General features: G+C 43.8%; 1 protein-coding gene across 1 annotated transcript; it reads right to left on the minus strand.

Annotated features, from left to right (window-relative positions):
- Nucleotides 1–2,028: 2,028 nt before the first annotated feature.
- ADAMTS9 (ADAM metallopeptidase with thrombospondin type 1 motif 9) lies at nt 2,029–84,637 on the minus strand. The gene is given in 40 exon segments (XM_082288835.1): nt 2,029–5,394; nt 5,693–5,787; nt 7,772–7,876; nt 9,349–9,440; nt 10,905–11,038; nt 11,133–11,227; nt 11,359–11,453; nt 11,691–11,823; nt 13,656–13,850; nt 15,370–15,540; nt 20,605–20,778; nt 24,896–25,063; nt 37,499–37,675; nt 38,255–38,416; nt 39,069–39,353; nt 39,531–39,698; nt 39,844–39,948; nt 41,716–41,835; nt 42,708–42,872; nt 43,989–44,153; nt 44,872–45,082; nt 46,702–46,828; nt 47,392–47,521; nt 47,630–47,796; nt 50,289–50,384; nt 50,644–50,761; nt 51,824–51,960; nt 52,057–52,238; nt 58,607–58,752; nt 63,282–63,386; nt 63,602–63,743; nt 65,246–65,392; nt 67,268–67,373; nt 67,495–67,535; nt 67,903–68,024; nt 68,127–68,210; nt 69,171–69,457; nt 81,926–82,088; nt 83,280–83,735; nt 83,738–84,637. Coding segments are annotated over 39 exon segments (5,898 nt in total). The 5' UTR covers nt 83,870–84,637; the 3' UTR covers nt 2,029–5,394; nt 5,693–5,697.
- Nucleotides 84,638–144,179: the final 59,542 nt, after the last annotated feature.

A 144,179-nucleotide genomic window follows, 5' to 3' on the forward strand; every position in this document is an offset into this window, starting at 1 on the left:
ATTAGAGTCAGGTATGTGCAAGTCTGTGAGGAGATGTAATGTGGAAACCATTCTGCTCCCAGCAGAACTGAGTTTTTCCTGGGGGAAATGGATTGATGGGCATGGCCTCAGCTTCTGCACTTCATATCCTGCCTTGAAGGACCTGGATCAGCTTCACAAAGGAGAAATGCATTTCTACCTTCCCTTGCTTAAAATGGTACCTACATCAGATCTTCTTGTACTTACAGTCAACAAATCACATCTCCAAACACTTCAGAATCAATATTTATAACTAAAGAGAGGCATAAGTAATTTCAAGGAAAAACTCACAGGTTTGTTGTTGTTGGTGGTTTGTTTTTTGTTTTTATTTATTTTTTTTAATTGGAAGAAACAAACAAAAGAAACCTCCCCAGAAAATGAAGTATAACAGACATTTGGGTTAGGTCAAAAGACTATTCTTCTTTTCTTCGTTGTTTTTTTTTTCCCCAAATCTGTACTTTATGTTTGCTAATATAAAATAGCTGAAAAATTAAGCCAGCTTTGAAGTGGAAATTCAGACTTTTCTGTGAAGGCTGAAAATAAGAAGAATGCTTCTTAGCATTCTTCATCTCGCTATTGCAAAGAGAGGTCAAAAACTTGCCAACTAATCTGCTTCTGGAAGGTTACAATTCCAATTGCCTGGATCACTTTGCAGGCGAAAATACTTGGAAAATATTGGAGCGAGACTGACAGGCACCACTTTCGGTCATCAGCTTCTTCCTCCTTCTCAATGCAAGCCGGAGAGCTGCCTCCAGGAATTTGTACCGCAAAGGGACTCATCCCCTCCCACTACGTGACCAGCACTGCAAAGGGTTGTGACTTCTGGATGAACTCAAACACGTCTCTTACAACGACCTGATTGAAAGAGTTCTCCATTTGAAGAGTTCAAGTGATGGGAGAACTTAACACATGAGCTGAGCCACTTCAGCTGTTAATGACTCCTGGGTTGGGTTGAATTTCTGTGCCTTTGCCTGGTAATGGGAGAAGTGCTCTTCCCCTGACAGAATGCTTTCTTCTGAGTCAGCCCTCAATCATCTGTTTGAGGAGTTGTGTTGGAAAGACACAGTAGACCAAGCCTCTCTTCACTCTTCAATATGAATTTCAAAGTGAGGTTATGAAGAAAGGAAGGAAAGGAGTCAAATGTCCTGATTTAGGACTAATTCCTTGTGATGTTCCTTTCCAACAGCCTTCAACAAAATGCATTTTATTTTTCTATACAGGAAGAATGCCCATCATTGGGGCAGAAGGCCAAAGAGAGAAAGCAATCACCTCTGTATCTGAAGCGGCACAACGAGGCTGAAGAAGAGCGCTGCAATTGTCATAGAACCTCAGCATTAAGCACACAGAACCTAAGCACTGAAAGTGTTAAAACGACCTTTTTTGGTCGTTTTGGCTTTGTCAGGAAAATCCACAAACGCCAAAGGTTTATGTCCAAAAAGGAGACAGAGTTGTCCTTCAACTTTATTCAAATAAAGGGAGGGAGTCCGCCGGGGCACGCACCCGCGAGGTTTTCTCCCTCGCGATTTTGGAGGGCACAGCCTCCCTTTTTATCCCAAACTCCCGGTCGCATGCTGCCCTCTTCCTTTCCCCACTGGGTGAGGTACTAGGAAGGTACAGCCTTCCTGAACCGCCTACCACATATACCCCCTTGAACCTACTGTTTTACCCCAAAGTTCAGAAGTTCAGGCTTCTACAGACCCATGCCTATTTCAGAAGCCAAACTGTCTGGGCTCTGCAACAACCTGCTGCCCAAAGTCAGTAGAGACATTAAGACCCATTTTAAAGACTTTAACACCCATACCTTCACCCATCGAATTATTTGTAAAGACATTAGCACACATCTTTCCTCTCAGCTGGAAAGTTAAATACGATTCAAGGTCTGTATATTCATTCCACAGCAGCTCACTTTTAAAGTCTTTGTAATCATTTATTAAGGATAAATGATAGAAAAGACACTTTTAAGAGATTGATAATTTAAAATAAGATTTGAACTTTTGAAATACTGCATGTTCTGTTTTCTCCATCTGACAGTGTTTCAGACAGCACAAGGGAGGAAAACATAGAAGCTGGAAAAGGCCAGAGCTGCCAGCACTAAGAGATCGGCAGCATTTTCTGAGACAAAGCATGAGGAACATACAAGGGAGGACAGAAATTGCAACTTCTTCACTCTCACCTGCAGTATCTGGGGCAGTGGTGTTGTAAGACTGGTTGCACTTCAACACTTGATTGACATCCTGGGAGGTGGTCCCTACATTTGCTTCCTTTTAAACCAAATTTCTCCTGCCTGAATTTTCTTGTATATTTGATATTATTTTCTCCAATTTAGAAAAGTTGATTTTTTTTTCCCACATTTCTTTCCATAGCACTTTCCATAAGTGGTATGGACCAGGCCCATTATCCCAGCTCACCCTTCAAAAACATTTGCAAAATGAACTGTTTATCTCCCTTATATCCTATGGCAAAGGATGTCCCTGGTCTTTGAAGGCAGCACCACCCAGTCACCAGACATATCTGAACAACGCATGGGGCACCTCTGAGATGTGCTTGTGTATATTTTGCACCTTGGGGCAGTCCTCTCTGGACAGAAATTTGGGAGCATCAGTCTCTCCAACCAGCAGGACGTGAGTGGATGGTCATAGCCATTCTCCAAGGTGGTCCCTGGTCCACAGACTCCAACATCGATTTGGGGCAGGGCTCCATATAAGCAACATTCTTCCCATCCCTGATTCCTTTTGCATGGGACAATCAAACAAGGAACCCAAACCTTGGAAATAAACACCAGCACAGAAAAGAATGTTTACCATTCAATGTATTATTCCCTAGTGTACAAAGTATTTTGCCTCTATAGTAGCACACACGTATTGAAATACGATGGCAAATGCAGCAAGACCATAAAGACATGTCTTACAGGTCTTTTCATTTCCTTTTGGGTATAAGCAGAAAGAAAAGAAACATTGTACAGGAAAGTCCTTGCAAAAAAAGACCCCAGTTTGTAGAAAAATAATGGCATTGATATACAAAACCCAGAGTTGTTTCCTGAACAAGGAATGTCTATTGTCTCTGGTCCTCAAAATCTGCTCTACTTAATGATGATCATTAAGGAACCACAGGATCCGTGCTCTGTCGTTTTTTTCCCTTGTAGTTTATTTCATATTTTTTAGGATTTTCTAGCTCTGTTAATAGCTGCTCTGAAACTATACGGTAGAAATGAATGTGTACAGGTCAAAATAGTATTTATTTTTATAAATAGCCATTCACTTCATTAGAGAAAATATAATATGCCTGTACTTTCTAAGCACTGTTTCTTTCAAAAGTTCATAGTGCAATTTTCCCTTTTCCCCTACTGAAGTTACACATAAGCAATTATCATTAGAAAAATCACTATTCCATTATTACTCCTTTCTCTTTCTCCTTTTTTCTCTTTCTCTTTCCATTTTTCCCCTTTCCTTCACCAGTTCATCAGCTGCTCGGCTGCAACACAGCCTTGCTCGCCTGTGAGATGTGTCCCAGCTGATAGGAATGCATCGATCCCTGACTGTCAGGCTGACAGGTTTCACTCTAAAGGCTGAACACAGCCCAGCACACACATGGGTTATGAATCCAGGGAACAGATCATTTATCACCATTGATCCAACTGTTTTGTAACAGACTGATTATACATCCTTTGGGGAGTTCTGTGAAAGACTCACACAAGATCCCAAGGTTGCGTTTGGTAACTGCTTGCATCCAAAATGGAAAGAGTTATCTGGAGTACCAGATAAGCCTCTCTGGTTTTCCAAACTGGTGGCAATTTTGTGCTGAAAAGCCTCCTTTCCTTGTACTTTGTGCCCCGGCTGCCGTGACATGTAAGGTGAAAGGGCAGCATCCTCCTATCACTAAGTAAAGTTGTGGAGAACGAGATAAGGGACATAGTCACAGACTACAACAATAATCCGGTCACATCACCCCCCTTCAATGTGCTACGAAGCTTGGTGAAAGCGCAGCGTGCTACCGGCTATATACAGGCAGGAGCCACCACACCTAAGGGAGATGGCTCCTCAGTTTGATTTAAAAAAAGCCAACAGTAAATGTCTGGTTGTACATGGGTATGAGGAGAGGCAAGGAGCACAGATGCCTTATCAGGAAGATCCGAAGCAACATAGAAGTAGGCGTAGAGCAGCTTGCTTTTGAAGGGGGGGGCAGAATCATCTGTAGGTACAGAGTGATCTTGTTGAAAGGAGGCAGCAAAGCCTCCCTTTGCAGATGGTTGGGGAGTGAGTAGGAAGCTGGGGAAATGCTGCAAGTACCTGCAGTGGAGTCCCCTGGCCAAGAGAAGGGGTGGCTTGGCTGGGTGTGCTGTCCCCATCCCTGGGCGTGCTGTCCCCATGGTCCTCACCAGCCCCATGGGGTGGGAACACCACAGGGATGCTTTCAGCTGCACACTAGGATTTTGTAACAAAGTCTGTAAGAAACTACATCTCTTCTGAGCACACAGCCCAGGGAAACATATGGCCTGATCAGCCTGTCTGGGATGAGTTAATACCCTGCTTCCAGATGGAGTCAGGAAGCACAGTGGCACATGCAATTAGGAGACAAAGATACATTTTTTAAAAAAGTGAGTTCACTTCAGAACCCTAAGAAAAAGGGGCTTAAGCTGAAGATCCATCTACAGGAATTATCCTAAACCTGGGGTAGATCTTGACTGATTTGAATTCCCTGACAATTTTTCTGCTTTATTCCCTTCTTCAATGATAAAGGCACTGGATTAACTAAAACTACAGAGCATTAATAAATATCATGTTAGCACCAAACCAGTACTTTTAGCACTGGCTACAGAGGTCATGTGAAATTCAAAACATACCTAAAATATAAAGATTGCTAATGCAACTAGCACTGTATTCATTGTCATGTTTTCCTTGAGTGCTGTCAGCCTAATCCCTAAAAATAAAATTTTAAGCACATCTTGTCTATTTTCCTTGCATAAAGACAGATTGAAATGCCAAAAATACCCCTATGCAGATTGTGTAGCACCGTGGAGGGCCAAAGCAGCCCATAACGGAAGGAAAATTACTGATTGAAAGTAAACAACTGAATACAGTGACAATAAAGTATCACTTGTCATAATGCTACATATAATGTAGAGTACGCAAAATGCAGTGGTTTACGACTGCAGGATTTAACAATAAAAAATAAAAATAGTAAAAGCAGCCTTAATATAATGATTTTACATACAAAAATATTAAATCAAAATAAATAATCCCAAACATAAATATTAAACTGTACATTAGGAATATGTGATCTATATACACATATACACAGATATAAAAGCGGAAGGCAGAGGTATTGCATCACTATCCTTCATCCATCTCTCATCTCCACTGGCTGCTCCCAGACAACCTGAAAAACACAGAAAAGGTGCACATTAGAGTCATCCTGGCCTCTGGAATATGTCACTAGAGAAACTGGCACAAGAGCAGGGCAAACGTGGGTGCCTGCAAGGTGGGAAGGTGTTTCCAGGCGACAGTGTGGTATCCATAAGGGTTACTGGGGGAGCAGGGGATCCCACCAGGATGCTCTGTGGGGTGGGTGGCTGTCACCAATGCACTCAATGTGTTTTTGCAAGGATGGCCTGATCTGCTCCTTCAGGGCATTTTGGGGAAGATTTTCCTTCATGCAGAAGCAGCTGGGAACTCACCATTGCTATAACACCTGAATGTCGAGGCCTGTTCCAGATGATGGAGTGCACTTCCCACAGTAACCACCACATCTTCCTACTACTTTGGTACCATCCTGCAGGGAAAATCAAAAATAACAGCTCAGTAAGAGCTCAGGAATTCCATGCTGCAGAAGGGCCAGATCTGGGTTACTTGAGCCAGGGTTTTTAATAGAAAATGGCTTGGAAAGAAAACAAATGACGCCTAAATCAATCTACAAAATCACCACTGTATTCAAATACACACAAATGTAATTCGCTTTAGTGCTACCAGGTCAGATGGTGGACACAAATAGGAAAGGGTAGTTTTGATTTATTAAATTGAAAGCTGCCCACAGAGAAGGCCATTTGGAGGATATCTCAAGGGTATCTGCTTTTTCCACAGTGAATAACAGTAATGAGTAGAAAACTTGGCTCATGTGAGAGCAAAACCACTCTGGGACAGTAACAACTCCTCAGCTCTGCCTGAGCATGGGAGGGGCATGGGAAGCATATTTGCAGGCAGTACCAGGAAACATCCACCTGGAAGGGAAAGTCCTGGAGTGGCTCCAGAGACAAGAGAGGAGGGAAAGTGACGGGGTGAGGTGATGTCACTTGCTGAGGTGCCAACCCTCTTCCCCATCCCACAGCCAGAAGGGGAAAATATGGAGTGGTCCTGAGGTCAACCTGGTCTCCAGGTGAGCCCAGCAAGCGGGCTGCAACTCTGGACTTGAGTCAGAAGATCAATACCTCCATCTGGCCTTCCTTATCTCACTCTGCAGAGCCTTTCTCCTGTTGGTCATTACAATGGACAAACAGTCCTTGAGGGCAATTCAACCCTCTATTACCAGAAAACTGGACTTAAGCACACAACAAGCTTGTACAAAGCATTTATTTTTAAATTAGCTCCACCCTGCCCTTGACATTACTGATCTGTGACTGCAGCAGGCTGCTATCATCTCTTCTTGCTACACCATTCTTTCTTCTGCTCCTGCAGGCAGTTACACCCTTGGAACAGCACTTGACGGATGCCACCAGGTGATGGAGAATTTTTGAGCAGCCCTGCTCCTTAAAGTTTGTTTTAATTCTGCCAGCCATGATGTTCTTTGCAACCTCAAAGTTGACTTCCCTCCTTTCAGAAGGGGAGAATAGAAAAGCACCTGCTGGAACTGACATACAGGGCCTGTGCTGGTCCTCTTCCACCTGTAGCATGGTCAGACCAGTAGCATCAATTCTCCTCTAAGAGCACCAGCACAGAGGAGACTCAGGCTCCCCAGAGCCAGGGAGACTGAAAGCAGTACAGGAGAGGTTGTTTTGCAAATTGCTGTTATTAAATGATTATGGTGTCCTTCTTTGGAGAGTTTTAACCGGCAACTGGGATGACTCACATGAAGTAACAGCCAAAAAAGCAATCCTGGGTTTCTACAATTTCATAATATGACACAGGAGCAACAGAGTGAAGGCACACAGTGACTGCAGGAGGTGTTAACAGGCAAGCAAATCAAGCAATACAAGTACAAATTTGGCTGTGAGTGATTGTGAAGGGCTGCCTGGCTTACCCTGAGCAGAGCCCCAGGCAGTGACAAGGGATGGTGCCCCTGCAGCACTCCGGTGACTTCAGACTCTCCCATGTAGATAAAGCCAGACCAGACCAGCAGGAAGGTCCACATCCTCCACACTTTTTCACGATGTTTTGGGAACAATTCCTACTCAGGGGTCTGCCTGGCACCAGACCCTATCTGCAGGTCCAATCCTGCTCTGCAGTCCTGACTCTGTCCTGCTGCCCTTCCCTGTGATGCACACTTCATGCTGGACATCTCAGGCAACTAATTAAGGATATATCTGCCCCACAGCACTCAGTGCTCTCAGCTTCACAGTTAATCAGGCTCACTAATTAATTGCAACAACTCTGATCAAGTCAAACCCACCAGGGCCTCGCCCCACTACAACTACATGCAACACTTTAATGTCAGATGTTCATTTTTTTGTTAGTCTCTATTGGAAGATGTTGCCATGAATGACAATGTGGTGATTAAAAACTTCTGATGAGCAGGTATAGCCATAATTAAAGTTACAACTTACTGGGGATTTCTGAATTTCTGATGCTGCATAATTCCCTTGTGAGAGCCACTTGGCTGTTCCCCTTAGGGACAGGCCTGTCCCATACAGGTCTATGCTGAAGCGACCCTAAAAAACAAACATTTGGTTATCCCAAAATGCCGTGCTCCAGACTCCCAGCACACCACGGTGTCACTTTTCTAACAGGATCTTGGCAGCAATGTTTTCCTTGTTTTCTATTGCTCTGACCGTGATTAACCCATTGTACAAATCACAGCATGGCTCACGTTAGGAATTTCTTCTCCTTGGTGGCTGCAGAGAAGGAGGGGCTTCAGATTGCTTTTGAATTGCCTTTTTTCCCGGCTTTTCACTGCTTTACCCCGGTTTTGCACTGCTTCTTCTCTGCCGCCTGAGGGCATTGTTGGCTTTTCCATGGCAAACTGCAGAGCCTGACGTGCTCCAGCAGCTGGTGGGAAGGAACCTCAGGGTTGTGCTACAGCCACTGTGCTCCCTCTTCAACTGGAGAGGGCACACATATCCTTGTTTTCCTTATTTTCCACTGCTTCCTCCCCCCCCCCCCCCCCCCCCCGACTCCCCCAGGCTAGTGAAATAAAAACTCTTCCTCTTCCATTTCCTTATTTCTTTAAAACATTTAATTCCACCCTTTCTCAAAATGCAAAAGATGGATGGAAAATTAAGGACTATGCCAGCATCCAATGCTCAACCCTCCAGCCCTCCCTTCACCCCCATGGCAGTCTCCAGTCCTGCCCATTTCTGCACTCACAGAGGGATCCTTTGGACACATCCCCAGGCTGACCCACAGCCCAGCATGGCTGTGCAGTACCAGATGGCTGTTAGCTTTGCCCCGTGCACTTGCTGCCTTGGGAATGCTGATTTTCTGTGAGGAGCAAACTGTCTGGGTCAGGTGGATGGTTATTAACATTTATGAGCATTCCTGAGGTAAGAAGTCAATTCCTAAGCCGCTGAGCTGTGCAGGAAAGTGTCAGCTCTGAAAGCAGGGAGGGAAGGAGATGGAGAGGTTTGCCCTCTGCTGTCTGCTGCTGTGACTCCCTGTTAATGCCCTCTGCCAATACGGCCCACCCAATACCTTGGACTATCCAAACAGATCACTTATCCCCACAAAAAGTAGGTGTGCTGGGAACATGCAGCAAGCCATCCCTCACACAGTGTCATTTGTCTCCTACAGACTTTCAAAAAGCACCTACTCCCTACTGCTCTCCCTGCCAAGCATTTCCACCAAGCCTTGTCATGGACTGATCCCCCTGCCTTCAACTATGCAAGCAAAACCCCGTTCTTCCCCCACAGCCTATTTCTCCTTCTTTTTCTCCTTTACTGAGGCCCTAGGGAATGTCTCTTAGCCAGCCACTGGCCTGATAACACGGAAAATGGAAATTATTTTCTTCACAGTCACAAAGGGAACTTTCTCCATCACTTTCTCCATCTTCACAAAGGGAAAAGTTTCAGATCACTGAGATAAGAATGTGCTTACTGAAATTGGGCTGCCTCGATCAGCAGTAATTAACAGAGGGCCTGAACATAACAAATGGCACCAATTCCTATTAAATGCTCTTGTCAAATACCTGTGGGCATTTGGCAGCACTGTAGCAGTCCCCAGCAGTGGCATAAGGGACAGGTCGTCCATCATGTGTCCGAGCAAACTGTAAATCAGTTGCTGTGGAGAAGAGTTGGTGAATAACAGAAAGAAAGATGCAGGGAGAGAGACAAAATAAATGTAAACATGCTCTTTGCTAATGTTTAAATTCACCAAAGCTGGCTTCCTACATTAATGTATGAAGTCAAGACTACTATACTTTTTAATATTAAATCTCCTGATTCATCCCACATGTGATTCCCAGCACATGAGCACTGAATTTAACAGGACACTTACACTCAGTATTTACAGCTCAGTTTAAATCCATTGGTGATTTAGGAACAAGGTATAAATAACAAAACTTGAACCATTGACTTGGGGTTTATTTCTCTAACAAAAAATCCCCCACTTTCAAGAAGGCTACAGCACCTTCTAAATCTCTCTTTTAAACAAAGGCAAACAACATCTCTGCTCTCCTGGCTGCCCCAGCCCAGGGGTCAGGTTTTCAAAGGGAATTGGAGTATTTTGCTCTGGAGGGATCTGAAGTAACTGAGACTCATTTAGATGGGGATGTGAGATAGCTCCTGCCTGACAGAGGTAGGTGCCCAGCTCCTTTTTAAATTCAAAGGGATCTGGTATCAAATTCCTCGAGGGTGGTTCCTTTGAGATCTTTACCTAGGAGCTTTTACAGATTATTAGTAGCTTTTTACAGATTGATAGACTGGGAGGTCTTGAAAATTAAGTGATAAAAACCACTTGTCAGATAAAGAGTCGTTTTACAGGGAAGGATTTTGATTTGCTAAAAAACCACTTAGCTATTTACTGAATGAACTCCCAACAATATGTTATTTTAAAACATTTGCTGGAAACTGATAGCAGTGGAGTCAGGGGGACTGAAAGCATAACCTTATGGGATGCTACAGGGTCTCTGGTGGTGGGATGGGCTCCCAGCTGACAGGAATGACAAAAGAGACAGTGTGTTACTCATATTGCAGTTACACTCTTTCTCCACTGCAAATCCATGTCCCCAGCTCTCAACACAAGTTATTTCCCCGTGGTCTGGCTCTGCCAAGAGACTCGTCTGCCCTGGCCACTGGGAACAGCATCCCCACCCCGGTGGAGACCCCTGCACTAGGATCTCCTGACACCTCTCAGAGTAAAATGGAGGGGGAGTGGGGCAGCTCCTCCCTGGTTAGGCTTTGTGTCCGAGTCCATTCTGAAACGAGGGGACCAAATGAAATAAAATAAAATTCTTCACAAAATACACTGGGCTGCTGGGAGCATGCAAATACTCTGCAGAGCAGATACACCAGCAATTGCCTTAATATTTTCCTGTTTTACAGAGAAATGACATGAGGATCTCTGATGTACTTAAGTTGCAGTCTCCAAGTGTAAAGCAGCAAAGATGTGACCAAGTCTAAAAGCAGCTTTTAAAAGGAATTCTCAGGAATATTGTTCACTAGAGTATTACTGCCTGCTTGTAGTTACAGCTATATTTGTGTAAAATAAACATTTTTTTAATGGCAAGGCCCTGTTTTTACTCACTTATTATTTGCATAGTGTTCAGGTCCAGCCTTACTTTGCTGAAGGTGGAAAACCCAGCTGCTGTGTAATCTTTCCTACACTGGCAGTCTTCTCGTCTGCTCCCGTTATACGGACACTCAGTTGGGTTATGCAATCTAAATCAAAAGAAAACCCTTTCTACTCATGACTGGGAAATATTGCCATGGAAAACAAAAACACTGTGAGGTTCATGATTACAGGATTTCTTACCTGTATCCATACACCTCTGAAAAATTCTCTGCATCCCCATTTACAAGGGTCACATATTCCTTTGGGCTGTCAGTCTGCATCCCAGAGCAATACACCTGAAAGAGAGAAGCAAGAATTGTGTCATGTGCAAAGGCAGCACATCCAAGAGTGGAAGTGAAGACCACACGAAGGGTCCTCTTGAACCTTTAGAAAACCCATTAACTATCATTCTGTTGCTGAAATGCACCTTTAATGTCTTTCCCTTGACTTGCAGGAAATATTCACTATCTTCAGTGACACCTTTGAGATTTTTAATGTCTTTGCAACTCCTTGGTAATTCACCTGAAACAAAACAGAAATACTTGAACAACTGTACATCAAAATCTCTTTTGGAACACTGTGAGGCTTCCAAAGCATCAAAACATCTTTTTTTCTTTTTAAGAGGTTTCCCTGAAGTGCCTTAGCGCTTACTTGGATGGCTCCCAATGCTTGGAAGTATTGCAGATCTCTACAAGTTTGATGGGAAAAGATGCTGAAGCCATGAGAACGGCAAAAGAAGGTGTAAATCTGCAGACTTACAGTCATGGACATTGTGGCATATTCTCCTCTCTTCGGGTTTCAGGTCCACATGGCACAAGCTGCTGACCTGGTCATCATTGGTCAAACACTGCACTGAGCGGTGCATGACCCCAACTCCACAGGTGACAGAGCACTGCGGGACACAAGACAGAGATTCCTGTTCTATCTCAAGGGTTTCTGGGCTCCAGAAGAAAGAACAGAGACAGATGGTTTCCCTTGTATCAAGAAAAAGCAGCAAAGACTCCAATCCTGCGAAGTGTTCAAACACAGGCTTAATTTTAATCAAATGAGTAGTAGTCCCTTTGGTTATTAATCCCTTCCTTATTATCACTGATTACTTCAAGACTACCATATTTTGCTCAGCATTTGCACACTTTGCTGGATGAGGTAGTTGGTTAAAGCAAACCATGTGTTCAAGTGAAATTGTTTATTTTTCACATTAGGTAGATTGTTGTTTTCTATGCCAAGTGCACCAAAAAAAAAAAAGGAACCTCGAAATTTTCTCTCCCCTCACCTGCTGGAAAAATGGCTAAATATGTGTACTTTGAAGGTCAACCTCAAACCACCTAGATCAAGGGCAATCCTAAGTCTGAAATTGCACAAGTTACTGGAGCTACAATGCAGCAGACCATCCAGCTACTGAGTGTGGGCTATGAGAAGTGGAGCATCTTGCTCCCCATCCACAACTTGTTCTTTCAAGTACTCGAGAAATTAAAATCAGCTCTTTCTACAGCTACCAGGTTAGGCTATAAAGAAAATGAAGTTGCTCATCCATTTAGAATGATTAGTCTAAAGGAACACACCATGAAGAAGATGGTCTTCAATGGCTCATGGTATTCACAGCTTGGGCATTTACTCTTTATCAAGTCCAGTTCCATGAAACTTACCTAAAGCACTGAGTAGGACTCTCTCTGTCCATCAAAGGTGATGGCATTTTACATCAAATCCCTTTCAAAATCAGAGCTGACAAGGGTCATGGTACTTGGTAGTCACTGGGACATTCAGCAGCCCAAAGTGAGGAGAAAGGTCTTTCTGAAATAACTGCTCTTTGCAGGGAAGTTGGATTAATGAGTTGGGTATTTTGCACTGAAATTCTGAGGGAAAATACCAATTAATTGAGGCTGAGCTCTTTGCTGCAACTCCTCTGTGCTGACTCACACGGAGGATCTGAAGCTTCCTATGGGGCAGGAGGAACTTAGGTTTCAAATGGCTTTGCCAGCTACTGTGACAACTTCCACTATGTTTTACTTGGCTTGACACTCATTGCCTCATAAAGGTTTGACAAATTCCTACAAATGCCTGAGCTGGGTTAATAAATCAAGTTTATGGGAGAAACATCACATTTCAAAGAATGTCAGAAGCCCTAAGAAGTGAAATGTTATCACCTTAACTAAAATTTGATCTTGTAGTTCAGGCCCCAGAAGAGGCTCAGCACAAATAACTTTAGGAGTAAGGCTAAGCTCTTTCCCCTGACCTGTCCCAGCATTTGTAAGAAGGAGGGGAAGGAAAAAAGAAGAAAAAAATCCTTTTAAGGCTCAAATAACCAGTGTTTCAGCCTAATGGTGGCTCCCAAGTCTTTCTCGTACATGTGGCCAAGTGGGATCAACTGCAGTTGCCAATGACCCATCAATCCTTCTAGCACAAGGCTTTCAAACCCTTGTTTTCTGCAATGACCCCACTCTCTGACTAAGCATTCAGCATGGCCACCAACACGGCCACAAATGCTGGCTACATCCCAATTTTCATGAATGACTCTACTTGTAGCTGCTGGGACTCCCCCATACAAAGGGGTTCAGTCTCAAGTATGGAGCCCTACACACACCAGGGCTGCTGCTGCACCAGAGTATCCCATGCATTAATTTAAGCAGCTCTAAAACATTCCCCTGCCAAACCTTCAGTCTGTGTCTAAAAAAATCCCAGGTTGTTCCAGCCTTTTTGGCTAAAAAAGAAGTTTGCCAAACTTACGCTTCCCCAGTTGCCAACACGCCAGGAGGCCGAGATGGGGCACTCCCTGAGGTAGCAAGGCTGGATGTTGGGGGGCTGTGTGCCAGGACAGTTGACCATGTTCTGGTACCCGTACTCGTAGTGGTCCTTCCCGGTGTAAATCTCACTGCAGGACACGAGGCGCTGCCTGTATCCCTTCCCGCACGTGACGGAACACTGTGGGCAGAGGAAATACTGGTGAGCACCACCTACTTCAGGAAGGCTGCCCAAAATGGGAGGGGAGGAAACCAGGCCTGTCAGCTTTTAACACAGGAAACTGCTTCAAGGGATCACAGGTATCTGTTTAAGCCAGTCATGAATATTGTAAGTGGCTACTACAAGTGGGTTGGTACCTGGCACTATCTTTGAGCACCCAGTTCCTCTCTGGGCTGGATCTACAGCTGCTCCAGGACTCCCTACTCCAGGATGGCTCCTGGGCACATATTATTTCTTCCCAAGTACAAAGAAAGGAGCAGAAGATCCTTGGGAACTCGGAAATGCCTCTATTATTTAGTTGTTTTGGTTTGGTGGTGTTCTTTCCCACGGGATACACAAAGATAGAAAATGGTCAAGGTTGACCCAGAATTGCAGGTACTTGCCAGCAACTGGAAGTATGAGAAATTTTTCATTGTAATTAGAGGATAAACAGCACTTCTGCCCTCCTCATCAAAGGGCTAAGTGGGACCTGGGGAGAGACAAGCTCTGGCTCTGTAAGCCCTCTCCACCTCTGTCTTCATGGGCCTGAGTGCTCCCAGGTGGTCTCCCAGGCATTGGGTGTGGGTAGACGGTGCCTGGGAGACCACCTGGGAGCAGCCAGCCTGACAGGCACCTCAATATTTCTTTTAAGAAACCACCCAGGACACCAAGCTGCTCTGAGATACTCTCATGTCTCCATGCTTCTCCCTCCTTGCACTATCTCAGGTGGCTTGTCTCTCCTCCCCGTCAGCTCCGGCATGTTTTCTTTTTTCCCTTTCTTGTTCTTTCTTTTTAATCAGTGCTGTGTCCGCAGCTGCCTCGTCATTTCCCTCTGCTGTTTCTCCAACTGAAAAGTAACCTTCACTGGCTGCAGAAGGACATAGGCTGAGATTAGCCTGGGTCCTCCTGCATGTGGCACCTGCCACAAGGAAAACTCATCTCTTTTCCTTGCCAAGCCCTCTCTGTGTGAGGGTGAATGTCCTGCCCTCTCAGCTGTGAGGGTGAATGTCCCGCATTCCCTCACTCTGGGTCCTTGCCCCTGCAAAGACACCACTGAGGAAGGATGTTCCCCTGTGGTCACATCCAGGCTTGCCTTTCCCCCATGATGCTCACCTGGACCCTTACGCAATTCACAGGGCCCCAGAGCCCCCCAGGAGTGGATGGGACTAAAACCAAATAAATAAATAAATGAAATAAACCAGCAGAAAACCAAAGAGGGTGCCTGCTGAATGCACTGTGCTTTGAAAGAAAATTGCCTCCAGATAATATTAGCTAGGACTCTGAGCACACTGCTTTTAGTCTTTAATATCCTGGTTGTCTCCCACAGTGCTGCTCCTTTCTATCCAACAGGGAGACTGCATACAAAAATAAACCAAAAAATAATAATTAAAGCCCACAGCGCTGCCCTGCCTCTGTTGATTTGGGTTGCAATACCTCAGCAAGGGCAGTGCCGAGAGGAGGAGAGCGTGGCATTGGTGCAAGGATGGGGATGGGGACTCACCTCCGACCACTCTCCCGTGATCCAGATGTACTCGCAGGGGGGCAGCCTGCAGCTCTCCATCTCGGGGGGGCGGCTGCTGGCGTCGCAGTAGCCACTGTTCTGCAGCTGCTTGTTTTCATCCACGCAGAACACCCTGCGGAACCGGGACGCCTCCCCGCACGTCTTCGTGCACTGTGTGTAAGAAACAATGGCTCATGCAACCCCTGAGGAACTCCAGTGAATGAATCTGCATCCAGAGTGAGTCCTCCTCCCAGCAACCCCTGTAAGCTGTCACTGGTACCACCTGGGAGAAAATTTTTGACTAGGACCCTGCTGTGCCAGATGCTGCTGCCTTTGACAAACTGCTCCTGACCTCTAGAGGTACTAACCCAAATCCACAGGAGAGAAGAGAAACCAAGGTAGTACGTACTGGGATGGGGCAGATGTGGGGTCCAGCTGTGATGGGATCAAGAGATGCAGCACTGGGCATGCTGGGTCAGGAGATAGGGCAAGGGGAGAAGAAAGGGGCCAACCCCCATTATTTCAGCCCCTAGTAAATACGACTGTTTGGAGAACAACTACTCAGCCATCCCCCTTGCAAAAATCACACTGCTGCACCTCTGGCTATGGCTGGTGTGGGGGGAGCCCCTTCCCCACCTCTCTGCCCTGGTGTGGGGGCACATAGAATCATAGAATCATAACAGAATAGTTTGGGTTGAAAAAGACCTCAGAGATCATCTAATTCCAACCGCCTGCCATGGGCAGGGACACCTCCCACTAGGCCAGGTTGCTCAGAGCTTCACCCAGCCTGGCCTTGAACACAGCTTTGTCTCTGCAGTGGAGACAGCCCTGCAGGTTTATTCTCTTTTAAACACTGCCCTGCCTGATATTAAGAGCAACCCATGCCAGCCAAGTACAACTGCTCCCCAGGGCCTTTTAGAGACTTTAAGGACTCAGCTCTTTCTCTGCTTGTCTTGGAAAAACCAGCCGGACTGTGAGGCTGTGTTCCTGGGAGTGATACTGTCATTGGAAAGCACCTTAGAAAAAACACATATAAAACAAAATAAATCAGCATAGAGCAGGTGTCTAGTAAAACCCTATTTTCTTTAAGCTATTGCCTGCAATGGACTTCTAACATTTTCAACTAACTGGATTAACAAGGAGAAAAATGCATGAAAAAAATAATTTTATAGAACATGTAGGAAATGTCTTCCCCTTAAGGAAAAGGATAAAACATCCAACCAGACCATCCCTATCTGTACAGAAACACCATTTGAAGTCACCTAGGCTTGTAACACTGTGCCAGTTTTAGAGTCCCACCCTCCAAACATCATTTCCAGTCTCCCTGAGGCAGCTCCTGTTCTCCTGGCTGGCCCACAATTAGCAAGATCTTAGTGGGTTCAGCTAATTGCAAGATAGAGGCACTGTCATGGCCCTGTTTCTGTAATTAGCTGTCAGAATCAGGATTGTAAATTATTTGAGAATACTGAAAAATCAGATCAGTCTGTGGCAGCAGCAGCAAACCTGGAGAGCAGCAGTGAGCACAACATCATGTTGGGTGTAAATATTTAGAACTGGGACAAAGTGGAAAGGGATGGGGAAGGAGAGGCAGCTCCACAAAGCAGCATTTATTCCAAAGGAATAACTTAGGAGCTCTTAGGCAACAGTCAACATTGCAAAATCTGCAGTCTGCCAGAAGACCCCAGGGGCTTTGTGTGCTTTCAACCTTATTTACTCTCTTGCTTTGAGTCCTTGGAGTGGAAGCTCCTTTCTAGGTCTGTGCTGAAACATGGCGATCCTACAGGGGCTGGAGGAATTTGCTGGAGTGTGATTTCCCCAGAAAGCAAACAAAGTGAGCTACATTTGCTCATCTCTGATTATCTCCCTATTACATAAGCAAAAACTGAAAGGGGGTCATTGTGTATGAATATGGCTCCACTAGAGCTCCATCATCATGGAGCTTCCCTGATAGCTCTCCAGGCACTTTTGGGGCAGCCTGAACCCTGACCTTCCTGCTCCTCCCTAATGAGGGACTCTCCAGCACAGTGGGAGTGGGGTCACAGGATGCTCAAAGCTTCCCTCCTCTCTGGTTTGGCATTTTCCAGCCCAGAAAGGGGTCAGCAATACAGGGTAAATTGTTCCATGGTCCCTCACGGCCAAAGGAGGCACCTTGAAAGTAGTGGGAAGGACCAAGCCTGATTTTGCCTCCCCTCCTTAATGTATATTTCAGACTAAATTTACAAAATACATTGGCTCATGCTTCACTTTAAGAGCATGAGCCATCTCTATGCCATCAAGGCATCTTCTGACATTGGCAGTGAAGAGCTATCACATCAAAAGCCCATCCTCGTTTGAAGTCATCACTTGCTGATGAGAGACTGACACTCCCAAGCACAGGCCAGCCTGATTTGGGTTTGTCTGCAAGTAACAGTTGTGTGGCCAAATAAACATGAGCCAGCTCTGTGCATTTTGTCATTGCCAGAAATTGAAAGTTTGATTACTTGTATTTTTAGGGGTAACTGACAATTAAAATAATCCCACTGAAATATTAAATGTGGCTCAAAGACAGTGAGACCATCATAAACTAAGTCAAACACTGCAGAGATTCCAATCAGCCACCCCAAGGTTCTAAAACATTATTCATGTAGAAAGCAGATAGTTTAGCCAGGCTATTTTTCCTTTTGATGCAGTGACAGATTTTGCATGAAATCTCATGTTCAAGACTGACTTAAATCTCACACAAAACAGTGGGGCCAGGGTATAACAGCCATTGAAAGCAAAATCTGAAAAACAGGTCAGGCATTTGAAAATATTTGTCTCTTTTGCCTCATTTCCCAAATTTTGAACTTTTTTCCTGGCAGTTCAAATTAAGGACCATTTCAAGTGCTTCTGAAACTGTTTTAGAAGAACAATAACAATAATTAAAATAACCCCAAAGGCATTGCTTTGCAAAAGCATTAATTGTTTTCTTCTTTTTTTAAAAAAAAACAATCTGACACAGAGATTAAATGTACCCCCTGTGCCATGAACACTTAAAACATGCCTTGGGTAACTCTGTAATTCAAATCAGGCAAGGATGGCACAATTTACCCCCAAAAGGCAAATGTCAAAGATTGAGGAGTTGCATGGCAGCTTCCAGAGCCGTGCATTGTCCTTCCACAGAGGCTCATATTAAATAAAAAACCCCTTCTTTCTCCCAGTTTTCCTTTTTAGTTTGTGACTCCGGTCTGAGTTTTATTTTGACATTAGTGAGCCTTTCTATTGACTTCCTTCTCCCTGGTGAGGGCACTGAGAACAGGTGATTAATGGTGATACACCAACAGAGCAATAAATGGTTTCCAGTAAGTTTCATATTCCTTCTCATTGTCAAGACCAACACTTTTTTCTAAACAACAACAAAAAGGAACAATTAAAAAACCCCAAACCCTCTTGACAGATTCCCTTTAAAGATAAGAAATCAAGAACAAGACAGCACTGGGATGTTATGTACATCCTGCCATCCATGTCAATTAGGGTTCATTATTGCTCCCTGCTCAGAGAATACCAATGCAACCTGTGCCTCCTCAGGGAGAGGGCCTATGGCTGGGGAGGAGGTGCTACTCCTTTTGTTCACTGTGTACACCAGAACAAAATAAGAAATGCTTGGAAGAAATGCTTGGAGTCAGCCAAAGGGACAAGCTCACATTGGGCAGCTCCTGCATTTTCCTGTTCATGGTTACTTAAGAGTACTTATGAGGGTAAGGAAACCTCCAGTCCATCCCCCCAGTAAAGCTCCCTTGGAGAAAAAAAAATCTCCATAATATGTTCAAAATTTCCCCAGTGCAATGGGGAGTCCTGGAAAACTTCAGAAGAACATCAGTATTCATATCCCATCAAGGGCTTGGAAGGGTGGAGACAGGCGCCTCACCAAACTGGTTCAGGAAGTTGCAAAAATAAGGGAGAGAGGGCAATATTCAGTTGAAAGTTGGACTTGATGATCTTGGAGGTCTTTTCCAACTTAATGATTCTAAGATTCTATGAAAGGATGGAGCACGAGCTATTTCTTTTCAGGGCTGATTACACCACTAGGTAAGGACTGCCACTACATGCTGTTTGCTGACCTACTTTGCTGCCTTTAAATTTATTAGCTGAAGAAATTAATAGGCTCTGTAAAACCTAAAGTTCATTGCGAGGAGTCTGCTGGAGCCCCCTCAGCCATTCCTACATGTCCTTTTCTGGCTGGGATGTTTCCATCAGGTATCACTGTGTGACCAGATCAGCTTTGCCTCCTGCTGGTTCCCATCACACCTCCCTGTGTACTGGGAAGCAGCTGGGAAAGGGCACAGCCCCCTCTGGCCCCCTACACTCGTGGCTGGGTTACATAGTATTATAAACCCAACTTCCCGGCACGGCTGAGGTTGAGGAAAATGAAGCTAAACTTGTGTGCCCTGTTTCTATCAGGCTGACATAACGCATGCAGGGGCTAAAAATAGAAAAAAATCAGAATGAAAAGAATAATTGTGGTGTCTGGTCTGAACTGTCTCTGCCAAAACCGTCTGTGCACTTGAAGGCTGACATAGCAGCCTCCTAGCAGTGCACAGGAGGGCTCCTCCTGCTCTGAGTCCCCTCGTCCTCCTACGACCCACCAGTCTTGAGGGCACCCACTGCCCACACTGCAGGAGAGATGGAGTCACTCCCTGAACCACTGAAGCAGCAGCTGTATCCCCAGCTCCAGCCTCAGGAGCTGTTTTTGATGGGGACTGATCCTGGTCACTCAGAAAAGCATCATCTCCCATGGAAGACTTGATGTCAGCACTACTCCTGGCTTGATAAAAGAGCAAAGACCGGGGGCTCAGTGAAAGGATAGGGATGTCAGCTGGAGCAAGGGTAATGGGGCAGGAAAGAGGGAATTACCACTGCTCCCTAATTCCTCCAGGCACGGGGCTCAGGCTGGAGCAGCGCGGCAGGGCTCTGTCTCCTGGAAGAGACCCAAATCCTCCCTACCCAAAACCTGCTCAGTATTTGCATAGGTCCCAGCCAAACACAGGGCAGCACGAAGCAATAAATTAACCCTACAGAGGCATTTCTCGGCTCTCCCTTCCAGCCAGCACGCATGAGCCTTCCCTCTGCCTCTTTTTCTTTTGCCAATCCCAGGTTGCAACCCCAACACCCCGACCCTCCGGCAGCGCTCCCCGGCCTCAGCATCCAGCATCATCCCACGCCTGAGAGCACAGAAGCCGATGAGCCCAGGGCCGGGTGGAGGGGGGTCCTGCTTACCGGCTGCCATTCTCCGGCTGCCCAGAGGTGCGTGGGGCACGCGGGGAGGTGACAGTCCCGCTGCGGAGCTGGCCGGCTGGCCGGGTCACACTCGGCCTCCTCGGCTGCCTTCGGGGTGCCGCTGTGGCACTGCACAGAGCGGCGCTGGACGCCCCGGCCGCAGGACACAGAGCACTGCAGGAAGGGACAGAAGGTGAGTGGAGCTCCCCATGACACTCACCAAGGTAAGTTCAGGGGGTTCGCTCTCTGCTCTGAGCTCCGTGGCATCGGTAGCGATGCTCTATCAAACTTCCAGGTGTGGCTTTTCATTGTGCAAGGGAAAACGGTGAATCTGAAGCCAGCGGGAATTTTTGCCGTTGGCTTCAGTGAGGTCAGGACTTCCCAGACAGGATTTTTATTGCAAAATCTCCTTTTATTGCCAAACAGCGGCACTGCTAAACCACCCTGACACCCCAGAGGCGGCCGGGCTCTGAGCATTGCTCTGAGTATTGCTTCTAAGGCACAGGTTCAGAAAAATCATAGTTCAAAATACATCAAACGCCATAGAATGGGCTTTAATGAAAAGCAAACTTGGATTGCGTAGAAGAAAGTATGTAGCTGTAGAGAGAGAAAGGTGTGATATAGCTGGGATTTCTTTCAGCATGCATTTAAATGTGCACATGCACCAAGGGAGGGAATACAGTTAGTTTGTGAAAACAAGTGTCTTTTTAAAATTAACTGCGTTTCACATTTCCTTCATTACACTGTGGGCACACTTCTCCCAACTTCAAGGCGCAGCAACAAATGCCTGAATTTCTCTGTTTCTCACACATCTTTAAATTATTATCTGTACTGCAAAACTCTTAACAGCTTATTTTTTCTTTCATGCAACATTTCTTAGTGTCGTGATTACACACAAATATGTTTAGCAGTACTTAATATTTCTCTGGTACAGATTCCTTCTGGCTAGACCTTAAAGTATACTATACAGATTTGGAATTAAGAGAATCTGCATTTATAGAAGAAAGTGCATAAAAATTAAAGGCATGTATTGAAAACCCACCTGAATTAACAACTAATATTAGTTATTTTTAACAACTAATATTACTTATTAATATATCAGAAACTAAGAAAATAAGTTCACAGTCTGTTATTGCAACACCCATTAAAACGAGCCTTCTTATGGCAGGGAATTAAGTGGTGCCTAACGGGGAAGCAATTCCCTCTTTTGTAGAGTATTCCTCCATAATGCTCTTTGCTTTACTATCCAAATGCCCCATAAAGCCAAGAGAACCAGAGAAAAGCTGACTGTGAATATTCAACTGGCTTCAGATATTAAGAGGGTGGGAGTATTTTTGTGTAGCTTTTGAAAGCAGCAGTGAGATTTCTGTCACTGGTGATGCAAATGCTTCCCATGTGCTGCTGCTTCCCTGGGATTAACAGTGCTCTTGTCCTACACATTCCATAGAGGACTCTTAAATTGCATAAAGGCACAAACTTGGAGAAACATATACACCAGGATGCCTACCGTGCTCTAAGATATCTTTTGGGTTCCATTTATCACCAACATAAAGAGCCCGGGTATGGATAAAGGAGCACAAGTGACACCATGGCTTTTTCATGGGGGGCTGCACTGTGTGTGACACATGGGTTTGGGGAGAGGATGGTCCCTGGGCTGTACCAGAAGCTCTACCTGATGCTCTACTTGTTTTTTTAGATAGGGCTGCGTTTCAGCCTGCAGTTGAAGTATGCAAATACCAGATAGCAGAACAAATATTGGTATTTTTGTTAAATGAAAGGTAAATGGCCATAATTGACACCACTTAGGAGAAGCAAACACATTAAATCTGACATTTAGTGCAGACAAAAGCGCATTTAAAACTTGGAGAAAAAGACTTTTTTCTTCCCTTTTGATTATTACAGATATATCAAAAATGCTTTGCTGCAGGGAAGTGGGTTCATAACAACCTAGAAAAGAATTAATCACCCTCTGAATACAAAATATCCAAAGAGAAAAAACCTAGGAGTGGAGCACGAGCACAGCCTGTGTCCAACTGAGACTGGTTTTAAACCATTCCTGTGTTCTTTAATCTTAATTTTTTGAGTAATACCTTTTCCAGGAGGCAAAACCCCCAACACCTAAAGGTATATGCAATGGGTCCTGTGCATATATAGTGACACCAAGACGCACTTTTATGGGAAAACTTCGCCTTATTTCTCATGCAGACTTTTGCTGGTTTTTTCAGGAAAAAAAGTAGCCAGCTCACAGCAGCTCAGCTTTGGTATTAACTTTCTGAGGCAATTAGACCTTCAGAAAGTTTGGGGTTTTTTGTATAATATCTAAGTGGAAACGGATCATGGTTCCTATTTGCAACAGTGGCACTGGTGATAGGGAAAGTCACACAGAGTTTTTGTGCCCAATTTATACCCTGATCTACTGTGTATTCAGAGCACCAAACTCCTGTCTGTTTCATGCTCTTAATGAGAAGTTCAGCACCTAGATCCAGCTTGGCTCCAAGGCATTAAATCTCTGGCAAAGCCCTGAACACCCCTTACAAGGGATTCAGGGCCAGAACTCCAAATGTTTTGACAGCCCCAACTCTTCATCTGTCACAGGCAAAAAAATGCTGCCAGCACCAGTGAGGCTCAGAGATCCATGTCAAAGCATTTCACAGGGCTTTAAAAAGCCCAATTTGATATTGTAGCATGTGTTTCTACCCCTTTGTCTTCTCTAAGCAAGATGCTGGCTGGCTGAGCACATCCAGCATCAGGAACCTGGGCTGAGCAGCTACTCCTGGAAAAGCCTATTCTTAGCATTACCATTAGCATACAAATATTTCTTAATTGCCCAGTAATAAGAGATTACTTCAGACCATAAATCATCTCATCCTCCTATTAACTCGGGTCCCTTTCTCTAAATATAATCATAAAATCAACACCCCTTATGCAGTGGAAAGCTGGGAATTTTAAACCACTTACTTTCATCAATTAATAGTAGTGTATTTTAATACAACTGACAGACCATTATGTTTACAATTATTAGCTGTAAAAAACTGCTTTTGGGAGCAGTCATTTAAAATAAGGTGCAAACTGGATATCACAAGACTGTCTAATGGCCTGGTGTTTCATTTCAGTCTGGCTCCTGTATAAAATTTAAGTTTCAGTCCTGAAGGTAATAAAAGTAACAATATTGACTTAATTTCCAATATGGGAGCAGTACTGTGGATTTCACAGGCTGGATGCTCCCATCCTCAAGTAAAGAACCCAGACCTCAGTAACTGAACCTCCATGGTGAATGAACACTAAGTTCTTTACCCATATAATGGCAAATACTCCTATCCTGTGAATCCAATAAGGATTAAGAAAACCCAACTAATACAAGTCTGAAAATAATCATAGAACATTAATGGGTTTATTGTCCTTTTTATTAGTGGACATTAATCAACAGCATGCTGTCCTAGTCCTACCATTTGCATGTGTGCCTGTAGCAATGTTAATGGTTTGTCTTTCAGGGAACTTGAATACAGCAAGAATGGGTGTTTTGTACCTAAATTTGAAAGATAGAGTGCATGGGAGCATGGTGTTTTACAAGTTAACAGTTCATTTAGTCTGGGATTTTCAATAATTCCGCTGATTAGCACGCTAATGAGGTAGAGGGAAAAGCAAGGTTCAGAGTTAAAAATGTGATGAAGCAGATTCAAGGTGATGACAAAGACATTATTTTCAGGAAAACAAGGATTCAAGGTATGCTTTCAGAAAGCAAGATGTTTAAGTACTTTCTCATTTCCAGCAGCCTCTGCTCTCTGCATCACTGTCTGACTTTTTAATGAGCAAAAATCAAGCAACGAGTTTGTTAAGAAAGAAAGGGAGTGAAAAACAGTTTTAATGAACAATTCTGATTAATTTTTAGGCTTTCCCAGGAAGATGAGAATAAATTTAGTTTCAGATTTCCCAAAACTAAGGAAGCTTCTACTTGAGATATGATATTTAAATTATATTAAAAACATGAATAAATAGTACATTCTCTTTAATATTATATACTAATGATGTTTCTAGTAGAAACTTAAAATATACCACAAGGAATTTACTTCCAGATAGACACTAAAAGCAAGCTGCCATGTTTTCAGCTGGTACAATTCTGTGTTGCTCTACTGCTGTCCATGAAGCTACACTGTTTTACACCAGGATCTGGCCCAAAAACTTTTATCCCTGAATAATTCCTGAGGAAAGAAGTGATTGGAAAACCAGGCTCTAACCAATTTGATGGAGGAAGAATACCAAAAGGTGCGAAAAGGTACACAGCATGTCTTACCTGTCCCCAATCTCCTGCTTTCCACTTCGGACATCTGCCCCCTCTGCATTTCTTTTGCACGTTGGGCTTAGCAAGGTGTTTACAATACTCTTCTTCTACACGCCTCCCTTCCTCTGACAAACAGTACACACTGCGGTGCTTTTGGCCTCTTCCACAGGAGACAGAACACTGTAAAAATGAAGTAACAACAGATCAGCTTTCACACTCATACAGGGGCCATGGATACCCAGGGCATTTTCTTTCAGCTGGACCAAAAGCACCTCCCCAGGTCCCTGGGAGGCTACACAAAGCTTGAGGTGAGTGCAGATACTTAATAGTGCATGATATTCTTGGTCAAAGCCCCCAAAATGCCAGTATCAAAATAGAGAAAACAGCTGACATTCAGCAGGGATAACAAGGCTGGATTCCTGCCATTGCTGTAGCGGTTTCAAAGGAGCAGAGTCATCTTAAAGGGATCAAGGCAGGAGCCCTCAGTATCTACTTAGAAGAACTTGAAAGGAGCCATTTCCATTTACCTTGGTACAAAGGGATGTCACATATTGGTAAATCAGGAGGGTAAAGTGTGCTCTGCACCTTCACAGAGGGAAATAAGTGAACAAAGGACAAGGCAGAAAAGTGCAGTATTTCCATGTCCTTGGTACAAAGGCTTGTGTTTGTTTTATCAGTGTAGTCTGACTTTTCTTTTTTTTTTTTCCTCACTAAACAGACTGAAACCAGGACATGCTCATCCTTAAGATTTATGCATTTTGAAAACAACTCAGAAGGTGGCAAGGCGGCAGAGCCTGGAGAATCAAAGCAAAAAGCAAACCAGCAGGTATGTTAGCTGCAAGCTTTGTAGTGAAGCAACTAATTTCAACCTCCCTCTGCAGGTTCACTGAACTTTTTCAAATGTGACCACTTCTGGCATGCAAACCCCAAGCAACTTCACTTTGATTTCAGATTAGTCTCCTCCAAAGATTTAGGAATGAAAGGGGTCTGGAATCACGACATGAATTTAATATGACAGTTTCGTGTAGAACAAGCCTCTTACTCAGCATGATGCACCCAGAGACTCAACTTCTATTTCTTCATTACATGCTACGTCATAAACATACTGCTTTAATCCTTGAGTGCAAACACACAGTTTTAACCATCTCTCCATATAAAATGTTCTGCTTTCCTTTCAGAATAGAGAAAACATGCAGAAATGAGGCTTTCACTTTCATTTTGAATCCACTCCATCAGTATATTTCCCAAGAAATATATTACAGCTCAAGCTCTTCCCAGCCTATAAATACATTTGAAACCTGAAAAATTTATATATATATAGCAGCTCTGGAAGAGTCATTAGAATAGAAATTGGCCTCCAGTATTGACACCTGTGATTATTTTATATTACAGCCCTCCTTAGAGCTCATTCAGCCCACAAAGAACCAGCGAGAGAGCAGTAACTTGTTTCTAAATAGAAAAGTTCAGACCAATGTGGAGAGAAATGGATGTAGCTTCTAAAATCAGACTGATGCTTAAAAGCCTGTATAAATGATGCCCTGGAAAAGGTTGTTTTCCTGCTGCAAGAGTGTTACAGATTGAAAAAAGATCACTGAGGTCCTGTGTGATCAACAGGTTTACGAGCCATTAATGATGCTCCTCTGAGAGGCTGAGCAGGGACAGCTGCCTCCGAGTTCTCCTGAGCCCACATCCAATTTGAAGATAGGCCAAAGAACCCAACAAGCAACATTCAACCTTGCACTGAAAAACAGAGGAAATGCTGTCCCTCGCAATAAAACAGAACTTTCACGAGTTACCCAGATCCATAAATGTCATGTCTTTTCTTTAGTATCAACAGAAGAAAGATCAAGCTAATGTTATCCTATTTTATAAGCCTTCAAATTTCATCAGAAGTTAATTTTTTCATTCTGTCTACTTCTCTCCCCAGGCAACAAACGTCAGCAGCAAGACAAATGTCACATCCTACAAAACCCAGTTGTAAACTTCTAATATTTTCATCCATTTACTGTTTTGGACTAAACACCAATACTGATATTTAAGCAAAAATTCAAGTGTTCCTTGGTAAATGCTCTCCGTGCAGGTTATGCTACTGTACTGTGACAGCTAAAGAGTAAATTTACAGCATTGATCAGGACTCTCTCATGCCCCACATCCCGAGCTGGTACAGCTCAGACAATCCTTAATTTAAAAAAATACATTGGATCCCACTACTTATCCAAAAGTAAGACTAACCACACTGTGCAACAATGCAAGCACCTTTCTGGGGACCTGAGGGTAGTTGATAAATACTTGATCTCACAAACAATTTGGTACTAGTTATTTCCAAAATTATTATTCCCCTTCTACAAAATGCTTAACTTTGGCATGGAGCCTGATTCTGACATTTATCTTGTGATCCCATGATCAAACAAGTCTGTGTGCAAACCTTGGTGCACTCAGAGGTTGAGGCATAATTTGCTTAATTTTGTTAATACTTAAATGTAATTCCCAAGATGCTGGAATTAATCATTTCTATGTCTGCCTTTAATATAAATCAAAGTTAGGCAGCTGTGCATTTGCAGATCTAAACCACCCATTTGCTTTTGTGCACATTTGAGTTATGATCTCATTTGCACTGACAGAAAAGAAAGGTTGGATAATCTAATGTAACTAAGTATCAGAGACTGAAAATTCCTTTGCAAAGAGTCTACTTAATAACTGCCTTCTAATTCATTTCAGGTATTCAACTTTTATCTGGCACATAGATTTTAAGCATATGTGAGCCACGTGCAAAGCATAATTTAATAGTGGGCTGCATCTCAATGCCATGTGTCAGGGAAATGCCACACCCAACTACCACCATCAGTCTCATCATTTATTTTGGACCCTGGAGAAACTTTGCATTCCATTAAAAGGATTCTTCATGGCTGCAAATGCTGCTTGCTTATAGTACCTACCAATAACAGTACCACAATGAGGTAAGCTTTGACCTTGCCCTCCTCAAAACATTTGATAAAATCACTGTCTTCACGTTCCTCTTTTTCTTGACTTCTTTCCTTTTCCACACCCCCCCCCCCCCACGAAAATGCTTCCAAGTACTGGGGACAGACGGTAGGTCTCTGGAATAACAGCCTCACCTTATCCAAGGCTCTCTGAGTCAACAGAAAAGCCTCTATTGCTTTATATCATCTCTGAGCCAGCCCTGATGGTGTAGCCAGGTACTGTATGGAATTTTTTCACTAACCAGCTTCCTAGAGTCAAGAATCACATGCACTTGGATATACCCGTGGTCAACTTGCCTCTGCCTCCACTTAAGTTGCTCTGAAAGGCTGTTTGCAGCTTGTGATTGAGGCACCACAGCAAACAGCACCCCTGGATGAACCTGGGAGGACAGCCAGGCATGGAGGAGAGCGTGAAAACAACACACTGTGATGTTTCTATAGAAAACACACCAAAAAGTTTGTGGCACATAAAATAAGAGAGAAATAGTATTTCAAAAAATCAGCTATAGCCATCACTCTAAAACTCTAGCAAACCTTTCCCTTGTTATTATCTTTATTATCTCCTAAACCCGCCTCAGTCGCACCTGGTACTTTACATGGAGAACAAAAACAAAAGGACTTTCCTAAGAGCATTAGGATCAAAGCACTTAGCACAGATTTAAGGGCTTTATGTTTATTGCATGATTAGTGTTGTTAATATGCCAAGAACTGGAGATTGGCATGCTGCTGATATTTTCAAATAAATACACTGCCTAGTTTAAATAAATGCAAGGAAAAAGTTTAAATAAATATGCCAGAAATATTTCCATATCAACTGTTTCCATAAAGGTCAGAACACGATACTAAACATCTCCTGTAATGCCTTGCTCTGCTCTGCTTGTGCTTTTGTTTCCACAAAAAAAATTGTTTTCTGTTTCAGAGTTCAGGAGATGATAATTCTGTTACCAAGTGCATGCAAATTGCTTTAAAATAACCTTTTCTGCATTTCCTGGTCTGATCATTTGGAAGATGAGGGTACATCTTGTTCAATAAGACCTCTCTAAAATAGAAAGGCTGCTACTTGATTCACATGGTTGGCAGCAGGAAAAAAGCCAGAATGTGTTCAAAAATCGTCTTAAAAATTTGTACAAAATTTCTGGTGAATTTCTGGGAGCGGGGTCAGTCCAGCACCAGGACGACTCAACAGTCCTGGGCACAAATGAACAAATCTTGGCGAGAAGAAAAAGGCACCATGGAGCAGTCAAGAAGAAATGGAATGACTGCTCCTTGTAAACTTAGTGCATTGAAGGGGCAATTCCACAAAGGGCAGAAGGGCATATGCCAAGCAAGAACCCGGGAACACTCTCCCCCAGAAGTGAAAAGTTGCAGAAAATGCTGTCAGACCACTTTTCAGACCCACTGTGCATCAGCCGACGATTTGGGAGGTATTTAAGATAATGAATGCAAGCTGCAGTGATCACCAAATGAATTCCCAAAGATCGGTATGCTCCGATAGCTCACCAAGGGCAGGGCTGGGAAGGATTAGATTAAAAATGGCATTATCAGATTCTGCCAGGAGCAACTTTTTGGAGGAAATTAAAATCAATCCTTGTAGATTTAGACTTCCCCACATTAAGGATTTTATGGAAAGCCAGCAGCCGTAAGTAAGCCCAGGTTCATTCTTCCCAACAATCTGAGACAAAACATGCTGGATAAAATAAAGAGAAAAGCAACAGAGCCCTCCAATGCTTTACACCCGTTTTCCGAGAGGGCTGTGCTCCTGGACGCCAGCAAACTTTTCCAACTACAAGCAAACCCAACAATGTACTCTCATAGCTGCCTTTCAGCAGCAGATCTATGTCACCTTTTACTACCACTAACACTGCTGCTGTCATATACTGTGACTTCTGTACCTCTGAAGTCTCTTGAACACAAAGGACATCAACAGACACATCACCAAGGAAAGCATGGATCCTTCCTCACCAGCTGAACCTTTACCAGGAGTCCTAAAATGCTGGAACCTTTGTGTGTTGTCCAGCAACAGAGGCTCTGTGGCATCCCAACCTAGCTTCACAACAGCAAGGTATTTCAGCAGGTAATTCCCTTGGCTTCAGTGAGACTGAAAGTAAGGCTGCAGCACTTTAGGAGATGTTTAGGAAATATTTATTGCTGCTCTGAAGCCCTGTTTCTCCCACTGATGTGTTTTAGCATGGTCTTGTGCCCATCTGCATTGGTGGGGACACATGCAGGGCAGGAGTCACCCAGCTTGGCCTTCCTTTCCTGACAAACTAAGGAGCCATGACTTAAGGCACATGGGTGCTGTGTATGGTCATGGTGATTTTAGCTGGTGCATGGCCAGAAAATACATGTGATTCTTGTACATTTAAAAAGGAAGAGGGGTCTCTACATTCAAGGGAGGGCAAATGGACCAGAGACCTGAGCAAAACACACCAAAGCACTGCACTGCACTTTTGGAAGAGGCTTTAGAAATGTTTAATGCAAATTGACTCCTCAGAGAAATGGGGTGATTGAAAAAAAAAGGCATGAACATTAGGGATTTTGGAATGTATGAGTGTGAGTATGTTTGTGAGCATTGTCCAGAGCCCCTGTGGAAGTGTTCTGAGGAGCCCTCTTGGAGCTGGAGGACAGCCCCCAGTGTGAACAAGAGCAGGCTTTGCCCCAGTGTTGCCAAGGAGGTCTCCTGGTTCCAGGCCATCCATGCTGGCCTACCCTGTCTCTGCAGTGCCCACAGGGTCTCCATCCTCCAGATGCTCCATCCTCTGGTCTTGCCTCGGAGCAGAGGCACAGAGCTTCCTAAGTCATTATTGCAAAAGGGAGAAATGAAACGATCCACTAAATCTTCACCTTCCCACCACCAAACTCAGCTGGAGGGACTGGTGAGACCAGAAAAAAAGAGGAAAATTTCTCAGAGAAAAGAGTCCAATTTGATGTGTTACTGCAGCAGAAGAAAGAGCTGGTGTGTCTGGAGTCCATTACTCCGGCACAAATTGCCCAGAGGAAAGGATGCTCTCGGATTCTTTAACTCCTGCAAGATTTAAGGCTCTGAGCGCTGAAGTCAATACAATAATTTCCCCAAGCTGGGAAACCTCACAAGATCTATGGGAAGAAAGAGGTAACTGCAACAGGAGAAACCATACATCTCCTCTTCTGCAGCATCCACTCAGTAAGTAGCACCTTCTCCCCCTCTTTTCCCTGCCCTGTGTTACACCACATACAAAGGCACAGAAATCATCAGGGCTGTGAGCACACAAAGCTCTCCTAAAAGCTGTGTCCCTGCCCTGCTCAACACTATTTACCTTGAACAACAAACAAGCAAAAGCCCCATACAGCTACTGCAGGTCTCTCCAGGGAGGGAGGCATTAGATGGCATTTCCTCAAATTGGGAGGAGATGTGTGAGTTACCCAAAGGACACCAATACAGTGGGATGTGGAAGGTACTCATGAAGCTTATTTTCCATACTGTGGCACTTTTAGGAGAGTACCAACTGAAGCAGCAAGGCGCCAGCTAACTGACACCTCATATTTTTACTGAACGATGGTATTACAATGCCATTTAGACATTCCATTCCAGAATAGGATTTCTCTGTGTTGGATGGGGTAAAACACAAAGTAAAGAGCTCTCACAGGAACATCAGCCCTGTTTCACAGGTGTGCATCACACTGGGGAGTTGTAGGAGCACTGGGCTGCTGCTTGCTCCCCCATTTTATAAAGGAAAATCTTGGCTTAATGCCCTAGGGATAAATACTGTCAACCTGCATATGGTCTTGGGCATCAGACAGATTTTCATCCATGCTGCTGACTCACTCACCTCCCCTGTAAGCTAGTAAAATTAAAATGTGAATAGAGCATTAAGTGCCTTTGGAACAGGACTGACTACATCATTTTTTCTTAATAACTGCACAAATCAGTCACTGGGAAAGTTAGAAACACAGTAAATCTCTTTGTGCTTAGTGTCCCTCATTGTTATACATCCTTGTTTCTAAATCCCTAGGATCTGAGCAACAGCAGTGATTGCAGTGTGGGGTATACAGTGTGACTCTGGAAAATGGGCAAAACCACAGGCAGACATGCCAAAACCCAGCTCAGGGATCTGCCTGAAGATGCTGCATTTCACAGCTCATCCTTGAAAGTGTGTTACTGCTCCAATGCGACCCTTGCAGTCTAATGCATTCCTGTACTCTGAGCCAGTGCCTTGGGAGACAACTACTCTCAGCAACTACCCTTTTATTTATTGCTTTATTTCTCCTGTGTGGGCATGTGCAGATGTGCAGGAGGTCTGCAGGCATTACAGGACTAGCAGCCAGGGATGGGCCACCCATAACACGAGGACTGAATCCAGTCATTGCTGAACAGCAGCCTCACCACTTCTTGTTTGAGTTCGGGCCTAGAAAATGACCATTCCATTGAGAAAATGTGTAAGAGAGGAGGTGTAAAATGGCAACCACATGCCAAATGCAGCCAAACAGACATTGCACTATGGGAGGAGAGAGGCATTTTGCAGTATGTTGGGACAGAAGCATGGGTTAGGCTATATTGCTGTATTCACTGTTAGAAATATCAGCGAATACCAATGGAGTTACCTGCTCTGAGTGAGAAAGTGCACTGAGGAACTTGGGGAAAAGATGCACTGTCTGGGGGCAAAGGGACGAGAAGATTTTAAAGATACCTGAAAATAACATTCCTGAGTCTAACCACTGGTCCAGCTCCTGTCTGTCCTGGCAATGGCAACAGGACAGGCTGTTGAAGGACAGCAGATGAGATTCTCTGCAGCTCCGTTCTCTGCTCTTTCCCCAGCATTTAGTCACTGGACTAGGGAGGTCAGAAGGGACATTGCTGACCAGTCTTTTTACTTCTTCAGACTAAAAGGTCATGAGTGGTGTAAAGACCAATGGGGGTCTGCAAGGGGGAGAGTGGATTGCAACAGCTGAGCTATAAGTTGCAGGAAATCAATCCTGTGAGGAGTTGATCCAGGAATCACTGAAGTGCTGGCTCAGTGTTAAGCGCACAGTGGCCCAGGGTGGTCCCTCACCTGCAGGGTGTAGCTGATGGGCTTCCACAGTTGTTTTCCTGCTAATGTAGCATCAATACTAGCAAAGAGGAGAGAGAGAACTGATAACAAAAGTATACCCATATAGTTCTCCTTATTTAAGTAGAAACAGAAAGAGCAATGATAGATGGTGATAGTAGACAAAAAATAAAAATGGAAAGGAAAACAAAAATTGGAGATTTTAGGGTAAAAAGAGATGAAAAAAATTATGTTCCTCTACTGGGCAGCTGGGTATCACTGGCTTTGCCCACCTGTGACTGCCTTGGAGCCACTAGCTGTGGGCACTGAGGTGAGGAGAGAGATGCATTAACATCCATCACCACTGCCTCAGAGGAGCAATAGGCTGAAACACTTCAAACAACCCCCCAACAGCAGTTCAGTAATGCTGCTGCCACAGCAAATTCATTTTCTGCAGAGGAGAAGAAGGGAGCAGAGTTATATACACTTGCAACCAAATCTGTCCCTGGTTATCACTTCTGCCTTAGCAACACCTGACGTCCTGCCTGCTAAGAACATTTTCAGAACAACGACACAGAGAATATTGGTGTTCAACAGCCTATTTTCAGCCAGCCGCATGGGGAAGGCATTTTGCAAACAACATGCTAGGGCTTTGACAGAATTAAATAAAAATAACCTAAAGTTTCCACTGACACCAATTTTAAGATTAGAATTCTGGAGTGCCAGCTGCCTGACACAGATGTTGGCCAGGCAGTTCTTCTACTTCCCACCCAGTTCAGAGCCCCTTTGCTGCTCTGTCCCTGTGTGCAGCCAAAGAGCCCTGCAAAGCCATCAATGCCACCAGCTTCTTGCCAATGCTGTCCTAGCCCAAACCTCAACTCACATCCTCAAGAACAGAGTTTGGAGCTTAGCTGGTTAATATTCTAATTATTTGACAGTAATCTTCTGATTCTTCTTTAGAGCAAAAGGCCCTCAAAGACTCTGATACCAGCATCTCTGCCTACAGGATACAGAGCTGGGAAGCACTGAGAGCTGCACAACCACTGCACCAGCAGCCTGAACTTCAGATACCCAAGTCTGACAAGTACTTGACAAGGCAGACTACTTTTAAAATTGTAATACTTTTTTGGAAAAAAACCAAACAAAACCCAAATAAATCTAAACCTCACCTACCCATTTTCCAGAGTTCAAAGTCAAATGATCACTGCCCTGCGCAGTGAAGCCCAAATGACTCACCCAACTGAACCAGGGTACTGTGAGATATAATTGTTTTACCTTATCTGTGCCCATTTCCTAACTCGGAAAGAATGAGAAGCCCACAACAAGTTCATTCAGCATTGTTCATACATTGTATCAGGATACAGTTGGATCATTAAGGCAAACTCAAAATATCAGAGATTATTGCAAGGAGCAAATCTGCTCCAAGGCGGGTATTTTAAGGGAGGTTATGCATATATTTTATATATATGGTATATATATGGGTGTATTAATTAAAACCAAACCTCAGGTTTTAAATGAAGCAATGGGTAATTCTTGCTGTGAACATCTCCCTCATGAACATGACACGAGAACATGACAAGATTTCCCCTCGATATTCAAGAGTGTGTATGGAGATCTGCATTCATACCATAAAGCATTCAGAGGAGAAAAAACACTCTCTGTATTCTGTGACAGTCTGTGCACATCTTCTAAAGCATGGTTTTAATAAGAAGGTCAGGTCTATCACATGGTGTACAATTCTGCAATGGGTAAATACATGTTCTTAAATAAGCAAGGAAATAAAAACGTCACCTCCTCTTAGTCCTCTTTGAACATACATTATAATGACAAGATATCTCACCAGTCTCCTGTTGTAAAATTGTCATTTACACATACAATCTGTTTATCCATTTAATTATCTCTTCCAAACCTGGATTTAACCAGCCAGATAAAGATCACTTGTTTACTGTGTAAAATCCCAGTGGAATTTTGCCCGAGGACTGTGGGTTGGATGCTTCGGACTCTCTCTGCTTTAATTTTTTTACTATAAATTTAATTTTATAATACTAAGTTCACCGAAACTTGAGTAAGGCTAAGCCAGTCAGATGATTGCAAGAAATTAATTATCCAAACTTTGTAATTCATACACTTTTAACTGTGTTTGTTTAATCATTGAGAATAACAATTTCTGTTGGAGAACAAAGCAAGTAAAAGAAATGCCAGTTAAAAGATGGAACATTGCAGAACCGTTTCAGAAAATTTAGGAAGTTACCAAATCTAATAAATTATCTGAATTTAGCAAAAGACTCAAGAAATCATTATACAAATTCATTTATGATTACATTCTACTTGCGTTTAATTTTCACTGTTCAACATTAACATTAAACATTGTAAATGTATGCAATGTTTATATAAAATTAAATAACAATATTGGAAAAATAAATACACTTTTACATAAATACATAAATCCATACTGCTGAAAAGTTTCAGCCAATACTATACTCTTGTTTCAAAAGTGACCAAAAAAATATGGTAGTGACACTCCATCACAACAGATGAAGTATGTACAGCTGCAGAATGATGTTTGCAACAGATGACAGAGCTAAAGCAAATCCAGGTGATACCACACTGAAGGAGAAAAATTTGGCCGTTACTACCTACAGTAGTAGCACGAGGTAGACATACACATGGAGTGTTTTGCTGGAGGGACACAAAGCCCTGGGGACCCCATAGATACTTCTCAGTCTTCAAACAGCTCTGGGTCCCCTGTGTCAGAGCCCAAGGACACCTCAGTAAATGAGACTGAAAAATCAAATCAGTTCATGGCAATGACTGGGGCTCAGCCCTGCAGTCCCTTCCACAGGGCTGTGACCCTGTGCCAGCTGGGAGGAGACACTGCAGGCAGGACAGGGTGTCCCTGCCCTCCACCTGTCTGCCAGACATCCCACCTGCTCCCAGGAGAGCAAGGACAACCCATTGAGACTAATACAACAGAGTGGAGCCAAGGGAATTTTTCCTGGGTGAAAAGAAAACAACCGAAAATTAGACTAGAGGACTGCACCCTGTGTTTCCAAGACTGAGAAGCAGGCGCAGCCCTGGAGCCTGCTCCTGAACAGCCACAAAGAGGCTGAGCAACACCAGAATGAAACACAACTCTGTCCACACCTTTGGCTCTTGCAAATGGTGCAGCACAGGTAAACTATGGTTGGCAGCACCTCCCAGCTGGCAAATCCTGCCAGGCAGTCAGCACATGCATTGCTACCTCTGCTTACCTCACCCCGCTCATCCTTAGCACCAGCCAGGTTGATGGACAAGGGGTACATTAGCACCTCAAATGAAATATTTCATAGCACTGTCTCTTGTTCTGGTGAAGCACCGGATAAACACCCGTTCAGCAGTTTTATGGCTATTGCAGAACTCACTGAGGTATGATAAAAATATTGAGGAGTGTTACTTAAGGCATCCATGTTACTGAAAGCACCCACAGAAGGAGAGCAAGTTTTGGCAAGATGACTTTTCAAACTATGACAATTAAGGAAGTCCAGTACATTAAAAAACAGGCTTCTTTTTTCTTTTCCTATAAAGTGCTTTTGAATCAGATTTAAAAAAAAAAAATTCTTCAAATGCTTTTATAACAGAATACACAATAAAGGTTGACATCTATTTGAAGGCCACTCCAAAACAGACAGGTCCGTGGTTTTCCAGGGCTCCGGAAGCGCCTCAGGTGGCACTTGCTTTGGTGCAGGATTCAGAGCAGAGGTTGCTGCTCTAAGCAGGGAGAATTGCAAAGATGTGGCACCCAAAATAGCACCCCAACCCTGTGGTTCAGGGCTGCTCTTCCCTCACAAGAGCATCTCTGTAGCAGACTCCTCCAGCGGCAAAGGGGCAATGTAAAACACCTCTGCTCCAAACACTGTTTTGTTATTGGGAAACTCCCAGGGTTTTAAGCCTTCCAGCACCTTGCTGATCATTTGCTGGCTTAGTGATAGAGCAACAGTTGGAGATCAGGCTAGACAATCACTCTCCAGAACCAGAGAGATGCATGAGAATAGATTACAGGTGCCTTTGCACTGTACATCACAGTCATATTATATGCACAGGAACAGAAATAGAGCACAGGTGTGAATGCACATGTGTTTCTATGTAGGTCTGCGTGTGGGCAGGTAGGGACATGCAAACACATCTATACATACTTATACATGCCTGGAAATTGGTGCCATTTAGCACATTCTCCCCAGTAATTTTGCTTTTGGCAGAGAACATGCGACTGGTAAACCAGTAGGTGCACAGTGCAGTATTACCATTAAAGAGCAGAACAATTTAGCTTCAATGGAAATGTACTGCTTAAATGCCAGGTGTAAATCCACATGCAAAAACTCAGTCAGAACCAAGATTCATAATGCACAGCACTTGCACAGTGTAATGAAATGGACAAAGGCGGCAGAAAGTGCCTTTTAAATTAAAGGACTCGAGCTCCCCTAATGTAAGCCCTTCCTGAACAGGTGTTATTCTGAATATATGGTAAATAATCCTCTGTAAGTGCAGTTTTAAGACATGAAGCATTAGCACCTTGGTTTGAAGCAAATTAAATCTGTTGTTAGGGGATATCTACAAAACGGTTCACAAAGAGAAAGAGTTTATGGTCGTACCGAGCTCCAAGGACCAGCACTCCAGTCAGCATCTCTAGGACAGTCCTGCACATTGCACTGCTCTCTGTCTGGTGGCTTGTCAAGGATTTCACAGCTCAGATCCGTAAACCTTTCTCCATTAGGGCGCTGGCACACCACTAGCCGTGTCCTTGTCCCTGCCCCGCATGGCTTCGTGCACTGCAAGTCAGCATAGGACAGAGCAGTCACCGTTGGGACAGCAAAAATACTGCCCACTGGCTGCCCAAAGCACTAGCACCTCTAAAAACCAATGGTGGTTTCTGTTCCCAACTAATCCACTCCAGCCAAATCCCCCTTGTGAGCCTCAGATGGACCTTCAGCTGCTTCAGCTTCTCTCCTCCTAAAGCTGTTCATGCTGCTCCACTATGATATTGCCCGACTCAATGTGATACTGGAGGTTTACATCTCCAACTGCTTATCTCAGATTAATTTTCAAAATGGAGCAGTGCTTTTATTTAAAAAAAAAAGGCCTTCAGTTAAACCTGGCTTCTCTTAAAAAAAAATCTTCATTTTTGTAAAACTTACTTTTGCCGGGGAAGAAAGTTTTCACAAGACAAATGGAAACAAAACCACCACCCAGCAGTTGCTCAGGTTCATTCATTTATCAGAGGCTGCCCTTCAAGTTCCAATCTTTCTAATAAATGACAGCACAATACCCCTCTCTTCTCCCATTTTCCAGCCACACGCTAATGAAAGTCTTGCCCTGGGCACGGAGCCCAGGATGGATGGTGCACTCACCTCTCCCCAGTTGCCATAGACCCACTGAGGGCAGGGGCCAGATTCGCATGATCTCTGCTCCATGGGTTTGCTTTTCTCATCGCAGTTATTTGCAGTGTATCCGTTTTCATCCTGGCACACCACGACCCGCCGCTGGAACCCCCCCGCACATGTGCTAGAGCACTGGAAGACACAATTGCCCATGGTTTCATTGAGTCCAGGAATAAGTTTGTATTCCCAGCTCCTTCCCAGTGTCTTGCACCATGGGAATATAGTACTAGAAGTTTAATGCAGCTAACAGGCATTATTAAACTTCAAAACCCAGCTTTTACCAATAGCAGTGTAATGACTTAGGAGCTGACTAAGCAAAGAAAGTAAATGCTAGCCTAGTTTTAAGCAGGTGAATAATCCCTGCTGCAGTGTTTGATATCCCATTTGCACTTAATTCCCTTTAGAGACTTCCATGATAAAGCACTGCATACTGTTTGCAGTGAGAGTAGCTGGCATCGAGGCTCCGCTGTGCTTTGGCAACAACTCTGTTGTAAATGTCCCAGGAGACAGCCAAGAAGCAGAGGCTGGCCTTTGCCTCATGGAAAATGATGCTGTCAGCTTTCTGCCTAGAGTACCTTGGAGATACAAGGTATGAAAGGCTGATAAGCAATGCCTGAGCCCTTCTGCAACACTTGCTTGTGTGAGCAGAGAGCAGACAGTGGGGAGAAATGTCCCTCTCTCTTTTCACTGTGTGCTGACTTCTGACTTCAAGAAAAGACTGAATTAGCCTGGGAAAGAAACAAAACCCAACAAAACCCAGGAATAAGAGAATCGGGGCACTTACAGCACCCCAGGGGCCAATCCTCCACTGATTGCCTCCCGGTATATGTGCACGGTTTCGGTTTGGGCTGCCTCCAGGGTGCAGTTTGAGGCGATGATCGGGATGGAGGAAAGGGTGGATGGGCCTGCCGTAGTCATGGCTGTTTGGATGACATGGAGACATGGAGCAGTCTTGCTCGGTGGCAGGGAGGTCGTCTGGGTCACACTCACTCCTATCCACCAGCTGGTCACTGTAATTGATGCAGATCACTTGTCGCGTTGCCTTACCTTGACCACAAGTCACCGAGCACTGCATTACAGTGGGAAAAGGAGACACAGTCACATTTCCAGTTTTGAAAACCAGCTCTTGCCAATAATGAACAGCAGAAAACCCAAATAACCTCACTTATAAAAGGGCAAGTGCAACAGATTAATGAAACACGTTTCCAGCAATGAGGTCTCTTGCAATAGACAGTGTTATGCTTACAGAGCTCCACTCCAAGGCTTTCCACTGTCCGCACGGTGTCACGGTGCACATTTCTGTGGCTGATGGCTTTGGAAGGTGGAAACAAGCTGACTCATCAGCCACAGAGCCCTGGTCATCCCGGCAGCTGACATATCTCATTCGGGTTCCCTTCCCGCACGTTGCAGAGCACTAGGGAAGAGCATAGAGCACTCTACTAGGAAGTTGCCTGACATACATTGCAAGGACTTTGTAATGAAAAGCTGGGCATATGCACTTAAAAATATCACATTGTCTACTGTAAAATAATCCTGAAAGTATTATGATGTGTGCTTACCGGTGTCCAGGATCCAAATCTCCACTGTGTCCTGTGAATGCCTGGTATGGCTCTCTTGGCTTCAGGACTATTTGGATGGGGAGGACATACAGCTATTTCGCAGTCCTGTACAGGAAATACATCGGGGAAAAACAAGAAATAAAGAATTTGCAGAGTTTTTGGTTAAACCACCTCCTCTTCAATGTAATTATGAACAACATGCAACATCTTGAAACTCTATGACCTGCATGTGTTGTGCAGGCAGGCTTCCTCCCTGCATCCTCTTCCTGAATCAGCAAAATTCGATATCTATATTCCAAGGCCTTCATCTGCAGAACCCTATCTGGACTTTTGACTTATTAGGAACTCTACAATAGGGATCCCCATAACCATGTGCCATCTCTATGCATTAAAACCAGATTTTTTGAGGCAAAAGATGAAAGTTCATTAAGAGTTCTGACATGAACACACATCTGCAAAGCAGCAACTATATCTCCCTTCAAAGCTCCCTTCCTTCAGCGCAAGACCTGCTGCCCACACAATGAAGGTTATGATGCTGATTACAGCCCTCTGAATCCTTGCAGCCCACCAGACCACCTATATCCATGTGCTAATCTCCACCACACACCAAGCAATGTGAGGTTTTGGGGACAGGCATGTAATTCTGCTCAGTCTTCGTACGGTGCCTCACAGGAGGGTTCCGTCCGGACCTTCTGGGAGGTCTGGCGACAGAAATTATCCATGACTTACTCCATCGAGTAGTCCTTGCCAAAAAGGAAATTAATAGTGATTGTCCTTGTGAGGGGGAGAGCAGCTTCTGACAAATGGCAATCCTGATTTCTGTTCTGCTGTGATTTCACTTATGCTGGAGGCATGCATGCCAAATGAGGGCTGATGACAAGTGGGTTCGTTACCCCTTGACTGTAGGGCAACTGGTCTCCATACATGGGAAAAACAGCACTTTCCCAAATATTGTAGCCTTAGATAAACTCTGTGAGTTCATGCAAGACTGAAGCTGGGCAGGGCATGAGCACTACAACTCTCCTAGATGACAGATAGATGGTAATGTTCTGTTTTATTCAGCTCCTTCAGACACCCTGGGCATATCTCCTGCTTGAAATGGGACTTTACATGTTTGCTTCCAAGCATGGAAAGCCTCTCCAGCAAATTTGCAAAGTTTGCAACATTTCTCAATTTATCTGGCCAGGGAGGAAGTGTCTGGAACTGTAGCTGTCACAAACACTACATTGTCACATGCAGCATACAAGAAATTATGGCCCTTCACCATTTGTCAGGACACAGCAACAGTTCTGCAGCCACGAGCCCAGATTGCAGCCAGGTATCCTCGACTCCATGCAAGCCAAAGGAGGTGTCAAGACCTCTAAGGCCAATAAATACTGTCTCAACCTTCTGGTCTCTGGTTGTTATCCCATATTCATCCCCTGCAGCTTCTTTAGCTCATAAGCTCTTAAGAATTCAGCTTTAGGGCTGCATCTGAACATGCTCTCACATCCCATTGTATGACTAGAGCTCCATGGATAAAAACCATAAGCAAAAGTAATTAATCTTCACCCACAAAGTCCTGATACCCTCATAGGTTGTCTGTTGCCTTTCTGGCAATCTGGTGCTTCAGAGTGTAAGGTGAACCACATGGAGAGGATGGGATGGTGCTACAGATGGGCACTCCCTGAACACAGCTCATCTGTACCATTTCCACCAAAGCAGGGTGCTGTGCTGCATCCTTCCAACAACCATGGAGCAGCCCAAGGTACTGCTCTGCAGGGCTGGCATTCAGAGCAAAGCTTTTCTGCAGCAAGATGTCCCCTGAACCTGTAGCCTGGATGCCTCCATACACACACTGTGAAAAAATGGAGACAAGGCAGCAGGATTTACCTGGGTATCTGTAGGCCTGGTTGCAGCATTACAGTCGTTATCATCCACCACTGACAGGTAGGTGCCCACAACACACTTCACTGCTCTCATCTGGTAGCCTTGGCCACAAGTAACAGTGCACTGGGACAAGACAGATGGGAGAAAAGAGCACTGGGTCTGAGTAACTGCTTTGCTTAGAAAGTATTAATCAGCCCAGCCTGTGTTTAGGCACGTAGCAAGAGCAGCAAAAATAAAAGACAGTTTCCCTTCTGGTTTCTCTCCACTTCATGCATTTCAGCTTTAAATTAGGTCAAAGTTTTAACTCACTGCGGCCACCAGTGCCTTGCACGCTTCACTTGATTCTTCGGAAAGCAAAGTGTGAGCACTGAAATGATTTACTCTGCTGCACACATTAGAATCAGAATCTGGTAGAACCTGCATGATACCCTTCTTTAAAACTGGTTGTTCAGCCCCATGGTTGCATGAGCAGCTAATGAATAATTTTACTGATAGGAAATACGTCTGACTAGGACAACTGGTCTGGGTTTGTTGCTGCTTTTTTAAGTCAAGAGCTAACAGCTTTGTGAAAAAGCAGATGCCAGAACACTCTGGAAGAAATGAGTAACTTGTATTTTAACAGAAAAAAACCCCTCACTAACCCAGAAACTGGAAAACGTTAAAAGCAACAAAAGTTATTCAATGTGAGCAGCTTTTCTCTGAAAATTAGGCCATATATTTATGTGCCTAAATATGGATTTAGGAACGTAACCTTGGAATCCCCTTTTTTTGAAAATCATGGCAAATTTAGTATGACAGAGATTAAATTTAGCACAAAAGGCAGGTACTGTTATTGCTGCCTATCCGCTGAACCCAAGCAAACACAGGGCTGCTTTGGTGTGCAAATCAATTAACACAGTTATGCTGATGAATTTGGATGAAAGGGCAGCACCCAGCTCCCACCACCCTCATCCAGGTCCCCCCACAGCTGGGAGCCCTGTGGGGCTCCGTGGTACCTGGCCCCAGGGCCCCACTTGCCACGAGGCACACTCCTGCTGCTGGCACATCTGCACTGACTCTGGCTTTGTCTCGGGGTCGCAAAACCTGTCATTCAATCTATCTTCTCCAAAGTGGCACCATGTCTGGCGGTGCTTGTGTCCTTTTCCACAGGTGACCAAGCACTGCAAGGAGAAAAATGAGAGTTCAGGTGGTGCCAGGGATGCGCTGCCAGCTCAGCACCTGCCCTGGCACTGGAAAATAAACCTGGAGACCTACTGCAACCACAGCTTAAAAAAACCTGGTGCTGAAATGCAGCTCTTTAGCTAACAACAACAAGTCCTAGAAGACAGGAGATGTCTTGTCAACAAGAAGATTGCTATCAGGAGCTCGTCTAGAGCAGGAGCTGGACCATGGAGAGCACAGCTGGGCCAGAATCCTTCAGCACGGGCAAAGTGAGATCACAAAGGGTCTTGATTTCCAGCAGGTGTGAGACATGGTGCGAATGCACAGCACTGCCCTGCGGGGTTTTAGTGTGCACAACAGGGTGCTTCTAAAAAACTTGTTCTTTCTGAGCGTGCACTTTAAGGGTCTTGGCTTCTGCAGGCTGTGAGCACCTCTTCCACTGTCCTGGCATGGCTTGGACTGCTACTAGATTGAATCAGAAGATACGTTTTGTAGAGAACAATCCCTGTTCCCATTTAATTGCTTTCATTATCCACTAAAGAACATGATTCACAGAAACGAGAAATTTGGCCACAATGGTGATGAGCATCCTTTGAATACTGTTCTCCAGCACCCCCAGTCCTGCTGCAGAGACGAACCTATCAAGATAGTTTTGTTGCATTGCAAAACACACGAGCAGCAGTGGAAGAGGTAATAAACAGCAGAGAGAGGCTGAACAAAACATCAGCAGGGTGAAATCCTACTCTCCAGTGACAGCCAGAGCTGCCAGGGCTCTTGAGGATAATCTCTAGGGAAAATGAGGGCAGAAGGTATTTTTCTTCCCAAATGTACAGCAGAACTATGGAAAAACTGAGGAGAAATTATTGCAGGATTGGAGAGACATTAACCCCCTGTGGCTTAGCAGGGAGGAAAGTGGCCACCTGACCAGGGCTACCAAGGCCAATGACTTTGCTGCCTGGCTGAAACCTCCCTGTACACAGGCTTGGGGAGACCTTCTGCAGGAGGCACAAACAAATCATGACAGCCAAGCAGGGAGGGAGACACCTCTTTGCAGGTACCAGCCCCTCAGGGTGGAGGACCAGCAGGGTGAGCCCACCTTGATGACCAGCACCTACCTCGGACCAGTCACCGGTTTTCCACTGTGGGCACGAGAAGTCACTGCATCGCTGCACTGTCAGCTTCTCCTGCTGGCTGCACTTGCTGTCATCCAGGACATCGTTGTAGGTGTTCACACACATGGCTCGCCGCCGCCGCGTGCCCCCACCGCAGCTCTTGGAGCACTGCGAGGGACACACACCCAGTAAATATTTCCTGCCACTCTACTGCTATTGCCTCCTCTCTCTTTGCAGTCACTGTAGAGTGACTGCAGGAGACCTCCGGAAGAACAATTTATACTTTAAGTAACAGGCTTTTACTTTATGTATTCTTTTAAAAAGCCAATCTCACTAAGCTTAATAAAATGTCGTGGCAATGTGTTTCACAAATTCATTTCAGGTTATAACCCCATTATTACTTTTACAAGTGTTGCCTTTCAGTTCTCCTAAATGGCTGCTGCTCGTTCTCATTTTAGGAGAGATTTACTCTCTCTGACCAGCCAACCCTCCTTCATCGCGCCCTCCCTGGAAATCCCCAGGCTCATCAATCTCTCTGTGCCTGCATTCAGGAATTTTCTTGTTCGTGCAAAAGCTAAGATGTGTAAAGGAAACAAATTTCAGATGATGGCAACGTCGTCCCCAGCTCTTGGCAGTGGTGACAGCTTTGATGGCAGAAGACAGCTAGCAGGGCCTCATGTAATGAAGACAGATACTAAAAGTATAGATTAATTGCAGTGGAAGGTAAGGAGTACCAGGCTGATTCAGACTAAAGCGTACTCCAGAGGAAGCAATGAAAGGAGAACCACTGTGCCCATATTTTATATATATTCTGTTAGCAACCTACACAGCCCAATGTACTCCTGTGCAAGGAGCAGCATTCGCTGTGCCATGAAGCATCCCTTACCTCAGTCCAGGCCGAGTACCGCCACCCTCCCACGTTACAGTCTCCAGTGCACTTCTCCCTCGTGCTGGGCTTGGCCTGGCTGTTGCAGAAGCGATCATCCACCTTCTCTATCTTGCCCTCCAGCCGGCTGTACTTGGAGCAGTAGATATCCAGGGTACGGTAGCCCAGCCCACACTGCGCCGTGCACTCGCTCTTCCTTGCAATGTGCCACCTGGGCCGAGGACAGCAAACATCAGCCCTGAGCTCTGCAGACAACGTGCTCAAGAGTGTTTGACGGAAATAAGGAATATATGCTCTTGAACAGGAAGTTTTGGCTCTGTGTCACACTTCCCAATGCTTTGGGACTTTCAGCTAACCCTGGCATTGCTCCTTGAAGGGAAGAAACTGTCAGCAGGTCTCTCTTGAGCAAAACAAAGACAGCAAAGCCACATCGTAACCTTGTGGGACCAACGTGGCAATGGGAGTTCATGGCCAAGCAAGGAACAATGCTCTGAAAGCTTTCTAGCCCATGCTCCCCTGCACCTGTCTCTAAAAAACAAAAGCTGGAAAATACACCATCAGAAAATGACCTGCACAGATTTGAGAGGTGTTCCACATTGCAGGATACCCACAGAGCAGTTTCAGCACTCCAAAGGACAAGCAAATGGCTTGCTACAAGACACTCAAGCCCTAGCTGTGTCAGCAGGGATTAGAGGTGTTCTCTTGACAGACAGATTTCCACCCTGCTGCCTCCGCTGTGAGATAGGCAATAAGGATGGTGCTAGAGGCCCTCAAGGACCCACCTGGGGATACACCCCTGCTTCACATCAGCCCAGCTCTGGAAAGATATGCTGGATATGAGGCCTGATCCAGGGAGGTGCTGGAGACCCTGAAACCAACAGGAGCCCATGACCCTCACACCTGACAGGGGTGGCTTCTGGGGGAGGAGGCAGTGACATCCTCTGGGGGTCCTGGAGACCCTCAGGCTGCTGCCTGTGCCTGTACAGGGAGCACAGAGCCCCGCTCCCAAGGCAAGGGAGCAAACTCCAGCACAGCCCGGAGAATTAGATCAAGGGGATTTGGAGTCAATAGCTCCTGACTGGTGGGAGCCTCACATCCCTGCATGCCTTCAGACTCCTGCGTTTGCCCTTCTCAAGTTTCCAACCTGTTGCAATGGCAACAGCTGTTACCGCGACAACCCGGGCCTGCACAGCCCCGGTTTAACAGGGCTGAGAAAGCCCTCGGGAAACTCGGCCATCTGAATTGCTTCACCAGCAGCCGCTTAAGGCTACCATATTTAAGCCCCAGAAAGGAAAACAGATTGCTTTTTAAAGGAAAATGGGTTGTGATGATTTAGGCTGTGCTCCATCAATTCCAGCTTGCCAGGAATTCTCTGGGGACAGCCCCAAACTCACTCTACACTTAAGCCTATTCTTTGCTTTAAATAAACAATGATAAATCCAAGTCTTAGCTATGTTTTTGCTTTAAGTATGTTTTCCCCTCTTTGCAAGCTGTATGTAGAATGGCTCTGAGCATTTCTGATCCAGGCAGATGCAAATTTCAGACCCTGTATTGCACAGAGAGATTTTTCAACATTAGAGAATTTTTGTTATAGTTAGCCCTAATTGAATCGAGCAAGAGAAATGTAAAAAACATCAAAAAGTGCCTCTCAAAACACCACTGGTGGATGACAATCTCTCTTGGTTGACAAAGAGGCAACTACCAATCCTTTTCTTTTTCAAAATCTAATACAGGCTGGTGAGAAAGGGAATTATGGTGAGAAGTGCATGGAAAGAAGAGTAAATAATGAGTACACAATGTTATTTATATACACAGCTAAGCACAGTGCACCTTAATTCACATTCAGTGTTACAAGGCTCAGTGGTGGGGTCAGGCTGGGGAACTCGATCGCATCGCTGGTCTGACACCGTGAGCTGATCCGACTCTCTCTTACACACAGGTTTCCTTTTTCGTTCTCCTGCACAGAGAAAACCAGCACTTGGTTTGAGTCATGCAGCGAAGTGATCAATTCAGTTATTTCTCTTACACCTTTTGTAGTAGCATTTAAGAGATGTTTAGGTGTGCTTTCCTACCTCTGTCAGAAACAGAGAGGGAGTTTAAGACTAAGCGGAGTAGAAGGGCTTTATCACAGACAGGATGGACACAAGCAGAGAGCTGCAGCACCCTCACAGGGATGGGCTCTGAGTATTTAGCAGGGTGGGCACTGGCAATGATCGGATGTCAGACCCAAAACCAGACACTGGTGCATTTTGCAGCCTTAAGAAATGCCTCATGACCTTTTCTGTGCTTCAGCTTCCTCACTTGCAGACCAGGTTGTGAGGCTCACCTGGCTGGGAGGGGCTGTAAGGTGTCCTGCTCTGAAACCCAGAAGCACCTTGTAGGATGTTACCTACCACTGCAGTCCAGGGAAACAATCACACCCACAGGGTAAGAATCTCGAAGAAATCAGAGAGAGATCTGACAGCAATGCCCAAACCCCAAATGAATCCAGGACAAAACTAAGCCTTCCCAAGCACCCACCTTGGCAAAGCTTACTGCAGGGCTGCCATGGGCCATGCTCATTCCAGTAAAACTGCTGAGGTTTGTCCTCAATAGGGATATTGAACGTGTAACGAACGTCAGGATTGTACAAGTTGCCCACTGATAAAACCTGAGAGGAAGAAAAATGAAGCAGAGTAAACCAACAGATATCACTGCCCACTATTTTCAGTCCAACAGTGCCGGGCAGACTTGTCCATACACACAACATATACTTCACCTGCAGCGTTATTTCTTGCTCAATCCGATCTGTAGAATTAATTCTTTCAATAGTATTATCGGAGCCACTGTATTCGATCACAGCATTCCCAACTTTGATTTCCCTTTTAAACATACTGACGACAAAGTCTCCATTTAATATAAAGTCTCCTTGACTGTTAGATAAGGCTGCATAGGTGCAAAAAACAAGAACTAAAGAGGCAGAATTAACTCATACGTACATAACAATGTGGGTCATGCGGTCTCAGTGCTCCTTTCCCTTGGGGGTGGGGGGAAAAGCCCACTGGCACTCTCAAACAGAAAGGATGTAAAGACAACAGCAGAGCTCTTGCAGACATTGTGCCTTCTCCTTTTTCCACTGGAAAGCCTCTTAAAAATGAAGGCTGAATGCCTGAAGTTGTTGCTAAACAGTTCATCCATAAGCCAATGCAGAGATATCTAAAAGGCATTCTGGGCTGGCTGCTGCAAGGAGCACGCATAGGCTGTATCCGAACACATACCACAGAAATAATCCTGCCCAAACCTTTCCATTAGCTGTGTGGATAGGGTGGCTTCCCTGGTGCTTCCAGGTGTGTTCTTAGGGTAAATGCACACACCCTAATTACCTAAACATGATTTTCTAGTATATAATTACAGGGAGTTTGGTCAGTATTTCCCCCTTTCTTTTCCTCTCCCTCCTCCCCCCATACTTTTTATTATTCCAAATCTTAAGCTATGTGAGAGTACTGGAGGCTTAAAGCCTAAATGCTTTATAAAAGGAACAGTTTCCTGAAAACAGCAGTCTGCTGCACAACTTCACACTAATGCGATTATGTAGCTAATTTCCTAAGTTAGTTTCCCCACCATTTCACCCATCACAGCTCTGTTACTAAAAAGCCCCTGTACTCAAAAATCTAGACACCAAAACACCAAAGGGAAGGTTTTTCCATCAAATGAGGAGCGATAATGAAGCAAAACACTGCTCAGTAACAAACAGACATAGATGGAGAAAACCTCACAAAGCAGAGGCTACACTCTAACAAGTGCCACACTTTGGAAGCTTTAATGTTATTAGGCAGTAGTAAAACTCATTAAAGGATTCCTTCTCTTTTACTGTATCTCCTGTAACAGTAGGTACATCTTGGACTTGATGACGACATCAAATCCCTCCTAAATTGTTAAGCAACTACAGGGTTCACAGTAACTGAGGGCCCAAGATTTCACACTCAGAGAGCTGCAAAATAAGTGGACACATGCATACTTCTCATTTGCTTCTAGTCGGGCCTAATGTGAAGAGATGCTTTCCCAGCAATATTAAAGCAACGTTAAAGAAGATTTGACTTCATTGTTTCCCAAGATTAAAGGCCCTCCAAGAAGAGCTGAGAAGTTTGGGGCTCCTTCTGGGGTGAACCAGTTTGAGTAGGCACAGCATAGCGAGGATTGTTTTTTCCAGGAAAGAGGAATAATAAAACTTGCCTCCCTCCTCCAAGACAGAGAACTCTGAGACCTCAGTAAGGTTTTTTTGGTGCTGATGTACATTCATGCTGCACCACCTCATCTTTTTGCCTCAATGAAGAGTCCAGCCACATGGATGGCATTTCAGACAGCCAAGGCTGTCAGCATTGCCTCCCTTTGGTGCATGGCAGTCTCTGGTATTGTTTCTCAAGTGACTCCCTTTACCTTTGATGGGCTAGGGGCCATCAGCCAACTCCTCTTTTTAACATACCCAGTTACAGGAATTTGGTGAGATAAAACAAAATGAAGTGCCCTGTTGAGACACGTAAATACAGGACCCTGTGCTACTGCAACACAACTGGTAGTGCAAGGCACAGGGTGTGCAGAAGAGGAGGACCAGAGACTCTGAGAGACCCCAAACAGTGCTTAATGGCAAGATCAGCCTTCAACTAGCAGGTATAACATCAGTCATGATGTTCATTTGTATTATCTCTGCTATTGAACACAAACAGAACTATCAATGGGGTGAGTTAGTAATCATGATGGAAAAGACACTCATGGCCATGCTAACAGCATATATGTGCATGTAGCAGAGTGGTCTAACAGAAGCATTTTCATCTGCCTCTGAAGACACAGCCACAGGTTAGAGAAAACAGTGACTATGAAAGTCCCTCAGCCAAAGGCCAAGTTACTGTTAGGTTTAAATCAAACCAACATCTTTGGTGCAGGGTATTTCTTTACAGTTATGTGTCACTATCAGGCCTCAGTCTAAGTGAAATCAGAATTACTATTCTCAAAAGAATAGAAGACAATTTCTCTTTGTATGTGTTTGCACAAACATCTTTCAGGACATGGCACCAGCCAAAGCATGGTGACAGCAGTTGCAGTGAGGAGACTCCAGCAGAACTCAGAATCCTGTTTGGTTCCCAGCTTTATCCCTCAGTTCCCACCCAGGCTCAACAGTCCTTCACAGCCCTAGACAAACCCTAAGGGAATATTTCTTATAATTGGTGAAGTTCCCAAATGTTGCATCTAGGACAGCATGAACAAAAATAAAAGGAAGAAGATAAGGCTGGATGTTTGGCAGACATATAAAAATTCCCACCAAGAAAACATCTCCCTTAAATGAATTCTTCATCCTCCCTAGCAGAGAGCTGCCAGTAGATATATCACCACAACTAGGCAACCTAGCAGATTTCTGGAGTGAAATAAGGAGTACAACTCACCCAGGTAGTTGTCATCCTCTGGTTTCCCTGAGTAACTGTGCTGACGCACATCAATATTAGTGGCACCAGCTGGGATGCGAACCACAATGTTATAACCTAGGAAAGATTTAACAGAAAGTCAAGGCTATTACACAGGCATTTCATTTGCTTTGTACAGGGGAAGGGAAATGAGCAAAGTTACCTCACATTACACAAGCTGATACCTTTCAGTTAGGGATAGCATAGTTATAAAATGGAATATACTATAGCTAGAAGGATTTTGTGGTTTACATCAGTGTTTTTGTAGATTAAGTGTTGTAATGGCTTTTACAGACCCACATTTTTCACTATGAAGTTTTTAGCAACAGATTCTTACCATAATGCACCGTGTTAAATGTGCCTGCAACAGTTTTGCATGAAGAATTATCCCCACCACAAACACCACATTTATCTCTTCTTGCTTTTGAATTCAGCACATGATCACATCCAGCTTGCTTTAAGAGAAAAATTGAAAAAAATAGATTGAGCAAATACAGACTAGAACAGCATTGACAAATCTCCTAATTAAGGCACACAAAAGCTGTTTATGCAAAAGGCTGCCGTGAGATAAAGCGGTTTGCTTACCCACATTTTTCCACTGACTTACAGTGTGGGCATCCCACAAGGTTTTACAACAAAAGGCTTTTTAACAAAGCAAGAATCAAAATGGCTGTTTGCACTAGGCAATGCCTTCAGTAGAGAAAAATTCTTGCATCAATTGTTCCCATAGAGAAAAGTGTGAAGAATGATTGTGAACAGAAATCTGGGGTCTGATCAGGAAGAACTGGGGCAAAGCACAGAAGGAAGCAACACTGGGATTTAGGCTGAGACCTCCACACCCCTCAATAACTTAGGGCAGAAGTGCAAACATCTTTCACTTGAGTGTGTCCCAAGAAGAGCTGGTGAATGGTCTAGAGTAAGTCTGATGAGGAGTGGCTGAGGGGGCTGGGGAGCTCAGCCTGAAGAAAAGAAGGCTCAGGGGAGACTTTCTCACTCTCTACAACTACCTGAAAGGAAGTTCTAGCCAGGTGGGGGTCAGGCTCTTTTCACAGGTAACAAGCAATAGGACAAGAGAAAACAGCCTTATGTTCAACAGGGGAGGTTTAGGTTTGATACTAGGAAATAATTCTTCACCAAAAGGGTTGTCAAACACTGGAACAGGCTGCTCAGGGCAGTGGTGGGAGTCACCCTCCCTGGTGGTATTAAAGGACATGTGGATATGGCACTTGGAGACATGGTTTAGTGGTGGACTTGGCAGTGCTGGGTTAATGACTGGACTTGATCTCAAAGGTCTTTTCCAACCTAAATGATCCTATGATTCCATGTGTGGCTCTTTGGCAAATCTGGAGGTTGGCACAAATGTCAGACCATTTAGGGCTTACGGAGTCTGCAGATGCTGCTGGCAGCCCCTCAGCGAAGAGGACATGCCAACAACTGCCTGGATCATGGTGCAGAAGTGCCAGCCTGCCCTACAAAACTGCCATCCCCCTTTGGTGAAGAGGAGGGAAAATGATTACCCGGCAGAGGCCCTGCACGCAGATGTCATTGGTGTCGGGGCCGCAGGGCGTCCCGTCGATGACCCGGTCCCGCAGCTGGTAATAGGCCGTGTTCCCTGCCACCCGGCAGAACAGCTTGCAGCGATCCTTCATCAGGACTGTGGCGAGAGAAACCAGAAGCACGCTATCGGAACACCGTCATCCCAAAGCAGCAATGCAGGGGACAGGATCTACATCCCCCCCCAGCCACTTACTGCCGCTGTATTTGGGAACCCAGCGCACATTTGTGGGAAGCCCGTTGATGTTGAAGTGTTTCCCATCAAAGTCGGCACACTGCTCATCCCGGAAATCCTTCTTCAGCTTTGAGCATGGTTCTGTGTTGCAGGATTTAAACTTCATGCGACGACCCACGCAGTATTTCCCACCGTTTTTGGGTCTGCAGAGACAACACCAGGCTGGCAATGAGGTGGAATTGCAATTCTGCAACCTGTTCAGTACAGTCAGGATTTGCAACAGCATTTTGTGGGTTCTGTCTTTGTGCATATCTTTAACTAATATCCCAGGCTGACAAGCAGGAAATGTTATGCTGGTGTCTAACAAAAAAGATCACATATGCAATAAAAAGGGATGAAAAAGAGAATATGTGCTTTCTGATGGATGCCATGGCAGTGAGAGAAGCCAGAGAGGAACAGCAACATCTTCTTCCCCACCTGAGGATTTATTTTCACCTGAGGGATCCCACTCAGGCCCTTGTCTCCTTACAACCCCATCAGTCCTATGGATTTTGTGGCTGAAAATTTGCCTTTGATTTAGTGGGTTGCAAATAACTAAACATCACAGGAGAAAAGGCTTCCTTCCCTGCAAAGGCAGCACTTAGTCCTTCAGGATTTCTAGCCCCAAATGTTAGAAATGTTAATGCTGAGCACTTTGAAATAACTTCCACATATTCCAGAAAGCACCAAAGACAGCCAATAAATAACTTACCCCCATTTTATAGCAGGATGACACTGGTTTAAACTGGGGAGAGAGATCCCACCCAAGCCACATAAAAAGTGGATAAGCCTAGGAGAAGCTGTTGTTTTAAATTTCCTGACTCACAGATTCAGGGCTGTAGTCATAAAACTATTTTTCTCACATGTAGATGGAGCCTTTGCCAGAGAACATCACTGCGAGGATTGAAAGAGCCTCTCCAAATGCCAGCAGTGGTGCAAGAATGAGCTGCACATCAAAATAACCACCAAACCTACATCTTCTACCCACCCCCTGTAAAATGAGTGCCTGCACTAGCAGTGCAATCAGAAGAGCAGTGCAATCAAAGAGTGACTTGCCAGGCTCCAACATCCTGGCACCCACAACTACTGCCTTCCAGGACTGTTCTTCAGGATCAGCTCTGTCTTGCCTGGGGACCAGGCACTCATGAGTGCCCCAGGGATGCTGGCAGAATGCTCCTTCCCTTGGAGCCTGGTTGGGAAGGAACACACAAAGGTTTGAACACTTGAAGACCCTTCAAGATGCAGATGAATGAGTGATAAATGGGAACCACCCCTGCCCTCAGAACAGAGATGCTCACCATGAGATCTCCACATTGCATGCAGCCAACACCTCTAACAGAAGGGACAGCACCCCTCTGCACATGCACAATGGTCTCTACACACTGTGAGTCAACAAGTTCCTGCAGCTGAACAGAACTTTTTTGGCATCTCTGCACCTCCACCACCCAGGAAGCCCAGCAGTGCCTTTTCTCCCACAAATAACAATTCTTCACTCTTACACCCAAAAACTCATTGTGACTCAAGTAGCAGAGTTCCTGTGAAACAAATGGAGAGACAGAAGCATAGAACAGCTCGCCCTTGCCAAAAGATTGCCTGCAAAGCAGGGAAAGGCAGGCAGACTCCCCACCACCCCATCAGCACCACTAGGGATGCTCACAGGTCTGGCAGAAGGAGTTGCCTCCTTGAGCAGCTGCAGGTGAGATGCTGTAGCACCACTAGTTACACACATGGGATTTTTCCTGCCAGCATCCTCCAGTCACTGAGATCCTCACTGCTGTGGTGCGGACTCCTCTAGTCCTATCCTAAATGCCATGGAGTATGAACAGCCTAAGCAATAGCTACTAACACCAGCTCTACCTGCTCTGAGGGCAGTTCTCACATGCCACCTAGAAATGAAATTCCTGTCACTTACAAATGTTTCTGGTGTTTGCAATTAAGCAAGTACCAGTGATAAAAAGCCCAAGCAACTGCACAGTGCCCATTGAAGATTTTACACCACTTCCTAGTGGCAGAATAAGTCTAAACCTGGTTTTTACCGATTTAGTCTGTTGTTCACCTTGTTGTGACAAACAACTTCAAATAACTTACTTGATTACACTTGGGACAGCTCTAAGGCTATCAGCACAGCAGCCCCTTTAGACATAGACCAAACTCCTCCTTGCCTTGCAGGCACAATGGAAATTGCTGGGGGTTTCCCAACACCAGAGCCCATCCCATGCCTGCACATGAGCTACCTCTAGCTACAAAGGGACATCTCAACCATCTCACTACACAGCACACTTCTTCATCATGGCAGCAGCACACTCCAGACCTGGGTGAGTCTTTCATGGAGGAGTTAACAGGATTCATCATTTTCACTTCAAAAGCATTTGTACCTCTGCAGGACTGTTGCAATTTGACAAAGCCTCTGAGGTATACAAACCTTTAAGAGGGTATTTCTTTAAAAAAAAAAATTGCAATTACAACATTTTTACGGTAACCACATTGCTTCCAATATAAATCAATTTAACTAAAATGAAACTCTTAACTATTTAGATAAGGAGAACATGCAGGAGCCTCTTTTTTTTTTTTTTTTAAGGTGTGTCTGATAAAATCCAAAGTCCCAAGCAATTATTTAGTTTTCTCCTCTCTAGACATGACCCCGGAGATTGAGATAACACTAACACATTGACACACCACAAACTAAAGGATGCTACAGCTTGCCATCTTGTTGCAAACTGTCAACTTCGTAATCCTGGCAGTAAATCTCCGTGCAGACAGTGCTGGGGGTCGAAACACACTCACACTTCTGACATTTAAAAACAGCTCCAAACTCCCCGGATGGTTTCAGAGTGCGTCTTAGGTTACAACGTAAGATGTAACCAAAACTATGTATTCTATTACCATCTTCATAAGCTGCTAAAAACAGGTGGCGCAGTGCTCCTGATCATGTTTCGTCCCTCCTGACTCCCTCCGGGGGTTAATGGGTCATCAAGGTCTCACTGCATGACCCATAAAATTACATCACCCCATTGTGAAATGCTCCGCCCAGGGGGAGGAACCAAGCATTCCTACCTGGCTATAATCTGAGGCCTGGAACACCACGGGAGCATCTACTACTGGATTCCCAGAGGATAAGAGCTTGACAACCACCACTGGAGAAGGACCAGACCCTTCTACAGGACCACAGCTTTGCCAGCGCCACATCTGTCACTCCAACAAGGACGGTAGCCACTATTTAATTGGACTGCTACCACCACCCTGCCTGACAGGCCGTCAGGTTGTATTCTGACTCTGTCAGTGTTTCTGTACTACTGCATTTATTTTAATTTTCCTATTAAATTGTAGTTCTGACTTGGAATCTCTCACTGGTTTGCTTTCAAACTAGTAGAGAGTGTTTTTAAGCAGCATTGCTTTTCACAGAATCTGAGGGACAGAAAAAGCTGACTCTGAAAAATAAGTCACCCTCATAACATCGATTTTCAGTGTCATGAATAAATACAGCATACTTCACTCTGTGTAATATTTTTATGGATCATCAACAATGTACCACAGAGACAGAAGAGAAAACAGCACATGCATAGAAATCTTCTTGTTTTGTTTCCACTTCCTTTCTCTCTCTGAATTAACAGCCAGCGTGGACCCACTTTCAATCCAGTATCATGCCCCTTACAAGCTCCTGCACACACCCCAGAACCACTGCACTCCTCCCAGCAGCCCAGAAACTCTCAGGCCCAGGAAATGATGGGGTCTCATCCCCATTACCACCCCAAGAGGTCTGAAATACACTATGCATAATCCATCACCTTGAGCATTTTTACTTGCAGATTTTGAGGCAGCACCCAGCTCCCAGCAGTCCAAGAGCACCAGGTGCAGACACCCTGCCAAGAAGTGATGTTCTGGGGGTGCTTTGCACCTGCTGAGCCCCATGGGCAGCAGCTCTGCCTGGGAACACTCAGATTGTCACAATGAAAAGCCCCAGGAGAATTAACTGCAACGTACACGTGTTCATCTGCACATTTGCCCATGTACCTGTGCTCATGTGTGAGAGCAGAAAAATCTGTGAAGTTCCAGAGTGCACAGATCAGTTTGAGATAGCCTTCCCTGCATTCCAGGAAGCCCGAGGATTGGGAATCGGTTGGTGGCTAGCACACTTACCTATACATGTGTTTACATGTCAGGCTCAGTTAGTTTTCAGCACAGGTGGATATTTCTGTGATGGACTAAAATGCAAACGTGATCTGACTCGCATCCAGAGATAACACTCCCCCATCCAAAAAACCATTCCTGAAAACAAGGCTTCTGGTATTGACATCTTATCAAATATGCCCTTTCCCGTAATTCTGCAACATGTCTTTCTTTGAAAACCAGGGCTTGCACCACAGACCCTCTGATCATGCACCGCAGCCATGGGCTTTTTCCACCAGTCAAGCTCAAATTCCCATGTGGGCAATCTCGGTGGGAAGGGTCTGGTCTGGTTAGCAAATACATTCCTTCAGGGTATGTCAAAACAGTCTGCTGCCATTTCAGAGGCTTACAGCTCTTCCTGCATCCCTGCAGGATACTCATCCATGTAGGTGTCAGAGCACTCTACAAAGAGAGGCAGGAGTTGCAGCCTTACCTTCTGTACCATGGAGGGAATGGATGTAATTTTCAATGCCAGATTTAACACAATTTTTACTGGATGCAAGATCCCATCCCAGATCCTCATGCACAGAAAAAACTTTAAAAAGCTAAACCATCTTTGACTAGAAAAGATTTACTGAGAATTATTTCAGACCTTACTTGAGGTATCTGGGTTGAGTTTTCTGCCTTCTACAACAGAGGAGAAACTGTCTATTTTTGAAGTACTTTGAGAAGGGGGAAAGGCAAGAGAGTATCCAGTGGGGTGTCATCCATTTTCATCATCTCAGCAGCCCCATGATAACGGGGACACAGGTGGTGGGAGCTCACACTGTGGTGTCAAATCACAGGCACAAACCAACAATCAGTGTAAAGTTCTGTGGATGGTGCCAGGACAGATGACTCCTCATGGAGACCTCATGAGGGGCTGGAGAAGAGAGGCCAGTGTCAGCACAAGGTTCAGGAAAGGGGGCCTGGAAAATAACCACTATCAATCATAAGGATTTCTCGGGCTGCTTGGTGCCAAGCGTTTAGGTGCTTTTGCAAATCCCAGCCACAGCAATACACCTTCTGAAGCACCAGGATACAAACCACAAGCTATCAGGGAAGATGGAATTTCAAATCCCTTGGCTAGCCTTTAGGATAAAGGAGATTTTCTATCACAAAAAACTATCAGTCCGAACAGATGCCTCTCAGAAGACAGGAATATATCTTGCTGACAGCATCCAAAGTTTCAGCAGCAGAGCTGGAAACATGCTTTGTTTTTGTCTTTCCATGGCTACTGAAGACCATACAGAGTGTGCTGTCTCAGCACAGCCAGATGAGAGCCCTTTGCACTTGTGTTTTTCTTAGCATCGTTTTAATTAACGTGCTGGTGTCCTTCTCTCTCAGCCTCAACTTTTGACACTTTTCCAGCTGTGCTGAGCAGCCTCTCCTGTTACTATACCACCAGTGCCATAGGTATAAGCTCTCCTTTCTCCCATTAGCAGTGACAAAACTATCACTGGCACATCCCGAGTGGCAATTTCCTTGGCAATAAACCATCCAACACCAATGATGAGAAACAGGAATCTTTTAAAGACCCCTCAGTGCAACCAGCCCCACAGACCCCTCTCCTCTCTGTATCTCAGTCACAAATAAAAGCCTAGAAAGCCTCCTGCCCACTCCTTCTGCAAGAAGGCAGTTAAACAGAAAGCAGCACAATTCACAATTTAGGTAAACAGGCTGCTTTCATACCAGTTGCCCAAGCTATTACTATCACATCAGCTACATATTTGTCTTCTTGAAGCCCACAGTAAAATTCCCTGCCATTTCAAAGGGTGCAGGATTTTGCATTCCAGGCTGACAGCAAACATTTTTGAGAGCCACTTTTTAATGGGGCACAGATTTCTGCTGAGGTTTGGCTAGTCTGCACCAGCTGAAATGTAACTGTATAAAGGACCAGCAGCAAAAGCAGCCAAAAGCTGCAAAACCAGACAAAGCAGGAATAAAACGGCAAAAAACTTTATTATAAAGGCCTGTAGGAACAGCTGCAGAAGCAACCAAAGCAGGGGTAAAATGGTGAAAAAGGAAGACTCCTTCCTTTCTCCCTCCTTTCTGAATCACAACTTTGGAGGAAGAAAAACACCTCTGGAAGTGGGACCCCAGCTGTGCTTCCACAAGAAAACAGAAGGTAATAAACCCATGCAAGTACCAGCCTTTTCCTTCCCTCGTTGGTGAATGGATCCCTTTTTAGAGCACTTTGCCCACAAATCAATGACTGGATCCTGCCTCACCCGTGCCAGGCAAAGCCACCCATCCCCAAGGCAGAGCCATCTGTCCTTGGCGCCCACAAGGACTGGGGACAGCCAAAGTTGACTTCAGCCCATCTGGGCAACCCGAACTGCTTTTCCCCATCCCACCCTCTGGCACTTCCCCTCTGTGCACTCACTCAGGCCTGTTGCATTCTCGAATCGCCGTCTTTATGCCGCCACCACAGGTCCTCGAGCAGGCCCCAAAGGGGCTCCAGGTGCCCCATGCTCCGTCTGTCACCGGCACCTCTCGCTCCTTGGGCACGCACATCCCAAACCTGCAGTGCTGTGTATGAAGGAGAGACATGGCAAAGGTGGGACTGTGTTGCTTTGCATTATGAGCGACTAACAGTGACAAGCCTGGGCAACAAGACTCAGCCTCATTTATTTCTCAGCCACACACGATGATTTTGCAATCAAATAAAACTGAACTACTTTATGTTTTGCCTGTCACCCCCATATTTTTCTTTCTCTGTACCCTTAAATGGCAAAGTGAAGGCAAGGTGCTGAGTCCATGGAATGATTTATGGGATGAAGACTGAGGACAATAGCAATCACTGAATATTCCCTGCTTACTGGTGCTGAGCAGCACAGCAAAGCTCACAGCACTGGCTTTTCAAAAAGCTGCTTTATCTGATTTCCTGGAGAGCTGCAGAAACTGTGCCGTGCCAGGGGAGGAGACAGGCAATGAGGAGAAACACCAGGGAAAACTCAAACCTCCCGACAGCTATCCAGCAGCAAACTTCCAAATCCAAAAGGCAAATAAAATAGAAAAATGAATTCCTCAACCCAAAGTGTTTTTTTCTTTTACACTCAGACATAACATGGGACTTGCCAAGACCTGGTCTACACTTCCATTTTCCAGCTATGACTCTTGCTTTCTTTTGTTTGGAAAACCAGATTAAGTTATCTTGGCAAGCCCCCCATCCCCATTTTCATGGTATAAATTGCGTCCTTTGGGGTATGTTTACCAGATGTACTAAACAGACTTCTGCAGAAGTGAGCTCTAGAGAAGAGTCACCTTCTGGCCTCACCAGAGTGGATGAAAAGATGTCCCCTCTCAGTGAACAGTACTTGCTACAGTTGATTTAAACCCAGAGATATGCAGATGCCTAAATCTTTGTAATTATGGGAAGCCCAAACATTGCTGATTGCTCACAGATTTCAAGAGGCTACAGACTACAGATTATAGGTAGAGAGCATCACTAAAATATTCCCTTGCAGTATTTCTGTGCACCAGGTGCTGTTCAGATCTGATGATCTTTATGGAAACAGGGTCAAATTCGCTGATGCATCATGTTTTTCCACCCCTTTCACTAATAGCACAACGTTGTGTCAAGACACACCACAAGCTCATCCCGCTTTTTTAGACACCCTTATGAACCACATTGGATAAAGCTATCTAGGAAAACAGAGCAGAATCAAGCTGTCATGGGGCTCTGCATCCCACAGGACACCAGCTCTGCAGCACACGGACACCTTTTGCCCATGAAGGCTGACTTGTTACATTGCTTTGCTGATGAAGAAAGCTGATCTCAGGTGCATTTACCCATGGACATGGTTTGCAGGACAGCTGAAGAACTCATAATTTGAGTTCTGCATGTGGTGTTTGCTCAGAGACAAGCATGGTCTCTAGGATGCAACATGCCCGAGATTTGCTTTCATCTGAAGATCTGATTCCCCAGACAAAACTGACTACAACCCATCTGCTACAGTAAAGGACAGCAATAAAATCAGCTGAAATGCCTGTTTCTTTGCTGCAGGATGAACACTTATGATGTACAACTCCTCCTGGCATTTAGAGGTTGAAAACCTGAAGGTTGGGGTCCCTATACAGGTCCAAAGAGGTCTGACAGCTATCATTAAATAACAGAAATACATGACACCAATCCAACAGTGCTGTCCCAGTGGAGAACTTCTTGCAGCAATGTTGATGCTCACAGCTAAATATCTAACTAGAGACATGCTTGGCACCACTGACCCAGGGAAGATGACTGAATAGCTAACTAGTGAATGAACACAGCTAACAGACCGTGACATGACCTATATGTCTCCCATCCTATGGTTGAGTATTAACCAGGAAGTCATCTACATCCATTGATTTTATTAAAAATTTGGGGTTAGGAGTTGATGGTAAAGCAAAGCGGGGGAAAAGAGCAGCTGTTTTAAATAAATTGCAAGATTACCTTATGAAAATGAAATGGTGTTTCTTGGAACCACACTGTGAACAGCCTGGCTATGCAACCTTTGTGCCTTTCATATTTTAAAAATAATTTCTATGTTGAGATACAGCAAGAAAAACTAAAAAGCCTGCCAGGGTCCTCTTTCCTATAACCTTACAGCTCACAGAATGAAGAGAATAAAAGGAGGGTTGTCTGGAGCAAATTCAGAGTATCTTAGACACACAGTGGAGCTGGAGAGCACTGGCAGGGATGGAAGATATTACAGCAGAATTTCCTTTCCTTTGTCTTGCCACTGGAGTTCCAGATAATTCACCAAATCCAGTTCCCATCCTTGGGCTGGCTGGCTGAATGGAGTAGCAGGGGACAGAATGGGGTGTGCAGCTCCATGCATGCATAAGAGATACACTACCTGCTGCCACAGGGCAGCAGACACAAATCATTACTATTCAACTACTCTTCTGTTACCATTCTTTAAACAGGCCTGAAAACCACAAGGGAGAGCGGCCCAAATTTACAATCCTCTTTATTTTCTTTCAGAGATTTATCTCCACCCAACAACGAGCTGGTTCTGTGGAACATGATAAAACCACCACCCAGCAAAGCCAGACTCTGGGCTGGCCTTATGGTTTGATTTAGCACTATCAGATTCAGGGTCCTCACATGCAAAATATGCATAAGTTAATACTCCCATGTTGTTTTAATGCCCTTGATTTAAGAGTAAATGTAGAGCCCAGTTAAATCTACATCCAGTAGTTTTAGCTAGATCTCTTTTTTTAGCTATTCAGGCTCTCTTATTTCCAAAGATATCTCCATAAAAAATGGTATGGTATTTTCTCCATCTGCCAACCCATACAGCACAGGCTTTAAACATGCAGACTTGAGCCATTAGTCAGCAAGCAGCAGTTTGACAGAGCTCCTGGCCACAGCAGAGTACCAAAATAGCAATTTATTCCAAGGGAAAGCACTTCAGACTCGCACCTCAGCACTTTACAAGCCCAAGTAAATACTAAGCAGGACAGAGTTTATGATGATCCAAACTTTAAGCTTGAGTTAGACGAACACACAGACAGAAAATTACTCTGTAAAGCCCTTTTGTGAGAACACATTTAAATGCCTGAACATGAGTGGGCTGCATTAGCTTTTCTTAAGAGCCCATCTGCACTCAGCTGAGAAGTTGAGATCACACTTGTCTAATTTGTCTAAACTTGTCAAATTGTCTAAATTTGTGGCCTGAAATGTTTTTTGCTCACATGGTCTTTATGAACAGCCATGCAGCTGGACACTGATGACATGAGGCAGCTCTGAAGGGGTGCTGATCTACTCAGCTGCTGCTCTTTGCACATCACTCTGGTCATACCCAAAGGTAAGTGCAGGTTTGTTGCAGCCCAGATTTTTGGAATTCCAAGAAAATTTCAAGGTTATTGCTGATCTTTCAGCAGTGAGCAGATCCCAAGCTCACCAACAGAGAAGCTGAGGGCACAAGGTCTCAAGTCAGGGACTCCACAGATACCTACACTTTAGCATATGTATCAAAACAGGGGGATTTTACACAAAAACATTAAATAGACATTCCAACCATATCTCTAATGCACATTCTCAACCATAAAAACAAATCTGCAACTGCACTTTTCCCTAATAAAGGAAGGCAAATTGATACATGATGCTCATTGTCCTGAAGGAAATCAGTCAAGCGTCATTGAACAATCGAGTTTTCAGACACATGGAACAAAAGATGAATTACCAAAGAGTTCCACAACCTGTATGGAAAACTATATTTAAAACAACATCCAGAATTTCTTTTAAAATACATTTGAGAGAATATGATTTAAAGCTTTGACTCTTTCAAAAAAATCCAATTATTGTTATTATTAATACTAATTATATAATAATAGTAATAATATTGCTCTTAAGAGCTGGAAAAGCAAAATTTTAAGCTATACCATGTAGAATAACATCACACTATTTTTACTAGACACAGATGGACAATACTTTTGTTCAGACACAAATGGTAAGAACCAGTTAGCATTTTTATTCAAAAGCTTCAGTATCTCAATAAAAGAAAAATCCTCTCAACTATTTTTCTGCAGATACGAACAACTAAAAATTAAACACTTATCCTAGAAACCACAATGCTAGCTGGAAATTAACATTGCATGTGGAAATTGAAAGTTTCTATGAATTACTGCCAAAAATGTTCCATACAGAAAATGTCAACCAATTCTATATTTTACTCTGAAGTTGTCAAGATGAAAAGCCAGCTGACAAGTTTACGTTACACAGAATTACTAATTGCTCACATCACATAGGCGATTTCTAACAAAAGCTTAGGGAAGCTTTGCAGAAGTTTTGCTCAAAAGTTCACTCAAGGGCATGAATTTAAAAAGATAAGCACTCCAGAAGGAATTTAAACAATGTTATGCTAAGCAGCCAACTTCAATCACGTTATCTGGGCTAGAGATGGCCCAGGCACCACCGGGCTTGAAACACATCGAGCTGCTTTGGGCTTCCACTACTGCAGTCAGAGCCATGCCCCACACAACTGGCATTAGGGTAGGATGATTTTGACTGATATCCTCAGCCTGAACCCAAGGAAATAGAGCCACGAAGGCTCAAACCACCAGGTATTACAGACCTTTCCAGGCTCACATTCTGTCCCATCAGCCCAAGGTGTGTGTTGGGTTCGACATCCCTTGTGAGCACCATCAACGTTGATACACCAAAGTCGTCGACACTGCATCTGCTTAAGTGATTGCAGAGATCGAAACATTAAATAAGTGCCATATGCCTTACCAGACAGACAATCCTTTATGAAATTATCCCCCTAGGATGTATCATTAACTCACAAGCTTGACAGTAAGTTGATGGATTGTGGGTCTGCCATTCATCCAAACCCAGGAGACCTTATTTTGCTCTGGCAAAACCAGGAAAAATAAGGTGTGAAATTTCACTTACCATATAGGGGCACACTTGGGATCCGGGTCCAAAAATTAACTCACATTGTTTGTTGACGTCATAAATCAGCCCTGGGAGCTGCTGAGGCAATGTGTAAGTTCTTGATGAAGGTTCATCAAGCAAACACTCCCCATAACCAGTGCTACAACACAAATCAGAACAATGGAGTTAAACAGGAGGCGATGAGATCAGAAACCACTTGTGTTTGCCTGAATTAGCCTTTGGGCAGTTGTACACCACATTTGCCACATTTAACAAGCACTACAAGAGCTACTGCAAACTCATGCACAGGAGGATGTGTTACCCATCCACCACCACCCTTATACTGTGACAACAACCATCCACCACAGCACAGTCAGCTACCCTGGCAAAACCATTTCTGAGTGTGCATTTAGTTGCTGAGCAAGTGCTGGTACATTTTTATAAAGAATTCAGAAAGAAAAAGAATTGATTAGTGTCTTGGGGTGACTTTATGATGTGTATCCTCTATCACTGCCCTATGCCCAGAAATTAATTTTTGTACCTTTCAATGCCTTTAAACTGAGCCTGAGAGGGGGAAGGAAAAACTGAGCAGAACTTTTTCAAAGCAGTTTGCAGCTTGTTCAAGGTGACACAGAGATAGAGACTTTTTTTTCAGCTGCGGCAGGAGAGCGAGAGGGAAGGGAAGCACCCGGCTTGCTTTTCTCTCCAGCCAGCTTTTGGCAGTTTTTTTTCCTCAGCTTTTTTTTTTTCCTTTGGGGAGTTGAACTTTTGTTTTCCTGGGACTTCGTTTCTTTCCCCCTTTCTCTCTGCTGGACTGTTTCAACATCAGAATACATTGGGAGGACCTTCCACCAAGGCCTTGGCCCTGGAAGTGGGCCCACCACCGTGTCCCAGCTCCAAGGAGCGGGAAAGAGAGATCTACGGAAGGACTCTGAAATTTTCCCAGGTTTCTCTCAGCAGGGTGAGGGGTTTTATTATTTAGCATTATTATCCTTTTCCTGTGTGTTTGTTAAATAAATAGTTTTTATCTCTTTCACTTTCCTTCGAGGAAAATTTATTTTTCCTGAGCCTGGTTGGTTATGCCTTCTCTCAGAGGATATATTTCTAAATTTGACCAAACTGGCACAGAACTGCCCAAGGGACTGAGCTCCTGGATTTGCCAGAACACCATCATGGTTCTCATTCTGTTCCACATCACAACACATGGGAAGGCATCACAGCAAAATGGGCGAATCGCTGTGCATCAAACTGAACCGTGGGCTCCTGGAACGGTGCTCCCACCATGGATTAGTGCCAGGGCTTTATCTTGACCTGTGGAGCAGAAAGGCAGATTCAAATCTGCCTTCTAAAACACAGCTCCGTATCTGGGCCACAGGGCTTGGAAAAGTCATTCTTCAGGTTTGAGGAGAACACACATTCCTTAAAAGCAATATCCATGGGGGAAGACTTGTTCTTCCCCATTGAGAGGCTGGTCCTTGCCAGCTTATCATGAGGTTGAACTGGCAGGGGTGCATTCCTGCTCTATGTAAAGGATGTGTGCACACACAAATCCCTCTGATTTCTTCCAAACGCTGCACACTAGGACTCCAAATTAACCAAAGAACTCTATGGGACACATGCACATGTGAAAACAGCCCAACACATGCATATGCAAGGCCTTACTCCAGAAATTCAGTGATGTACTTCCTACTGCATTTTGACCACATCCAGGGATTGGTGTAGAAGTTCAGTGTTGGTGCCATGACATGCTGTTGATTTTTACCTCCATCTTCCTTGCACTTGTGATTGTCATCATGTGGCATGTTAAATCTAAGAGAAAAGGAGCAGCAAAAGGAAGAGTCAGTTAACAGGCAAACATCAGGTATCCAGCATAGCAAGGGCAACAGTGTGAACAAAATGCAAGCAAACCCAAGACTTTTTCCTAAATATGCTGCTGACAGATATTACAGAATAAAAGTACTAATACACACATATTCATAACAAATTCAGAAGTGTTAACTAACAGGGTTTCTAGCACTCATCTGGAAAAAGCTGTGCAGCACCCTGCTAAGCTGTCTACTCTGTGCCTGCATATATTTAGCCAGAGAAGTCCTCCAGGGAGCCTGGAGGAAGATGCAAATCCAGCTGCAGTTTCCTTTTCAGCTGATGGCTGCTATCCTGCAGACAGGCTGGAGTCTGGCCCCACCCTCATAAAAATGGCAAATACTTTGGAACTGACCACAGATTCAAGAGTTGATCTAAGGGAATTCTGAAGGAGATTAGTGATTTGAGCCCACTGACTGCAGACCCTCATGCACACAGGCAATACCATGTTGGATGCAAAATATTTTCTATCCTGGGCCACACTGCTGCCTAAGTGGGGTTACACCAGGGATAGACTTGGCTCTTATACTTTATGTGGCAGGTTTACAAAATGCCATCAAGCATTGGTATCAGCAGAAACCAACATGAAGTTTGCAGCACATGACACTTTGAAGAATGTGGTAAATTCGCTAATGGAGACAAAGTGGCTTAAAGTGCTGCGCTGTTTGAAGTGGAGAAGGGGAAGTGACCTGGTGTGATCCTGTGTTCCAAGGCTGGGGAGTTTGTATCTCATTAAGATTACCTCCAACAAACCACCGTTTTACTCTGCTCTCTGAAAAAAAGAGCACAGAGGCACTTCTTGCTCGGGAGCACTGCTAAGCCCCCCAGCAGCTCTGGGGCAGCATCAGCGAAGGAATTAGCCACAGGTTAGGTGTGGGTAACACCAAAACTTCAGGGACTTTCTGTCAGGAAGTCCCATTTAAATAAATACTACTGTGGTTAAAAATAGACTGTCTCAGCCAGCTCTCCATGAAGAAAAACAGAGTTTAGAACAATGAGAGATCTGTTCCCAAGTACTCATCCATCCCACACCTACAGACCTCCACTGCAAAGCAGGCGTGTGGTGGTTTGGGACTTAGGTTTTTCTCAGATTGTATCCAGGGGTAAAGGACTATGTGATCTCAGATGATTTTTTTCATGACTGTTTAGTAGTGAGAAAAAGTCTCAGTAGTGAGAAAAAGCAAAAATAATTTGAAAGAAATTTCCGCTGGAGGAGGTGCATCTTGAATGGCAGCGCCTCTTCTGGGGATGTTCAGCAGCACCAGATTTTCCATGGTGAAACAGTTCAAGAGGTGGGTCAGGCTCACTTATACACCCCATCACCTCCCAGATGCCCTGGGTAAGTTCCTCCTTCACACAGCTGCTGCACTGCCTTCACCTGCACCACACAGAGGTGTGGGACAAGTTGTGGCAGGTCTCTGAGGACCTGCTCTCAGAGAAGACTTCAGTCCCAAAAGATAGTTGAGATGTGCCAGCATCTCTTGCCCTGGTCCTCCCCAAGGCACCCAGCACCTCCCAACTCTGCCCAAAATCCTGGCTAGTTCCAATGGTTTGGCTAATACATCATTGCTTAGGTGCTGCTTGTGGTACTCTGTCATTCATCCTCCCCAAAACATGACTGTGCTGGTTTTGCTGCTCTCAGGTAGGCTCTAGAGCACCCCACAGTTTCATCTACCTCAGTGGTGCATCTTCTAGCCAAGTACATTGATCTCCCCCACAAATAATTAGGCTCAGCAGTACCAATTCCCAGCCTGGCTGGCAAGCCCTAGTTAGCATAAATCTTGGGCTATTTAAATGTAAATGTATTTACATAAAACATACACATGGCCAAGTTCATGTGCTATTGTGAAAGCAGTGCTCAGTCCATTATCTTCACTAATTGAACAGCTTCTGTATGGGTCACAGACTGTGCCCAGCTCTGCCAGACCTAGGAGAGAACAGAGAGGTTTATGATAGAAAAAAGAAATGTCACTCACAGTTCAGCACAGGCAACTAATATTGTCACTACAAAAAAAGTTATTAAAAGACAAAGAAAAGGTTTTCCTTACCCAGAGTATCACATTTGTCGTGTGCTCTACAAATATCCTGTCTGAAAGCAGAACAGACCTGACACATTAATTCTCAATGCAGCAGGGAGTTAAGGTACAAGCACAGTGACAATAGCAGAAACAACTCTTGGTCCTCCAACGGACCTTCTCATGCTGGTTTGCCACATCATCCAGAGTCCAAACTAACTCCCCACCACAGTCAGAGTTTTTCATCTTATGTTAAACCCATGGGCAGACCTTAGACAGTCTTGAACCTCTCAAAGTCATCTCTTGTTATGGCGGACACATGCTCCCACAACTGCAAATATCATTACAACCACATCAAAACCTGAACATTTGCCATATATTACATGCTCACGGCCCCTGACACACAAATGGCTACAGTTTTCATGAGAATATTCACCACACCTGGTAACAAGCACAGCTGTATCATGCCGAAGGTGACTTCCCTCTGGGTGGTTTTGGGATTGCTGCCATTGGCAGAAGTTTTTTAATGTTGTCTGGGCATTGTAAGATATTGCAGGGCCATCCTGATAAGCAACACACAGAAAGCAGGTATTTTAATTATTCATGACAATGCTCACTACAAATGCCATTGTCAAGTAGAAGGTGAAGAAAATAATTTCCATTACCTGCTCATTATGTATCACGATCAATTTCACAATAACAATATTAATTAAATTTCCAATGCTTGGGTCTTTGTAGATAGAAGCCACCTGTTTCAGAAAGCAATATTTGGAATTATTGTTAACATTCAAGGAAATAAACAATTAAGACAACACACATATTCTCCATTTTGCAACTGTTTTTTCTCCTGGGCTGGGCTACTCTTCTGCCCTGCTCAGTGCTCTGACGCTACTTGGTGAGACCTCCTGGCAGAAGCACAATTTTGGAATGGAAAAAACCTGCTGGTATCACAGAAACCCAACATTTCCTTTTGCTTTAGCACACATTTTACCAAATTAAAGGATCATTCTGCTCTGAGACATAAAGACCACCAACCAAGACTGCCAAAAGCAACTTAAGTCTTCCAAGTGCCTGATTTTGACATGGACAGTTTCAGACCACATATTCATTGTACTTCTGTCCTCCAACAGGATGAACATCCCTCCAGAGACACAAATATGCTGGATACTCCCTTCCAGTCACTGTGAATCTACAGAACTGCCTGTCTGGAGACTGCACTACTGCATCTTAGTACCTGCAGCTACTGAAGTGCTTGTCCTCAGCCTGGAAAGCCAACTTGAGAACTATGCTAAGGATCAAGGTGACCACAGGCTCCTTCTTGCAACAGCAATGAAGTCAGGCAACTGCATAACCTATCAGCATCAGTTCAAAGTACCTTTTTAACTCAGCTGTTATTTCACGTCGGCTTAAACAATAAGAGGAGTACAGCATGGGGACTAAACAACCAGTGATACTGCTCATGGGGTCTGATGTTCAGAAAGCTGGAAGAGAGAGGTGTGAGAAAGACCAGGAAGCATGAGGAGTCTGGGAAAGAAGACTCTAGCCAGCATTTTCCAGCCAAGTTTTACCAATTTTTAATGTAACCCCAGCATTATTTCCATGCCTAGGCAAGGCAAGGTGATGCTGCATATGAACGCAGCAGAGAGGGGCTCTGTGACCACTAGAAAATGATTAGTGTGTGAATCTACTTGCCCTGGTTGAACACTCACTATTGACATCAGGGTTAAGACATAGTGCTGTAGGTTGGCTCCGTGGTAGGCGACCATTCTGCTGTCAGCCACCACCATCACCTCCACAAAACGTGGGTAGGACAAGAACCGCTTAGTTCGCTTGTGGCTCTTCTTTTCACCGATGGTCCCTGCCTTGTTGCTGTCCCCAGAAAAAGCATTCACTTCCAGGCTATGTTTCAACATCTCCACGTCAGATAATATGCTGCTCTCTGCCCACTGCCTTCTCCAGTGTTTCCGCTTGTTCTTTTTGTGACTGTGGTCATGATCTATGGACAAAAGGCAGAAAAAAACAAAGTACATTCTGGAGTGAATAAAATTAATACCATGTGTATGTTAAGTCAAAATACTTATTACCTCAACAAAGTTGTGTGGGCTTGCTCTAAATAAGCAGGGAACTGAAACAGAAGCACTCTGTGGAAGCCCACCATGTAATCCAACATCTAAGGCTTAATTTTTAAAGCTATCTTGGGGAGGCCAGTGGCACTTAAGAGGTGGACATTCCCTGCAGCAGAACCAGCTTCTGGCCCGTGCAGAAGGGATGGAGCCCTGCAATGGTAATTAGCCACTTGCAGCAGCAGTGTGAGGATTCTGGGCACGTCCAAGGTGGCCAGGAAACCACAGGAAACAAAGGTCCAAATCCTGTATTTCTAACTCAGGCATGAAGGACAGCAGGATTTGGCCTTCATAGCAAAGCAATTATATATGATTTATTTCTGTCTCTAACAATAAAACGGCTGGGCTTCAGTTTCCCCCCCTCCCTTTATTATTCTGTGCTACAGGAATGGTAAAGGTCATCTAATAGCACAGCTGCCAACTGGCGAAAGAATAGAATTCAGGAAGTTTCACATATACTGCTTTTGATATTCAATTAGGCCAAACATAAAAGCAGCCTGAAAATACACTCCATGCTGACACAAAGACGACAAAGTAAAGAGGGAGAACAGGCATATAAAACATATGGAACGTGTACAATTAAGATTTACCATCTGATTAGTATGTAATTATAGCATTATTTGAATGTAAGAGCAAAATCAGTCTTATTTGATGCCACTTAATTTTTAATCAGTTCATCATAGGAAGTAGCTAATTGAATGTGATTCATCCACGAAAGACTGTTCACTTCTGCATTTAATATAAAGACAGATCTGAACTACTCATCTATGACTCCAGGCTACAGCCCTCATGGTCTTTGTAGCTTTAGTTTAATTTCGTCATGGTAGTGAAAAATATCACATTTCCTTATCTGACCCATTGAGTAGGTTAGAGGAAGCATAATATTAGGGGACAAAGGAATATTCAATGCTCAAACAAGACTGAAATGATATGAAACTTCCTAGTTATTTTTCCTGTGTACTTTCCTTTTAGGAATATTTGCAATAATTTCCAAAAAAAGAAATACGTTCTGCAATATCTTGGAAGGCAAAAGGTATCAGACAGCTTCTACCCATCTGAAAAATACTATCCATTTGCCCTATGTGTAAACAGGCAATAGAGTAGCTAAGAATTAAATCCTGTCTACTCTGCACTACCTAAGTCCTATAAATTCCCCTTTCTTGATATAGTCCAGACCACCTTAATACAGCAGAGAGTCTGCGGTTATTTGAGTAAGAATTCGAGAAAGCCAATGGCATTTGTGGTTATAATTGGATTGCCCTAGTTCCTCTGCTCTAATCAATGCCCTTGTGTTGGCAAGGTTGTGCTCTCATGCTGGCACCGCTTCGTGGGCAACCATGACATTATCCCAACTCAGTCAGTGCCAATCAGCTTGGGGAGCCAACTATGCATACAAATAACTTAAAGGTGAGGAGAGGACCAGACTGAGGAGAAAGTGCTACCCCCAGCCCTTCAGCCAGCTCCTCTCCTCTCTGTACCCTCAGCCCGCCACTCAAATTCCCCTTTAAAATAACTAACTTCCAAAAGGAGCAGGTGCTCAAGGAAAAATGTGTTAAGGATGGGGTGATGCTCAACAGGGCTTGAGCGAGGCTGAAGACAAGGCTGCGGAGCAAAGGCAGAGCTCTGCAGGGCCCCATGTGGGACCATGAGGTTCAGGTGCCTTCTCCTCCAACCATCCAGGCAGAGGGAAGTTAGATGGCAAAAGAAGAGGGAATTGCCGAGGATTCTTTGAAGACACCTATCACACAGGAGGTGTATAAAAGAAATTAACTGATACTCACTGGGCTTGCACTGAAATCTGGCAGCTGGTGTCACATGCTAAAAAAAACCCACACAAACCCACCCAAAACCCAGAGAGTACCATATGAAATGCCACGTCTCCTTCTGAGAGCTCTGACCTGCCCCTGAACATGGAGGGGAATCAGAGCCCAACACAGCCAGGTATGCCCAGCACAGAGGAAAAACGACTTTCCTTTTTCTTGCAGAGATTTGGCACAGTGTCACACAATCCCAGAATCATTTAGGTTGGAAAATACACTTAAGATCATCAAATCCAGTCATGAACCTAATGCTGCCAAGTGTTGGTTCAGTATCAGTGTTCTTTCCCCATCCAGCACACAAATGAAGTCAGACACATCATCCCTTCAAAAATAACCAAATCATTTCCACACACAAAGTCACTCCAACACTTGCAGCGTGGTATTTGGACGGGTCACATATTGGGTGTTTGACAGCCTGGTTACTGGAAAACCAGGCACCAGTGATGGGGATGCACTGCATGGAAATCCACTCCTAGACTTTGGTCATAGTGAACTGTTATCTTCATCCATCTTTCTTGCATGTAGGTAGTGTGCACTCACCTGTAAAAACTTAAATGCTAGTGGCTGTGCACTGCTCTCAACCCATCCGTAAAACCCTAACCATGTTAATGGGAGCTGCACACAGGCACTGCCAGGAACTGTATGTGCCTGATTCTGTTGATATCCTGCTCCATTACAATGGCCACAACAGCAGTGCTCCCATTGAATGGTGCAACGTGCTGCCCTTCCATCAAGCAGAAGGGAAATTCTCTCACATTACACAAAAAACCTGCAATTTTGCAGCATCAGCTTCCTACTGCCATACTTAACACCAGAAAAGGCTGTGATACTTTTTTTTTCTATTGTGTTAACATAGTAACAGAAATCAGGTAGAAAAATGGTTTGCTTGGCAAGTCCTGAATCTTTGCAATGACCTGAAACACATGTACTTACACATGGCAGTAGTTAGATGGGTTTAAGAAACAAAACATTTTATTTCTGCTTTGTAGAAAAAACAAACCCCAGTGAGTAGACAAACCCTTTAAAACCATGCAAACTACAGTTCAATAATTCAAGTATCAGGCAAGCCCATGCACTGATTCAACTGTTCATATTCATTTGAGAGGCAGATAAAGGCTAGAATAATGTCAATTTTACTGCATATTTTACTAAGACAACCTATGCTGTTTTCACTGTCTTCATACAGACCTGGAAGTTTATCTTAATTCTTTTTCTGTTTGGTTTCTTCGTTGTAATGTGGGACTTCCAAAGGACACCCAATCCTGTAAAAGGATATCACTTCCTGATGGCATCAACCCACTAATGTCATTTATTTTTGCTTGGGCAAGAAGCCTCAGCCCAGAACCCATTCAGCTGATTTATGGGTGTTTCCTGATGGTTAATGTACTAATGGTTAACGTAATGATCTATCACAAGAAAGAGGGCAGGGAAGACTCAGGCCCTATGTGAGTAGTTTGCCTGCATGAAAGGGTGACAGCGCAGAGTTAGGATCTGCTTTTGACATAGTAGCTATTGTTATACTAAACCCAAAAACTAAGAGAAGGAATGATCACTTATCCCAGCAGTCCTAATCCTTTCCATTTCTACATTAACTAGTCCTTGGAATAGAAAGCAATTTGCATAATTAAGTAAGACATGTAACAATTCAAGCAATTCCATTTCAGCTCCAAGTTCATAAGAGCTGCACATAGCAGTGAAAAAAAATGTACAACAGAGAGAGAGAGAGAGCAAGAGAAGGGGAAAAAAAAAAAATCTCTTTCTTGAGCTAACAACATCTCCTTGCTAGAAAAAAAGTGTGATCCTTTCAAACCAACTTATCATAGTAACTTTTTGGCATGTGTGACCTAGAATTTTTAACGAAGTTTGCCGCTCAGCTTCTAGCCCTGCTCTGATCCAGCTGCACAGATACTAAAACTATCATTTGGAAGTTAATTATTTATTGCACACCTCAATAAAACAGAATTCAGCTGAGCTCCCCTCAGGCAGTCAGTCAGTGTGTGACCCGTCTCCCTCAACTCCACAGGAGCAAACCCTGGCCAAAAGCTTCAGTACAAGCTCCAGCTATAGCTGCCTGACTGGATTTGCTGCCTGTAGCTGGTACAACAGCAGCCGCCTAAGGATCTGCCATCACTTGGGAAACACAGGGGAGAGGCAAAATGGATTTGCCTTCATGCAGAGATCAGACTGGCTGAAATCAAACCACATTTTTAGCCTCTTCTTGCCAAGAAACGGAATGGAAACTGGCGCCTCTTTAGGCCACAAACAGGTCCTAAGATGGACCAAAGGATTTTTCTAGCCCTGAGTCTGTCTTAATTCTACATCAAGATGTTTTATCTATCTATCCATCTACAGATGTATCTCAGATGGATTTGCATGAGGCAAAATTCTCACCTCTGTTACTGTGGGGTGCTATTGTGGTCAGCGTAACCCAGAGTACCTTCTCTGCCAGCAGCTTCTTGCCCTGCTCGTACAATAGCCAGGGATGAAAACATAATGGGGGACCAGCCCCTGCCTTGCCCTGTACCATACTGAGATGATCAGTCCTATGAGCAGGACTAATCCTGCCTTGCCTCTGAATAGCTCCTTGACTGTGCAACCAGAGCTGCTGCTATAGCTGGGAAGGAAAAAGAGGTTTTATTGATAGAGGTGAGATCAATCAGCTACACTGGAAGGGAAATGAAAGATCTGGGCCAGCCGGGATCCAAAGAGAAAGATATTCTGCACTAAGAGTGGAAATGAAAGTTTGCTTGATTTTTCAAACCTGTAAATGAGAAAGTGTTCAACTGCAAATTAATCTGAGCCCACTCAACTGAAATCAACTGGGGTTTCAACCTTCAGCAGCAAGAGCTGGACAAAACTGCATAGATTGAACTTTCATAGTTGGAACCACTGAAAATGCAATAAAATATCAGCACTTCCACAAATGCCACTCTTAGAGCAATATAAAGGAGGGAAGCTTTGATTTGCTCATGTTGTTCATACTTCCCTTTGAGTAAGGAAACAGTCTGGGCTCAGGACAGTTCCCTCCCAAACTGTTACAGGAGGATCAAAATCTTGGGCCTCTACAAAGAACTTTTCTTTGCTACTAAGAAAAATACTTGCATGGATGGATCATAAGCCCTCAGGACAAAGATACACCTGCCTGTTAATTTTCTCGCCTTCCTCTGCTTTGAACTTTGCACACACATTTAACTAAAGTGGTTTTCTAAATGTCCAACTGGAGCAATGTTCGGATCCACAGACAGGTCTACGTCCAGGAGCTCCTGCTGCTGAAATCAGCCCCATGTGTCAAGCCCAGAGCCTGTAATTTGTGTTTGCAATATGTGAAAATATTAAGGCCTGAAAGCAAAGCTATAAAGGCACAAGCAGCTCAGACTGGTATGAAGCATCACTGATGCAAAACCCAACAGTTCCACTCCAATTCACTCACATGTGTCTGTGACTGTAGAGACTTGGAGGTGCCAAAGCTCAAGGTGATGCTGAACCCTGATGTCTGTCAGGGTGACCCCTGCCTTTCTTCTTGCTGCTTGAACCAGAACACTGAGAACCATGGACTTGCAGTGAGCAGCAATCAACTTCCCTTAGTAATAAAACATTCTCTGGTTTATACCATGCAAACATGAAAGACCACACATACTCTAGATGTTTTCTTTCCTGGTGATGAATATCAGAATGCATTCCAGCCTAAAAGATTATTTTTCTGCCTAAGGTAAGAAGCTGTATGTGAAAGCTATCAATTTTGCACAGTAGACAGAAAGTAGATTAATGAAGAAAACAATAAATTTCCTCTTTAAGAAAGGAGATACAAACACATGAGCTGAGCATGTAGCAGAAAATGATTCAAGATCACCTTACAGGACTCCCACACATGCTCTTCAGGCAACTTCCAATGCAAAACAGTCATGAGTACACCAACCTGTGTTCCACACTTGTGTCTAGTAACACCTATGAGGTACCATTCCAACAAGAACAACACTGAGACCACCACAACTTTGTAGTGACACTCAGTAAAAAATAAGACAAAATATCCCATTAGAAAAAAAAAGCAATTGTCCAGCAATTGGCCACAGGGATGTTGATAATGCCATTACAGGCACATGGGAAAAGAAGTCACAGAATAGTCAGCCTGTTTATTTTCAGTAGTATATGCCATAGGAAGCAGACAGAAAGCACCAAAGTGATCCTCCCCTGCTTCTCCCACCTGTCCTCCTTCAGTGGATGTCCACACAAATGAGGTAAAAGTAGATGTAAAATTGCAAGTACGTCCATTTTGATTCCAGGAGAATAATTTAACTCTGTCCACTTATCATGTTCAAATCGCAAAACAATAACCAATCAACAATAATTTGTTTAGTCACAATCTTAAGTCTTGTACCTCTAGGGTGCCAGATGGATGCTTGATACATTTTCAATACTAAGAGTAACAACAAAATGCATGTACCTTGCTTATAACTCACACGGAGAAATCTTAAACCAAAACTAGTTATGGGATCTGTATCATTGACTGTGATCAATTTTTTTTTAACTGAAGTCTATTGCCTTATTTTACTTGCCAACATCACAAGATACCTCAAACATTACAGACTGATCCCCTTCCCAACTCAGCATAGGAAAAGCTTGTGCTTGACCTCCTAGACCCATCTGACCAAATACCAGTTGGCTCGTACTGTGCTGTTACCTTAACAGGGAGGCAGAAATAGAATTAATTACATTAGCATATGGGACTTGTGATGTAACTCTCTTCTTTGCTGATTCTGGGAGGGATGGAAACCTGAATTAATTACTATCTGACTAAACATTACGATCCACTTCTTTAAGATAAGAAACTTTTCCGAGGAAAATAATAAAGTCAGTGTTATACCCCGAGGCCAAAAGCAAAGCTGACAGCTTAAACAGACTCTTGAAGGAGCTCAAGGATTGCTCAACCTGGAAGCAAAGGCTTAAGAAAACCTCCCTGCAGATCTCCTGCAACCCTGAGGTTACGTGACACTCAGCAGTACAGAATTTGCCTGAAGACCTGCCTGGAAACCAGACACATAGAATGCAAAATTGTGCTGGATGAATGAATTGAAAACAAAAAAAAGGGACACAGTTGGAAGCAATACAGAATCCAAAAGAAACAGCAAAAATACTAAAGGGCTCTAGACCAACAATCCAAGTGCAAAGGATCTGGGATTTCACCATGGACCACTCCATGAGTACAAACATTGAGTTCTGTGGAAAAGGAATTCAAAGTTTCTGCCTCAAAACTGCTATAAAATAAGAACATAACACACACAAAGGGTCTGTAGAAGGAGCAGGAAATTTTCCATCACTGGCCCCATTCCACTCCATTGCCAATTCTATCACTGTGAACACACCTTGAACCACAGCTTGAGCAGGAGCAAAAACTCATCCCCTCCCTGCACCAATATAAGACCACACTAGAAGGTCAAACTTTAGCTACAGTACCAGATCCCCAATACATCCTTCCCCAGGTCTCCTCCCTGGTCATGGCACTGATAACACACTAACAAACCCACATTCTGGCAACCTCAACCTGACCACCCCTTCCAGACACATGGGAACATGGTGACAGGACCACCTCCTGCTTGTGCCATGGGTTCACCAGTGACTTCCCATGCAGCTGGGTGGCATTAGGAGAGCAGGCTGGTGTTAATTATCATGCAGAAACAAGATCACAGTCATTGAGCTGGCAGCACCAGGCATCTGCTTGCTCAAGACACAGGGCAGCATTCCTCTGCTCTGGTGATTCCCCAGTGTCATGTTCAGTGGGAAAGGTTGTTACAGTTACTATGAAAGGGTAATCTATTACAAATTACTCATTAATGCAAGTGAAAAATCAGTGACATAGTACTGAGTATGCCTGTGTCATGCTAGCTCAGCGGCAAAACTTGGTTCATGCTGCTGGCTTCTCCTTTGCTTTTCACAGGACCCTTCTCAGCACAACTTACACACAGAGCTTCTCTCCTCTTCATCTGGACCACATAGCGCTTCCCTTTGTGGAGCTGCTATGCCTGGCCACACATGTACTCTCCAGTAATCAAACTGCTGTAAGACCCAACAAAATACCAGCTGCAAATTTGAGACCCTTTTGCATCCATTTCTGGCAGGTACTGGGATGTGCTAAGCATGCAGGTTGTGTCCCACAGCCATCTGTGCTGATAATACTTGGTGGATTTTGGAAAGCAGCCTCAGCAGGTAAGTCACTGGGCTTTCCCACCTCTGCCAGCAGTGGGTGGGGGCACAGCCAGTGTGGTGCAGGTAAGACCTGTTCTGTCCTGCCCTCATCTGAGCCTGCTCCCAAAACCTCACCATCTTAGCACGAACCGCTGGAAGGCCTCTTTGCTGGCTACAGCCCCTTGGCTCCCCTCCAGAAACAGAAACAGCTCTAATTGTCTTCCTACTGGTTTGGCACCATCAGAGTGTTATTGCTGCTTCTGCATGAGGAGTTTTGCCCATGGTGGATATTCCTGCTTTAAATGCTCTCATTAAGGAGTGAGGACTTTGTGCAAGATCCTCACACGCAGCCCCAGAGCCCAGGTCCAATGCCAGCCTTGGGATGGGCACAGCTGACCAGCAGCAAGTCATGGGAGCAGCTCACACACACTACATATTCAGTCCTTGGTTTATTCATCTCAGCCCCAGGTGGCTCTTGAATATAAAAGAATTATGAAAAATGAGACAAGAACAGAGAGGTATTTAACTAATGAAGCTGGGATGGAAATTGGAAGCGCATATCAGCCAAATGAAGGCAGTGGGTACAAAGAAGGAGCTGCCCCAAGAAGTTTAGTCAGGAGTCCTGAATTAGAGTTACAGTAAAAGGTGCATGGAATTTGCTAAGTTTGGAGCAAGAGCTGGGCAGGCAACAGAAGTGGGGTGGCAAAAGGGCACAATACTTGCAGTTATACTCACAGATACAGGGGAATTGTGGCTCAGTGCCACCAGGCAGGTGGAGGCCACATCTGTCTCAGAACAAGGAGTGGCCAACAGGCAGAATGATTGGGAAGGTTCAGTAAAAGGCTAAAGCTATCACAGACCCCAACAAAACTGGGAGAGAAGAGCTCCAGAGAAGTCAACAACCAAAATATACATACAAATACATATACACGTACATCAGTGACTAAAAACGTGGGAAATATGATAGAAAGGAGAAGCAGCAGAAATGGACATAAGACCCAGAGCGAGAGGTGGCCTGAAGCGGTTTATTTAAGTGATGACCAAAGGCAGTGTCCTATTGGCAACTGGAGCTGGACGTCTCTCTGTAAGACCAAACCTTGAGGGTTTCACATGGAAAGGGCTCACAGGTCTGCTCCTGGCAGAAGGTCCCACTGGATGGGGGCTTGGGGAGGTGCTGTTGGCCTCATGAAGGTGGCTAGCACAGGGACACAGGATGCAGCTCTGCGCCGTTATCACTGGAGTCAGATTGTTCCTCTGTGGGGCGCAGGAAAGCTTCGCTCTCCAGCCTTGCAATGAGCCACTTCCTTTTTTTCTTTTTTTAGGATTGAAATTTCTTTTCTCTTCCTCCTCCACCTCAAAAAAGCGGATATTTAATAATTGGGATCGGAAGAACTTGCTATCCTGAAGCGATGGGTGGTAGTGGTGCTGCACCTATAGTGACATCATGCTGTCAGCCTGGCCAAGTCCTCATCCGTCAGGGCTATTCAGTAAAACACAACTAATTATTCTGCCAGATCCCTGGCCAGATGACAAAACTGATTCATGGCACTAACTAAAAGAAAAGAAGGAGAGGGAAGTGCACCATTTCCTACAACTGAAACTACATTAACCTGTTACCCCAAGGAAAACTCTAGCCAAAGATTTTCTTGCGGTGGCTGAGCTGCATGCCAGACGGCTGAAATGCATTGCCAAAGACCCCTGTGCTGTGCTATGAAAGTTCATCTGCAGAGCACAGCTCCCATTTGATATCCATTAGCGTTGGGAGGAAAAAGATCTTTTTCCAGAACACCTGCAGAGTATCTTTTATGTCAGAGTACCTAAAACTGTTATCAGAAACTGCTAATTAAAACTTAACAAAAGCAAATATCTGTTTTTTTAAGCTGACCTGAGGATGCTGAAAACTAAAAGTAAGACCAGGGAGACTGCTGCAAATGAAAGCTTTTACTCAGTCTGTTAGTCAATTCACAAGGGAAACTTTCCGGAATATCTCAAGTCTAAAATTACATCATTATGGCAAGGGCACACCAGTAAGTTGCTTATTAATCATTTCCAGGAAGATGACTATCAGAAAATCATTCTTAATAGCACCACTGCCTGGCAACATGGGGTCCCTTGCTCACTGCAGGGTGGGTACTTTAGATTTCCCTCACATGAATTTCCTCTTTGACCAAATTTCCACCCCTGTCAGAAGCCTGCAATGCAAATGCACCATTTCACATGTTCTTCTTAAAAAAGACTGGATTCACACAACACCCTACAACTATGACTAACTCCCAAACTCCCATGAAACCATTCTTCTCTGGCAGGAGTGAGAGATACACCTAGTCTAAAACAATTGAGTGCTGCTAGATTTTGCCTGCTCACCTCTACTGCAAAGACATGTGAGACACCTTCTCTCACCAGACATAACATCAGGTAGGATGCCAAGGTTCAGCACTGCCCAAGCGGCTCTGAACTTGCTCCTTAAATGAAATAACCAAGACTTGTTCACCATACACGTACGACCATAGCATCATTCCCTTTCAAAAGCTTGGACAATGACAAAAAGAAGAGATGATAAAGAGGGAGAGATGGAGGGAAAGAAGACAGGAGGACAAATAAGACTCTCATGCATACCTGGAACACTTAAGCTTGTATTTGAGAGATGAGAACTCCTCCCTCCACTACATGAAGCAACTGAGAAGAGCAAGAAAACAAGGACAAGCAAGAAGCAAAGCATATTGGAACAAAGGAGGAAGAGATACACACCGCATTGGTAAAATCACAGATGAAGTATTATTCTTGCGAATTACAATACAGAAGAATAATATCCTAAATGGGAACTCCAATACAGTGGGGTGAAATACAGCAGTCTGTTACAGCAGCACAGAGTCAAGTCCACAAGCAAAATTCACAGCCCTCCCAGCTACCTTTGATTTAATGAGTCCTGTGATCTGCTGCTCCATTCCTCCAAGGGTTACTGATGCAATGTGCCAGATTCCATGTTTCTTTCCAACTGTTCTGAGTCTCCTGCATCTGATCTCAAAGAAGGGAGCAGAAACAGCTGGAAGAGAGAAACCAGAATGGCATATTCCAGCAGCAACCCTTGGAAGAACAAACAACGACAGCCTTGTGAGAGGTGCCATTGTACCCTCGGCACATACGTTTGCATGTGGACATGGATCCACATGTCTTCTAGAAGAAACGTGTTGCTCTGGCTGGTCACAGAGCATCAGAGCATCTCTGGACTTAGCATGATCAGTGCAAGCTGAGCAGACTGACAGCTCAAGAGCACAGCCACGACCCACAGTCATGGGTGCCAAACAAGTCATGCGTGCTAAGTGCAGCCTAATTTGGGCACCACACTTCTCCTCCAGTGGTACCTTTACTCCCTGAGCAACTCCACCTACTTTGCAGCATATGACCAGCTTGCAGCCCACAAGTGAACCCAGTCAAGGTCTACTCTGTTTAGGCTTTAAAGCTCCTGTAGATCTAGCTGCAGGCCAAAGGAGGAGGGCAAAATAGCAGGTGAAACAGGAGACCGAAGGAATAAGTTTCTTCTGAGAAAATTTAGGTATTTGCTGCCAAAGGAGAGGATTAGTTGTGAACATCAGGAAGTCAAGGAAGCAGAGAGCAGCAGGAGGCCACTGTAGATAATAGGGACAGTAGGAGCAAGGCTACTGCTCATCAAGACACATGAAGGGGGAGATAAAAAGGCTTGTGCTCTTTCATATAAGCAAGGACTAGAGAGAGGGAATGAAGAAGTCAGGGAGATGGTGCTGCTAGAGGAAGGGCCATGAAGAAAAAAAAGTCTTTGAAAATTAACCATGGAGAAGTGATTAATAAGGGAAGAACTGTCAGGGTTGGTGTTAGGACCTCCTCATTTCCACTAGAAAGAAGTAAGACATTGCAACTTACAGCCAGATTTGGGGAGGGAAGACCAGGAGCACAGCAATACCAAGACAGAAGGATGTCATTTAAAGGACAGAGTACCAGACAGAGTATATCAGATTAGGATGGTTGGGAATTACATGTAGGAGAGAACAGAAAACTAGTTTAAGGGCTCATAGGATACCTAAGGCAAGACAGACCAAAAGCTCTCTTGCCAGCTTTACAGCAGGAATCAAAGGGAAACTGCAACATTTTTCTGACCGCAACTTTCTTATAACAAGTTCCTAGAAAGCACGGGTGCACCACATCTCTCCAGCTCAGCATCACTGCCACAAGCCCAGTCCTAGCACCCACAGCACCATTTCTAGAGGCATCCCTCAACTCCACATCTCTTACTTCCCACTCAACTTTGCCTTTTAACTGCAAATAGCACAAGTATCAAGTCATCCAAGGCAGTAACAAAATGAGTACCTGGAGTATTGCAAGTCTGCCTGTCCCCTGAAGAGTTGGTTGGAGGTGTCCGGTGTCGGTAGACAAGATGTGGTTTATTATGCTCTTCTTCATACTCCTGTTCCTCAAGCGATAGCAGCGGCTCTACAAAATAGTCCCCATCATCAGACTTGAATGTGCCTAGCTGAGAGGGACCAGAAAGAGGAACAGGAGGTCAGCTTTGCACGATGACAAACCACCTAGCAGCACTACCCCACAAAGTGAGTGGTTAACATGGGAGGTGTGTTCAGTTCTGTGGCAACCCCTGTGAAGGCACTGGCTGAAGCTACAGCTTTGGTCACGCTGCTTGCACCCATCCTGGGCTGCACTGCTCCCTGCAGCCATCCCACTGGAGCTTACAGAGGGCTAATTACTAACCCACAGGAAAGGGGCACGAGAGGGTCACATCTGCCAGACCCTGTCCCTATGCCAGTGATGTTTACCAAGCCAAACCTGCCTGAAGGGTGATGGTGCTGCCATGTGCTGGAGGCCCCAGTGCAATCCCATCACGTGCTGGTTTCATACAGCACCTCTCCCTGAGACAGGCTTCTAACCTCATGTAAGGACCAGAGGGAGGTGTCCAGCTAGTGAAATCCCTGCTTATGAGAAGACATCAACACTCCTAGCTGCATACAACTATGAATGCAGATATTTAGCAAGTAAATAAAAAAATATCCAAGACAAAACATTCTGCAGCCATCCCATACTGCGATCCATGGCCAGTAGCTGGGAGGGAAGCCACACACACATGTGCCCAAGCCTAGGTGAACACATGCACTCAGAGGAACTCCTGGACTGAATGAAGTCAGCACAAACCTCCGGGGAGCCCCTGAGATTGGCACCCCGTGGGACTGAAGGGCACCAGGACAGACAGAAGAGTCAGCCCTTTTAGGAGCTTCTGCTCATCCCGCTGCCAACATCCCCGCACCGAAGGGCACCCAGCTGGGGTACCAAGGACGGGGACATGTCCCTGGTCCGGGTGCTGGGTGGCTCCGCGGCCAGCGTTGCTGGTAAGCTCGCAGCCAGCCCTCATCGGCACCCCGGGGGCAGGCGGGGGTCCATGCCCGGGTCTGGCCCGCGGATCGCCCCCCGGGGTGTCGCTGAGTGGCATTTTTCCTCCCAAAACCCGCGCAGCAGCAGCACCGCACCCCGAAACCCGGCGGACTAAAGAGCGGCCCGGGAGAAACGCCCAGCCGCGGCGGGTCGCAGCCACCAGTCGCGGTGAGGGGAAGGGGCGGGCCTCATCGCTCTGCCCACCCTCCCCCGCCCCGCTCCTCCTCCTCCGCGCTTCCGCCCCTGGCCTTCAGCGGGGTGGGGCCGGGACGGCGGGTCTCACCATCCCGGAGCAGAGACTGATAACGGCGGTGAGCCGAGGGCGGGCGTTGACGTGCCCCCGGTAGAAGCAGTGCTTCACGTCGGCGTCGGCCGCCTCGGCGTAGAGGCGCTGCTGGTCTGCGGCTGGCTCTCCCAGGAGGCTGACGGTGAAGAGCGGGGCGATGAAGGCCGAGCTGGCCGTCAGGTTGAAGAGGAACTGCTGCCCGAAGGCGGACAGCCTGTAGTGCGCCTTGGGGGAGGCGGCGGCGGCCGCCGTCCAGGCGTCGGGGGCAGCACTGGTGCTCCGCCGGCGCCGCCTGAAGTGGACATCGGTGGGGAAGGGCTCACCGAACTCATTCACTCGGGTAGGAGTCACGATCTCGTACTCGCTGAGCTTCTCCAGCAGCTGGGCTGCGAGGGGACAGACGCACATGCCTCTGAGTGATGTGGCCAAGCCCCGCGGCCCCGGGGGGCGGCAGCGCAGCACTCCCCGCGCCCCTCCTCGAGCACCCCCTTACCTTGCCTGGGGTGCAGCTTGTGCCTCCTCGCTCCTGTCGTCAAGCCGTCGATGAAGAGCGTGGTGAGTGCCAGCGCCAGCGGCGCCAGCTGCATGGTGCTGCGCGCTGTCCTCGGAGGAGAAGCTTTCCCCGCCTCCGCTTCTTCTCCTCCTTTTTCCTCCCTTTCCCTCTTCTAATTTTTTTTTCTCTTCTCCTTTCGCCCCTGTGTCCCCCCTCCCCGCCCCCGGAGCGCTGCCGAAGGAAGGCGCAGGAGCCGGGCGGCGTTAGGGGCGGGCGGGCCGGCGGCGCGCGGGGCGCCGGGGGCCGCGCATGGTGCGCGGGGGCGGACGGGCCGGGGTCGGGACCGACGGGGCCGGGACGGGGGAGCCGCCCGCCTGCCTGCTCTCCCTCGCTTTCCGCCTCTCCCCCCGTCGGGCTGGTGGACGAGAGCTGCCGGGACTCAATTTAAAAGGGGCGTGCTCCATAGATCAAGCAGGAGAAAAGAGCCCGCCCTAGGAGCAGCCCTTCCTCCGCTTACCCCCATTCCAGTCCTTCTAACATGTCACTTTCATTCCCGGCGAGCGCCGAAGTCGCAGGTTTTGGTTAAGAAAAGCCTCGCTGGGGCTGGACTAGGCGGGCGGGGGGAGCCCGAGCTACGGCTCCGCACACCCGGGTCCGGCGCCCGCTCCTTGCCGGCTCCTTCCAAAAGGCTGTGAAATCCCCGAGTGGCCCGGGCAGAGCGGCACGGGCAGCTGCCTGCTCTGCCAGGTCCTCCCGGCGGGGAAGAGTCACTTTGTCACTCACCGGGAGGAGAGTTGAGTTTTCTTACGTAATTAACGTTTTCCATTTTTTCTTTTTTTTTTTTTTTTAAAGGCAGCTTGAAGAAGTGGACCAGCATTTGAACAATCCCCTGTGTGACATTTCTTACAGCAGTTGGTTTTTTCTGCATTTCTAAGATAGTAGGCAATTCAAGCAACTTTTGTTCAGGGTTAGATTTGTGTTGTGCAGTTTTCAGGCACCCTGAGGGAAAAGGAAGATGATATCCTTTTCTGAGTTTATTTTGTTTTGTTTTACAGTTTGAAAGGTCTCTGTAAAAATTTAAGACATCCTTTAGAGCTAAATGTAATTAATCGTTGTCTTCTACCCCTTCCTCAAATGAAAACCCAAAACCTTGGTTTAAAAGTTTTTTAAACCTTTAACTCCTGTAAGCAAGGCAAAAGAGAAGTTTGGAAGTTCAACTTGAACTTCCATAGAAAATGTCAAAGTTCTTTACATTTGTCACTCAACTTTGGGACAAAGCACAGAATCGGTATTTGCTGCAGAAAGGGAAAGTTTTAAAATAAAAATCAATTCAGAATCCACTTCTGGGCAAAATGGCACCTTCTGACTCTTCAACTGGTAAAGTCCTACAAACCTCAACTATTACGAGTCAATTATTTATTTTGTATGATGAATATAAAAAAGAGTAAGTAAAGCATCACCTGCAAAGCCATGCATCTTCAACCCTGTGACTGGCTGGCCAGGGTTGGAGGGCTGGGAGGCAGAGGAATCTCCAGGATTGTGGAGACCCAAGTCAGGACACCCTTAGGACAAGGTGTAATGGCACATAACCTCCCTGCGTGGCCTTGTGCCCACGTTTATAAGCCAGGTTTAATTAAAGTCTTGGATGCTTACAGTGAGATGACTCACCCATGTTGGCTGGGTGGCACTGACAAAACTCAGGTGCTTCCAGAACAGAGTTGCCCCGCATGCAGTCAGTTCTGACAGTGGTGTTGGTTCTTCTCGCTGTGTCCATCCTTAGGGCTGGTGTGAGCATAGCTGTGGCTGCCTGATGGCTGCCCGCTTCTGGGAAGCAGAGTTGTCTGTGAGTGTGTAGGTGCACTGACACGCCCATTCTGGTATGTGTCATCTACTGCCAAGAGCAGGCCTTCCTAAAAACAAACAAGGTTGTATCGCCATGCACTCCCCTTGTTGATGAATGAACCTGAACCAGATTTGCTTACAGTGCTGCAAAGGGCCTGCATAGTAACATTGTCCTGTCCTTGCAGCTGACTGCTCATCCACACACATTGAGAAAGAGATCCTCAGAAGAGGAGCAAACCCAAACTTTTCTAAAAGTATGGCCTTTCCTGTCTCAGTACGAACGATTGTGGAATCCCCATCCATCCCACACCTTTTGTGTCCCGATGGAGTTGGAAAAGCCACCAAGGTCTTTGGGCTGCTGGATCAACAAAATACCATGCATCATACCATCACTGCATAGCAGCCAAGACTTTCTTTTAGGTGTGTTTTCTCACCCTGATTCTTTGTCTTGTCAAATAAATGACTCATAGCAGGACTGTTCTCTGAGCTGCAGTGCTTGCAGAGCACCCTGAACCCTGACCATCTTCCAGCGCCTTCCTACAATGTCCGTATGTACCTCAAAGCTTTCAGATTTCACAGAGAGAGATACATGGTGTTGGGCTTGGGATAATGCTCCAGAAATCATGGTGAGAGAAGGAAGGGTAAGCTGTATCTTGAACTCAGGTGGGTGTGGACACATTTCCCAGGAGTGCCAGGGGGAGCCTGTGCTGCCAGTTGGGCGTGTGGAGCAATATCGAGCAGCCAGTCAGGAAGGGGGGAGTGAGGAAAAGTGAACCGAGTTGCCTGAGGAAGGAGAGATGAAAAGCTGAGCATAGCATTAGGGCTGAGTCAGAGGGGAGGGGAGGAGGCTTACATGGAGCTGGTCCTGCTGGTATCCTGGGGAAGAGGGGTGCAGTCTTCAGTCCTCAGATCAGCATGGTGTTGGGGAACAGGTCTGGTTTATCTGGGCTGCAGAGTGCCCCAGGGCATCCCCATTTCACAGACATCCCACCACTCAGCCTCAGCATCCCCCCCGATGCCACACCAGGTGCTGGTGAGAGCTGCTTTGCTTCTGTTCAGCTCACTCACAGGAAAATCTATCAAAGCTTTGGATTTTTTTTTCTCCTTAGTTTTCTACAAGGTAACCAGTTAATTTGGCTCTGGGGTGAGGTTTGAAGGAGCTCAGGAGCTGGCATGGAGTGAAAAGTGACAGCACATACGTGTGACTTGGTTGGGTAGGACCCTTTCCTTTTTGGCACTGAGCTGAATGGAGCAAGGTTGTTTTGTGGAGCATCCTCACAGGCCCACCCACTGATCTGAAACCCCCTGCCTGAGGGAAGGCAAGAAACACGCTCCATTCAGAAGAGGGGATCCAACGCATGGCACTCCTTTATGGGGCAGAGTTGGGAGTGGACTGAAGGCTCTCAGGGCTAAATCCTGGTTTTGCAATGTTACTAAACATACATTTATGCACGCCATGCAGCATGGCATGACTTCCAGAGCCATTTCCATCAATATGTACAAGTTGTATGTTGTGTGGCATTTTGAATCTTTACACCTGGAGATTAGGAGGTGCAGAATGAAAGCTGTAGTGTAAATAGATAGATTATGGGGAGTTTAGAGAAACTAAGCTGCAATCTTAAATTCAAATAACTTTCCTATTAGGAAGGATCTATTAATACTTACGGTATGGTAATTGTGCTGGCTCCAAGTCCTCACCCAGTCAAAAGTAAGTCCTAAGAGCCCATACCTACACATAGAAAAATCTCCTTAAAACACTGGGAATTTTGCCTAGATAAATACTGCAGAACCTGAGCTGCAAATGCCTCTTATAAACTACAAAATCAGAACTTGATCACAAAAGCAAAACTTCAGTAAGAAATTTAAGGCAGTGCACACTGCTGCAAGGATACGCTTGAGGAACCCAGATTTCCTGAGGTTTTTGCACTGCTTTCCCCCTTGTTGGCATTTCCTTTTCCCTATAGGTGAGGCCATCCCCAGTACTAATCTTTGTTCTTTGTGGCTCAGCCGCTCTGGGTAAGCATCATCTTCCTTTATCTGCTGCCTCCTCTTGCTTGCCCAATGATTATCCCAGAAGGCAGATGGTTTCCCTTTGATGGTTGCTCCTCAATGCCACAAGATATCTGAAGACAGCCAATGTTTTCTCCTCCTGTCTAATCTGTGTGGTCAGAAAGTGAAAGATTGCATTCCCTTCAAACAGCTGACCACCCTCTCCTGCCTCTCTCATTCATCTGCTGATGCTGGTAACAAGGATACCACTCTGGGCTGCCTTCCTCTTCATTTTGGAAGCTCTCATAAAGGCTTCTCTTTAAAAGACATTTTCAGCAGTTGTGTCAAAGCTGGACTTTTTACATTGTTGTAAGCCTTTCACATTTGTTTGGAGGGACTGAGACTTGCAAATTTTTGGTGTATACTTAATTTTCAAACTTGCTATCTGTGCCAAGCCAACTCTTTTTTGTCCTCGTTAAAAGGATTTAAATATACAGTTTGACTCATCTACTGTAGCCCTTTAAGTTCCTGCTTCCTCCCTGGTGTTCTCTTCTTACCCCATGTATTGTGTTGCTGCCATCAAGGTCTGAATCACTGGGTTGTTTGGAGATTTGCTCCTCGGACCTAAAGGAGGGTGAGAACTGCTCCCTGCCATTCCCAGCAGTACCAGCACAGCAGTGCTATCACTGCTGTCACACCTAGCTGTCTGTGGGCCCATATCCTGGTCCCCATTTCAGGGCCAGTGGCTGAGGGAGATGTGAAATGATGTGCCAGGATGCTTCAGAGCCATTGGTGCCATCCCACTCCCCTGAATACTGAGATGTGCACACTGAAGTTATCCAGGGAAATAATACCCAAACACCCTTCATCTGGGTCCTGGGTCAAACTGTGCAACACAGCCCACGTAGATGCTGCAAATGTGTGAGATTTTCATCTTCAGGTCAGCACGGATGGACATAATGATCCCTTGAGGCTCTCCGCTTGAAACTGCTGGTTCCAATTCACCCCTCCCCTGCTCCCAGCATTGCTGCTGACCACACACTGCTCCTTTTCCTTACACCTCTTATCTGCCAAATGGAAAATGCTCAGAGTAGCCCAGCTTCTGCATCTTGGTGCAGCCTGGCAGTTCCTTTGGCCTGATAAGCTGTTATAGATCCCATCCCCCTTTTTACTACAGGTAAACCTGGGACAGGTCCTAAAGTAGCTGAGAAACAATTCTGAATCTTCCCATTTTTGTGCAAACTAAGCCGCGTCAAGCTAAACATTATATTGGTTTACTTTTTGTTTGACATGCTATAAATCAAACAGGACCTGAATACCCTCCTCATTACTTGATATTATGTACATATGCATCTATGCTGTGTTCCAGGTGCCTTTGCCAAAATATTAACAGTAATACTAGGAGGACTAAACGGAGCAGATGTTCTGTAATCCCACACCAAAAGGCAACCTGGGAGTGTTGGAAATTACGCAGGTACAAAAAGTTTTATCCCTTGAGCCATGTACTTTTATTATATAAACAAATTATTGTAACAGCTCTATGAGGTGTCACCATCATCTTACGAAGAGGAGGCTGAGATGGTTGATTTGGCAAGGAGCATGGGGTCATGGAGTTCTGACCTCATGGTAGTTCCACCCTCCCTCTCTATCTTGTATGCAGCCTAAATGTATAATGTAATATTTCAGAACAGGGATCATTAAACTGTAAAACTCTATTTTAGGAGTGTTGTTTTAATTCTTTTCCCAAAAAGTAGATTGTCTCCAGAGATAACAACATACAAATATCCATTAGAGCAGGGAGAAAGCTAAGCTACTTTACAGATATCAAGTTCTTTTTCCCTACACTGTTTGATTTCCCTTGGGGTGTAGCAAGATACCTAGCTAAAAGCAAGGACATCTCCCTGGGGGAAGTTATTTGTATTGTGGTAGGAAGTCTGTGCCGGTTATAAAACTCAAAAAAATTGTCAATGGCCAAAGAGTGAGAATACTTTAGGCCTAATCCAGTGTCTGTCAAAACTCATCATCAAAACCTCCACTGACTTGGAAAAGTGCAGAATCTCTGTTGTTTCCAGGAGCTATTTTACAGCATCACGTCTTGCTTATTAATATCCACCTGACAAGCATATATAACATCCAGTATTTCCTTACCAAGATGCAACAGCTTGAAAAAAACCCCATTTCTTTCTAACAGAAAAATGTCTGTGCTCCCTAAGTTGCAGTATCCAAAACTAAGATGTTTTAAAATTCTTCTCAGGTAGCTGAGGATTCCCAGAACAGATGGGCACAGGGAGGGAGGAGATAATCTAATAGCAGCCCATCACTTTGTAGCACTGCTGGTACCATATCATTACCACAGCCAGAAGGTGCAGCAGACTAGAGCCATTGCCCACCCCCCACCCCCCCATGCTAAATGAGTAAGAGGTGCTGCTTAAATGTGATGCTTCAGACTTGTCTGCGTCTCCAACTTGCAGGATATGTTGAGGAAGCAGCTCTCTTCCTATAGGTGATCCTACATTTTTGCGCCCAGTTTCCTCCTTTCCTCTGAAAGCAGCATTTATAAGGAACAGACTAGAAATGCTTAGTGTGGAAGATTCAGCGTATAAACACAGGTCAAAAATCCAAAAAGGGATTTGGTTTCTCCCCAGCTATGCTGTATTTGCCCTGGATGAAGGAGTGGTGAAGAAGTTCTGTTTTCAGCCATACACCCTGCGCTGGTTCTCACGATGGCTGTCGCTGCCTGAGAAGCTGGGCACATCTAACACAGGATCCCTCACTCTGGTTTGTGTCTGAACTACTGCTTTGCTGTCAGGTGCCTGGAGCCTTGGCTTTGCTACTTAACTTCAGTGTCAGGCTCTGCTTTTGCGACCAAAATAGGGGACTTAACAGTAAGAATTCAGTTTCTTAGAAGATGGAGTTTACATGAGATGTTAAAGAGTAGGCACAAAAGTAGCAGGATGCAACCAAGGGAGAGCAAATTCTGGATGATCTGTGAAGCTGAAAAAAAAATTGCCTTTTCTTTCCAGCTGTTTCCAACAGCCACCTCTGCTCTATGCCTTCATGCCTTCTCACTCACTAAATACCTTTTTTTTGATGACAAAGGCTGTCTAGGAGCAAACCTGGAATCCATACATTCCCCTTGCAGGTGTGGGGAGAGCTACAAGAATGATGTGAATTGGCTGCAGCCTTCCTAACCACATTCATGTCATGCCACTTCGGCTGGGATGCTGGAGAGAGAATTAATGGAGTGTAAATCCCTGTTTGGAAATCTCCAGCTTCTCCCTGTAACTCCTTCATTCCCTTTGCAAACCACAGGAGGAAGGGATCTCCCGCAGAGAACCACAGTTGCACATTTTGGGTCGTGATAGAAAGTAGTGGAGAATTCACACAGCCAGAGCTGCCTGGCTGATGGGTTCAGAGTGAGCTGTGATACTTCCAAGGGAATCTGTAGTCCTGAGACTAAACCCTTCGAGCAACAATCCTCTTTTAAAGTTATTGTATGGCTTGGCTACAAAGATAAGGCACCAGATGGCTTGGGAAGAATTTTTAGGAGACCGTCATGCTGGTATGCCTGGAAGGATCTTGGGAGTTTACGTTTACAGTAGACCATTTCTTTGGAGGTGAATGTTTGTCAGCAACATCAGTTTTAATTACTTAAAATGTGGGCTGTTTCCAAATGCAGAGAGTGTTAAGAGAAGTTTCTTTCTTTTCCTGAAGAGAGGACAGCCAACAGAAATCTCTTCCCTTATGGGCAGCAAATTGACTCCTGAGACTACTGTTACAGAGTTTTCATCCCAAATACTATCCTGCAGCACCTTCTTTCACTGATTAATTATTCATAGCACAAGTAGGTATTTCTTTTCATCTGTTTTCAGCCAATGAAGTAAGTGGCTAATTTTGTCAACTCTAAGCGCACAAGAACATGGGTCAGCCCTCAAAATTCCCAAGACTTTTCAACTGAGCCTTACTTTGTGTTTTGCATGCAAAGAGGGATGAACTGGGACAAAAGCCATAAGGATGCCAGTAGGAATAAGCAGCCTGTCAGTAATCTCAGTGGTGCTTTCATACATGCAATTTACTTCTAAATCCAGGTGTGATCAGTTTGCAGTAAGGATTATAGCACTATTACCCACAATATCAGGCTGAATTCAATGACATCAGGAATAGAGCTCCCATATATCCAGTGTGAGGGCATGATGTTTCTTTCCCAGCCAGAGGTGTTACCCAAAATTATCTAAAGTATTTGGACCATTTGGACCTTCGTGAGAGCCATGGCCCTGCTGGAACTCCTCATCACCTGGAGGTGCGTGGCAGACCCAAGGAGGTGTGCATGTGGGCAGCACACCTTGTATGTCTGGAGGTGTGGCAGCTCTGCTAAGGGGGTAATTTCCTGCCCTACAGTGCATGGATGTTGAGATATACATGTCATCTTTTTCAGACCTTTCAACTTTCTCATATACATTACAGCATAAATAACATTAACAAATGCTGGTGATGGGAATCAGGCTCATGTTTGTAAGCCAGCTGTTTCCATGTTGTCTCCCCATGTTTTATCATCTTAATTCTTAAATAGCCCTAACCTTTCCATTCAGAATTTTTAAAGGGACAAAGCACAATTTGGAAATGACTGTAGCATGAGATTTGTTGAATTAATTCACATTGTTTTGACATGTCAGGTCCTACTAAGGGATCAAGACCGCATTGTCTAACTGCAGAGCAAACACAGGGCTGAAAATGGGGCCAGTATCGGAGTTCCCCTGCCTTATCACACTCAGTTAATGCGTTACTCCACACCAGGCAGCCAGCTAAGAGTAGCGTTTGTTGCAGGGGAGGAGAAATCTCATACACACCAGCAGCATTCTTTCTCTCTGCTGTTTTCATAGGAGGTTCCTGCACATGGTTCTTTGTAACTCAAAGCCCATAGTAAAAACAGAAAATTGTCCAAATCTGAGCCATTCCATCTACCAACAAAGTGGATGTTTGTGTTCCTACAACAGCAGGACAGGGAGATGCTGGCCCATGGCTGAGACTCCTAGACCTGTGATAGCTTGTGAAACACATGGAGAGCCAAAAGAGCAACTTCCCCCAAGCACGAGTAGAACTGGGCACGTTAAAACAAACACATGTTATCCTGCTTGATTCTGTGCATCAACTCCTCTGAACAGTGAGAATGGAACTTTGTAGCCCTGTTTATACATACATTAAACCATGTGGTTTAGGGCAGCAGTATCTAATTGCATGAAATTTTTTTGAACACCATTATGTATAGAAAAGAGGCCTCTGGGCCAGGAGCTGGCACTTTTCAGGAGCTGACATACTTCTACTGAAAGCCTTGTGAGGATCCAGTGTTACCACCTCTCTGCAGCATCATTAACAGTTGTGACCAAGAACCATCCCTGAGTCACTCTTCTGCAACACACTGCACAGCACAAGGAAAAAAAGAGGAGTTTCTGCATTGCTTAAACACACAAGAACTACTGACCCAGCCCTCTTAGAGCCATTTCACACTTTCTCCAGGGCACACCAATGGTGAGTGTTCAATGGTGACAGGGCAGGAACAAGGAAAGTTGACAGGGCCATGCCTGAACACCAGTCCATCTTCCAGGGATCTGCAGTTGGGTGACCCATGCCAGAGGTGATGTCCTTGTGCCCCTCTGCTGAGGTGCTCCAGGAGGAGAGGGACACAAGTCCTGCCTGGGGAGACACAAACGTCACTGTAACTCTCGCCCTTGTTCAAAGGCAGTGCTGGTGTTTAAAAGCTCAACCTCGCACTGCCCTACGTTCTGATGTTGGTACCAAATATGATGGCTTAGTTTCCACTTCCACCATACAGAACAGACATGGCTGTGGAAACCCCAGATGAACAATTCTGATTTGGAATATCCACCATAGTCTCAATGACGTGTGTATGTGACTGCTAGTGGCTGTGAGATCTCTCAGGGCATGGAGATACAATTACAGCTGTCAAGGACAGAAGTTCCCTTTCACTTTTCTTCCCCACTCCCTAAGATTTTTCTCATGCCCCAGCCCTCTCCTTGTGTTGTTCCCTCAGGCCATGTGTCACCTGTCCTGGTCACCAAGGAATTGGATTCCCATGCCTAGAACCACTTTTGTGTTATTGGCACCTCTTCTTTCTGCACCCATTGAAATCTATAAAAATAAGACAATTCGTGAGTAGCTTTTAAATCTAATTATTCTTGTGTTTACTTGGCATAATCTTGGATATTTTGCAACCGATTTATTTGACCCAGCATACAGCTTCCAGGAGAAGACTTGAGCATGAGATACAGTGACCCAGATGTCTCCTGTCAGTTTAAAACATGCCCTTCTCTATCCAAGCCCTTCAGCAAAAGTGCTTGTAGCTTGTTCCTTGATTTTGGGAAATGGGTGCAAATGTGCCCAGGCTCACCCTGCAGCTGGAGGTGTCTGGGGCATCCTCCAAGTGTAGGTCCAGCTGCGTCTGTCCCTCATGTCACAGGCATGGGCCCCCAGGCCCTGAGCAGTGTGTGAATAGCACAGCCGTCAGAAAAATTCACACAAGATTTTTCAAGCACATTTGCTGGTTTAAACTTCGTCCTAGAGATTGGAGACTCCAGGAACTGTGAGAAAGAAGGGTCCTTGTCATTTATAGCTGAGGTCAGCAGAGGGCCAGAGCAAGGAAGTTTGTATTGCAGCAATTTGTACCTTATCTTGTTTATAGATGTAAACAGAAGGTTTACACTTCCGTTACTGAACTCTCCTGCATCAAAAATGTTGAGTGCAGAGAGGAGGAGAGGGATAGGCAATGTGCGTGCACTCATTTCTTGAGCTTCTTTCAAAAAGTACAGTTGAGGAGTCTGGTGTTTCTGAAGTGCTTGGAAATTGGGACTTCCTTACAGGGTTTAAAACCCCATCTCTGCAGACTGCAGGGGTCATTCCAGGATCTCCATAAAGTCTGGATGTAACCTGTAGGTCTGATGGACCTGAGTCAACCTCACTGAAGCCAAGAATCCTTTATGAGCTTTAAGTCACTCCCAATTGCTTCTGAAGTCATTGCCCAGGCTTTTCTCATTTTAGTCACAGTACCAGAGTTTTGTATAATTTGAAAAGCTCCAAGGCATATGGAGCTTACAAAAGCATAGCTATTGTGCTAGCAAGCTCCAGTCCCATGCCAAGCAAATTATCCATGCACATTCTGTGGATAGGAGGCACAATTTTCATGTGGTTATATAGATAAAGGGAGAAGAATTTGGGCCACTGACTCAGCCTGTCAGCAATGCTTCCCCCTAAATTCAGCCATGGAGCTGCAAAGCAGATTTCTCACAGCACTGATGGTGGGGTAGTGCTCTCTTTGGAGAATGTGACCTCTTATTTACATGCTGCTTGGAAACCAGTATCATACTAGGGAGCCAAATTATTCTTGAAGGTCTGGCCTTTTGATTTTAACCTTTCAGGAAAGTAAGCAATTGAACAAAAGCAGCTTAGAGATAGCATTTCAAATGAGAATCAGTCAGCTTGACTGGAACAGGAGCAGTAGCAAACTGCCCAGCCTGTTGGAGACATGGCCCTGCCATGCGATGCTGCTCTCCTGCATCCAAAAGGAAACCTGACATTCTACTGGTGTTCTGCTTTTTGGGTAGTCTCATGGAAGGAGACAGAGTTTGAGGAGACACACTACAAAAAGTTCATTTTAACAGCTGCTGCTTTTTCATTTCAGCTTCATGACCAAAGTGCTTTTTTGTTTTTTCTTTTTTTTGCCTCAGCAGATTTTATTCAATTACCATTGCAGTGGTCACTGCAGAGTGCAGGGTATATTCCTGCTCCAGTTGTCTTTGTGTCCTCCTGGCAGCAATTCTGGACACCCAGAAAAGCAGACAGTTGCTATTTTCCTCCATTTTCACTTTCCCTTCAGAAACATTTCTTATATAGCCTTCCCACACTGAGAAAAAAAATTCTTATGATCCTTCCATGAAGTAATTAAATTTGCTCTATTATTCTAGTTAGTGGAAATAGAAAAGCCAATCAGCTGACTGTTACTGTGCAATAAAGCCAAGAGTAGTTCATTTCAATCCTTGTTCCATAATACTTATATAATTCAGACCTGGAGACAAAAGCACTAAGGTCATGGATTAGCAGTGGCTTAAAGTTGAAAATAGCCTGAGGAAGTAAGGATGACAAAATAATTACTACTGGGCAAATCATATGTTAATGGGTATGGGAATTACTTAGTATATGATATTTTATCAATGTTAATGGAAGAAATACAGAAGCAAATTCAATTTTTAAGGTCTCCATGAATAAATATATATATAAAAATATATAAAAAATGTAAATATATATAAATATGACCAGTCTCTATACTTGAAATAGAGCTATAAAAAATTAAATTTGAAATGACAATATAGCAAAACAAATAATTTGGTAATAATTAAACCAGTTGTTGAAATACAGTGCTACTTTTCGCTGACAGTGTTTTATAAGTTTGCTTTTTTTCAGTGATGTACAAAACTAAAACCCATGTCATTCAACTGAGGTGCCATGCAGTTCAAAGAACACACTGTGCAGAAATTCATCCCAAAACACAAGCCATAAACTGCACTTTTCTAGATAAAAAATCATGGTTCATAGGTAAATAATTATGGCAATTCACTTGGATATAGCATGTGAGGTAAATGACATCAAAGCCTTCACCTGCATACCCAAACAAATTAGCAACATCTATAATAAAAGCTCTGGTGGAGTCCATACTGTGAAATTCCAGTGCTGGAATTTCACAAGACACTACCAAGGTTTCGTTATGATCACCTTTTGCAAACGTTATGGCTGGTACAATAATAATTGCTGTGCACGAAATTGTGAATAAGAATCGCTGTGATAATTGTGAAAGCACAAAACATGAAAACTAGAAAAGGAATTTTGTGACAAGAATGCCATGCAATTTTTCCCACACCAGCGAAGAAAATTAGATTTCTAAACAGTGGGTGAACATTTGCTTACCCGGGTATTAGCTACTGCCTGCACAGAAACCACCCCTCAGAGGCCATGGGATGTTCACAACAAGCAGCAGCTGAACGTACCCAAGGAGAATGGTGGTAATGAGTTAATTATTTAGTGCTTCTGTGCTAAAAGAAATTACACCTGTGCATGTTACTGATGGGTAAAAACTCACACATCTGTAAAAGTGCATATGGAGTAGCTCTGTTATTGATCAGAACACTTCCAGCCATTTTGCCCAGGACACCTCCTTAAGAGGAACATCTTGACCCAGTGATTGGGACTTACTGGGAGAAATTAATCTTGGCCTCAATTCACAGCTCAGCTAGAGAGTTTGCAGAGACCTCTTGGGTGTTTGTAACACTGTGTTAAGTAATAGCACAATTAAAACCACTGGGATAATGCACCTTCTTTTATACAAACATTTCATTTCAAAGTCTTAAATAGGCAATAAAACAATATTTAGTCTTGTAAGTCTTCTTTGGTTAGGTTTATAATGTACCTGCCTACGAATTACATTCCCTGCATTCAGAACACCTAGAAATCTCTATTTTTTAGCAATCCATCCCAAAATAAATGTACCACTTGAGTCAAAGATAATCTATTCTGAAGGAGACTGCTAGACAGCTCCTGGGGATAAAGGAGGGTAAGGTGCTCTTGAATATTTAACACGAAAAAAATGAAAAAGAAGAGTTTTCCATTTCAAAGTAATTTTTTCTTAATTCAGACCTAGGCTGTGACCTCAAGTAAATATTCACTGAGACCCTGCTTACTGCAGCCTTTGTATAGCAACATCTGGAAGATGACGAGACCTTGCATCCTTTGCCTGTACACACAACACAGTATCTCAGGCTGTTTCTGTGTTTTACCTGCCCTTCAAGTGCCCCATGCAGAAGCAAAATAGTTGTTGCATATATGTAGTACAACTTAAGGGCTGCTTAACAGGCTGGTTATCTTTTTCTGTGCCTTACGACCCACGTAATCCTATTTAGTGTTTTAGCTGTGTCATACATGAATTGGTGGCTCTGTGCAGTGCCTTGTCCACTGACGGCAGATAATAATGCCTTTGGTGTGCAACACTTAGCTGAGGAAAGCTTGGAAAGTGTTAACTCTGAGGTAGAATAATATCCTATTCGGTTGAAGTAAAAAGTAAACCAGTACAGGACTTACAGCAATTTAAGGCTTAAGATGAGATCAGATGCCTGTCGTCTCCAAACACCTCTCAATCAGCAAAAAATAATCCTTCATGAAGTGGATTGTTGGGTTTTGGTGCAAGCTTTTCTGGGGAAAATGGACCCATATGTTATTGTTCTGTAGAGTGGAGGAAGGTAAAGCATAAACTCAGCTGAAAACTTATCCAGGGCTTCTGGCAAGTGCAGGCCAGAAGCATGTGATTTGTGCTGCTTACCAGATCTCTACATTTCATGAATCCCAGATGATGATTTGCAGGGGGATCGCTTTAAAAGGATGCAGGAAGTTAGAACTATCATCAGCTAATGAAGAGGGCAGAGAAATGAAAATGGAGCCAAAGGGAGAGGAAGATGTACTCATTTTCCTGGGAATTACTGCGTTAGAGCCACCTGCTTACAGGGTTAACTTTCTTTCTCTCTGTTTCAAATGAGGGGAGTCAACCTGACCTTTACTTTCAGATCTGAGAGTAGCCTTGAAAATGAGAACAGTGAAGCTGTCCAAATGCAAACAGTGGCTGCAGCAGACCTATTTATAAATAGTTTAGAAGAACACCATGAACTGCAGAAGGAGGGGAAGTTCCACCCTCCCCCTTCCCCCTGCCAAAGTTTGCTGCCTCACCGAACACAGCGAACACAGCGACAAGCTTGAATTTGCTTTCTTACATACCAGGAGGCCTCTAGCAGAAAATGAGGTTAAATCCACAAACACACGACCCGATACAGTCAAGTGGCACTGCAACTCCTATTTTGCTGCAGTGCATGAAGGGGCCATTCTGCAGAGAATGCCCATGGTCCAACATGGTCACTCAGGCTTTAGTAATGGTCCTGCTTCATGGGAACAGATCCTGGGCAGAGCTGCCAAGGGGAAAAATCCCAAACCAGCTCAAGTGGTTCAGAGGACATCTACCTCTGAGAAGGGAGGAGTTGGGGGCAGACTCCCAGGCTGCATTCATTGTTCTCTTACATGTCTCTCCAACCTAAAAAGTATTTTTTTATTGAAGAATAAACTGGAAACCATTCAACTGAAATAGTAAGTAATATTAAAAATTCATAAAGTGAGAAACTAACCCAAAATAGCAGCACGCCAGCCCTCACATATTCTCATAAGAATTCAGATTTATCACAGCCCCTAGCTTGCTTCACAATTCCCAGTCACATCTACTACTACACACTTCTGGGCTGCTACTTTCAGTTTTGAACCTTAGCCCTACAAGTAGTTCTCTGAACAGCAGGTTAACCTTTGTTTTAAAGGATGTCATAAGTAAAAACAAACTCTGGCCTTGCAAAATTTCCCCATTTGTATGTTTTGCCCCAGTTACTCAGAAAAAGTAATCCAATAGATTAAATTTCCCTTTCTGAGAAGTGTTATCTAATGGCAAACCAGTGGTGATGTTACTGGGCAGATGATACAGTCACTAAAGTGCAGTTACTTGGTCAGCAGAGATTGCTCAGATGCTTGAAAAGACTTTGCAAAAGGACCACTTCCATCCCTTTTCTGTCTGCCCTCACACACAAACACTGAAGATCAAGGCAGCTTTCTAGGGCCTGACAGAATAGATGACAAAGAGTTGGCTGATCAAGTTCTGTGTAATTTCAGAATAATGCCTACATACCTGTAATTATTGCCATGTTTTGGTTTCTCCTATCTGCAGACATCACAGGCTCTCTCTCATCCCTCTGAATCAGATGCCATTGGAGCATACCAGCACTGGGAACAGAAGTCAATTGAGGGTGAGATGCAGAGAAGAAGAATGCACACCTTTGACACATCTCCATAAACAAAGGTTAACCCACTGTCCCCTCTTTTGCAGGTTAGCCCAACAGTGGGGTGAATTTTACCAACCCAGACATTTCCAGCTACCTATATCATCTGTTTCCCATCTCATTTCTCCTGAAGCCTCTCTAACAAACTTCATGGGTGATTTCTGGGGTCAGGGTGATATCTTTCTATTTGTATTTCATACCTTTTAGTACAATTGTTTTCCATGAACTCATTTGGTTACTCCTGAACTCAGGAGTTTTACAGAGTCAGCTGTAGAAACAACTGAAAATGAGAAAATTTTTTTTGCTATGAATAGTAGTCACAGACATGCTCCTCTCTCCAACCAGCTGCCTGAAACATCCCTCTGCATTTCACAGAAAATGATCTGGTATATGGGTTAGCTTGAAGGGTCATTGAGCAAGTTGCTGGCTACATGAATGGCAGACTTGATCTTCCAGGATAGCTGTGGCAAAATTACTTTAATTTCTCACAGGTCCACTCTTGGATTCAAGGAAAATAAGAAAAAAATAAAGACGAGGGGTAAGCTCACACTCTTGGTCAGGCATGTAAGTCCACACCTTAGACAATCTGCTGGTGAAGAGTGAGAGTTCCCAGAAGTTCAAGGATGTCTCAGGGCCTCTGAAAATCAGCTCCAACAGGACCCAGTGACACCTGGAGTGGTGAGGAAAGGAACCATGACACTCCTTGTGCCTGCACCAAAGTCCCTGACAGAACTGGCAAAGCACTGAATTTATTTGCTTTAGATGGAGCTGATTAGAAAAACAGCTGGAAAGGTGAGTGTCTTTAATCAAGTGGACAATAATTTATGACTTACATTGGATGCCTCACAGTAAAAAATAAACTGTTTAATAATAATGGTTTTAAATCTCAGTTCCAGTTTTAAGCAAAATAAATTTAAGTAAGCATTCCCAGCTGAACTTCTGGTAGGAGGGAGTTTATTGGGAAAATTAAGTTAAAAAAGAAAAAAGCTATCCAGAATTTACTAGTGTTTGTTTACCATCCTTAAGTTTTGTGAGGAATGTAGTGCAATGTAGCATTTATACCTCAAAGGTTTTCATAAGCCACTGGCAGCAGGCATATTTCTCCCCTGGATGAGAATTTGGATTCTTGGAACCTCTCTCTCATTTCTTATTTTCTTAGTACTGTAAATGTATTTTGTACACACACATTCGCATACACACACTATGTATATTTACATATATACACTTCTGTACACTAATACACATGTATACATTTAAATTCTTCCTGATGCAAAGCAGTTTGAGAGTTTCCCTCCACAAATAAAGTGTCCAGTTCAAGCTGGAAAGCTCTTCAGAATGCAACATGAAATGGAAAGGGCAGCAACTGAACACTGGTTTTGTTATTGGAAAAGGATCAGTTTCCTGTGATATGTCAAATTCCTTCTGTAACTATGGGTAGATGAATTAGTACCACATATTCAGAGGGATTTAGGTTTGCAAAGATGTAAATAGAAAACTTATAGCAATTTCTTTAATACCTGGTGCTCAGGGGAGCTAGACATCTTGGGGGAATTTTGAGAATTGCTCTATGTGCCTCTTTCTCTCCTAATTTGCTTCAACAGATGGAGTTTTCTCTGCCTTGGCTCCTCCTATTTAGAAAACATCAAAACCAGTGATTTCCTTCCTCACCAGGAAGGATCAGGAGAGTGAGGCACGCCAGCAAACAAGTAATTTAAAAAAGGAGATAGATGAAGGAGTATGAAAAGTTTAATGTATTGCTGCTCACCTTTATCAGATGTGAATGACCTATGAAATATTTATTGTCAGAACCACTGTCCTCGGATGGGCGATGCTACCCAGAGCCTAGACAGCATCGCTGCTTTCCTTCTTTTCCACTGGGCAGGAAATGCTTCTGCAGATGTGGAGGAGAGGAAAGCTTCACACATGAAAGCAGGGCTCAGCTCCAACACCTTTCCTCAGCAGTGACAGGGTATACAGTTGGTCATGAGGATCTACTAAACACACAGAGCTGAAAACCAGCCCCCACCACACAACAGACCTGAGATCTGTCAAGAACTCACTGTTCTATCAGCATTCATCGCTGGACCAATTTACAATTTGGACACTGTGGTCCAAATGTAAATGTCCTATGCAGAGTTCTGGGATCATGGAGTCATTGCACAACGTCATATGAATCTTGGACATTTATATTTTGATTTTCTACAAGCTGTGGTCCCACAAAGAGATGTTTTCAGGTTGCCATCCTCTCTAATGCAATAAAGCTTTCTGTGCTCCCTGCCCTCAGGTTCTGTTTCCCATCCATGCTCAAGAATTATTACTAAAGTAAGTACTGGAAATGCACCTCCCAGCACAGTTGCACAATATTGAATGGAAAAAACACCTTTGTGTATTTAAAACAAAAGCCCAAAAGTTGACACACATCTCTGACAGTGAAGTTAGGAAGGACTTTAACAAGAAGCCAATCTGTGAGCAACAGAAGCTTGCAAAGCCATGTTTCCTTTGGCTCCCTGGCTCAGGGCTGGGCCAGTCTCTGGATAATAACACACAAAATCCAAGTCAGAACACCTCCTGTAGCAGGAACACTTTTCCTGTGGGTAGTCTGATGGATTTGGAGATTTACTTGAGATGACAGGTCAACTTTTTTCCTGATTGAGGGGCATAGATTTAATCTTTCCTCAATGGCTTATCTTGCTATTGCTGACATACCTAGCTGTCTGTCACATTTGGATGGAACTTAACAAAGTATTCAGGTGTAGAATCTGACTTACAGTGTGATGGTGGAAATCTCTTTAGGAAACCAGGCTTAAAAACCCCCAACAAAACTAAGTAATTGTAGTTTGACTTGTCTACTTCAGCTGTGTTAACTCATGGGAAGTTACTGAAGCAAGTTCACGAACCATCACTGATGCACAGCATGGGAACCCTGCTGATTGTAATTGCTGGGAGGATTGATTGGAGCATTAAGTGAACCATTTATTGGACTAATAAACACAGACCTTAGTGTTCCTATAGGAAACACCAGCAACTTTTGATACAAGGCAAGTGAACATGGAAGATCTTTTCTTGTGGATGTAGTACCTGCAAAGGAGCAGCTGAATTTGTTTCACTGGAGTCATAACATCTTTCTGAGTAACATTCCAAATGAAGGACTACTGAGAAATCCAGACATTGTCCATTTCTCCCTAGGATACATCCTGCTGGGCCTTTGTACAGATCATTAATACATTATCTGCTGAGCCATAAGACAACAAGCAAAGCCAGAGAAATGCAGTCTAGTGAAATTTGACAAGAATAGAGGAGGCATGGGTTTGCTACTTAAATAAATAAATGTTTAAATATTTAAACAAAAATTTTGGTTTGAACGGAAAAGCTCCATGCAAGGGAGAGGTCAGATGAAAGTTGATGTTTTCTGGACCAATAACAGATCTAACTACTGATCCAAAAAAACTTGAATACAGGAAGCTCTGCCAGGTTCCATTTGAATGGATAACGAATAGCTGGAGTAGTTAAATGAAAAGAGATGTTATGCGATGCTAATATATAAAGCTCTGAAAGGAGGTAAGTGAATTGCTTTGATCAAGTAAAGAAAGAAATCCTCACCTTGGCTCTTCCCAGCAGAGATGGTTATCTTGGCAAAGCTGCGGAGGGGAAGTGGCCAGGCTTGTTCTGAGTCAGTGTCAGCAGTCTCCTGATGGCTCCCCATGGGACCTTGCTGTACAGGAAGGCCTGGAGACACAGGAGCGCAGTAGCCTGAGTAGGAGTAATTCCATGTTGTTGCCCAGACAGCATTATTCCCCTGCACCCTTGGGGGGCAAGTCACAGTGTTTCACATGGCAATGGCAATGGGAGCCCCTAGTCACCACACACAGCATGGAGTGTTTCATAGGAGCCCCAGGTATCCCCTCTGAACATGGCTGTCAAACAGGACCATTCTGTTTTCTAGGCTTCAGTGGAAAAGCTTCATCTGCTAGCAAAACACTTGGAATTAGGACATAATTCTGCTCCGAACATTAGCAACCAAATGAGCAAAATATGCATTGTTTCCCAATCCTCTCACAGGGAGGGTGATGCCTGGAGCTCTGGAAACTCAGTGCCTTTCCTTCCTTCATGTTCTCACCGGTATAACCCCTCACCTACCTCAGTTGTATTTTTACCTCCCACACCCCTTTGACTCCAGCTCTTTACCAAACTCCAACCACTTTATTGGGCAGAAACGGAAGAATAAGTGACTGTGAGAATATCTTGAGGGAGTGTAATCAGTGACTGAATCCAAATACAATTATTCAGCTATTGTTCATTCAGTACCATGCCTGAGAGAAAATGAAATTCTGACCTTTGGGTATTTTGTAATCTAAAAACTGCTGATAATATTAAGACAAATATTTTCTTGCATACTTGTGGGAGACATCTGCTGAAATCAAAGGAAAGTTCCCCACTATTTTAGCGTTCAGTGTGTCAGAGCAATTGAACGTCTCAGAACTCCTTGCAGGTGTCCAGCACATCACCATTAAAAGGTATGCTCCCATTTCATGGACTTGCATGTACAGTGCTTGCCAAAAATCAGGCATATTTGGCTACACAAATTCTGAAAGCTGCTTAAACCTGTTCCTGAACCATACACTTCTCAGGTCTTTATTCCTTTGCAACAATATGTGCTTTATTAAACAGCAAAGGGCTCAGAATCACAGCATATTTTATAATTATATAAAATGTTTCACATGTCAAACTAGAAGTTACACAGAAAACTTCATGTGGACGGACCATCCGTGTCTGACCACTGAGATAATATTAATTTCTGGAGTTCTGGGTCACAAAATTCTATTAATTTCAAAAGCTGTCGAAAACTTCACTTGGATTTTATCCTGTTGGCTTGAATCCTGGGTATCTTGTACAACTTCCTGACTCTGTAGATGACATGTTACAGTAATAAGCACAGAATACGTAGAGGAATAAAACTGAGCAGTATTTGAACACTGGGATAGTTTTCAAAAGACATTGCAAATATACTCAATCCATAATTTGTTTTGCATTACTCTAAACCACATATAATCCCTGGGAAATATAAGTAAATTTTGATGGAGAGAGAAATGGAAGAAGGCAAGGAATGGAAAGCAAGAAAATGTAAATACTTGAAGTGGAAATTAATATTGAAGAAATAGTTATTTGTGCTAAATAACTATTCCCAGGCTGAATATTAAACATTTTCTATTCAAATATAAACCAAACTATCTGTGTAACATCAGCATAGTTGAGAAATGGGAGTTTATTTCAAGTAAATACATATTTTTCAATTGAAATAATCACTCAACTAATTTTACAATTTAATCAAGGCTCTGCATGACTGCTGGGGCTTTGTATTTACCGAGCCTTTGGGCACACACTGGAGCATCAGTGAGCAGGGACAGCCCAGGGCTGTTTCTAGAAATTCTTGAGTTGCCTTCTGAAGTCCTGCACATGCTTTCTCTGTCACATACTGAGAGTGACTCTATCCCACTGATGCTGGGCTAGGAAACTGGAGCATTCAGTTCACCTGTCTCAGCCTGGGAGAACTCCCTGCCTCATTTTGCTTCCCATTCCCCTTCACACACACAAGTTTATTTTGTAGAGCTGCCTTCCTCCTTCTGCTACTGGAGAAGCTTTTAAGGTTTTGTTTGGCCCTAAAATGAAACCTAATATAAGAAGTAGGAATTACCCAACTTTGGGAAATAACGTGGACAAGAGGACAAGCATGGCTGTTCTTCCTGTTGTCCTCCCTATTGCTAGAAATCTTGGTGTTGATGTGTCTGAAACATCATTCAAAGCCATTCATGAGCCACCAGCCATGGGCTTGTGTAGTTCCTTTTGATCCCATTCGTGCTTTGGCTTCTTCAGCTTCCAGCAGCAAGAAGCTCCATGAACAAATCGTGCTTTTTCTGGACAAGAGCACAACAAACCAAACAATGCCTACACAGATGGCGTTTTGGCTTTTCTCCCCTCTCGCCTCAGTTCGCAGACAGTCATGGAAGAGACACAAAGCAACCTGTGCAGGCACAGACACCTCGAGCTGAGCACATGCACAGAAGACATGCCAAGAGCCTTGATGCAACCAGCCACTCCGTGCTGGTCTGCTCATAGCTCCTCCTCTTGTACTGCAAACATAAATCAGAGAATGGGGATGGAAGGTTGTCCAGTTCATGCCCATGCGGTGCAGTGCAACCACCACAGTTACAGAGCTTACCCCAATGCCAGTTCTGAGTCTCCCGCAACCCCAACCCTTCCTGCAGTGTTTTCTGTAACAATTTCCATTTTCCTTCCCTTCTTCTGGGACAGAGGAGGGTAAAAGGAGAACATACAACATTCTTGGGCAGGGAAGAAACTCTCCCTGGTGGGCTTTCAGAGTTGTCTTCGGAACTACAGCTGTGTTCAAGCCTCACTGTGCCTCTCCATACCCACAAACTCCTCACATTTCTATTAGTCCTTCAAGGTGGATGGGGAGCAGAGGTAAGCTCGCTCAGTGCTTTCGAGATTGTGATCAGGGGCAGGAGGGTATTTCATAAAGCTGTTGCTAGTGAAGGTCCAAGGTTTCACTCCTTAGTCCTTCTCCAACACATAACACATTCCGCTCACTTGTCCTGCAAAGCATCCCATGGACCTAATGATGTTATACAAACATGATGTAGCATCAAATTTTTGCAAGACAAAACAGCAACAGGGGATGAAAATCAAGTGCTGGCAAGAAAAGCCTTGCTAGAACAAAATAATTTCCAGACTGGAGAGCTGAGGGAACATTATCTTCAGAGAAGTGGGTTTCAGAGTTGCTTTGATCAAATGAGCTTCAAAGGTGATTGCAGCCCCATAAGTATTTTCCTAAGCAGTATCCTGTGAGATGGGGAAGGGCAGAATTCAGGCAGAAGTTTTCTCCTGTACAAAAGCCTTGCCACTGACATTGTCAAGGGATCTGTTGCACTCCATTGTGTCCATAATCTTCAAATTAAAGCTCACTAAATCCACAATAGTCTAATAAACCACAAGCCTGTAACAGCCCCTTCAATTTTCCACGTTAATAATCCATGGATTAAGAGTCCCTCTGCTGCTACAATAGCCAGAACTGATCTTCTCTACTGTGTCAATGACCCATGAATTATAGGGCTGTGTCTCAGATGGTAAGATAATACTTCACTCAAGTCCCAGTGATGGATTTTTCTAACAGGGCAGATTCAGGACTCTGTTTTGAAGTAAAAGCACATCATGGCATTCTCATTTTTGGCAGTGCTCTTCCTATTCCTCTTGACAGTAACCCCACACAAAAGCACAGCCCCCTTTTTATCATATCAATCCATTTGTTTTGCAATAAACAGCCTAGTTGCCTTTAATTTACAACTGTACATTTAATACGTCATATGACAGTTTAATGAGAGGCACAGTTTCATAACTGGTTAATCAACTGATGCAAAATGCTTCCATTTTCTTGTAATAGGGCCTTATAAAAGCCTGGAATATTTTATACTGATTTGTGGATAGCACTTCTTAACACACTTGAATCACTTAATAACCCTTTATTACTAATTTGCTATGAAGTACACACAGCATATCCAGCAGTCAAATCAGAGGGCAAAAGCAGAGCAGAGTCACTTCAGAACCACTGCACAAACCCATCATCTGTAAAGTGTTTATTGACTTTTCTGATCAGGAATGAGCAGGCTTCAGTAACAGTTGCGTGATTTCAGCTTTGCAAATACCACTGCAGCCAGCAGCCTGGATTTTGCATACAGATTGAAGTGCCCTGTCAGCCACTGGCTTGGAAAGCGATGTGATGGGGAGGAGCAGATTTTCTCCATGGCATTTTCACTGGGGAGCACGGTCCCAGTGGCACATTATCTGCCGGGACAGAATGCTGACGCAGTTACTTTTTTCCTCCCCCTTTACTTTTTAAAGCAGAAACCTTCATATTGAACTCAAAGCCACACAACTCATTGGACTTTGTTGCAGGGTTGCAACAAAGGAATGCCTGTTAGGTTAGCCAGCCATGTCTTCATCAAAGCCCGGCTGTTTTGTACCATAACTTTTACAACATTTGATTCAGACTCCCATAACTTGGACCATTTGAAACTACAGTCAGTTCTGCTAGACGTGGGAAGAGGCTCTGTACTGCAAGTAATCAGCTACTTTTACTTCTGCTGCAACAACATCTTAATGTGCATTGAACAAGAAGTTTAGGGTTATTCCACCCTTTGCAGGGCAATAAATCATCTACTCAAAAGTTAGAGCAGTAATGCTTTGGGGCATGTAAAGTTGTGGCCATGACTCAGGTGCCATGGTGATTCCCAATAAGGAAGAATCCATTACTTTCTGAAGAAATGTATTTACTGATTTTCTGGTTTTCCAGACAGTCAGTGAAGGTCACTTTTGTAAATCACCACTAGACGCTATGAGAGTTTATTAAATAGGGGTCCAAAGTAAAGACTTCTTAACATCAATTCTGGAGTTTAACTCTACTCTTTAATCTTTCAGTGTCAGAAAGATCAGTGCAGCACCTATAGACAATTAAAATTATAGTCAAAGTCACAGTGAAGCAATCACTGTGGTGGCTGACAGAGAGTGAAGACAAATCTCTTCTGGTGCAACAAAGACAAAATGATAGGAGCATGGAATAGTAACAGATGATGAATTATTACTGCTTGTGTAGCTACTGTGACAAGTGTCAAACCAAAGGGAAGTAAGTTTTGTGCTGCAGGCTACCACTTGTGATGTGATCCTGCAGCAAAACCCTGCAGTGCTGCAAATAATTGGATTCCCCTTAGCTAGCTGCCTAGTTTACAACTATCAGAATCTCACTTCTTATTTCACTCTGGTGGAGATTTTAATGACTTACTTCATTGTCTTTTAGAAGATGATAAAACAAGGGTCTGAATTGCCTATATGTATCTTGGGTTGCAGCTCAGATTTGTGAGACCAGATGTACTGCACTAAATAGCAAAAATAAAGAAACCTGACCCATTTGCCTCATGGAGAGGCACTAAAATTCTGTCGTCAACTCATTTCCCTTTGCAAAAAGGTGTAAGAACAATAACTGTATTGTCACTATCCAGCATATAGAATCAATGCTAGGAACAAGCCCACACTAGCTGATCCACATGTAATAGGAAGTGCTGTTTTATCTCCTACAACTGCCAGGACCTGAGAAATGACTCTCCCCCTGACTTTGACACAAAGTCAACATTGTCTTCTGAGCCCATCTCAACCTTTAAGGTATCCTTGCAATATTTTTCTTGGTTGTCATATTGAGCACAATGTTTTTCTTGTTATATTATTCATACAGAGCAGACTATTTTTCCATAAGGAAAATATCAAGTGTCAAGCACCTGAAAGTCCAGAGGACCATGTACTCAGCCAGGGTTCCTGCTCCAGAGATGGGGCTACCAGTGGGAACACAGTGCCAGTGCTGAGCTTCCAGTGCCCAGCATGATGGTCTTCAGACCATCCCGTGACACAAACAGTGGCAGCATCATATTCATTCACTCATTCAGGCCTCATTAGAAGAATAATTGATACTATGAGACCTGTGGTGGCTTTTCAGGTTGGGCAATGCTGTGATTCCCATTTAGTGATAAAACACTAAGCCTTGAGAAGTGAGGACAGGGCACATGCAATTGTCACACAAACAGCAGAACCTCTCATGCCAAGACAGCCTAGTTCCCAATGTGAATGGGATCAGGAGAAGCCCCACTGGTGAGTTCCCCAGCCAGTCCTTTGCAGATGAGGGCAGGAGGGACACCTAAAGGACAGCTCAGGATATCCCCAAGCCCCAAGCACTCGAAGGCACTGTGCCGGCTTTGGATTAAGTGAGCTTGCCCACCCCTCTGTCCCCCCTGCCTCCAGCATATCCCTACGTGTTCTCAATATACACACAGCTTGTTAGCAGCTCTGCAGGGTTCCCAGGAGCAGTGAATGAACAGAAACTAGGATTGTATGATCATAACAACCAGCTCAGTTTCTTCTGTCTCCTAAGCCCTCCTCCCCAAGCACCAGAGGAGTGGCTCCAGAGGAAAGGCCATGAATTTTTTATTTCCCTGACCAGAGGGTGATTTTTCCTGGTCTAAGCTATATACATTGTTCCTCGTTACTAGGGCAACAGGTACCTTACAAATGCTGATAATACATAAACTAATACAACTCTGCAGTTTGCTCTTTCTTTCCAGCGCAGCTTAATAACCCGTGTGGATGCTGTGAGCCGCCTCTCTCCCGCTGGGATAAATGAGCATTTCAGGAAGTATTATCTCCCTCCAGCCTGGACTCCATGGTGCCTGCACAAAGAGGAGGCACTGAACTGGGGAGCTGGGCCACTATCAAAAGGCAGAGTAGTTACAGAAAGCTCCAGGGAGAAGTGGGAATGGCTGTGGAAGCACCACACAAATCTGCTGTGGCAACTGCTGCCTTCCTGAAACAGCAAAAGATCCTTAGTGCTCAACATCCAGAGGGAGGAAATCCTGAAGCAAACACTCCTTAGTTTCATGTTGTGGCCCCATCAGCAGCATCAAGAGCTAACTGGATTAGGGGCTGTTTGTCAAACTCTGCCTCACTCCCCCTCTCATGTCCGAGCCCCTTTGATACACATGCCCAATTGTTAAGAGAACACTCCAGTTCCCCAGTGCTCTTTCGGTGAGAGCAGGGTTAAAATGCTTCACTGCTCTCCTTAATCCCTCTCACATGATTTAGTCAACACCAGTGGGGGAGAAGGACTGGAAGGTTTTGCCTCGGTGGCTCCCTCCTCTTCAGAAGTTGGGGAAGAGGGCTGAATCCAGCCCTGCTCGGGGATGCTCGGGGAGCTGCAGAAACGGTCAACATTGAGCACATCCAAAGGTACTGGAGGCTGCAGCTGCAGCACCCATGGGCTCAAGATCTGCTCCTGCTCTAGCCTTAAGGCTTGTTTTTTCCACTACTCCACACCATTTAAAGCTTGAAACAAAAAAAGACAAAGAGAAATTTAAAATACACCTTTCTGCTCCTGTCCAGAGCTGCTGTAGCATTTGTTCTGTGACAGGGAGATGATCACTGTGCAGTAACAGTGGGGAAGAGCCACCAGGAAACAGGGGCAAGTGCACACTACTGTGCTGGTTGCACTCCTCCTCAGTGGACCAATATACCAGTGATCTAGCTGCAGAATTTGATTTTCAAAGGCAAATCTGCTGTAAGAGAAACTGAATAAGTAGCTTTATTTCTGGGGACGAGAGATAGCTTGAGATGCAGTAGGCTAATAGGAGCTCAAAAGCAAAAAATACAACCCATAAACCAAAGCAATTCAAAATATAACGACTGATCCTCACTCCACCCCCCCCCCCCCCCCCTCCTTTCCTGTTTTGGGAGTTTGTTTTATTTTTTAGAAAAAAGTATCATAGGGGCATATATTTCAACTATTTTATGCTTGCTACCAGTCAGCCCCTTTGTTCATGATCTAACAATAACACAAATAACTTAAATAATGTATGTTTAACTTCCTTCCAAAAGCAAAACACAGGACGGGTAGTGTACTCTCAGAGCTTTACAAGCACAAAACCAGGACAGTTTTACAGATCCCATTCTTGTCCTGGATGACTTGCTGCTGCTGCAGGACAAGGGGCTTTTATTGAAATCCCAGCAGAAGAGTAAACATTTGAAATAAAGCTAAACAAGAGTTTAGTTGTTGAGGAAAAGACAGTCATCTGTCAGCAAATGGCAAAGCAAGCTCTTATGAGTGGGGTGCTGAACTGGGACTCCAGCATTTAGATTTAACCTCTGTAGTCTGAATCCCTTCTGCCTAATGAGAGGGCTCCCTGCTGGATCAAATTTGAAGTGCTGTTGGCTGCTGGAAGCACTATTCATATGCCAAAAAGATCTGAGGAAAACAAACCTGGGTTCCAAGTCTCAAAACCATTGAAATATGCTACTGAAGAATTCCCCCAGGAAAACACTGTGAGCTCACCACCTCCCACTGAAAGCCACCAGCCAAAGGTGCCTGTCTTAGCTATGAATTTACTACCTTCCCATTTTATTTTCCCAGACCTTGCCTGCACTGTTCTCTAACACAAGCCAACCTTTCAGGCTACACGTGGAGACACCAGGTAAAGGGAAGAGATTGCCCTGTATTCCCATAGGAAGTACTTCAGTCAAGAAAGACATGAATAACCAAGTCAGGCAAGGACTGGAGCACAGGACAGGCCAAGAATGGCATTTTTCAGCCTGGAAGGGAAAGAACTGAGTATAGGTGCATGTAATTGCTTTTTCCTGCTATCTCATGAGTGGCTATGATGAAGGCAAAGGCAAATGGTCTTGCTTTGTGTAGGGATTGGTCTAAATGACCTGTAAATTTTCTTTCCAAATGCAGTTGTTCTGTGATTCTATGAAACCATTCCAGTAAGAATTGTTTGCAGAACATGACATTTGAAGTAATTGACTCCTGGAGAATGTGTAAAGCTCAGTTTCACCATAAACTCAAAGGAAAAAAAAAAAAAAATCTATGAAGCCCTTACTTTGCCTCTGGATGACTTGCCAACCCAAACACCTGTTTCATATGGGTAGAATGCAACAAATAGCCGACCCATATCTGTAATTAATCTTGAGGGCGTTTTGATTTTTCAGAGGATTAATGCACACAGCATCTTTAATAAAAAACAAAAAGCCAAAACAATCTAACCCTTCTTGAATCAAGCAAAACCTAAAGCAGATGGCTAGACAACAGTTGCAAAGCAAACAAATATTCCATAGTTCAGCTCAGCTTCAAAAACATTCAGCACTGAAAACCTGAGTAAGCACAGAGAATGTGTTATCTTTGGCAATCAGCAGGGCTTCAGATTTGCAATATCATTTCTGATCTATGCAGACTGCTAATCAAAAATGACTATTCAGATTCTAATAAAAATAAACCTTCAAATTACTTCAGATGTAAACCATGATTGAGACTGAAATGTCAAGTATTCAAAAAAGTTCTTTGACTGAACTAAGGCTATACAGACAATTTTGTGCCTACAGATTATGCTTCAGTTTTTGGTTACATAGAGCATGTGAAAACAATAGAAGTGGCCTACCGGCCCCATTTCCCACTCTGCTTTATCAGAGTGACACCATCTGACTTTGGCAAAAGCAAGGCACAATCCAACATGCCTGGGAAATAGTAAGACCAGGATATTTTCTTAATCACATTTTTTCTTCATGACAAGGTTGGACCAGATGATCTTTCCAGATCCCTTCCAACCTGGGCTGTGCTATGATTCTATGCAGCATTTCTCATAAACAGCTGAAATTTCCAACATACAGTGCCTTACTGAATCTCCCTCCTCCTCAAGATACACTTTTGACTCACTTGTTCTAAAATTTTTCATTTAGAAATCACTTATAATGAAATATTTCTTTCCTTCCTCTTCAGATTTTCAGGTGTTACCCAGTTTCTCTGGCAGGCAAATAAGAGTGACACCATGCCTGATTTATGGGACAGAAGTGCTCTGGGAAATCCATTGCTGGGATATATGGAAGGAGGAGGAGGTGAGAAGAAGAGAGCATGATCACTTTATACCCTGGATGAGACTGGAGTCACTGTACAGACTCCTTTACACCACAACTCCTGCAAGCGTTGACAGGCACAGATCATTTTGCCTAGAATGGAGGATGCAGGAGGGAAGGACTGATTACAGTGCATGTCAGTGCATCTGTCCTGCTTCAGACTGAAAAACCTGCTCTGGGGCTGCCATTGAGGTGGCTTTGGTGGAAATCCCTGTCGCCAGATATTCCATTTATCCTTTCTCACATGCTTTCAATATCTACCAAAAAAATAATACCTGGCCTGTGCAGAAGTACAAGAAGGCAAGGTTTCTCCTCCCTGTGCCCCAGACAACATGCATTTCTCAAACATCTATCTTGTTAGAATTTTTTTTTTTTTTTTTGGTGTTTTAGTACCTGCCTCTGGCAGACACAGCTTAAGTTTCAGCATATTAATCAAACTCCTCCACAGCCCATCAGCACTGATCTTGGCACACCGTTACTTTTATCTCAGGGACTCCTTGAGCTGTGCACCCTGAGTCTACAAAAATTCCCCCCATCCCTCAAACCTCAGGAGACAGACAAGGTTATGGTCCTGGAGGGAGATGTTGAGAGACTGTTGGAGGAAGAGGAGACACCACTGAGGGCTCTCAGTTTTTAATATTACTACTCTTGAAAGTATTTTAGGACGAGAACAAAGCCTAAACCATGCAACATGAATTCATAACACTGGAAAATGTAAGGATGAGACATGTCATAGCTAAGTGCAATTTTTTTTCCCTCATTCTTGGAAGTGTCTGATATGGAAAAGGAGAAGCGGGGGAGAAAGTACAGCTTTCCTTTCTCTCCAGAAGTCAGGATATCTTTCCATGACAAAATACATCTGACAGTTTCATTGCTCCTCCCATGTCTCTCCAGAGGACTGAAAACTCATCTTCTAAGAGAAACCAGAAGTATGTGGCAGCAAGGATGTGTATTATGGTCCTAACTCTGGGTCAGACTTGTAAAGCCCCATCTTTCCATCAGTCCATCCAAACCACTCCTGTTTGTGTCACTGATGGTATTTGCTGCGACAAGACACTGTAGACCATTGCTTGTAACCAGATACACATGAACAACTCTTCCTTTGATTTTCAAAAGGGTTTCACTTCTTTGATTATGAGTTTATCAGTAGCACATACTCAGGCTGTAGACAGACACAGTTTAGTCTTAACCTATTTTGAATGCAGGTACACAGCCAGCAAGTGTCCTTTATGCTGTATCCAAGTATTTATTGAGATAAACTGCCTTAGCTTTTCCAGGAGACAGCCCTTCTTGGCAGGGGCAACAGGGTGAGCTTCTCAAGATATCCAGAACCATCATGGCTAATAAACTAGTTGTACTGTGACTTTTCCCTCAAGTTGAACTCTCAAATACACCACATTCCATATCAATCACAATCACAGTGCATTAAACCTACAGCATCTTTACATATGGTTTGACTCTGTAGCATTGTCTAAGCAAAAGGGTGTCAGGTAAAAAAACCCCACAACACACTAGTAACATTTAGAATTAGGGATAGGAAAGGATGTTCTTTTCACCACACCAAGTTCCAAACAAAGTCAGACCTTGGGAACTGCCACACAGGCAGGTACAGCCCAAAAATTAAAAGAAATGCAATATCAGCAAAGAGAGAGAAGTACTGCAGGAGTAATTAATTACTTTTCATCTGAATTTGGTAGCTGATACAGTTTCTGACCCTTGTGGAAATGCTGACAGGCCAGCCCAGAACACCTGCTGCTGTTTAGGCAAAAAAAGGATTAAAACAAGGGTAAAAAAGAGTAGCAGTTGGTTTTTTTCATGTTTGGCAGCCTACAGCTAATTCTACAAAATCTGGTTGATTTTAATAGCAATCTGCTCAGCTCCTCACTCTTTACAAGGAGATCAAATTCTGTTTGAGGTGCATGTGATGAATTGTGTTACCCAACTGTGTGTGGGGAAGAGGGACTTGCCACAGAAACTCCTGTGGCCATGTCCTGCAGTCTGCTCCTGTTCTGTTTTATCACCACTTTCTCCAGCCTTCTGCTGCTGGTCCAGGCTCATGAGCTCTTTGCAGCTCTTTCCTGTGGCCTTTATCAAGCCGAATACAAAGATCCTGCCAGAAAATTAGAATATTTCTATAGAAATCTAGAGTATTTCTAAAAATATTCAGAGTCAGAAAAAAAAAGGTCACTTTTTGTTGTTGTTGTTTTTTTTTTTTATTTTTTAAAGGGTTAAAATCCCTTCCAAAAGTGGACCAGTTTTTTCAGGAAAGCTCAACATGCTGTTTAACTTATTCAAATATCTCAAAAAACCCTGGCCCCCATTACAGCATTGAACACCTGGAACTGGATATGCTTGGGTTTAGATGTCTGCTCATAAAAGCAACAATAGCTTGTGCTGTTGTGGGTAATTCAGTTTTGGAAGCAGAAGCCTTGATTTATATGAACTCCATGCTAATGGAGAATTACTTCCAGTTTGTTACAGATTTCAGCACTGAAATTAGGTGGTTCTCTTGCCAAATTTGGGTCCAATGTGATTCCAGTCGAATGAGTTTTGAAGAGCTCCAGTCCTTTTTATAAAACTGCAGCATGGCTTGCAAAACAGTTTTTACATGTTTGGGGTTACCCAGCACTACAAAGTATTGTTTTATCAGATGCAGCTGACTGAAAAATGAAAAAAACACTCCCTCTTTCCTCCCACTCTAAAAGCATTTAAAATGCAATGTTTCTGGCAACCTGGCTGGGTGGAGGCAGTTGGCAAAGTGGTTTGTAATGTATAAAATACAGAGGGACAGATGTTCAGCTGATGGCTTTAACAGATACAACAGCAGCATGAGGATGACAGCTCTATTAGATTTCAGAAGGTGATGTGTCACTTGTGCAGTAGGCTACTCCACATCTTCATAAAACCCACTTTTTATGGGGTGAGACAAGAGAGATCCAGATAGAAGTGACATAAGAATGCTGGTCATGAGCTTGACTTGCTGGAAATCACATTAAATAGGAGCTCACACCTGCAGATGAGCTCTGTGGCATTCCCAGTTGGCAGCAGAGCCTCTCCTTGCATCCCACTGCTCCCTGGTGCATCCTTCACCTGGCTCTTACACACAGGTGTAGCTGATACTCTTTTCAGAGGAAGAGAACTGCCCATTGCCCAGAGCATTGCCACATGATGGACATTTAGAGAAGACCCATTCCCAAATCAGTAATATCACAACAGCATGGTATTGCCAGTGACAAAACCCAGGCTAGAAATCCATATGATCCATAAAGCGGGAACAATCTCATCTCCAGCAAAGTCTATACCATTAGTTTTATCTACTCCAGTCTTTGCTCTTTGCCTGTGACCTTCTTCCACTTCATCTTCTATTTCTTTTTAAAATGTCTTTTTCAGTTCTTGAAACCCAGGTGTTTCTTCAGCTGACACTCAGGCTGTGCATCAGGCAGCCATCGTGACTTGGCAAAGGTTTACTGGGTCAGCGAAGGAAGACCCTCAGGTCCAGATTTTTGCTATTAAAGTTGTCAGTCATGCAAGTCCTTAGAGACTGCAATAGCATGGAAATTAAATCTATGGATTGAATTATCCCATGCTTTTATTTTTTCTGCCTTAAGTACACATGTGGTCTAGTCATCTTGCTGTTTTTATCGCTGTTAGTGATAGTCCTGAAAAAAATAGTGGGCTAAAACATCCAATTTCTTATTCTTGCTGCAAGCTGAATACCAAATATGAACTCTGCAAATTGCAGTTACTTATTCTGCTTCACTTATCACATTCTTACATTATATCATACGTAATGCTTATGTAACATTTGCAATCAAAGCAATTTTGGGTGATTTTTTTTTTTTTGGTTTTGTTTCTTAGTCTATAGATAGGATTTTTAGCCTCCTAGAACAAAACAAGGAAAGTTACTGTTTTCAAACTCCAGCAATACTATGCTGACATTCCTAAAAAATTAGACCAGAAACTTGGAGCACATGAGGAGAATTTGACACAGGCAATAAACTACAAACTGATGTCCTGATATCAAAAAGTAGGAGAACCTGAAAATGTCTGTGTCCTGCCTGGCAATCAGTCAGAGGAGAAGGTAAAACTACTATGGTGATTCTGACCTGTCGATCTCAGTCCTTGGCCAATCACACTTGGTGACTGGGAATCAAAACACAAGAGCCCCTGGAGATCCAGGGCAAAGAGTATACAGACAACAGCTATAGAAAGAGTGATAGTTTATTTTAAAGTTCACTTCTACCAAGGTTTCTGTCCAAAACCTCTAGCCAACTAAGATAAAACCCAAATACATGAAAACTTTCTTCACATCCACATTGTACAGCAACCTCTCTTCTGCTAACACTAACATAAAACAGGCAGAGAAACTTGTACATTTTTTACTTAGGAAAGAGAGAGCAAATGACAACCAAGAGCTGTGCAAACCCCACAGTGTGAGGACCCAAAAGAATGGCTATGCAGGAACATAAGCAGAGTTTCTGTCCCTCTGCTGTAGCCATGCACAGCCTGAACAGAAAGATGATTCTGGTGAGAATTCATACAAACAACAGCCCAGAGTTTCAGGTGTGATGTATAAGTTGCTTGCATGATTTTTTTGTTGTCAAGTTTAAGGCTTCTTAAAAGACCTAAGCAGCTGGAGCCCTTCACCCTTGCTGGAAAATCTGCTTCAAGCGGGGGAATCTTAAATAGTGTAAATAATAAAACTGGGTCTGTTGCAAAGCTACATTTCCTGGGAAACTTAGTAGGAAAGGACAAGATTTTGGAGGACGAAGTCAGAAAAATCAGGGGACTGAGGACTATTCTTCCTGGGTCACCCATGTTCTGTTGAAAGTCAGAACTTGTTGAGTTTGTCTGGTTAAAAAAAAAAAAAATCAACATGAGGCAGGTCCATAGCAAGAGATTTGAGCACCTTGCTCCCAGTTTCGACCCTCTGTGAATAGAAATTTGTTTTCAAGTTCCTAAAGCACTGAGTAGCACATGGTATCAATGCTAACAAAGCAGGAAAGATTTCTGCATATCAACTAATTTGCTAATCGGTTCTGTCTTCTGGCACATGTCCAATATTTACACTTATTTGTTTAAATTGTGATTTTTATCCATGAGTGGTATAATTGTAAACTTGCATTTTATTTGCAGTTTTGTATGCTGCCCCAGCGGTTTCCTGAAAAACCCACGAGGAGCAGTACATGGAGGATAGGAAGTGTTATGCAAAGTGTCAAGGCTGTTGTAAGTTTCTTTTGCAGGCTGGATTGCAGGAGAAAGGTACTCTCAAGGGGGAAAAACAAAATGAACATATGTACTCAGGAAATTCTTGATGCTTCATGAAAAATCTTGGCCCAGATACAGCTATAGCTAATAGTCCAAAGTAAAGCTAGTGGGAAAAAATTTCTCATACACAAACTAAACATTTTAAAAGTTGAAGTTTAAGCCTTCTCCTGAATAGATGTCCAAACCATATGAATTATTTCATACACAAAGTAGCTAGACAAAGAGCTAAGAAACAACAGCTGAAAATCCTGAAAAAAGCCCCAAACCTCTGTATTGAAATGATAACATTATAAAGGTATCTCATGATTCTCACATTGAGATCCACAGAGCATGGGACATCAGCAATGGGTACATAAAGGGATGTGTACCTACTCTGCCTGCATGCCCCTGTTTCCATAAAAACCTTCTTCAACATGCAATTACTGACACTGGAGAAGCTCTGGGGAGATGTTTTGGGACATCATATATAAACCTTTCCTAAGAGCAAAATGATTACTGAGCAAAAAAACCTTGCTGTGGAATTTGTTTAAGAACACATCAAAGCTAGAGATATTAAAAATCAAATATTTTCTTCCTAAAAAAACCAACCAACCAAAAAACCCACAAACCCAACAACTCAAAACTCCAAAACATCCTCAGAAGATCTCCCTAGTCCCAAATCTCTGTCACTGGAAACCAGCCAGAGGAAGAATTTATGTTCCTCCCCATAATGGATGTCAGTTCAGCCAGGGAGCCTGGCCCACAGTGAAGGATGAAAGGATGAAGTCTCATACTCCCAAGGAGGAGCAGTGGCACCATCTTGAATGAAAATATTTAGGTTGTTAATGACATTATTGTGCCCATAGGAAATAAAAACTTGAGCAAAACAAAAGAATAACTTTTACTAGAATAGTCCATTTTTTTTTTTAAATTAAGGAAACTATTTAAATTAGGCTTTTTACCAGACACAGGAGAACACAATTTCTGCAAGTATTCTACTTGTAGTTTGACCCTATGTCCACAAGGAAAAAAACCCAAAAGCCACCAAAAAATGAACCCATCCAAAGTCATCTCTTCACAAAAAAAAAAAAAAAAAAAACAACCCCAACCAACCCAACTTTCCCACAGCTTGATATCTCAAGCAGAATTTTCCATAGCAAAAAGCAGGGAGAACAGCTTTACCCATTTAGAGCAACTGAGATTTGGCCCCCAGATGTTCAGAAATCAAAACCACCCAGTAGATGCAATTATGTCTCACAGCAGAAAGAAATATTCAACTTACTTAGGAATGTCCCAATGGACAACTTTTCTAGAAATAAATTTCAACTAGAATTCATTTAGTTTTGCAACAGATGCTTTGAATTTGAATCTGCTGGTTCTCAAAAACCATGAGACACCAGCTGACCTTAAGCCATATCTTCCTATCACCCTTATTCTCATATCAACTTATAAACTGCTGGATGAAGTTAAGAGCAGGATCCGTCTTGTATTTAGAATTTACGAACTATTTGATAGAGCTCAGCTCACTCTGACTTTATTTTGTTCTCATCACTAAAGCACATTCATTAGTTACTGGTAAAGAATCCCTGAGCAGGATCTAGGGATTGTAACGTAGCAATTAAATGCCTTTTGGGTCCAAACAGTAGCTATCCAGCACCAGTCTGTCTTTCCAGCTCTTGACAAGTATCACATAGGCAGACATCAAAAAGAGCTGAGTATTTGACAAAAACTTTACCAGATGATCTGGGAGCAGCAGAAAAGTTACAGACTTTGGTGCCTGCACAGAGTTTAGCTTGTGGGGTGCAAGCTAGAAATGCCTCTGATGTACCATCACAAAATTAATGCTCAGTATCTTAAATCATTCCCTACAGTATTTAAAATAGGAATAAATCTAAAGCCTCTCAAATGAACATTGTTTATAGTCTTAGACAGAAAACAATGTGGGAGTTAATGTGCATGTAGAATACAGTATTAAAACTCCCTTCCTATTTTTCTGTTTCTTTGCAAGGGTCCAAGTGAAAATAGCACTGTTCCCTGTTCTCTGAGTTATCTGTCAAAGGGAAATGTTTCTGTGAATGCCACCAGCTGTTTTATATCATAATTAAAGGACTGGTTTTTTTATGGGTACTTACAGAAAAATATCTTTTACTGATAACTACGGCATAAATATTTATGTCAATTAGTTACAGAAAAACAGAAATAGTTAACAAACAGCTTTAATCAGTTATTACACTACCTGGTAGCAGTGTAACTACTAAAAGTATAATGAATGGTAAATAGAAAAATAAATGTTGAGAGTAAGGGAATCTTCATATTTGCTCTTTTCTTGAAGACAGAGAGACCCTAGCCCAGCTCTTGCTGTGCACCTGTGATGGGTTTTTTTAAATCACAGATGTGTTGAAATGCAAATGCTGTCATTAAAAACTAAGTGGCTGCTGCCTGTAGTACCTTGTGTACCTCTATTTTTCTGTCCTGCAAATGAGTTTGCTTCAGTTTTGCTGCTCTCCAACTATTATTTGTTAGCAAATCTCTCTGCTAGGAAATTCACACAAACAACATTGTAAGCAAATATTGGAGCATACTAATGAGAGACAATATTTACATTTACAAAATATATTCTTGAAACCCAAGTCCAAATGCCACAACCACTTATCCAAGGTTAACTTTACGTGCACTAGAGATTTTACAGACCTCAGGACCACTGCAGTGCTCGAATAAAGTAACTCAGACACAACCCTTCAGAAAACAACAGCAGCATGAACTTCCATTTGTTTACATCTGAGAGAAACATTTGCTTACACTCTTAGTTTTAAGCACCTATTTAGGTCTTTATAAACTGTTTTAAAATTCTCAACTGCATAGAGGTGAAACCTAATTCAGAGATGCCATTAGATAAGAGAAACATAATGAGAAATAACTAGTAATTTGAAAGTTGTTTAAAACTAGCAATAGACAAAATTGCTGAGTGCAAACGTGTTCTGTTGATCTTACCCTATTTCTTATTTAAAAAGAGAAAGAAAAATTCAAACAAAATTTGGTTTCAAATATGGATTATTCAAAGCGTGAGTGAAAACGTACTTGGTGGATTTCTGAAAGTAGAAATCCTGTGTGGGGAGAAATAAGAGATATTTAATGCAACTGAAGATTTTTTGTATTTTGCCACCCTCCAGAGATTTTTGTCCACCAAGGACACGTTTGCCTTCCCCAGTTTTCGACTGACTAAAAATACAGAGAAATAAAGAAAATGAATAGGATTGAGTTCTTTTTAAGGGTGATAACATACTTTTAATGCTCCCCCTCAACCAAAGCACAGCTCAGCCTGGTGAACCTGCAAACCAGATTGATCACAGAAGACAAGACCACTTCAGTACCTATGTTCTGGTAAAGTTTCTGCAGTTATATTATTCATTATATATTGCTGCCCATGGAATGCACATGCTTAAGTACCCTAAAGGATCAATACTGCTGGAAAACTAGCTTATACACCTCAGACATGCATTTTTGAGCATAAGAAGTTGATGTAAGGATGAACTATTCTGTGCTGGAGATGATGCTAATAGGATGTTTTTGGAAACATTCTGTCACCATCAACCAAAAGATGTATGCTTCTTCTAGAGCTGTAAGCTTTGCTCTGATATTGACAAACACATGGAGGAAGATTTCCCATTAATGCCAACAATGGCAGTGGAAATTGGATTTGAATAGGAAATAGCAAAACCAAGTAGGAAGATGGTCTCAAAATTCCTGTGCAGGAAAAGCACCTTGGTAGCCAATTAACTTGCAATTGCACCATGTACTTGAACCAAGGAGGTGAGATCAGAGACATGGCTGAGCACGAGTAATTAATGAGAACAGTTGTGATGTCTGCAGCTGTAACCATAGGCCTGACTCAGAGAACAAAGAGAAGACCTGCTTAGAAATTCCATAGCTTCAAAAAGAAATATTTTTAGCCAAAACAATTACCTTGTCATTGAGAACTTCATTGTATGGAGTCAGACGGTTGTGGTAACCTCACCTGGGACAAGGCTGAGTGCTACCCTGTCCCTGAGCACTCTAAGGTGATCCACCTGTTTTGCTGCTGCTGTTGTACCCACACCAAGTCAGACAACTTCTGTGGGCTAGGAACATCTGCACTCAGGTAGCCCAGGCAAAAGCAGTGGATCTGCATGCCCAGTGAGGGCAACTGCTTAGAGCTTGTCCCAGGGAGAGCAGGTTGGTAGCAGACATGCTTGAAGGCTGTGCTGGCTCCAGGGGTTACCAGCTGCTGGGGTGGTGAACACAAATCCACTGAACAGGTTTTAATTTTCTTCCAGGTATTGCAGCTACATGAAATCCTACCATTCTTTTTTTCTATCTCAAATTCTACATGTCTCCAAAGAGCATGACTCTGGTGACTAAAGAAGCGATTCCCTTGCACTGCTGGAAAAGACAAAGAAGTTCTGAAGAGAAAAAAAAAAAGAAAACAAAAAACCCCTGAAGGTGGGGAAAAAATAAAAAAGATGTACAGCCTCTTGACTGGTATTGAACAATAATCCTCACCCAAAGTTTTTTCCAAGCATATTTCCATTCCCACATGGCAAAATCAGGGCTTTCAAATAACACCCCAGGACAAGCCTTTATTTTTCTTGGAAGATTTCATTCGGAAATCTAGACTAATAGATTTGGGCCGTGAAACAGTCCAAGCTTTTGGATTCTGAAAGGAAAGGATTTCCAACCAACTCTCAGTGAGCTGATATCTACTATCTGTCATCATTTCCCTGCTCTGTGCACCTATTAGAGAGGGTTTCCTCTTTTTATTCTCCCCAAGAACTTGGTTGGGTCTGGTATGAGAAAATATCCAACAAGGCTGTGCCAGGTATCTCCAGCCCCCTGTGTTCAGGCTCCCAGCTTTTCCTTGCAGATAAGGAAAACATGCTCTGTGTGAGGCCATGGCACAGTCACAACATTAACTCCCTCTCCTCCAGGCTCCTCTCCTTCTCATTGTGATTGCTGCATTTCCTTCCCCAGCACGCTAAAGTGACAATGCTGAATCCTGACACTGACCCCCAGCCTATCCAGGGCTTCTGCAAAACCAAACCTCCAAATCAGGGTTTCACATTTGCTTCCACAGAGTACTTTGGGGATGCTGAACACAATCAGGGAGAGGTATATGCTCACATAATCCTGGTATTCTGTGCTGCCAGTGAGCTGTCTTTCACAAGAAGAACTGACTGTTTATCTGTCCTATCCATAAGAAATGCCTGACCAAGATTTTCTATTCTAGTTTACGTCAGTTTTCATTAAGCCTTTTGTTTCTACCATCTGAAGAAGCAAGCTTTGAATGGGGTATTATAAATGAAGATCATTTCATCTTCACCCCTCGTAGAATAGTCTCTTGACTTAATTAAAAAAAAAAATTGAAAGAATGAAATCAGACAATGATGCTATTAGAGAGTTCCATATCATTGTAATTTGAGGTAATTTTCTAAATGGAACAGACAAGTGGCTGAATAATACCACAGATGACTGTCTTAACAAGAAATATTTTTCCTATTTTCATCTGTGATGTATGCACAGACAATAATAATGATAGCATGGAAATAATTTCTTTAATTACTGTGTCACAGACTATAATGGAGTAAAATGGCTATTGTTGGCTGGGATTAGAATCAGATGGATGCCTCAGAAGGAAATCCCCAAGATGTAGCTGGACAAACACCAGGCACAAATACATGCAGAAATTCCATGAAGCACTTTATTAGTGGGCGCATTCACTGACTGTCAGCTGATAAGGTTTTCAATTGCACGGACACTGCTAGATGTATAAAGCTCTGTAATCTAAACATAATTAAAAGTGTTAACAATTTTGTAGCCTTATCTGAACACATTTTTCCCACATGCTTTAGGTGACCAGGTCATAATCCAAAGACAAGCAACTCTCTTGTTTTACACTATTAGTCTAGAGAGTAGCAATCTTTTTCCTGCACACAAAGGTCATTGTACCCCAGGCAACATCTCATTTCGGTGTCTTCCACAAATCCAGGATGCACCAAAACAAACACAGATGGATTACATTGTTACTGAGTTAACAGTTGCCTGTTAACTCAGCATTCCTCTTTCTTTCCTCAGATGCCAAAAAATAATTAAAGAGCACGTCTGTGTGAGTGGTGGCAATGCATTCAAATAATTTGGCAATTATCTTGTCAGCTACCTTTATTAGATTCTCACTACTGTAAATTGCTTTGAAGTATGTGCTATATGGCTCTACTATGCTTACAACACCAAATCCTGCAATTGCAAGCTTAGAGATAAGTTTTAGTGGTAAACAAGTTTGAGTGAAGTTCAGAATGTATTTATATAAAACATTTCTTTTTTCTGTTTAAAGTCAAGGAGGCTAAATCTTTCATAGGAGGTTAAGTAGGATTTTGTTTCGCTCTGCTTTTTTGAGAGGAACTTGGTTCCCTTTCAGTCACACATGCAAATAAACCAATTTTGAAAGATGCAGTGTGTCTCAAAAGCTCTCTTTTAGGCACCATTAGGCACACTAGTGAATTTTCAAATCTAGCCACAAGAACATTACCCCAAGCCAGGGGACAGGAGATGAGGTATCTATGTCTGACTCTGCAGGAGCCCAGCTTAAGAGAAACCTTCACCCCAAACCAGAAGGCTGTGGTAGCAGACCTGGGCCATTGGCAGGAGGCATATGGGACACAAAAGCAAGGATCCCCCTTGGTAAAGTGACAAAATTGGAGAAGAAAAAGAGTAAAAAGAGTGTGATTTTGTGATGAACAGCATTACTTGATAGATCAGAACTAGCTGATGGACTACAACATAACCGTGATCTTAATGTACCCCAAAACACATTTTCCTTTTTCCATCCTCTAACTCAGTGAACATGAAAAGTTACAATAACAGCTTACAAACTGCTTCTCCAGCTCCATTTCTCTCATGCTTACTAGTTTTTTAAAGGAAAGATTTCTCTGTCTCCAGTTTCCAATACTTACTGACACATGGAGATAGACCATAACAACAGCAAAGCCCAGCTCATGGTGTCATGTTGAGAGGCACAGGGTGTGTATGAGCCATCAACATCTATTCCAGTGCTACTTGGAGCACTGAGGGATACGTGGAGGATAATTTCCAGCTCACTCTAATTTGCAACAATTTCTGATGAGCCAGGATGGTTGAATGCACAACAAAACTACTGGAATTGTTTAAACATTTCATTCTCACTGTAATGTGTACCTAACAAATGCACGTGTTTTTAGGGTGTATACTCCCCTGCTCTCTTCCTGACACCTAAAAACATGCAAAATTTTTCTGCTCTATAGCACGATTTTTTTGAGGTTCTTTTTTTTTTTTAACATAGGTAAGGCTGCCTGTACTACCTCCCCCATGGGAATGTTTCTTTCCTGGATTACACACAACTGCAAGAAAAATACAGATGTGCAAAGATAAAGAAAATATCTCAAAATTTCCACGTACAGCTGGTGTTTCAAGTGTCCTGGATACTTTGGAAGAATCTTGCTAGGACCATACCAAGTTTAGATAGATAAACATCGATTTAGATACATAAACATACCAAAGTACTTGGTTACCTTGATATCACAACAGGATCTAACCTACAGCCTAAACTTCATATTTATTCTGTATTTAAACAATACCATGTCATTTCTACTGGCCTGGATCCCAGTATCACCACTTCCAGGTGACTATCCTAACCAAGACACTCCAGGATTCCTTTCATCGTTTTTTTAATTATTTGGTGAAATTCAGGACAATTTTAGCTGAAGAGACCTTCATAGACAAATAGATTATGAACATGAGATGTGCGGGAACTCATGTCTTCTGATCAACGAATCAATGATTTCACAGAAGCTTCTTATTGTTTAAAATACACTCCACTCACACATTTCACAACTTTGACATCATACCCTACTTATACACCTTGCTTAGTTATACATTCTACCTACTTATCTTATACTACTTATACATATCACTCTACTTACACGTTTTCTTACTTGCTTATACATTTTACAACTTATCCATAATACAGTACATATACATTTTGCAACTGCTGTGCATGAGTTCTCACATTGCTTGATTGGCTTTTCTGTTTTGTCCATGAGCTCCACACACACTTTTCTAGCAACATGATTGGTTTTAATCCAGTGTGGCACAGTCCTTTTTTATCTATTCCTTGCTGTCTTGGTATTTAGTTTTTCAGCTTCTTCTTTCCCAATTCAGCACAGCTTACCTTTCAGTCCTTGATGAATTCCTGAGGGCTCTAACAGGTGGGGCTCCTGATCCAGGCAAGCAGCATTGAGATGTTGACAGCAATAAAACCCATCCAGTGATCAGCAGCCAAGTTAGTCCAGGAAATCCAAACAAGAAGACGACAGGGAACAGATATAAGTCTGTCCCACCTCTCCTCTCAAGCCTTCAGACTGGAGCTTAAAAACCCTCTTGGGGCTGATGTGCTGCAGCTGAAGGTGGAAGGCCAAGTGAAGCTGGTGAGGGTAATTCCAGCCTGGTCCCACTCTGAGGGCTCTGATAAGAATAGCTAAAGAGGGTTTGGCTGAGGCACACTATCAAGTTTCAAATACCTTACAACAGGGATGGGAACATGAGCCTAATGGGCAGAGGTGGCAACTGCTCAGTGGGGACCCACCAGCCAGAGGGAGGACTTCCCCAGTCCTGGAGCTGGTGGGTTTAACAAGACCTGGCTCAAGGTTGCCTTCTCCACCAATTTCACAGGGATCAATAAATTATTTTCACAGCCAAAAATGTAGATAGCATTGTTGTTGCACTAAGTTTTTTAATTCCAAGGGCACTGCTTCCTCTGTTTGTAAAGGGAGGAAGTATCGCAAACGAAACAATTCAGCTTTTCCCTTGGTGTTACCTTCTTTGTAAGTAACCATCATTTAGCATTGCAGAGTCAACTCCTTTTAAGATACTCTAACAGTTGCAGATATCACACAACTAGAACCAATCTCTGCTGGCTTGCTCACTGCTCTCAAGTACAAATTTAAGTGATATTGTGTCTAATCCTTGAAATGTCATTAGTAATTATGGGTCTATAACACACCCCTTAAGCTACAACCTTGTGACTCCGCTCACAATGTCACTGTTACTTAAACAAACTGACTGAAATATCCTTCCCCAGGATAAATTTCACCCCAGCACAACTGTCCTCTGTCCTGCTGAGGTAGTTCAGGTGGTAAACTTTGCCTTAACAGTACCACAGTTTGGGAATGGGATTAAGGGGTAAGAAACAACAATTGCAGGTCCTCTACTAGAGGTCAGCTCATACATGCTTCCCTGGATGTGTCAGGCAGCCTCAGAGAGGCAAATCCAGACCCGAGCAGTATGCAATCCAAATGGTAAGTTCAGACCAGATACAACTACACCATCAGGAAGCAAATAATCATCACTCATTGGCAAAAAGCTGCATTAGGAGGGGACAGTCCTATACCTCCCCAATGATTTATAAGCTATGATTGTAATTACCCCTTTGAAACAACAAAGAGAATGGCCTCCCACCAAATGTGCATACAACACCCAGACAACTACCCTCTTCTTGGAAGACAGAAAAAACCCAGACAAAATTGATTATTTAATTCTAGCAACACAGATCTTGCATGGAGGGAAAATGATTCACCTTAAAAAATTTCCAAGTGATGAGTGTCTCTGGAGGTAACATCCCCTTCCTTTGAACCCAAGGGTGAAAACCTAGAATCCTGGCCACTAGACAAAAATGTGTGCCAAAGGCATCTCGAGGTAAGCATGACTAGCAGCCCCTTGTCCAGACAGCTGAAGCCTTTGAAGATGAAGTGAAGGCATTAATTGAGCTCTGACCTGGAGTTGTACCACTTCTCCACTATTAATTTCTGTTTGTACATGAAGAATAGATGAACAGTAGCCAGGAGACTGAAGAAGAGAAGGTGGCAGAATCAATTAATATGTACTTGGGAAAATGTCAGAGCAAAAAGAGCTCATGAAGTAAAGCCAGGGCAGAGGTAAAGGTCAGGGTGGTGCAAAACTCGGGTAGAGGAAGCAAAGGTGCCTCTTCACCACCTTTATGTAACACAGGTTCCCAGGGCAACAGGGGGATGGGATCTGTTCACTGCCAGCTGATCCTGCCACATACATGACATGCCCCTAAAAGTCCCCTTTCCCTTGAAGGGGAAAGGGAGGGAACTGCAGCAGAGCCAGCTGTATGGAGGCCAGCCCAGCCTTCTCATCGTTGCACCCCAGGCAGCAGCTCCACCACTCTGGAGGGCAGCTCATTCTAAGGATGGTGACTGCCTCCTAAGACCAATTCTATTCACCAGCTTATTCAAGGTATTCCAGTGAGAACACTTTGGTGTATAATTCCCAAGAGAAACAGTGAAATAACAGCAGTTTTCAAGTATTGGAATCAATGGCTGACAGCATGTTGCAGGATATTCCTTCATTGTATGACACATTTTTGTTGGATTATGTTCACCAACACTTAAAAGAATAGCAAGGATAGCAATTGTACCTAGGATCTCAAACATTACTACTACTACTTCCCCACATCCCTGTCTAACTTGGGACCAGACAGGCTTTGCTTCCTGAAGCCACCCACAATGAATTTTACAGTAGTGTACCGGGAGCTTTTCAGGCAAAAAACAATGTGGGAGCTGTAACTAATGAACAAAAACTGGGGAAAGAAAAGGCTCAGCTACAAGTCATTTCACATCCTCATCCTAAGGGCTCACTAGACTTCTGCGTGTTTAAAGTCAGACCCACCTTCAATAAATAGAGATAAGAAAGGATATCTCTCCTGCCTGAGGGACCAGCTTTCCTCCTCTGCCACGCCACTTCCCAGATTAGCCACTTAACAGCTCAAATCCTATATGATCCTACATGCTACAAGAGTCAACTGCATCACGAAATCTACAAGGATGTCCCCAGAATTCACGTACTCTCAATCCATGAAAAAGGGACTGACATAAGGATTCTAGTGTAGAATTAGGACACAGTATATCAATCATACTCCAAACAATGCATGGTGAGAAATGTTTCCTTTTTTTTCCAGAAGACTTTTGGAAATTATTTTCTTTCAAACAAGAAAAATATGTTTTTGATATAAAACAAGTCTGGCAAACCAAAACTTTACCCTGGACAGAGATAATTCAAGCTCTTTCCAGCCATGAATTCACAGTGGGAGAGAGAAAACTATTGAGTGTAAAATAGCAAGCCCAGTTTAGCTAGGACCTCAGACTTCTCAGATAACTAAGAAGTGAGTCACAGGAGCAACACAACTAAGCTTGTCATTCATCAAAACCAATCTAGCCACAGACACCACAAGTCCTGTTATCTTGCTGCCAGACACTACATTTTCCCATATCAGTCTGCCTTGCAGCCTGGTCTCCTCATGGCCTCACCATCTTCATCATTTTGGTCTTCTGTTAATTTCTTCCCTTCTTGCAAGCATTTTCACTTGATCCACCAGGTAACAGGGAGAGGAGAATGTTCAGACAGACCAAGCCCACATTTTTTAAAATTAACTTGCTGGCTCTGGGAAAAACAAAATAGTTTTTCCCCAGCCCTTTTCAGGGGGTAAAGAAAGAAATAATCTGCATAAAAACACTCACAAATGTATTTTACTGACTCTCCTACTTATTCATGGAAAATAAATTCTCTCGGGGAAAATTAGGGCATTTTTAACCAGGTCTCTTTTCTGAAAGAGACAGAGGAACAAATTTAAGAGGTAAAAAACCCCTTTGTAGAATCAGAATAGTAGAGATTTGCCCTTGGATAAGCACACAGGGTCTGTATTAGCCATGTCACTTAGTGCGTGATTAGTGAGCTGTTAAACATTACAGCAATGAGACAACTGCAACAGCATATGCAGAGCAAACAAGAAGCAAGGTTTTTCCCTAATACAGACTTACATTTTATGAGTAGCTCTAGAAAGAGACCTCTCACCACCATCACAGATGGCTCAACGTGCACATCACTGAGGAGCCCATTGATGCACCAAGTTTTTCTTTGCTGGAGGCTCTGGGTAAACAGCAGACAATGGGCTGTTCGTGTACAAGTCTCTCACGTGGAATGATTTCCACCCAGAACTGCTTCCAAACATTGCTTTTGCTAACTGAAAGGGAAGTAAAATAACTCCTAAAACATTTGCACTAGTGGTCCTGCTTGGTTTGTCTCGAGCACATGCACAACTGCAACACAAACACACCACCTTCAGCTGGGGAAAATGGATATGACTCCAGTGACCTGCCCTGTGCTTAAACCCTGTAAGACCCACTGAGCCTGGATCCTACATATTTTCCATTATGCTACAGCAACTGATAGAACTGCCATTCCCCTTTATAATGTCTGTGCATATCTGATTAATTCTTCTTTCCTGCAGGAAGTCCAGCAGCCATAGACTACATTTTATTAGGTAGAGTATAGCCAGATGATTTCAATAAAGCACTTAAAAAAAAAGAGACTAGTTTCCTGGTATTACAATAAAAAGCTACTTGAAGAGAATACTTTCAGATGATAAATCTGCTGCCATTCACCAACACTTGCATAGCTGATTAGAAACAGTGCATTGTCCTAAGCACATCCCCTCCAACTTCCCACTGAGAACACTCCTACTTGTACAGATATAAAACATATTCTCCTACACATGGATACTAATATTGGTGATAAACGTTACCAGTTTAACAGCTATTGTGCTACATTTCTTGACAGACTGTGTATAAAAAGATCTGTGCATTTTTGTAATATTTAGGTCCAAATACATTGGGCATTCTCCTACCATCTTGAACTTTTTATTTAAAGTCCAGAGAAATCAGAACAATCCACTGTCAACACCAAACCCAGCAAAAGCTAAAGGAGCAGAATCAGGACAATGACAGGAGTGTTAGGGATGATCTCAATAGAGCCCTACTACATACATCATATAGAACTTCTTGCATGGCTCCAGCACTGAATTTTCCTTATTCACCTCATCACAGCAGTACACAGGGAAGCAAAGAGGCAATAGAGAGAACATGAGAAAAATAAAAATCACCTGTGAGAATAATTATTGCATTTGAAATAAGTTTGTTCCAGCCAGGCTTTTCCACTGCTGTTTGCTGCATCAGTGAATGCAATAAAGAATTTTAAGCTGGTAAGCTCAAACATTGCCCCCAGAAGCCACACAGGATGGACCACTGCTGCTAACATGGTACAAGCTGCTGCTCCCAAAGCCACTCAGGATTCAAAAGGGGAACTAAATGAACAAAATGAAGGTGAAACACATTTTCATGTGATGACTGTGCAAACACATACAGTCATTTTGCAGCAAGAGAAAAACCAAGCTCTACTAGCCCATAAAGGAGTGATGTTGAGTATTGCTGGTTTAATAAACCAACAAGAAATGCTGGTTTTGGTGCATTTTACTCAATACAGATATTAACAGTTTCTTTTATTTCTCATGCAATGCTGCCCTTTGAATGTCTATGTAGTTTTGTACTTGGATCTCTTTATGATGCAGCTGATTCTACGACACTGCACATTCAAATCCCAGACCTGAAATATGAATGTAACTGATGAGAACTGACTAAACTGATTTGATCTCCATGTTAAGACTGAGCAAAAAATGTGGAGTCAGAAGTCCATGACTAAGTTTAAATATCCTCTGAAATAATTTTTGCAAGAGTGTATTTGTGTGACGAGAGGAATACCTACCTCCCTGCTCACTGATGCTCCAAAAAGGAAGCATAATAATTTATGAAATAGGTGTATCTGTCTAGCTGATAAAATGTGGTTTAATCCATGGGCAAACAACTGTCATATGCTAACTCTCTGATTATCCAAAGATCTGTAACTCTTTAATGAGCACCCAGATATCACAACATATTGCACGCAGACAGACTGCAATAAATGCATCTTTCTTTTGGTAGGTGCCTACACTTTAACTGCTGTTCCCAAATCTTTCTTTAGCATCAATAACCACCCCTGAAAATCAGAATCCCAAGTACAGCACCAATTTTCTGTTGTACGTTGGAAAACACTGCTTTAGTCAACAATGGAGTTCGACTGTTGTGTTTGTGTAGGTTGCTGCTCCAGGCCATCCCTGTAGCGTTGGATGTTTGAGGTCTCCTCAGCTTCCTGCCGTTCCATCACTTCTTGCTTGGTGCCTGCCTTGAGATGTGTCAGCTACAACATCTGTGCATATAACATCAAAGATTCACTTTAGTTTACATTCTGGTGAGATGATGTAAAAGCAAATTGTTTGGGTCTTTTTAAAATTTATTTTTCCTCCTCTTCTTTCTTTGGAAAAGGACATGCCACTGATGAGTCTCAGTTCCATGCTGGATTAGCACAGTAAATTGTGATGGTTGTCTATGAAGGTTGTTTCATGTTCTGTCCATGGGGGGAAGGAAAAAATATTTTTAAAATTTCCCATCATCAGGTGTAGAGGGTCTTCTCAGAAGGAGTTTAGTCTATTTGAACTCAGAAATTAAAATTAGCCTAGCAATGACGCTTTTTTCTTCCTTCCACTTTCTTGACTTCAGATGACACAAGTTTACCTGGGGAAAACAAATTTATTTAGAAAAACTTCTGCATTGAGGAAGAAGAACCTCATTGCAACACTCATATGGCGAAACAATTACTTATGAACTGGTTTAGAGAAATAAATCTGGTCTGTCAGGTAGGATGCTAGTCTCATAATTATAACTGCTGTATTCATTGTCATACAGGTTGCCACGTAGACAATGGCAGCCTGTCATATATGTTGCCTCAGAAGCTGTGGATCCCATCCCTGGGAGTGCCCAAGGCCAAGCTGTACAGGATTTTGAGACACCTGGTCCAGTGGAAGGTGTCCCTGTCCACTGCAGGGGAGTTGAATCTAGACAATCTTTAAGATTCCTTCCAACCCAAAAACATATTATTTTTCTGTCCTTAATTAGGCACTGAAATATTTTGATGAAACTGGATGCAACTCCCACGCTTGAATGCCACACTGTTAGAATGAGGACAGAGATACTTCTCCACCTTCTATGTTGGGAGAATAACTATAGTGAACCCACAGATGATCACATCTCATGCTGACAGGAGACATGAGATGGCATCAGACAGCTTTGTGTGGTAGAGTACCTGTGTTTGCAAGCCTTAAGAGAAGCTCATACTAAAGCCATCTGCTTTCAGTGTCTCTCCAGAAGTTACTACCACTACAAGCCTCTTTGGGATATGAATTATCAGTAAGAATTAAAACGAACAGAGTTGACCCACCTCAGGCTTTAATACACAACCTCCACACAGTGGTTCTGGGGAGCAGGAAAGCTCCTGCTGCACACAGAGCTGCTGTGGGCAGTACCAGGCATCCTGCAGAACAAGCAGCGTGAATTCTGCCAGCAGCACTTCACAGGTATAGATGCTCCCAAATGCACCATTAATGTTTGTCCTCTGGAAAATGAGCCTGGATTAAGAGAGTTCTGCATTTCTCCCTTCATCCATAGCCACATACACATAGCAAAAATGCTGGTGTCAGGTCAGGGGGCACGAGGGCAACTTCTGGCTATTTTCATCATACTAGGTCCTGTAAATAAGAACTGCAATTGCTCAGCTGTGCAAGGCCCATATCCATTTGGGCAAAGCCCTTGTGGCTTTTTTGGTGTGCTGTGGGTGTTTTTTGCTTGGTTTTTGGAATGAAAGAATGACCCTAATATCTAGTTTTCCTCTTCAAAGAAAATTTTTCAGTGTAAATAGTGTATTTTTTTCCTTCTCTGTGTGTGTTATATATATATATATAAAAATATATCCACACATACACCCATGAATTTATTTCTATGGGCAATTTATAACCGATTTGTCTCTGAAATGCTCTTTTGAAACATAGCAGGGAAAAGCCACTGATTCAATAGAGAATATTGACTTTTTTTTTCTACTGGCCTGCATATCTACCCAAACAAAGAGCTGGTTAGACAAAATACAAAGGACCCTTTTGTGTCGGGCTAAGTCCACCTGGGAGAAGTATTAATGAAGTCCCAAGGGGGTGGGGACTCAAACTCCCCTCTGTTTTCAATGATAAAAGAAGACGGGCTCAGAACACTGAATACCCTGCCTTCCTCACCCCTTTCTCTTTAAACCACGAGAAGGAGTGCCAACATAATTGAGAATTAGGGACTTTTCTGCCATTAGTCTATAGGGTCTGTGAAGAAAGCAGGTAGAATTTCAGATGGCACACCAGCTGCTGCATGGCAGCTGAGAATCTAAACCAAAGATTTTAAGTAGGTCAATACTAGAGGACTGTTAACTCTCACTAAAAGACCTTCAAAAAAGTCAGTACCATAAGCAATAATTACATGTGATAGCTGTACAAATGTCTGAACTTGAAATACAGTTGTTTAGTGTGTATTAAGCCATTTGCTCAATTTTATTTCTACTGCAGAAGACAAGAAACAAAACCATTGCTCTGCCAGGGAATTTATGTCCCTTCTAGTGAAATACTTCCCTACCATTACTGTGTAAATTACAACACTCCTAATTGATTCATCAGCTGTGCTGAGGAATATTCTTTTCTCACCTCATATATTTGTATACTATATGTAGTTTGCACCCTAAAGTTGGAATAGTCAAATATCTTTATTTGGTTTTGCTCATTTTTAACTTTTCTTTGACTCCTGCTGAGCCCATTGCCTTAACTATTACACCACAAAAAACCACTCCTGACTTGACTTGTGCATTACAGAACCTATACCTGATTTCAGCACTTCTCACACATTGAAAAATAAGACGGTAGATTGCATACTCTCAAGAGAGCTTAAAAGGATGGAACTGCATGAACAAGGGGCAGCTGACCGGATCCAAGTGGTACTTCCAGGCCTTCTGCCTGGGCAGAGCAGAGAGCTGCAGGAACAGAACAGCACAGGGAAGAGCATCACCCAAGGGATGGGGCCTGTCTGTCCACCTTGCTGATGCCACAGCCTTGGCTTGAGTTAGGTGTTCAGCTGCTTCCCTATCCACAGGATGAAACAATCACTTCAAAAGAGAAGGAAAGGGCTATGCCACCACACACACCATTGCCACACCAGTAATTGCAGGAGAAGAGAGCCCAAGCAGGCAAATTACTTCTTCCTTACAACCAAGGAATTGTGCGATTCCTGAAATACCTTGACACATTTTTGGGACAACTGTGCTGCCCGTTGCAGTACAAACACAGCCCTGCTATCCTGTTCCCAAGGGCCTTTTGTAGCACAAGTTCTGCTGCTACTCTAGTGGAACCATCAGAACATCTTTCTGCGGCGCTTTTCCTGTGCAAAGCACAAAAACATCTACACAAGGTATTGTGATTCAATTGCTTTTGCAACAGTCACTGTTTTAATGAGAAGGGCATACTTCCAGATCATCTAATTTATTTTGAAGACCACCTCTGGAAACTGTGCCATAAACCTCTTTCTCCATCTCCAGTGCACACTCAACTTCCAGTAACACAGTGCATGAGCACAGCTTGTTCCAGAGGGCTGTGAAACAGCCCTGGGTTTGTGAATTGTGGCTACCACTAAAGTAATGCACGTGGTCACCTCTGCTGAGCACAGGCTGTTGACACAACTGCACACCTCTCTCTTGTGGGTGCTAAAAATCACAACAGCATGTAATTAAGAGCACATATTTTGAATGACTAGCTCAGGGCTAGGAACAATTACAATAGGCTACGAAAGCAGAAAGTTTTATGGCCTTCAGGAAACCACTATTTTGAAGGAGTCATTCTTCAGACTTGTAATGTAAAATGGTTTTGATGAGCCAATTTCCTTTTCCCCTTTCATACATCCCCAACATACACATACTGCCTAGATTTTCTATTACTTTATTTCCCTAAAAATTTAGAAATGCTGAGAGCATACCAGCACTTGACACAGATACACTGTCATTTCAAATAATGCTCATCATCCAAGAGAAATACTACAACAATCACCATGTAATATGCTTCTAAGCAGGGGTCTCATAGAACAAATGCTATAACGGCATTTTAGGCTGGACTTTTTAAAGTAAAAAATCTCATAGCTAATCAAATGCTTTTGCTCTGGGTAGCTTAGCTCTTTCTGCTAGTAGAACTAAATCAAAATGAACCTGGTTAGTATTCTTAGGTAAACTATTCTGTCATCTGAAAAACAAGTCTCTGTAGACATAACTGAAGGTTACTACTTTATGAAACTTGATAGAGGGTGTAATGACTCCATTCTAGCTGCACTTAACAGGCAGTCTGTTATGGTAAGTCAATATAACATTAAACAGGATATATTATACTGCCTTTGTTATGAAAAGCCAATAGCAAAAAGACAGAAACATAATTTTTCAGAAAGTATAGCCCAAGACTTTCTGCAAAGACTCCTTAGAAAAGCAAAATAAGGCTGAGTAGTCCAATTCCACCAACATTTTAGGTTAAAATATACACACTAATTCATTACCTAGGAAGAACACACATGCAGAATCTTCTGTCTTCATGCAAAAAAGAACACGAGATAGCCTAGGTGCTGAACTTTCTCCTGGGAATGTAGGAGTACCTCTTTCACCCCCACCTAGCGTACCACAGAGCACCTTCCAACCAAAAGGAGTCACCACACCTATCAGCTAGTTTCCTTAATCTCGCCTCTCAGAGGAAACAGCTGGACTCATGTTAATCACAGAGTGAAAGCACCTTCATCTGCCTTTCAGTCGTGCTTGTTAGAGTTGGTTAGTAAAGGGCGCTGAGGGGCTACAGGTGGGTGGCATTGTCTGCTGGCACTGATGCCTCTCCCCAGCAATGCTGCTCTATGAGCAGGGGCAATGCCAGTTTGAGTTGTAGTTTTACTGAAGCAGTATATAAATATATTAAAGGTCTGAATGTCAAGTGACAGTAAGCAACTGCTGCAGCCTGTACAAGGTACAAAAGCACAGCAGTAAACTCAAGCACAACATGGTGTCACTTTGGCTGAAATATTTAAGTGAATAATCATCACCTTACCTGCCAGACACAATGCTACTTTATAATCCTTAAGAATCACACCTATGTTTGTGTGCATACATAGATAAAACACATAAGCTCATCCCCTTTTTGGGCAGATTGGAGACATGCTCTGTACATCCCAAGTTAAACAGGAAACTTGCTTATACCATCTAACAAGATTTGTCTCATGAGCACTTTATTAAATTTTCAGTGCCTAACTGTTAAAATGACAAAGCATCAGCACAAGCTTAGCTTTTCTGGTTTAACCTGAAGACTGATGGATATTCTCCCAACACTTGCTGAAAGATTTTATTTTATTAGGTCACATTACAGAACTGTCTTCCTGAAGAATGAAATAAATTCATCTCTTTGGTGATAGCATGCTTGACTGACACGATGCACTTACCACCATCTTGTAGACAGCTGTGAACATTTGCAGTAGTGCCAATTAATCTACGATAGCATCAATGGAGACACAGAAACGAAGCTGACACAAAAAAGCTCTATTGAATAACATAATAAATGAGTGATGCAGGTGTTCTATGACTGGGCTTAATTTTTTCAGCCTTGCAGTAAGTTAACACTTGAGTCACCTTGGTTAAGGTCTCTCCCAGTCATTGTCTCTTGGCTGTCTCCTCTCCAATGGCAACACACAGACCATGCTCTGAGTTCCACTCTCAAGTATAAAGCTTGTACATACAACTACTAGAAATAAATTTTCATGGTTCGGCTGGAGGGACTTTGGTTTCTAAAATAGCCTTCAACACTCTGATGATATTTTAAGAGTATTTTGTGGCATTGGAAAAGGTATAATTTCAGATAACTACTGGGAACGGTTGCAATGTCCAAGGAACAGAATGGCAAAAGTCAAAATGACAAGCCTGAAACTCACTGAATTTAATGGTATGTGAGCACATGGTAGTTGTTTTGCTGAATGGGGGCCTTGCAACCTTAGCTTAACGAGTTGCTTAGTAAGCTCTGAGCTAAATGGAGCTTGGAATCTTTAATGACCAATCAGTGTGAACAGCAGCTACTAAGTAACACTTTAATGCCTTGATGATCTTTTAATTTAATAGACAAATGATGAAGCAATTTTAACCAGCATCATAGCATTAATGCAGCAGGGAATGCATGCTGGAAAGAGCAAACAGAATAAGTAAGCAAGGATACAAAGGATGAACAGTATCTGGTACAACTCAGATGCTCAGATGTACTTTCCAGAAGTGAGATCTCCAACATTTGTATATGTTCAGAATGAACATATTTTAGCAGAATAATGGTGAAGCGGTCCTTTAATCCTGAAGTATACTGGGCCGGGGTCTTAGAGCCATGGTTCCACTCATGCTAAAGGATGCAAAGTGACTAAAGCACAGTATTGAAAAACCATCTTGGCATGCTCACTGTGAAAATTGAGATTGTGAAGTCCTAGCCCGGTAATATCACAGCTGCCACAGGAAGGGCTGTGCAAATGAGGGGTAATGGAGCAAGGCCATTATGATCAATACAGTCATTTATAACCTGCACCCCTTCTGTCACAAGGATTGTGTTAGATGTCAGTCAAGTAGTGAAATAAACTCTTTATGGAAAAGATGTGGTTGAAGACATGATGAAAGCAAAGCTGTGTAGTTACAACACATTGCAATGTCTTTAAAGAAGTGCTGAGCATTTGCCTGGAAGTGCACAAGCCAAGAGTACACCTAAGGTCTTCATTTAATCTGCTGATGCACTTGCAGGGGCAGCATGTGTAATATAGCAGGCTGCAGGTGCAGGCACTCTGTGGACCCATGCCTCTGAAACTTGGCCACTGCTCTTTTCTTTTCAAAGAACATTACCATTGGATCCTACCAAAGATTCCAGCTTCCTTACAGGGTCACTCATTCTGTGACAACCCTTCCAATATGCACTGAGCTTTCCCCAAAGCTCTCCTGTTACCCAATATCCACTGAAACCTCTCAGTTCAATCGGCTCCTTTCCTTCCTACAAGACCTGTATATTCATTACTTGCCTACTTTTCCCCCTTGCAAAATTCTTCCCTGTCAAACTCCCTGGTACCTGGCAGTGCTGTTCCATGGGATTATGCCACACTTGGCTGTCTCCAAAGGTCTGGTCCTTTTCCTGCTATGTTGTTCCCAAGGCTAACAATCTCTAGGGCTTCTCTGAATAAGCTGTGTATCAAACATATCACCCTTTCCCTGGGCTGAGAGAAACAGCTGAATTTGGGAGGTTCAAAGACAACATCCACATTCTTTTTTAAAGCACAGTTCAGGAGACATCTCTGCTGGGTTACATACGCAATTTTGGGTATGGGCCTGTGTGAACCCTGGGAGTCACTTCCCATTTCCTTTCTGATCAGGTTCTCTCTTAGCCAGGGAACATACAGTTTTCTTTAAAAGCATAAGTCATACCTCTAACATTTCTTCCTTTGAAAATTAGCTGCAACTCATGCATGTTTTTGTAGGTCTCCACCATAAAGACATCAGCTTTTGGACTGGCTAATATCTGAGATGTACTGTACCACCACACTGTGGATAGCAGTTGTTCCTTACTTGTTGGAGGGCAGAAGAAGAACTTTTTTCTTCAGTTACATTTAGAGGCAGCATCAGAGAAAAAGGGGCTTGTCCAAAGTGTAAATATCATGTGTCATTCTTGAGGAGGGAGGAACAGAGGGACCTGAAGAGACACATTTCATATCCCTCAGAGGGTCTTCTTGAGTGGCTGTTGAAACGACTTGCTTGAAGAGAATATGTGGGATGTGCCAGGATCTTCAATGGACTTGCAGGAGAGACCTGGATGTCAGAGGGAAGCCAAGAGACACAGGGGTTGCCAGGGACAGGGCAAACGCAGGGCTGAATCAGAGCAGAATTAATCTGTGAATTAGCAGTGCAGCAGTCTGTGTTGCACCCAGCAGCTCCCTGCTTTAGTCCATTTTGATTTGTTATAGACTTAATACTCCCAGGTACTTTATGTATCTTTCAGCCTCTCTTCACCTGAAGTTGGTTCATACATCCATCCCAACAATTAATGCAGGAAGCTGATGAAAGGTTCTGAATCTGTGGAAAATTTGTCTTTAGGCTTTTGGGCAGAGCTCTTCCCTGCTCATCTTTCAGAAAGCCAGCTCCCCTGAAATGGTTGGTGATGTTGCTCCTGCATGGCTGAGAGTGTCAGCAGCTGCTCTTGGTCTCCCAGGTGCAGAATGCTTTGCTCCAGGCAGATGAACTAGGCTGTCCTGAAGCACTGATAGTGGTGAAAAGCTCTGGATGAGTGGTTCCTCCATTTAGATAAGCTGCTCTTTACTTTTCCTCAAGGTTTTTCTTTCCTTTATGTAGCTGGTGATCCAGACTATGTTGGCTTTTATGGGTGCCTTAATGAGTGTTGGGATTTTAGGAGCTCTCTTGGTTTTTGGTTTTTTTTTTTTTTTTTTTTTTTGTTTGTTTGTTTGTTTGTTTTTTTTCTGTTATAGGAATGTTCCCCATACGTGTTGCTAGGGGGACAAATGTCTGGGTACTTCAGAAAAACAAAAGAGCTGGCCACGGAGTGGGGCACATGTGGCTACTCTTTTGTTTCACCTGGGTGTGTGGGAAGTCGGTCTCTGGTCTCCAGCATTTGGACAGAGAGGGAGGCTGCTTTCTTCAGCTGCTTTTTTTTTCCTTCTGCCGGAGAAGCTCCGGGATCCCAAGCCCACCTTTCCCTGCCCCGCTGGGAGCTGGACTGTGGCCGCCCTGCGCCTGTCGCTGCTTCGAGCCTTCTCTACGCTGTAGCCCTGCTCACCCTGCCTGCCCCGACCTCCGGGGGGTTCCCCATTTGGATACACCTCATCTGCCACCCGGGATTTGTGCTCGTCCCTGCCGTTCCAGCCTGCTGTTCCCGAGGGTCCGGCCGGACACCGGGATCGGCTGCCCAGGGCTTTGTGAGGCCTTTGTCCCATCCCTTCCCGGGATGCCGGGATCGGCTGCCCAGGGCTTTGTGAGGCCTTTGTCCCATCCCTTCCCGGGATCCCGGGATCGGCTGCCCAGGGCTTTGTGAGGCCTTTGTCCCATCCCTTCCCGGGATCCCGGGATCGGCTGCCCAGGGCTTTGTGAGGCCTTTGTCCCATCCCTTCCCGGGATCCCGGGATCGGCTGCCCAGGGCTTTGTGAGGCCTTTGTCCCATCCCTTCCCGGGATCCCGGGATCGGCTGCCCAGGGCTTTGTGAGGCCTTTGTCCCATCCCTTCCCGGGATCCCGGGATCGGCTGCCCAGGGCTTTGTGAGGCCTTTGTCCCATCCCTTCCCGGGATCCCAGGCCGCCAGTGCCGCGTGCTCCCCGAGCTCGCTCCGGAGCGCCCCCTGCAGCCGCGGGGGAACCATCGCACCTGCCCTGCTCACCGGGAGCCGCCAGCGCCCCTGCCGGCTGCGAGCGGAACTGCACCCGAGGGGAAAGGGCCCGACAGCCGAGAAGGCTGGCACTGGGTTTGGGATTGTTTGCTGCTACTGCCATGGTTATTGCTGTTTGTTTGCCTTGTTATACACACAGAGATATATAATAGTAAAGAACTGTTACTCCTATTTTCCACATCTTTGCCTAAAAGCTCCTTGATTTCAAAATTATAATAACTCAGAGGGAAGGGGGGTTGCATCTGCCATTCCAAGGGAGGCTTCTGCCTTCCTTAGCAGACACCTGTCTTTCAAACCAAGACAATGAGTCTGCTGTGAAAATTTGCCAGGTCATTATTTAATGGCTCCATCAAGACTAAACAGAATTCACTCTAAATCTATCCATCTCTGCAGAATAAGGCCTGACAAAGCCTTGTGCCCCAGATAAACTGCACAGGGATATTGTCCTGTGCTTAAGCTGGGGGTATCACATTGTTGTGTTGCAGCCACATCCATGTCTCCTCCTGCACTGCTTGGTGCCTGCAGCTCTCCTGTACCCAAAAGGTAACATTCCTGCTCTGGAGGTTTCTTATCACTAGCCTGCATTTCCCCACTGCCCTCAGAATGGTTTTATTATATTTCTGCAGCCTAATTTCTTCTGCTTAACAGGTGACAGTCCAGTTGGCAGGGGAAAGGTTGCTGATTCAATAACGTACATGCAAATGGGGCCAAAGCTGTTGGCAGTCCTCTCCTGTCTCATGGATTTATTGAGTCTGGATCTGAAAAATTCACACTGCAAGTCTCTTCCTTTTCACTTCTCTTCTTCTTCTTCTACTTCATGCAGTCACTGAAGCTTTGCCTCTCTCAGCCTCTGCCCCATAGCTCAGAGATGGACGAGGACATACTGACACCCAGGATGCCCATGCCCCCAGACAGCTTCTGTTTGCCTTTTAGTTCCTCTGTTTAACTCATGGTCTTCCTTTCTTGGAATCTCCCTCTGCTTATCTCCCAGGCTGCTGGCTCTCTGGAGGCATTTCTTTAGGATTAGAGCTGCCTGTCTCACCACAGACTCCTTCAAGATGCAGTCCCACATTTCATAAATAACCTGATCTGTAATTAGCAAGATTTTGTCTCCAGACTTGCAGTTCTAGTCCTGCACAGTCCCGTGAGTCCCTCCTCATTTCTTCTTTACTGAAGCTGAAAACATCATTCATCTCCTCTTTGAGACTGATGTACTTGTGTGACCCCCGGGCAGCAGATCCAGAAAATGGGGCTCTCCTCCTGAAAATAGCAGCTTGCTCACCTTGTCCTTATCTCCTCACTATGAGATAGAAAGAAATGATGTTTCATCTTTATCTCCCTCAACTATGTTGCTGGTTCTGAAACCAGACTTGCCTCTTACTACAAAGTTTGTGTAAGGCTTTTTATCCAGTTGTCCTGAGAGGCTGAATCCCTGCAGGCTGCTCCTCTGTCCATCCTACCTTTTCTGCTTTCCAGCCCTCCAGATGCTGCTCTGTGTTTTCCACCGTAGCCCATGTACTGGGGGGGATGGGGTGTCAGGTCTATTAATCCAAACCAACCCTTCACCCAGGAAACCATCCACAGATTTGCTTCAGCCACCCTTCAGCATTCAGCTGGGCCATCCATGGGCTGAATCCTGCAGCCACAGTCTCCTCACCACCTTCTCTACAGTTTTGTTCATCCCTCACATTTTGGAAGCACAATCTGAATGATGCCACAGTTGTGCAAGCGCTCTGAAGAGATGTTTTGTCCAAAGCAGATGGCAGAGTTGCATGGAAGGAGCATCAGTTCACCCAAAGTCCACAACTCTGATGAGCAACATCAATAACTTTCTCTGACTTTTTTTTTTTTAACCTCTGCAATATTAATCCACATGTGTATGAGTATGTTATTACTTACATGCTTGCCTATGGAAAGATTTGCTTCCTAAATTTATTCAGTCTGCCAAATTTAAGTGCTGCAGCTTAAATTATTTTGTTATTCTTCAAAGGCTATTTATGAAATTGTATGATAGAAGAAAATTATGCTCTATGTTAAAAATTCTTTTATAAAACCCTCAGTAAAACATCATTTGGATGTTTTTAAAATTGCTGACAGATTTCAAAGGAACAGCTGTTTATAGACAAATTCCCCACTAGAAAAGTGATGACTGGGGTGTACCACATCATATGTCCTTTGTGAGCCCTGGTACTGTCAGGAAAGGTGATTTCAAACCTGAAATTTCAGATGAAAACAGCATAGGAAGATTAGAAATGTTCAAAATCCAAACTAAACTTGGGTGAGAATTTTTCACGTGATTCTTTGAGCTTCTGCAGATGAATGAGACATCTGCAGATTTAGACAAATATTTCCACGTGACCTCTCCATTCTATCTGAGAATACGACACTGGACTACTGCCGACGACACTGGAATACCACCCCTGTAAGTGTCCCTGGGTCCATGACTTGTGTCTGTACAGAATTCAGCACAGGAGAAGGAGAACTTTACCAGCCCATGGCAGAGTTCTAAATACACTTATAAATATATACTTTAAAAAAGCCATGCAAATAGGACTTAAACTACTTTTAGCTGGCCACAGGTACAAATAATCAAT

Source organism: Coloeus monedula (assembly GCF_965178545.1).
Source record: "Coloeus monedula genome assembly, chromosome: 11".
Lineage (NCBI taxonomy): Eukaryota > Metazoa > Chordata > Aves > Passeriformes > Corvidae > Coloeus > Coloeus monedula.